The sequence below is a fragment of the Hyaena hyaena genome, unplaced genomic scaffold (genome assembly GCF_003009895.1).
Source record: "Hyaena hyaena isolate Hyena2069 unplaced genomic scaffold, ASM300989v1 scaffold_176, whole genome shotgun sequence".
NCBI classification, from domain to species: Eukaryota; Metazoa; Chordata; class Mammalia; order Carnivora; family Hyaenidae; genus Hyaena; species Hyaena hyaena.
In genome coordinates this window covers 1,975,919-2,118,093 of record NW_024080809.1, presented here as the reverse complement: position 1 = coordinate 2,118,093, position 142,175 = coordinate 1,975,919, and the positions used below count along the sequence as shown (strand labels likewise).

General features: G+C 47.8%; 3 protein-coding genes and 1 long non-coding RNA gene across 10 annotated transcripts in view; 2 read left to right on the top strand and 2 right to left on the bottom strand.

Annotated features, from left to right (window-relative positions):
* Positions 1-19,426, bottom strand: part of DLG5 (discs large MAGUK scaffold protein 5) — a 125,159-nt gene extending 105,733 nt beyond the window's left edge. For both annotated transcript variants that reach the window (XM_039240520.1, XM_039240521.1), the window contains exon 1: positions 19,059-19,426. In XM_039240520.1, the coding sequence (XP_039096451.1) occupies positions 19,059-19,362 (304 nt within the window). In that variant the 5' untranslated portion in view covers positions 19,363-19,426. The remainder of the gene's footprint in view (positions 1-19,058) is intronic.
* A 29,605-nt stretch (positions 19,427-49,031) lies between these two features.
* LOC120237304 lies at positions 49,032-59,960 on the top strand. The gene is made up of 3 exons (XR_005529914.1): positions 49,032-49,241; positions 49,503-49,623; positions 59,832-59,960. It is a non-coding gene; the product is annotated as an uncharacterized LOC120237304 (long non-coding RNA).
* On the bottom strand, positions 52,842-101,049 carry POLR3A (RNA polymerase III subunit A). Of its 2 annotated transcripts, XM_039240522.1 has the most exons (31): positions 100,891-101,049; positions 98,204-98,339; positions 97,833-97,970; positions 96,813-96,984; positions 96,190-96,344; positions 89,584-89,823; positions 89,313-89,475; positions 89,038-89,174; positions 87,576-87,679; positions 86,799-86,940; positions 83,976-84,116; positions 80,093-80,162; positions 79,319-79,446; positions 78,853-78,991; positions 77,434-77,598; positions 75,134-75,306; positions 71,269-71,380; positions 70,124-70,242; positions 68,643-68,780; positions 66,678-66,848; positions 65,638-65,751; positions 60,842-60,928; positions 60,670-60,752; positions 59,969-60,139; positions 58,871-58,964; positions 58,597-58,689; positions 57,195-57,359; positions 56,556-56,720; positions 56,252-56,383; positions 55,085-55,217; positions 52,842-53,462 (listed from the first exon to the last, which is right to left on the bottom strand). In XM_039240522.1, exons 1-31 carry the CDS (start codon positions 100,932-100,934, stop codon positions 53,314-53,316), a joined length of 4,173 nt encoding a protein of 1,390 aa, XP_039096453.1. In that variant the 5' UTR covers positions 100,935-101,049; the 3' UTR covers positions 52,842-53,313. The 2 variants fall into 2 exon arrangements, with proteins under 2 accessions (XP_039096453.1, XP_039096454.1); XM_039240523.1 differs by lacking the exon at positions 60,842-60,928.
* A 1,806-nt stretch (positions 101,050-102,855) lies between these two features.
* Positions 102,856-109,022, top strand: RPS24 (ribosomal protein S24). 5 transcript variants are annotated; one of them, XM_039240537.1, is made up of 8 exons: positions 102,856-102,960; positions 104,417-104,482; positions 104,568-104,777; positions 105,703-105,813; positions 105,939-105,941; positions 106,453-106,470; positions 108,540-108,561; positions 108,942-109,022. In XM_039240537.1, exons 1-6 carry the CDS (start codon positions 102,958-102,960, stop codon positions 106,456-106,458), a joined length of 399 nt encoding a protein of 132 aa, XP_039096468.1. In that variant the 5' UTR covers positions 102,856-102,957; the 3' UTR covers positions 106,459-106,470; positions 108,540-108,561; positions 108,942-109,022. The 5 variants fall into 5 exon arrangements, with proteins under 5 accessions (XP_039096468.1, XP_039096471.1, XP_039096469.1 ...); XM_039240540.1 differs by lacking the exon at positions 105,939-105,941; XM_039240539.1 differs by lacking the exon at positions 106,453-106,470 and having other exon boundaries at positions 102,857-102,960.
* Positions 109,023-142,175: the final 33,153 nt, after the last annotated feature.

The window sequence follows — 142,175 nt, the reverse complement described above, 5'->3', positions numbered from 1 at the left end:
TTCCCAGATCTGGCCTGGCCCATGAGATCCTTCTCACTTGTGACATCAGTAAGAGAAACACTCACATACGTGTTCCTATAGACAGCATTTCAGCCCATCAAAACCACTCTGAGCCTCCACATTTACAGATCAGGAAAAGGGTGCCTGGAGGTAGGTCCTCGAACTGTGCTCTTCTGGCTCTGAGGCCTGGCCGTGCGCTGAGTGGAAGGGTCGCCTGTATGCTAAAATACACACATGTGGAGACCAGCCCACTCCCAGGTTCTGTTTCAAGAGGCCTGGGATGGGGCGCCTGGGTGGCTCAGTCGGTTAAACGTCCGACTTCGGCTCAGGTCATGATCTCGCAGTTTCTAGGTTCAAGCCCCGCGTTGGGCTCTGTGCTGACAGCTAGCTCAGAGCCTGGAGCCTGCTTCAAATTCTGTATCTCCCTCACTCTGGCCCTCCCCTGTTCACGCTCTCTCTCTCTCTCTCTCAGAAATAAATAAAACATTAAAAACTAAAAAAAAAAAAAAAAAAAAAAAAAAGGAGGCCTAGGGTAGGGCCCAGGAGTCTCATTTTTCAGGAGCTTCCCAGGTGATTCTAAATTTTTTTTTAATGTTTTTATTTATTTCCGAGAGAGAGAGACACACACACACAGCGTGAGCAGGGAAGGGTCAGAGAGAGAGGGAGACACAGAATCTGAAACAGGCTCTAGGCTCTGAGCTAGCTGTCAGCACAGAGCCTGATGCGGGGCTCGAACCCACGAACTGTGAGATCATGACCTGAGCCGAAGTCGGACACTTAACCAACTGAGCAACGCGGGTGCCCTTTCCCAGGTGATTCTAAAGAAGACAGCCAAAACCACACCCAGAGAACTTAGAAGTGACTCAGTCAATGCCATCAGCCTGCCAATGTGTATCAACAGCCCCCCAAAACACCCACACCCTTTGATCTAAAAGCACCACTTCCAGGAACTTATCCTGAAGAAATAAAATAAATAAATAAATAAAAATTTAAAAAAAAAGGCACAAATACCTATGCATAGGGATATTCACGAAAGCATGATTTATACCGAAAAATGGGAAATCTCTGAATCTCCAACAATACTGTGTACCCATTAAAGATGATTCCCTTCTCACTCCTAAAAACAAAACAAAACAAAAAAAACAATGTATAGAGGTTAATTCCAGCTAGTAAGATGACCTGCAAACTTATTTTCCTTTTGATTACCTACCTTTTCTAAATTCTTGACCATAAACAGAGCTAATTATATTTTTAACCTTACAAGTAACTTTTCTGTTTTAATTACCAGCATGAGACCTAAAATTTGAAGCCTCGCTCAGTCCGAACAAGAAGGACTGCAGGAAGCATCTATTCCAACCATGAACATGATAGAACTCTTTCTCTGCCATGCCTGAAGTTCTAGTTGAATACTTCCAGCAGCCAGGAGCTCATTCCCTTCCCTAAAGCAACACCTTCTGGCAATTAAAAAGTTATTCCTAAACAGGATTTTACCTTCCTGAAGCTAAAATCCCCAGTCTCTCTATACAGTGTGTAGTACCCAGCACTATACCATCGAAATATACATGGAACAGAGCTGTTTTTTAATGAACTGACTTACAGGATAACTGCCCATACTTTCCCACTATGACCAAGACGAGAGTGTGGGATTTTACGAGCACGGTTCACAATGCCAAGTTTAAAGCAAGCACTGTTCACCTCTTACTCCCCACAACTACCTAGGTGATTATTAAAACACCTGCATCCCTACTGAGTCCACTGTTCCATAAGCAGCCGCCCTGCCCGGTGGCCCAGTACTGGGATGGGTGACTCCTCACTGAGGCCAGCTTTGGGTGAACAATCTGCTGGAAGTTGCCAGCTGGGCCAAGACACACAGCCACTGCACCACCAGAAGCTGAGCGCTAGAGCGCAGCCGAGAGAGAGCAGGCAACAGGCCCTTCCCTCAAAGACAGCAGCCTACAGGAACAGCGATGTTCTTTCCTCCCTGCCTTGTTCCAGTTCCTCTTATTGCCATCTCCCTGCCCATTCTCCTCCTCCACATCCACAAGCAACTGTCTATTTGTGTTTATCTTGTGTTCTTGCAAAATGGGTATCATCCATATGATTAATGTATATAATAGCACGGCGTCATCCACCACTCTACTTCCTACTTTTTCACTGAGCGCTGTGCTCTAAGACCTATTCCGTTGCCACAAGTGTCTCATCAGTCATCTGCAACTACTGCGGACCCACCACTGCCCCCACCAACTCCCCCAAGGACGGACGCCACCCCACAGGGCACTGCAGTGAACCTAAGCCTGTCCCCTCGTGGAGCCGTGTGAGAAGCTGGGCCATCCCCACCCAGGAGGGGCACTGCAGGATCAGGGCTATGTGGGAGCCCTGCCGGAGGCTTCAGGATGGCCACATCAACAGGGGCAAGCCCCTGCACCCCCAACACTCTGCTGGGCATGGACAGTATCCAGCTTTCTAGTGGCTGCCAGCCTACGAGGTGGAAAGGGCCAGAGTTCACAGTGGATTCTTAAAAAACCTGCCAGAACCACATTGGCCAAGAGAATAGCAAGAAAGGCATTAGCTGCTACCATGAGCGTCAGCGGCACTGAATGGAAACAAATGCTCATTAATAAAAATCTCCACAGGGAGACCTCGCTGCCTTGAGCTGTCACAGACTGCTGGAGCACAAACGTCACGCACTGGCTTGCAAGATGCTGTGGATTCGCCCGCTCTGCTCGGCTGGCAGAGGCTCCGCCCAAGGAAGCCAGCTGTTCAGGGCTGGGCAGCAACACAGCCAGCTCTCAAGACACTCCGCTCTTTTATCTGGGGTCACACGGTCCTACTGCTGACATGATTACGCATGGCCCCTCCCACATGGGGCTCTCCATGTGATCTGACAGCACCTGAAGCAGTCTATACCTGTTCACTGAATCCTGGCAAGGTCAAATTGCTCTAAAGGTTGCCAAACACTTATGCTGATCTCTGTGCTAACTTCATCACAGATCAGGAACCAAGAGTTTACAGACCAGCCCTGATCTGTAGACCACACCCTAAGTGTGGGACAGTGCGGGGAAACAAACCAAACCAACCTGCCCTGGAAGTCAGTTTAAGGTGGCGCTTAAACCGCCACAGGACAGGGTCACTAATAACAACGTAAAGAACAACAGTCTATGCTTACATAGGGCTGTGTGCCAGGCACACCTCTAAACAATTTACAAACAGTAACTCCTTTACTCTTTACTGTACAAGGTACAATTACTATCCTCAGTTCACAGGTGAGAAAACTGAGGCACAGAGAGGGAAAGTGACTTGCCCAGGGTATGAGCCCAGTACTTGGCTCAGATACAGGCTCTTAACCATTCTTCTGAACTAACTCCCAAGGGGACATGGCCTCCCCAACCTGTTCCCTCCTTTGTCAGGTGGAATAAGCACCCCCCCCAACGGTTGCTAATGAGATGAGATGAGACAATAAATACTAAAATAATAGACAAAGTGTCCTGTGCAATAGGAACGTGGACCATCTGCACACACACAACCACCTATGTGCACACGTTCACACCAGCTCTGGGAAGGAGGCAGTGTCGCGGACCCCATCAGACAGACAAGGATAAGGCCTGGAGAGGCTATGTGAATGCGCCCGGGGGCACAGCTAGAGACCAGTGGTCACTCACTCCCCTCAACCACCTCATTCCTTAACCCTCCCTTTCTCCTCCCCAAAGAGCAGGCCAGCAGACGAGATGGCGATCCCCAGAGGGCTCACAGGCTGACTTCTAAACATCCTAGCCGTTAACTCTCAGACTTGGGACCTTAGGAAAAATCTGACTTTTCAATCCCTCTAACAAATCACAGAAAGCCAAACACATGTCTCTGGGGATTCTGCAAAGGCTGCTCGGCCTAGTCCCCCTCCCCCCCATCCTCCTCTGGCAGAACCCCCTCCCACCCCTGGCCATAGCTGCCCATCCTCTCTCTCCCGCCCCATGCTCACTGCCGTCTCGTAGAGAGGAGAGAACGACTGGAAGCAGCCTCCCGGGGCCCGGTTAGCCCGGCCTCATCTCCCCAGTGCCTGCCGAGTGCACACTCCAGGCAGAAGCCTGGGATTCCCGTCGAGACCCACCATTCACAGAACGGCTTCTCCTCCGGGTCTCTGGCCCTTGCCCTGCATCCCACCTTCGCCGGGCCCGCGTGCCTCCTTGCACACCCTCCCCAGCAGCCGTCCAGCCTGTTGGCCGTCTGCCTGCACCCAACTCATGGTACACCCCCCGTCCCTGAGGCAGCCTCACCTGCTCTGGGGGACGTGCACTGCTCCATGGCTGCCCCTTCCTTCATGCTGGCGCTTTCCAATGAGACAATAAACTCCTGGTGGGCAGGAAGCATCTTCTTCGTCCTTCTGAGGATCTTAGAGCTTTTTACAAACAAAAACCCATGCCATTTGCTTTAAACCACCAAAAGGAAGGCAGTAAGCCGGGCTTATTACTTTCTAGCATTGCTAAAAGCTCCATGACAGAGCAACTGAGAGGAAAAACCTTTGATGAACAACAGGATACATATTCCAGCTAAAGGGAGTGTTTGGTACGCGTCTATGGGGCCATTCGTGGGTGGTGCTATGGGTTTTCTCACCTCTTCACGCTCAGCACTTAGCAAAGCACTGACCAGGGACTTGTTGCCCGGATGATGGGAGGTGGGCAGATGGATGGACGGACCGACAGGTGAAATCTGGGTCTGAAGCTGGGCTCCACCCTAAAGCCAGGTAACCTCACACACAAAGACACTGTGGCCGCCTCCAGTGAGTTTTCACGAGAAGCCTTGAAATGAAGGGGGCTGACAGAAGAACGAGCTTATGTGAAATTCCACAACCCGCACAGAAAGTAAGGACACGTGCTCACTGCTTTGCTCCCTCCCGCTGGGCTCGTAAAATGGGAGAGAAAATAGGACAGGATTTGGTTTATATAGGTAGTCTGCCATTTTCTGTCAGAAATGAGTTGGGCGAATAGATGGGCATATATACATACATACTCGCACACACAGAGCCCCTAAATTCTAAGCTGCTTCAGGTTTTGCTGTGCTTTTTTTTTTTTTTCATAGAAAGACCCAGAACCAGTACATTTTAGTTTTTATCTACTTTCTTGCTTGTTCCTAGATCCAGCTCCCACCAAGGTTAGGCGTGGAGGTGGATCCCAACTCAGCATCCATGGGCCTATACCCTCTTATCTCTGTTCAAAACTTTCTCCTCTGGGGCAAGAGGTTCGATGGCATCATTCTCCTGCTTGAACTCTGTCCTGTGACGAAGCAATAAGAAGGTATGGCACTAGAGGGTTTTGCTGTGTCACAAAAAGAACAAGGCAAGGAGGTACCTCCTGCCAATACCAAACCCATTCTCTGACTCAGCACTAAATTTAGATGTCATGTCCTCTGTCTACATCCAGACAGTCCCCTCCCGTGTGACAGGTGCTGAATGAATGAGTGCTGTGACAAGAAGCGTCCAAGGCTCGGGACACAGACATCTCAGTGGGGACCTGCACCGGATGGGCCGGAGCACAGAACAGATGCAGTCTTTATAAAGAAGCTGACAAGGACTCCAAAGCCGGGCCAGCCTCCCAGCAGCTGGTGGCCTTGAGCAAATCCAGCGAGCCTCTCATGGCCCAGTCTGCCCATCTGTAGAACGTAAATACCAGACGCACAGACGCATAAAGGTTGTTCTGTATGGTCAGGAATGAGAGCTACAGCACAGCTCCATGAACTGAGGCGCCTGCTTCTTGCTCACCCTCACTGGAAAGGCTGGTGCCTTCAAAGCCAGCCCCAGATGAGGAAAAACCAGCTAAGGTTCCATGACTCCCCACCCAGCCTACGGCTGGCAGAGACGCCTGGAAGGAGCCCCCTCCCGCCCCCAGGAGGGCATCTGGGTCCTGTGTCTAGCTCTGCCAGTAGTGTTGATAAGATCCTGATGGAGCTCCTCATGTCTAAGGACTGCTGTTGCTCATTTACAAAACACGCTGTTTGGGCAAAGTGGTCTCTAAGACCCCTTCCAACTGTGACATTCAACAACCTTAAGCTGCTTAAGAAACACAAACAGGAAATGAAAGTTCTGGTCAGATAAAAAGAGGCTATCCTGAGTAAGAAAAGAGATTATCGGGAATATGGAAAAGGTCATTAAGGGGCTCCTGGGTGGCTCAGTCGGTTAAGCGTCCAACTCTTGATTTTGGCTCAGGTCATGATCTCACAGTTTGTGACATCGAGCTTGCATTGGGCTCTGTGCTGACAGTGAGGATTCTGCTTGGGCTTCTCTCTCTCTCTCCCCGTCTCTCTCTCTTTCTCTCTCCCCCTCTCTCTCTCTTTCTCTCTCCCCCTCTCTCTCTTCCCCTCTCTAGCTGGTGCTCGCTCTCGTGCTCTCCCTCTCTCAAAATAGATAAGCATTTAAAAAAGAAAGAAAGAAAAGGTCATTATAATTGTTTAAAGCCTGACTTCTTACATCACAATATAAAAATAAAGTTTCCTTCCATTTGTTCTCACATCACTCCCTATTAGCTGCACAGCTTTTCACATGTGGACAGCAGCCTCACCGTGGTCACAGTGATGTCTCAGAAGATTCACCTGGGGATCCCAGGCCATCGTAGGGAGTCAGACAGGTACCACCCAGACAGGCGACCTGAGAGTGACTCAGAAAGAGGCCTGAGAGACACGTCACACCTAGGAAAACACTGCGGGCAGAGAGAACACACACTGGCTGGGGATGGCCACCGAGGCAGCAGCCCGGCGCCATGGGTGATTACCTGATGCTGCTTCCCACACAGCAGCCGCAGGGACTGCACCTGCAGGCTGTGCATCAGCAGGGCTCATTTACGCAGGCAGCGATGCCTCATGGTCCCCTTGTGCAACGTAGGGGATGCCAGCTAGTGACAATATAAACAAAAAATATATAAAATATATTAAAAATATATAAAATATTTAAAAAAAGAATTTTTCAAAAAAGGCAATCACTTCCCACTATGAGGGACCCCAAAAGATGGGGTTTCGCTGTGCTCCTAACCACAGTACTGTCTTGGAGAGCAGAGAGCATTTGTTTGTTTCTTTGTATCAGCCACATTGTGGTCATTTGCCATTTTTGAGAGCCCGGTTCACCCCAAAAGGAAACCTACAAAGGTAAACAGATGCAGCAGGCAAAGACAAGAGTATCTCGTGGAAACACAGATATCACTGAAGGCAACTTCTGGGTCCAGCTGTGACTCGCCAGCCCAGCTCTGCTCAAGCAAAGGAAGGTGAGGCCTGAGCATGGCTCTTCTCTGCACGGGGAGCATCTTGAAACTAAAGCATCCAAACAAATGGTTTTCTTTCTTTTTTTTTTTTTTTAATGTTTATTTAATTTTGAGATAGAGAGACAGAGCAGGAGTGGGAGAGGAGCAGAGAGAGAGGGAGACACAGAATCCGAAGCAGGCTCCAGGCTCTGAGCTGTCAGCACAGAGCCCGACGCGGGGCTCGAACCCACAAACCGTGAAATCATGGCCTGAACTGAAGTCTCCCACTTAACCAACTGAGCCACCCAGGTGCCCCCAAACAAGTGGTTTTCAAGCTCCGTGAACCCCGCAGAACGCCATGGACCTCTGCAGAGGGACCTCAGGGAGGCCACAAGGAAAACAGGCAGGCTCTAGGCCTCCACATCCACTCACCACAGCACCTTTTTGCCAGCTTTACACACCTGGCTTTCACGTCCAAGTCCACTCAACGAAAAGAACCCTACAGCTTAAAAACAAAATTTAAGGGGCGCCTGGGTGGCTCCATCCGTCAAGCAACCGATTCTTGGTTTGGGCTCAGGTCATGATCTCACAGTTCCTGAGGTCGAGCCCTACATTGGGTTCTGTGCTGATGGTGTGGAGCCTGCTTCATATTCTCTATTTCCCTCTCTCTGCCCCTCCCCTGCCCGTTCTCGCACTCTCTCTCAAAATAAATAAATAAAATTTTTTAAAAAATTTCAGTCATAACATTTACACTTCGTATGTTTTCACCTAATTGTGTGTAACAGCCCCATGAGGAAACTGAGGCTAAGGAGCTGTATGGTTGGACTCCACAGCCCATTCTTTAGTAATCACCCTGTGCTTGGCCATCATCTATGTGGACTCTCCGGGAAGAGACCCAGAACAGTCCACACCATGGCTGGATGGCACTGACAAGCTCTTCCCTAAGCAAGAGACCAGAGTAAGGGGAGCTGCCAGGGATTACAGAAGAGACTCAGACTAAATGCAACGTGTGAACCTTATTAAAATCCTGATTTGAACAAGCCATCCGTAAAAGCCATGTCTCCTTTCTTTTAATGTTTGTTTATTTGAGAGAGAGTGAGAGCGAAAGAGCATGAGTGGGGGAGGGGTAGAGAGAGAGAGGGAGAGAGAGAATCCCAAGCAGGCTCTGCACTGTCAGAGCAGAGCCCAACCCGGGGCTCAATCCCACGAACCGTGAGATTATGACCTCAGCCAAAACCAAGGATGGGATGCTCAATTAACTAAGCCACCCAGGCGCCCCAAAAAAAGACATTTCTGAGACCAGGAAAACAGAGTAAGTGAGTAGGAGATGACACTAAATTATCATGAATATTGTTGGTTGTAAAAATGGTCTTCTGGTTATGTTTCTTTAAAAGGCCTTATTATCTCTTAGAGCATTTATGGGGAAGTGGTACAGTCTGGGGCTTGTTTTACATTACTGCAGAAAAGCAAAAGTTGTTGGGAGAGTGCAGTGTTCATTATATTAAATGTTCGGACCTGTGTGTGTTTGAAAGATGTGTAATACAGGGGCGCCTGGGTGGTTCAGTCAGTTAAGCGTCCGACTTAAGCTCAGGTCATGATCTCATGGTCAATGAGTTCAAGCCCTGCATCAGGCTCTGTGCTAACAGCTCAGAACCTGGAGCCTGCTTTGGATTCTGTGTCTCCTTCTCTCTGTGTCCCTCCCTGCTCACACTCTGTTTGTCTGTCTCTCTCTCCCACTCTCTCTCTTTCTCGCTCTTAAAAATAAACATTAAAATTTTTTTAATTAAAAAAAAGAAAGATAAAAAAAAAGAAAGATGTGTAACATAAAGTTTAAGAGGAAAGGAGGGAGGGGGGCAGTTCCCTCCTTAAGTCAAACTCAGTTCTACTTCCCAGTATCTTTAACCTGTCAGACCGTGTTGAGCTCTCTGGGGTCCAGAAGAATCAAGTCTCATCACTGCCCTGTGTCCATGTGAAAACAGGCATCCTGGGGTGCCTGGGTGGCTCAGTCGGTTGAGTGTCCGGCTTTGGCTCAGGTCATGGTTTCATGGTTGGTGAGTTTGAGCCCTGCGTCGGGCTCTGTGCTGACAGCTCAGAGCCTGGAGCCTGCTTCAGATTCTGTGTCTGCCCCTCCCTTGCTCACGCTCTGTCTCTCTCTGTCTCAAAAATAAATAAACTATAAAAAATTTAAAAATTTAAATTAAAAAAAAAAAAAGCAGGCATCCAACCCCCTGTAAGTCTCCTTTCCTCCAAAATAAGTTACCTCACCAAAACCCTGGGAGAATACTATTAGCCTTTTTACAGGTAAGGAGAAAGAAGACCCAGAGAGGGTAAGCAATTTGCTCAGGTCCCACAGCCTTAAGATGGAAGAGCCAGGATTTAAATCCCAGTCTGTGGGGGGCCCCAAGACTGGTTCCTGATACCCAGCAGTCTCTAGTCTTATGGCCTCCCTCCCTGGCTTCAAACCTACCACTGATGCCTTAGCCACCTGGTTCATTCCTCTGTGTCAACAGTCTTCCCAGAAATGACGAAGCACTCTCAGGGCGGAGACTACCTTCCTGTTTCCCAGGAAGCACCAACAGTTAGCCAGTCCCAGACGTGCAGGTGTCACACCACCAGGACAGATCACACATCTTCCCAAGGCGCCCCCGGAAACCTTGACTAGGTAGACCAAAGCCCAGACCTACTCACTCAGACCCAAAGAAGACCACAAGACAGGCTCCTGGCCAGCCCAGTCAGTGGGATGTGTGACTCTTGATCTTGGGGTCGTGAATTCAAGCCCCATGTTGTGTGTGGAGCCTACTTAAAAAAATAAAATAAAATAAAAATATTTAAAGTAAAACAGACCTAAAGAAGACCACGAGACGGGGTGCCCGGCTGGCTCAGTTGATGGAGCATGCAACTCTTGATCTCAAGGTTGTGAGTTCAAGCCCCATATTGGGCAAAGAACTTACTTTAAAAAAAAAAAAAGAGGAGGAGGAAGATGACAATGACCACAAGAGGTTTAACCATCTAAAACAACAGCCATCGTGAAATCAGACTTTGTTCTTATCGAGCCGCACTGGGGAAATGGAGGCCCAGAGAGGTCAGGGTTCACACAACTTCAACATCTTCTGGTCCCAGAAGCTACGGCCTATCTAAGTTATCCACACATCCAAGACATCTGGCCCCAGAACTCCCTGTGCCTATGTCAGCTGGTGCTGGAGTTTAGAAGGTGGGGAAGTTCAAGGTCTGGCACTCCAAGAGAGAGAGAACGGGGAGAAAGTTTGTAAAAAAGATGGCGTACACTGATGTTTCGGCTCCATGCGCTAATGCTAAATTTTCCGGTAAGTACGCTTCTCAGAATCTGATGTCGCAAGATGCTCAATGAAAAAAGATGTTGTGGTCAAATCCGTTTGGGAAACACTGCATGGTGAACCCACTCCAGTGAAATCTCAAAGCATACTGGCCTGTTAGGGCTCTCAAGAGGCTCCCAGTAAAGGAGCCCCGATGACCTGCTCAAACCAGCACTGCTCAAAGGCTTTGACCACAGAACCCTCTCGTCAAGTAACACGACTCACATCCCACCAGGCCAGCGCTAAGAAGACGCTTCCTTGGGAAATGCTGACCTAGGCCTTTTGAAAGAAAATCTTGCTAGCCATTACCCTGGATCTGAGACTGAGAAACCAAACCAACCCCGAACGGGGTAAGGAGAAAGTGTGCACAAAGCAGAAATAACAAACATACTTCAAGGCCTTTGGGGATGGAGATATTAGTACTGGAAACGAGATGGAGACGTGTGAACAACCCTCAGCTGCCAGATGTGAATGTTGCTGGGACTGTAGTTAACTTCTGGCCGCAAAAGTCAGACAGAACTACTGAAACTGAAGTCTTTCTTTAAAGTCCAAAGAAACTGTCCTGAACTTTCCAAAATAGTCTGCAGGCAAAAACCCACAAGTTTTAAAAGAAAAAAGGAAAGAAAATGTTGGAACTTGGACTCTTGAGTCAAGATGCTTGGACCGTATGGATTTCGTAACTAAAATTCAAAGCAAACAGGATGGTTCCTCAAAAAAAAAAAATCAAACGTAGAATTACCAGGATATCCCAAAAGAACTGAAAGCAGGGCCCCGAAGATGTGTTTGTACACCAACTTTGGTGGCAGCTTTATTCACAAAAGCCAAAGGATGAAAGCAACTCAAGTGTCCACTGACAGATGCATGGATAATAAAACGTGGTCTATCCATGCAATGGAATATTATTCAGTCACACAAAGGAAGGAAATTGTGACATCTGCTACAACATGGATGAATCTTGAAAATGGTATGCTCGGTGAAATAAGCCAATGGCAAAGGGATAACTATTATATGGTTCCACTTATATGATGTACTAGAACAATCAAGTTCATAGAGACAGAAAGTAGCATGAAGGTTACCACAGGTGGGGAGAGGAGAAAACGGAGTTGTTTAATGAGTACAGAGTTTCAGTTTTGCTAGATGGAAAAGTTCTGGAGCTCTCTTAAGCAACTATGTGAGTATTTCTTTTTTAAGTTTTTATTTATTTTAAGAGAGAGGGAGAGATACAGGAGGAGCAGAGAGAAAAGGAGAGAAAGAATCCCAAGTGCAGAGCCTAATGCAGGGCTTGAACTCACAAACCATGAGATCATTACCTGAGCTGAAATCAAGAGTCAAGAGACTTAACCGACTGAGCTACCCAGGCATCCCCAACTATGTGAATATACTTAACACTACTGAACCACACACTTCAAAGTGGTTAAGATGAGGGGTGCCTGGGTGGCTCAATAGGTTGAGCGTCTGGCTTTGGCTCAGGTCATGGTTTCATGGTTGGTGAGTCTGAGACCTGCGTCTGGCTCTGTGCTGACAGCTCAGAGCCTGGAGCCTGCTTTGGATTCTGTGTCTCCCTCTCTCTCTGCCCCTCCCCTACTCATGCTCTGTCTCCCTCTGTCTCAAAAATAAATAAACATTAAAAAAAAAAAAAAAAACACCACAACCATTTAAAAAAAAAAAAAAAGAAAAAAAGTTCAGGAGATAGTAGTAAAAGCTATCTATTCACAACAATTTGAATGTACTTAATACCACCTAGCTGTACACTTAAATTGATTAAAATAGAGGCACGTGGGTGGCTCAGTCAGTTAAGCATCTAACCCTTGGTTTCAGCTCGGGTCATGATCTCAGGGTTAGCGAGTTTGACCCCATATCGGGCTCTGTGCTGACAGTGCAGAACCTGTTTGGGATTCTCACTCTCTCCCTTGCTCTCTCCGCCTCTTCCATTCTCTCTTTCTCTCAAAATAATAAACTTTAAAAAAATTAATGGTTAAAATAATAAATTTCATGTTATATATTTTGCCACAATAAAAACACAGAAAATGGTTCAAATGGTAAATTTTATTTATCAAAATAAAAAAAAAACCAAAGCAAATGGGTTATGTGTGAAATGAACATCAAGGTCAACAGTCACCTCTCAATTATCCACCGAGGGTTTAGAGTTGGACGGCCAACATGGGATACTCCAAACACCTGCTTAGTTTATTTAATTTTAGTTTTTATTGTATTATATTAGATCCTACAATCTTGGGATCATGACCTGAGCCAAAATCAAGAGTCCGAAGCTTAACTGACTGAGCCACCCAGGTGTCCCTCTCTGTTTAGTTTAAATGTTTCTATAGCACTTTCATGGAACTCTATCTCAAAAATTTCCAGAGAGACACACAATATGGATACACAACCTGGTCCAGGTAAAAGGTGAAAAGATGCAATACCCATCATCCTCCCCACCCGCCACCCAATCCTTTTTGAAATTCTCTGCTAAACACGCCCTACATCCCTCTGCACAGACTGATAAGCAGCTCAGCCCTCTTGCTCTAGGCCCAATATTTCTGTGGCTCACACCTTCCCAAGGTTACAGAAATTACTGAAGAGCCCCCTTGTACCGGTCTGCAGAATATATAAGTGGCTGGAACAAGGTAGGGGGTGAAAAAATAAAGAAACCTAGGACAAAATACTTGCCCTACTCTGCTTACCTTTTCAGGAAATAGCCAGATTATCAAAAAATCACTCAACCATAACACGAAATCAGAAAAGAGTACCCATGGTACAGACCTAAAAGAAGCCTCAGAATCTAGTCCAACCTCAAGCTTCCTTAGACCTAATGCCACCTTGGCAGGGCTGAGAATCCCACTGGACTAGTTTGACTGTTGTACTGAAAAAACCCCAAGCACCAGGTGGCTAAGAAGCTCATCCAAGGTCAAGATATGCACAGTTAGAAGCAGATCCCTGTCCAGATCTCTTTCGAGGACACTAAGCTGATATTCAAATTCTGAGTGTGAAGAGGAAAGGTCTTTCCAATCCCCCACAGCCAATGTGGGCACTCCACATGGCTCCTGGCAGCCAGCCCCGCCGTGCTGCTACCTGATGGGTAACCTTGGGAACTTCAGACATCAATGTCACACCACCTGCTTCCATCACAGACATACCGTGGGTGGTGACATCCGTGTGTGCATCTGGGACTCACTCTAGTCTTCCTACACTCCCACAACCTTCTGTCACTGTGAAGTCACCACCTAGGAACGTATTTCTGGAGAGGATCTGGATTTACACAAGACACACCACTCTTTCTACACACAGCAGACTACTCATCCATTCAACAGAAATTTACTGAACACCTATCCTGGGCGAGGCTCTATTCCAGGCATCAGGAATACAACAGTGAATTCAGAGAGATTACATTCTACTCCTGACGACCCACAGCCACAGTAAAAGCAGCTGTACCATCTGTCTAGCAGAGTTTACAGGAGCTCTCACATAACCCTCAGAAAACTCAGGAGAATGCCAGGTTTCTGGTTCAAGGGCTGGTTCCAGGCTATATTGCTCACCACAGTAACAAAATGACTTCTTACCACTGATTGTCAAATGGCATAGTGAATTAGTTATTGTTTTAACTATTCTGTAGAGTAGGAGATAAGCTTAAGTGCTTCGCTCAGAGTCTAAAACTTAGTAAAAGATGACCACCTTGCCCCACCACCCCACTCTGGTGATGACCTCATCTGTAAGTTGTATTGTCACGCAGAGATGGCACCACCTACAGTGGATGTTCATCGGCTGGTTTAGCTACACCAACACCCTCTCTTTGGAGAACCACTGCCCCCAGTCTGAAGAACCATGATACTGTATAGGCTGCCAGTCACAGCATCCCATCATCTTACTCTATTCATCGGGCCAACTGCCGAGCCAATCTTAGTCCTCTAGGCCTGGCCACAGTGGGTGGGCCTGACATAGACAGAGACCCTGGTCATGCCAAGCAGACCCCTTCCATGAGATTTTCTGCCAGGGCTGATAGGACTGAGCTCCCTTTGGTCTCTGGCCAGGGGCCATGCAGATGAAACCCCTGGGGTCCTGAGACCAGGCTCCAGGCCCATAGGAAAAGCCCACAGCATTCAGGGATCAGTCACCCCAAGGCTGGCTTCTCCCATCTATCCCAAGCTTCTGAAATATTATATAGTAAATTCCTCTTTTCTGCTTACTATGCTTTGAGCTAAGTTTCCATCACTTGCAATAAAGGTACCCTGAACTAATACACACAGAGGGATAATTAAAATCTGCCCTTCTCTTAGACACCTCTTCACAACCACTGCCTTCAATTTCCTCCACGACTTCCTCTGAAATAACACAGTTAAAAGAACTGAAAGAAAACCTACAATGGTTGGAACTTTTACTTATGTCCCTGTCCCTGCTGACCCTCCAAGCTGGAGGAGAGGAAGATGATGTAGCTGGGACCTGAAGAGAGTAGAGTCAGAACAAAAGGCCAAGGCAATCTCTAATGAATAATAAATAATCCACACCTGACAACTGGCAGCCAACTGCTCTTGTCCTGCTGGAAAAACCTCGCAGGTTAGTCCTTTAAAAAAATAAAAAAAATCCTCCAGCTTCAACTTCTAACAAGTGCTCAGTGTCTAAATTCCTCGTGCCATCCAAACTCACTCAGCCCGGCCATCACGGTCCCCTTTCCACCCAGAGCCTATGCTCACCTCTGCTCAGGCCAGTCTCATTTCCACAACCTAAACCAGAACGTCCTCCCCATTTGCCTCTGCACATTCACATGGCCTCTCTGGTACCCAGCTCGAGCCCCAGTCCCTCTTCGAAGCCCTTCCTCCAGCAGCCACTGCTGTCTCCAGTCTCTTGCCTCTGGTGAAGCCAAGCTGGCAGCTCGCTAGGATGCTGAAGAGGAGGCACACAGAGGGGACGAGAATGAAACTTCCATCTCTGAGCACACAGGAGCAGCCACCAAGTTCTGCCACTTCTGTCTCCTAAGAGAGGCCCGGGGTGACATGGTTTGAGGAGATCGTCACGCTTAGGTGGTAATTAGAGCCACCAGACGTGGATGAGAGTATTTGGGGAGAGTGTGCGCTATACAGTGTTTCAGAAGGAGGAAAAAGCCTGCATGTTTCTGTATCACTCAATTGATCTATCTCATAATGTCACTCTCCTGAGTGACCCATTCCCCCAACTAGGTGGCAAGCTGTGGGCTGGAATTACATCCTACCCGTCCCTGTCTCCATCTGCAGTGTAGCCCCACCTGGGCCAAGGACAGGACCAGGCACTCCAGTCCTCCCCAGTTACATTCCGCCCTCCCAGTGGCTGAGGCAGGCAGTCTAGACCCTTAGCCCCATCTCACAGCCCTTATCTGTACACACTGAGGCTCGCAGCCAGGAAAGGACCCTCACTCCAGGGACAGGCAGTCAAGGATCTTCAAATGAAAAAACCCAGATGTCAGTAACTGAATCAAAGAGAAACAAATGACAAAGAGCCGAGCAGGTTCTGAACGACCAAACAACATCCTGGTACACCTGCAGAAAAAAAATTATACACCTGAGCCACTCAAAGCAGAACAAGAGTCCTCCCCTCTGACTACCGCCACCAGCAGGGGCAAAGGTGAGCACTTCCTCCTCGCGGATGCAGGGACAAGGAAAGGCTTCCTAACTCCAGAGATTCTGAATGCAGGAACTGGCCTGAAATTGTAGGGAGGGGGCCCAATCACGTGACAGGAGAAACACCCCAACACGGAATCAGGAGCACCAGGCTTAGTCTCGACTCGGGCTTCTTTCTGTCCTGCAATTTCGGGCCTGTCCTCACACCAGACAGACGTGAGTGCGGAACCCAGTGCAATGCAAACAAGGCACCCCCTCCCCCCCCCATCTCGTGGGGTTGCTACAGAATTAAGTGAGACATGAAAGTATGTGGTAAGAGTCAAAATGCTGGGAGCAATGTATCAGCAGTCACGGAATAGGAATGCCCCTGCCCCCGAAATGAAACGACACGGTATGTTTGTTAGTCATCTTCACACCCCAGGCCTGAGCAAGGTGGGTTATAAATGTCTGGGGCTCTGAGCACGAGCTCATCGTTTGCTCACCTACCTGCCCAGTACCTCCAGTCCCATGGGGGGGGCTGCTGGCCATCAGTTTGCCTGCGGCAGAGCAGAATCCCAGTGCACGGGCGTCAGCCAGGGGATGGGCATTCTGGACCAGGGGCCCGTGAAGGGTGTGGAAACCTCCAAGAAAGGCCCTGACTGGGTGATGGCAGCACCTGCAGCGTGGACATGACAAACTGGCTGCCCCTCGATGCTGTGGGTCCCGGGAAGGTAGCTGGTTTGTTGCTCAGGCCTCCACAAGGGCCTTGCACAGAGGCCAACTACAGACGGAGCCACAGCCCCGCGTGCCTATAGAAAGGTGCCCCCAGCCCTGTACCGAGCTTTGCCCCATCAGAAAAGCTCATTGGCTAAAAGACCAAAAAAGTTGGGAAACCAGTGCACAATAACTCATCCTTTACACAGGTCCCAACGCCACTGTTTCTTTGCACACCACTTCAACCCTCCCCAGAAGCTCTCTTGCCTTACCAGATGCCGCCCTAATTTCTCCCTAAAGCGTTAACTCAAATGAACATAACTTCCCCCTGACAACTGTTTTTCTGAGGCCGGCATGACCCTCTGCAAAGCCACGGAATTCTGCTTTGCGCTAAGACTAGGGTCTTAAATCACTGCGCTCAGGAGGAAAATCCAAACCATATTCTATCCCTTCCTCAGAGGTCAGGACCAGCTCCTACAACCTCGGGCCAAGGGAGGCCCCCACCTTCTCCGCCAGGCACGGAGAAGGGGGGAACTAATTAATGGCAATCCGTCCAACTATTCCAGAGATTAAAGCTAGCGCCGATTCAAACACATCCCTGGGGGGACGTGGGTCTGCACTCCCACTTCTGCACTTCCTTGACAAACTTTCTCCTTCACAAATAGAAAGATAAAAGCAATTAAGACGGAAAACAATTACCCCAGTGAGAGTTCCCTGTCTCTTTATCCTCATGGGCACATCTGATAGCCCTCCTTAGCATCCTCCGAAGCACCATCCCAGGAGAAGACTGGGTTTGCCCAGTGACTCAAATATGACCATAACGGGGGACAGAACGCAGGTCTGAGGGACGTGAATGCTAGAGTCAGAAATCCCAAAGTGTAGACAGAAGACCACCAATGAAATGATGTACTGTGTGACCAGAAGTTTATTCGCTGTATATCAGTTCCCTCCACTAGAAGATGTGAGGTTGAGACGGTCAATATACACTGCAGCTCTTCCCAGGAACAGCTTATAAAATCACCCCCTTAATAAGGGAGGCTTTTAACAGCCAAATAAATGGGTCTCATCAGCCTCTAGCCTACAGTTACTCAGAGCTGTGTGTCAGCCCTCTCCATTCATTCCTAAAACAAGGACAAGATATAGAAAGAGTGGCATTTGCCACTTCCAGACTCTAAACGTGTTAAACAAAACAACAGGTCATAATTGAAAACTCCTGGTGCCCGATACTATGAGCATTTTAACCACTCCAAGCCAGAGTTTTCTCTCCAGTGAATAATAGCTCACAGAATGGGAACGATAAATGTAATAAGGCAGAGTGCCTGCCACAACAGTAGGTGCCTAATAAATGCAGGTTCCCTTCCTTCCTCAGTGCTGTGCCTTCTTCCTTGAGCTTCCGTTTAAAAGGCTGGCTTTCCACATTCCCCAACCAGGCCAGGCCTACCACTAATCACAAACACCCAGTAGTACTCCCGCACCCGCACACGCACACGCACGCACAGGAATACTCACAAATTCATCACACAAGGGCACCAGCCGCCAGCCTTCCCTCCTCAGGCAGCTCAGCACCGCCAGGGAGGGATCTGAGCCCCAGCAGCCACTACTAGGATTTTCCCATGGTGCAATGCAACTTCCCCAACTTTTCCAGGCCCACAGTTTCCAAAGAAACCTAGCAGGCATTGTGCATAATCAAGCACAAGTCTGGACGAGCAAACAGACTGAGCTCTGGGCAAAGGGAGCGGAGAGAGCCAGAAAGTGAAAAGGCACCAATGATCATCAAACGGGGTGGCAGGGACCGAAATTCAGGAGGACCAGTCCTGGCCCAGGTTCCATTCTTCTGGCCCAGGTGCCACTGATTAAAGGCTAGCAGAGACCCCACAATGACTGGTGGATGATGAAGAGCCTTAGAAGGGGGACTGCCAGACATCCCTCCGAGGTCGCCCCGCGGCTGGACCTGCTGATCCCAGGGGCACCCCGATGCCGTGGTACTCGGAGGAGAGTCAAGGCCCGCAGTACCGGGCATTGTTCACAGCGACAGGCAGGACTGAGGGAGGTGGTGCGAAGTAGGGGACCACGCAGGGTCCCCTCCCCAGACCCGCCAAGCGAGGGAAGGCTCCACCCGCGGCCGGCGCCAGGTGGATGAGTGGCCCTCGCGAGTTCCCCTGACTCAGAGCTGCAAAGAGAGATGGTGGGAAGGGGTCCGAGAGGCCGGGCCGGGGGTGTCTGCCACTCACCGGCGCCCTCGGAGGGCTGGGGCGGCCCGACGACGCCGTTCAGGTAGAGAATGGGCAGCAGGTGAGGCTGCGTCTTCTCCAGCGCCGCCCGCAGGTCCTGGAAGTGGTCCCGCTCCTTGGCCAGCAGCAGCTTGAGCAGCAGCTCCGCCTTGGCGCCTCCCGCCTCCTCGTCCAGCTGCCGCCGCTCGCCGGGGCTCAGCGCTCCCGCGGCCTCGAGCAGCCCGAGCACGGCCTCCACCTCGGTCATGGCCTGGGCCAGGCTCTGCTGACACTGGGCGAGCAGCTCCCGGCGCTGGGGCTCCATGGTGGCTGGCCGCCCCGCCCCGCCCCGCGGACGGCTCCGGCTCCCCGAGGCCGGCGGGCCGGCAGGCGGGCGGCGGCGGCGGCGAGTGGCCTCGGGCGGCGGGCGCTCGGCTGCAGCCCTAGCGCGCCCGGGGCCGCGGGGGCGCGGGGGCCATGGGCCGGGGCCCGGGGGGGTGGGGGGGCGGCTGGGGGCCCGGGCGGCGAGCGGCGCTCAGCAGCGGCCGCCTCCCGGGCTCAGGAGCGCAGCCATGTTGGCTGCGGCGGCGGCAGGACTGGAAGAGGAGGAGGAGGAGGAGACGGAGGAGGAGAAGGAGGAGGCGGAGGAGGGGACGGCGGCCGGGGCGCGCCCCGAGGCCGGGCTCCAGCCGGGCATGCTCCCCCGCCCCCTCCGCGCGCGCCGCCCGCCGCTCCCTCCCCGGCCCCGCGAGAGATCGCGCCCCGGCTCCCGGGGCCCCGCGCCGCCCCCCAAACTAGACCACAACTCCGCGGGCAAAGTCGCTGGCGCCGCGCTCGCCGGGCCCCCGACGGCTCGGGCCCGGCTCGGCGGCCGCCCCGGCCCGGCTCACCGGGGCCCCGCAGCCGCCGCCCGCTCCGCCAAGGCCCCAGCCCCGCCGCCGCCGCCGCCGCCGCCGCCGCCCGTCCCTCCGCCCTCTCCCCTCCCCCGCGGTCCCTCCGAGCGCCCGGGCGGCCGGCCCCGAGGGGATGGCGAAGGGGAGGGGTCCCCGCCTCCCCGCCCCTGGCCCGCCCGGGAGGCGGGGACGCCGCGCTCGCCCGCTTGCTCTCCGCGGCCCCGAGGCCCGGACGCAGCCGGGGTTGGGGACTCCGAGTTAGAGAACCCTCGAGAAGCAGCAAGCTACCCCCAGCCCCCTCGGCCGGGCACACGGCCAGCCCCCAGGCTATTGGAGCCGGCCTCAAACAAAACCCTGCCCCCAATCCAGGGTCTCCAACCTGAGAACTCCAAAATAAAGTCTGGAGACAAATGGGTGGAGGTGGGGGGGGGTCCCCTGAACTTGGACATCTCCAAATTAAGACCTCTTCTGAATATGTGAGATTTCCCGCACTCCAAAGAGCCCCTAGAAAATTTCCCAATAGATTCTCCTGAGTCTCGGTTCATCTTTCCCCTAACCCCTATTCGAGACGGGTTGGCGGTCCCTAGAGTCTTAGAGGGATTTGGATTTTGGGAGGAGGGGATGTGTTGCTAGATGAAGAAGCGGGGGTTCTGTGGTGGAGCCCTTGGTGATTTTCAGAAGAGAGGTGCACCCCCAGATGTTACCCCGAGATTCTAGAGAGGCAAATCACCGGATATAGAAACCTTGTAGCCCGACACAACTCCATGAGGATCTATAGCCCCACTCTGAGTCCAAGAACTTTTCTGCCTTCCTTTATAGGCTTTTACAGACACATACCAGGTACCTCCCAAATGCAGGAGGAAGTCCTTAAAGCTGGAATCCCAACTGTTTGCTCAGTAACCCCACAGCACTAGTGTGAACTGGGATCCCGGGGACCATCGCAAATGTCTGTGTCAGAGCCGATGAATCTCAGTCACCAACGCCAGGGGCCAAGGGTGCATCTCCTACTGACACTCACTCCCACCCCAACCACTTCTTTCCTCCCACCCAAAGGAGAGTTTTCTTCAAATTCTGCCTCTTTAAGGGGAGGAGTCACTTTTACTTAATAGAAACAAACTATATATACATAGTGGTTAGAATGAGCAGACCAGAATTTGCACTGCACTTTTGGATTTCCCTTTAAATAACTGTGCAACATGGGAGCAAATCAGTTACTCTGGATGATATTACTTTTCTCCTCGGGACAACAGGGTGGGAAGGGTGTTTTTAATCAGGGCTTACTGGCCTTGGGTTCATTAATATGCTAGAGGTGTCCGTGAAGCTTTTGAAATTATCTGAACATTTTTGTGCACGTGTGTGTATCCCTGGGGTGGGGGTCCATAGCTTTGATTAAATTCTTCAAGACCTCCATGACCAAAAATGGCAGAACTAAACTCTTTTAAGAAGTCTTCCTGCTCGGATAGTCTGGGATTCTATAGCTGAGCAAGGTTCTAGGGGAGGGGAAGGCTGGTTTTTGCACAGTGCCAGGGTCTAAACAGGCTCCTTTCACCCCTGCTGCTGAGAGAAGGTTCCCTCTTCTGGCTGCCATCACAGCAAGTGCAGAAACTAAATCATCCACAAAGGCATCCATCCTTCAGGACCCACCTGAAGGACGGCACCTCTGTTCTTAGCTGATTAACTAGAGATCTAGGGGCTGGAGGGGTAGAAGAAGGGGAGAGAAGAAGCTGGAGACTAGTTTGGCTTATGGTTAGAACCATCTAGGAGTAAGTCCTGATCCAAAGGGTGCCTGAGACAGCAGGGAGGCCCAATCTCCCAGCGCCCCCTAAAAGGATAAAGGGCAACGTGTATGTTTTCTCCCTGGAAGCCTTCAGGGATGCACCGAGGACGCTCATTTGCTAAGAGCATTTTCTCCCCATGATGGACACTACTTTCAGCAAAGCCTTTATTGGAAACTACAGCATTGTTTGCACTACCTAAATCCTGGAGGAAACAGTTTACTTTACAAACATATTTAACTTTAGCATTTCTTTAACACTCGCCTTTGTATTTCTGTAGCATACAGAAATACAGATGCCTTCAGGGCACCTTCTCACGCACTACTTCCTTTGTGCCCTGTTTTGGGTTGAATTGTAACCCCTGAAAGATATGTTCACAACCTAACTCTCAGTACCTGTGAATGTGACCTTGCTTGAAAGTAAGGTCTTTGCAGAGATAATCAAGTTAAAATAAGGTCACATAAGATTAGGGTGGGCCTTAATCCAATGGCTGGTGTTCTTAGAAGAGGGAAATTTGGACACAGAAACACACACACACACATACACACACACACACAGGAGAATGCTATGTATTGTGTGTCCAACAAGGAGGAAACAGAGGTTCCAGCCAAGGAACACCAAGGATTGCCAGAAGCTAGGAAGGAAGCCTGGGACGGATTCTGCCTCAGAGCCCTCAGGAGACACCAGCCCTTTGAAGCTTGATTTCGGACTTCTGGACTCCAGAACTGTGCATTACTAAATTTCTGTCGTTTTAAGCCCCACGGTTTATGGTAACTTGTTGCGGCAACTAACACCATCCCCTCATGATGGGGGAGGTTGGAAGGACAAAGCCTGGCATCCTCATTTTACAAGCCACCCTGTCACCTGACTACTACTGCCTAAGAATTTCTCTATAGGGGCACCTGGGTGGCTTAGTCGGTTAAGCGTCTGACTTTTGCTTAGGTCATGATCTCGCGGTTCGTGGGTTCAGGCCCCGCGTCGGGCTCTGTGCTGACTGCCAGCTCAGAGCCTGGAGCCTATTTCAGAGTCTGTATCTCCCTCTCTCTCTGACCCTCCCCTGCTCACACTGTCTCTCTCTCCTAGAAATAAATTTAAAAAAACAAAAAAGAAAAAGAATTTCTCTATAGAGAAATGTTTTCTTCTTTCTTCAGATCTTAGAAACAGAGGGCCCCTCCTCCTTGAAAACAGCCGTTTCATTCATGCTCTGGGTGCATACAATCCCTGCACCCTCAACACACACGCGTGTGCACGGCCTCCCTCTGCTTGGAGCCAGGTCCCCGTTCTCAGAGGCCCCCTTGCCTCTCTACTGTTCTCGGGAGACACAGAGACTGTGTCCACTGCCTGACACAGAGACCTCTGCAAGCTCACAGACCACTCACTCCTTAGTTGTTGCTTTGCAGGCCGCCTTCTGAGCACAGCTCCCCACAGAAAACTGCTCTCTCCCTGCCAGCAGAGCTCCTGGTGTGACCCCAGGCCCTTCCTTCACACCCCCACAGCGTTCACTCTGCTCTGCTTCACCCCACTCTGAGAACCTGTTGTCCCCCCGACCCCCCCACCCGCATTGGCTCTTTTCTCCCCACGCAGACCCCCTTTTTTCCCCTGTCTCCCCAAGCTCCCTCCCTCCTAAAGGAAAATCACTCAGAAACAGGCGCTCCGATCCCACTGCGGATGCTCCCTGGCTACGTATCCCAGGGCCAGCTACTTAACTTTCCTGAGCCCCAATTTCTGCATTTCTAAATTGTGAATAAGCCTCACCCTTTGGCAGGGTTAGGAGGATTAGGAGACGGGGCGTCTGATACGAAGCCCTAGCACACTGCCTGATGTCTGGAGGACATAGAGCCTCCTTGGCATAGCACTTGAACCGGCAACTCTGCAATCAGAAGGCCTGATTTAAATACTAGCCTTGCAACTTACTAGCGGGGTGCCGTTGGAGAAACTTCTGTGTGCACGCTCAGTTTCCTCATCTCTAATATAGGGATATCGATAATAGTGTTAGTGAGTGCTCATTCAATAGTAGATGTCACTGTGCTTTTGGCTTCCACTCTCTCTTAGGTCTGAAAGACTCTGCAAGGCACGTAGAGACAGGTTTTCAGCAGATGTTTCCAGATTCCTGAAGGAAAGGTTGTGGCCTCCGGCTTAAAGACTTCCATTTGAGTTGCATTCAGCTGGAAAGGGCAGGGGCCCCTTCTACCTTGTTCTCTGCTGTATCCTCCAAGCACGGCGCCTGGCATGTGTTCGGTGCTCAATAGATCTTTTTAAATTAATCGGTGAACGTATTAATGAATAAACTAAAGAATTTTGCATTGAGGCCCCATTTCAAAAATAATTTCTGCTGAAAACGCAAAAATGGGAAGGAGGGTACCTTAACGTGGGAGCAGCCACGGAAGCAAAGTGAGATACCCCCGGAAGCTGGCGGCTGGTTGGTGGGAGCACAGTATAGGTGCCTAAACTCCGCCCACTTCGGAGCCCTCCCACCCCCTGGGTGCTAAGCACCTCCTACCCTCTCTTGCCTCGCCTGGCTTCCAGCTCCACCCACCAGACCCTACTGATGATGCCCAAAGTAATGTAGTCTTTTTTTTATATATATTTTTATTTATTTCTAGGAGAGAGAGAGAGAGACAGCGTGAGCAGAGGAGGGTCAGAGAGAGAGGGAGACACATACTTTGAAATAGGCTCCAGGCTCTGAGCTGGCAGTCAGCACAGAGCCTGACGCGGGGCTCGAACCCAGGAACCGTGAGATCATGACCTAAAAGAAAGTCGGACGCTTAACCGACTAAGCCACCCAGGCGCCCCCAAAGTAATGTAGTCTTGAAGGCAAGGACCCCTTCAGGACTGCAAACACAGTCCTGAGCCCGAGGGTGTTAACCCTTCGATTCGGAGCCAGTTCTTCACATTTCAACTCAGATGTTATTTGCTTTAAGAAGCCAGACATGCCTCACCAGCCTCCTCTCAAAAGGTGTCTCTGATCTGTGCTCTCTTTTGCTACTTTTTACCTCCCCTTATTAACATTTATCGGTGTTAGGAGCGCCTGGGTGGCTTAGTCGGTTAAGCGTCCGACTTTCGCTTAGGTCATGATCTCACGGTTCGTGGGTTCGAGCCCCGCGTCGGGCTCTGTGCTGACTGCCAGCTCAGAGCGTGGGGCCTGTTTCAGTCTGTGACTCCCTCTCTCTCTGACCCTCCCCTGCTCACGCTGTCTCTATTTCTCTCTCCTAGAAATAAATAAAGCATTTAAAAAAAAACATTTATCGGTGTTAAATTATCTGCTTATTATTATTAAACTGTCAGTTAACTTATCAGTAAATTATTAAATTATCAGTTTACTTATCCAGATATCTGCAGTAAGGCAGAATGGCCCCCCTAACGTGTCCACGTCTAGTCCCCAGGGTCTGTGAACATGAAGTATGTTATGTTACGAGGCTAAGGGGTCTGTGCAGATGTGATTGAAGTCACAGACTTTAAGATGAGGAGAGCTGCCTGGATTATTCAGGCGAGGCCAGTCTCATCACATGAGCCCTTAAAAGCAAAGAATTTTCTCGGGCCGGAGGCAGTAGAAGGGGAAGTCTGAGAGATTCCAGCACAAGAAGGACTTGACTTGCCGCTGCTGGCCCTGAGATGTGAGGTCCCAGTGCAAAGACCAGAATGGGCTCTTAGAAGCACAGGATGGTCCCCAGCTGACGGCCAGCAAGCACTCAGGCTCCCTCTTAGAGCCCAGCTGACTGGTGCCCTGATGTTTAGGCTTGTGAGACCCTGGGAGTAGAAACCAGTTGAGCCAACTTAGACCTCTGACCTTCAGAGCTAGGAGATTGTAAATATAGGTTGTTTTAAAGCCCTACATTGGAGGAAAGTTTGTTATGGCAGCAACAGAGAACCGACAATCCCCAAAGACTCTGAGCTCTGCAGACCCAGGAACAATATCTTTTTGTTCACTGCTGACCCCCCAGGACTTACCATGGTGCCTGCTGTCTGGTACGCACTCAAAATAAACCCTCTTGTATGTACGAGTGAGGGGAACCTACTCTTCCAGCAGGACTTGGTTTGGGGGTGATTATTTATGGCATCTTTTTAAGATTTTTCCCCCCAATGTTCATTTGTTTTTGAGAGAGCAACAGAGCGCAAGTGGGGGAGGGGCAGAGAGAGAGGGAGACACAGAATCCCAAGAAGGCTCCAAGGTCCCAGCTGTCGGTGCAGAGCCCCACACGGGGCTCAAACCCACCAACCGTGAGATCATGACCCGAGCCAAAGTCAGATGCTTAACTGACTGAGCCACTCAGGTGCCCCTATTTATGGCATCTTTTATTTCTTTTAATTTAAAAATATATATATACTTTATTGTCAAGTTGGTTTCCATGTAACACCCATGCCCATCACCCCTTTTCCCCTCTCCCCCAGCCCCCATCAACCCTCAGTTTGTTCTCAGTATTTAAGAGTCTCTTGTGGCTTGTTTTCCTCCCTCTACTTAACTATTTTTCCCCTTCCCTTCCCTTATGGTCCTCTGTTAAGTTTCTCCTGTTCCACATGAGTGAAAACATATGGCATCTTTCTCTGCCTGACTTAATTCACTTGGCATAATAATACCCTCCAGTTCCATCCATGTTGCTACACATGGCCAGATTTCATCCTTTCTCATTGCCATGTAGTATTCCATTGTGTATATAAACCACATCTTCTTATCCATTTGTCAGTTAATGGACACTTGGGCTCTTTCCGTGATTTGGCTATTGTTGAGAGTGCTGCTATGAACATTGGGGTACATGTGCTCCTATGCATCAGCACTCCCATATCCCTTGGGTAAATTCCCATCAGTGCTTTTGCTGGGTCATAAGGGAGTTCTACAGTTAATTTTTTGAGGAACCTCCAAACTGTTTTCCAGAGTAGCTGCACCAGCTTCCATTCCCACCAACAGTGTAGGAGGATGATATGGTGTCCTTTAAAAACAAAATCCAGGAAAGCCTGGGTGGCTTAGTCGGTTGAGCATCCCACTCTTGATTTTGGCTCAGGTCATAATCTCATGGTTCATGGTTTCAAGTCCCACATCAGGCTCCGTACTGACAGGGAGTACTCCCAGGGGAGCCTGCCTGGGATTCTTTCTCTCTCTCTTCCTTTTTTTAATGTTTATTTTTGAGAGAGACAGAATGTGAGTGGGGGAGGTGCACAGAGAAAGAGGGAGACAGACTCTGAAGCAGGCTCCTGGCTCTGAGCTGTCAGCACAGAGCCTGATGTTGGCCTGGAACTCATGAACTGTGAGATCATGACCTGAGCCGAAGTCGGACGTTTAACCAACTGAGCCACCCAGGCTCCCCACCCCTGCCCTCTTTCTCTCTCCCTCGCTCTCTGCCCCTCCCCTGCTCTCTCTCTCTCTCTTTCTGAAAATAAATACATTAAAAAAATTTTTTAACAAAATTCAGTTCTCCAGGAACAATTGGAGAGGAGGCTTTCAAATGAAGAAACTTAGAAACTTAGAAGCTTTCTCTGCAGACTGAGTGAGCTGGGGCCCCACAGGCTTCTGACCCTGAATTTTATGTTCTAATAGATAAGTAACAGCTGTTCCCTGGAGAAACAGATCCTGGTGCTTTGCTCCGCGCGCGCAGCGCCTTTGGCAGGAAACAAGGCTGCACGCAAGAAAGTGTGTGCGCATGTATGCACAGCAAGAGTGTGAGGGCAGTGTGGGACTGTTGCGGTGTGAGTGTGGCTGTCTGTGAGTACAACCCGCACCGGCATGAACACTGGGATGTGCATGCCCAGAGAAGGAATCCTTTCTAGGCTACTTTCTGTGCCCCACTCTGGAACTTGCAGGTGGCCCTATGCCCCAAGGTGTGACATTTAGATTTCCTTGAAGAGTTCTTGAAGAGCATGACCTTCCCCAGGATGCTGCAATGGAATTCTGTTTATGAGGATGCTATGTTTCACACAACTTCTTAAGAATACTATGGCAATGAAATGAACTATATACCTGGTAAGAAAAAAAAAATTAGCTTTAGCTAGATGCTTGGTAGCTTCTCATATCATGAAGACTTTTTTCTTCTAGATGGCTTTTGTTCTTAGTTCAGGAATAGCCCAGAGGCAAATTTCCCACGATGTTAAAACAGGAAATCTGGGAGAGTCTCATTTAATAATGAGTCTTGTCCAGGGTACCTGAGACCAGGCAAAATTCTGAGATCAGAGATTCCAAGCATGTGAGAACCTTAGAAAGTATTAATTAATGATTAACAATTAAATAAAGAATCAACAGCTATTTACTGAGTGCTCGCTGTGTGCCAGGTCCCAGGCTAGGCCCTAAGGCTACCCGCCTCATCTCGCAAATAAAGAGCCAAGAAGTTGCTTGCCCAAAACTCACTGTCTGAGCTGGGGCAAAGATTCAAGTTCATCACTGAAATTCATCACTCTTTCTGCACTAGCTCATGCCCTCCTTGGAGGCTTAGTCCTTCTGCGCACCCACGCAAATCATGTGCAGCAACCCTGTAAGGCTTGTGCCCAAGCTCCTGACCCTTTATCCCTCCTCTGCATTAAAACACTTCCTGGGTGTGTCCCTTCTACAGAAACCAGTGTAGAGCCACATCTGGGAAGGTTCTGATATCATGTGCGAACATCTTCCTTTGGTTACTTCTCCCAAAGGACTATCAGTTTACGATGCTGCTGAAGCTCAAGGACGAAGAGTCATACTGTCATGAACCTTAGTTCAGTGGGTGGGGACTGGCCGGCCTGGTCTCCCATCCAGGCTTCAAGAACTGCAGGATTCCCCTCTTCAGAACACTGCTACCTCTACACTTCCTCAAGAGTCTTCACTAGCTCCCCATGGCCTACAGGACCAAATGTTCCTCCTTAGCTGGACGTCCAAGGCTTGCTTGTTCCTAATTTCATCTATTATCCTTGCCGCACCCCTGCCCCCAATGTTCCAGTGACCGACCCTCTCTGCCCTCACCTTGGAGCCCACTCCTGCCTCCTCTTTACCTGTCCAAACCCCTCCCATGCCTTAGGACCAGGAAAGCCTCCTGCTGACCCCCACTTCCCCTCCCCAGAACTCCAGAGGTGCTTATGCCTCGAACCACTTCTCCCCCAGTGGCCATTATCCACTGTCTTGCATTGTTTATGTTTTCCTAGGGTAGGTCCACCACCTGAATACACTGGGGCAGGGACCTCGCACTGTTACTCTTTTCAGAGCCCTTCACAGTACGGCCTCTGAAGGCAGAGGCCTGCAGCAGACACTTCAGAAAAACCTGAGGATTGGGGCACCTGGGCACCTCAGTTGGTTAAGCGTCGACATCAGCTCAGGTCATGATCTCACAGTTCATGAGCTCAAGCCCTGCATCAGCTGTGCTGACAGCTCAGAGCCTGGATCCTGCTTCGGATTCTGTGTCTCCCTCTCTCTATCCCTCCCCTCTTGTGCTCTGTCTCTCAAAACTAAATAAACGTTAAAAAAAAAAAATAAACCACCTTTCCCAAAAAGACCTGAGGATTGAAACAACCAAGACAAGGGAAAGCGGGGCAGAGCAGAACAAGCACATTTTCATCTTTTAGATCTGTTTATTTTTTTTAAGTTTATTTATTTTTGAGAGAGAGAGAGAGAGAGAGCAGGGGAAGGGCGGGAGATGGGGACACAGAGGATTCAAACAGGACTCCGCACTGACAGCAGAGAGCCCAACATGAGGCTCGAACCCACGACCAGTGAGATCATGACATGAGAGCCAAAGTCAGATGCTCAACCAACGAAGGCACCCAGGTGCCCCTTAGATCACATTTTAAAGGTCACTTCTGCAGAAACCCACCTAGTCCCAGTATCTCCCCAAGTTATCAAAATGGGGCTCTGTTCCCTTTGAGCACTAATTTCCCTTCCTGGCACTCTTCACAATTGACATCATTTCTTATGTGACTCCGTGTTTAGCGACTGCCTCCCACTGGACTATACGCTCCACCGAACACCTGTGAATCTGCGTCCAGTCTGCTGCGTGATAGAGGCTCAGAGCTGTGTGTAGGAAGAACAAATTAGGGAAGGTGAGGCTACTACCTGCTTCCAGTGCCCGGAATTGCACTCAGGAACTCCCCGGGGGACACTTCTGTCTCTCAGGTCTAGACCAGAGATTCTAGTCTGAGAGGACCAGGGTCTCCGGGGTTACTACAGCCCCAGCCACAGAGGACATTACGAAGTTTCCCTTTCCTGAGTACCGAGTACATGCCCCGCAGTGTGCTGTCTCCCCGCCAGCCCCCAGGCACTGACCCACCTCAGCCGCCTGGGTGATTGTCCCACGATCAGCTCCATTCTACAGATGTGGTACGTGAGCCTCATTTCCTACCCTTCCCAGCCCAACTAGCTGCATGTGCGTATGCGTGTGTGTGTGTGTCTCATCTTGTAGGGAAAAGAATCTCTAGCACCAGGGAACAGCTGAGCAGTCTCAGAGGAGCTTTTGAAAATGCATCGGAAACTACCCCTGCCTTCAAAGGAATGAACTCCACTGCCAGAGAACAGTCTAGAAGGCCACAGCTGCCCTGCTGTGCAGACATATGTACATCAAATGCAAATGGACCTGGGAGCCTGGGGACCTCTTAGAGGTGGTGCGAATGAGCCAAAGCCAGAAATGGCATGCTAGAAGGGCCGGCGCAGCTTGGGAACTCTGGTTTGTGTAAATCAGAAACCCACCTGGGTGCCAGTCTTTCTAGGGTATTCGAAATCCCTTCACACATTCTCACCATTGTCTCTCCCTCCGGCACATGCCTCCACTCCACACGGAGGCTCCGAGAAGCAAGTCAACCTGCTCAGGATCACGATGGTGGGAAGCGATGGACTCGGGGTTAGCACTGATGGCGTTAGGAACAGCTCCCCGTGGGTGTCCCCAAGGCTGCCATCAGAGCAAACCTCGCCGGTGCAGAAGCAGCAGCTAAAGAAGCAGCTGCCAGACAGAACAGTGGCCTCCAGTTTCTGGCCAGGAAGCACCTAGCTCTGTGCAGCCTTACTGGGGTCGTTCCCTGGGGTGAAAGCCCCTCCATGGGCGGCCTCATTAGATGCACACACTCGGGCGTTTCTGCGTCGGCAGCAGCAGGGCCAGAGGAGAGGGGCCACTGGAGTGCAGAGTCATGAAGACCTCTAAGAGACGGGACACGCAGATGGACAATGGCCAGACCGTACATAAAAATAGAACTCTGTCCCACGAGCTGAAGCAACCAGTTCAGACAGCCAACCCACTGCCTGCAGCAACCGGTCCGGGAAGCCAAACAGCCGTTCCCGTAGCCATCAGCCCCACACAGCCCGAGCTTCATTACTGACAGATTCCCTCATTTCTGCCTCCGCTTCAGCTTAGGACTAACTGGAGAAAGCCAAATATCCTCCCCTGGCCAGGCCCACAGGGTGCTCCCCTTCTAGGTAATCTGCCTCTGTCTTTCCCTTGCCAAGCCTCCAATCTGGTAGTACCTAAGTCCTCCGCCTTTGCCACTCTAGAACTTGACCACTTCTCTGCACACCAAAAAGTAGGTGATGGCAGCTGACTCCCTTGCTATAGCAAACTCCGAGCAGACGGGCTTTGCTTGTCCTCGTTTGGGTAGCCTTCTTTTATGTCCGCATGTCTTAATTGCCTAATTGCTTTATGACTCTGTTTTCATACCTGCGAAATGGGATAATAATTCTGGGTGTAAGTCTTTGGGGAAGAAACTGCCTTGGATTACGGGAGAGCCTCCTGCCACTCCACCACTCCCTGAGTCACCTCTGATCTCAATTCAGCAGCCATATAACCCATTACCCTCTTGTTCTGAGCATGTCTGGGTACATCCGCATGTCCACGGCCCCACGGCCCTCATTTTTCTTCCTCAGGGAAGAATATTGAAACATACACGGGGAAAGTACCTACTTTCCCCAGGTCCTCCCAGAGGCTTCAGAAAGCAAACATGTGAGTCTTTTCAGGAACTCCACAAGTGTCACCTTTATCTACGGGTGGAAGTGAAGCAGGCGAAAGAGAGCAACCGTGCACTTGAGGGTGGGTTACCAGGAGCCTTAGTGGAAGCTTCCCAACCAGGGAAGCCTAGTCGGGGCCTGTACATGAAGGGAATATTTCTCCTAGGTTTTGCTGCACCGCACCCAGCCTCTCAAAGCCTCTTTATTCAGGTAACTCACTCCCTAGTCCCTTCTCCTGGCTCCACCCACGGCTAGCCCCAGCCTCTCATCACAAGACAAAAGCAACAGAGCACAATGTTAATAGTCACCATTCTTTAAAGTTTATGTATTCCTTGGGGCGCCTGGGTGGCTCAGTCGGTTAAGCGGTTAGGTTAAGCGTCAGACTTGGGCTCAGGTCATGCATGATCTCACGGTTTGTTTGTTTGAGCCCCGTGTCGGGCTCTGTGCTGACAGCCAGCTCAGAGCCTGGAGCCTGTTTCACATTCTGTGTCTCCCTCTCTCTCTGACCCTCCCCTGTTCATGCTGTCTCTTTCTCTCTCTCAGAAATAAACAAAACATTAAAGAAAACAAGCTTATTTATTCCTTTTGAGGAAGGGGAGGGGCAGAGAGAGAGGGGGAGAGAGAGAACCCCAAGCAGGCTCCTCGCAGCAGGTCAGCACCAAGCCCGATGCGGGGCTCAAACTCATAAACCGTGATTTCATGACCTGAGCCAAAATCAAGAGTCGGACGCTTAATGGACTGAGCCCCCCAGGCACCCCAGTAGACACCATTCTTTTTAGCCCGACACAGGTTCCCGTGTATCAGCTCTCTTCATCCTCAGAACGACACTCTGAAGTGTGTACCATCGTTAGGATGCCCACTTCACAAATGGGGCACTGAATCCCAAGGAGGTCAGGCGAGGTGCCCAAGGTCCCATGACTAGCAAGCAGAAGAGCCACAGAAACCAAGTCCGGAGAGGTGAGCTCCTTCACCACCTCACCGCACCACCACCATGTGTTTCCACGTGAACACAAGTACTAACAGAAGCGCCTCTGAGGGCTTCCCAGGTTGGGAGCACAGTTTTCCTTCACAGATATGCTCTTCACAGATATCTCTCTTCACAGATACGATGGCTTCGTCTCATTCGTTCTTCCATCATTTTGATTCCACAAACCCTCTCTTTTTTTAAAATTTTTAATTCTTTTTTTTTTAATGTTTTTTATTTATTTCTGAGAGAGAGAGAGAGGCAGCGTGAGCAGGGGAGGGTCAGAGAGAGAGGGAGACACAGAATCTGAAACAGGCTCCAGGCTCTGAGCTAGCTGTCAGTGCAGAGCCCGACGCGGGGCCTGAACCCACGAACCATGAGATCATGACCTGAGCCGAAGCGGGATGCTTAACTGACTGAGCCACCCAGGCGCCCCTCCACAAACGTTCTTTAACCCCAAAGAGAAGTACCAAGTGGACAGATGTAAATGAGGACTTCTCCAGCTGAGATCTAGCACCTTCCTGGGAAGGAAGAGACCCCATTGCTAATTCCCCCACCCCAGTCACTTCAGGGCCTCCCAGGCAGTGAAATGCAGCTTACGCTCAGAAGGGCGCAGAATGCACGTCTCCTTGGACAACACAGAAGGAGAGGATTTGACATCCAGATTCGGGAGCCCCAGCCTCGACCTGCAAGGCCAGGCCCTCCAGGGCAGCGACCTGACAACCTGAGGTTTTAACCAGCGCCCCAGGCTACTCTTACCGCAGCCCGGCAAACAGCGAACCCAAGACCAGGACTCTCTGAATGCAGCGTGCATGCTGAGCTCACAGAGCCTCACGCTGCCTTGCACACCCGCCCTGACCAACACTCCAAGTGCCCCTGCAGCTTTGCTGGGAGGCGGGGGCCACAGAGCTGCAGGAGGGCCCGTCCAGCCTCTCAGGTAGATTCCTCCCTTGCGCTCAGACACTGCCGCCTGCCTCTATGGGAGCCCAGCCCTGAAGGCACAGGGCCAAATGCGGCCACATTGCCAGAGGCTCGTGTGCATCCCCGACCAGACTCCAGATGCCAGGTTTGTTCATCTTTATTGGCTAACTCCCTCCTGTCGCCCCCTCCCTCCTGCTGACACTTTGGGGACTTTCAGTAATTGTCAGCTGAACGAATAAATTAATGACAGAGGGAGACAGACGTGTTAACAGCTCAGAGTAATTCAAGCAGAATGGAGTAAGTGCTAAATGGTAGTGGAATGAGTCATTATTGCTAACGGGGAAGGAAGAGGGGAAAGGCATTCACCCCCTCGCCCCTGCACTGTCAAAATAGAGCCTTAATTCTTCCTCCCTCCCTGTCTCACTCACATTCAGAGGAGAGCAGCAAATGCACACGTAGAGTTGACAGCGTGATGCCAGAGCGAACACCCATACAGTCAGCCCCTTTCCTGCCCCTCCAGGGGAAGAAAGAGCATGTCACCAGACATCAAAGTCCTCCTGTGCTCCCTCCATGACAGCCCATCGCCCCCTCTGCCCTTCCAACCTCCATCCCGAATCTGGTGCGAACCTTTTTTGGCTTTTCTCTAAAGTTTGACCATATATATATATGTGTGTGTGATATATATATATATACACCACTAAACAACACTGTCTAGATTGGCCTGGTTTGGGATTTTCTAGGACTGCGTACTTTCTTCTGTGCCTCACTGCTTTTCTGCAACATGATTTTTTTTTTTTTTGGAGTTTTGCCCACATCAATGCTTGCGGTGGTTCATTCTTTCTCCCTGCAGCATGGTCAATTCTATTGTGTAAACACACCCCGATTTACGTAGCCATTCTCCTGTTGATGGTCATCTGGACTGCATCCAGTCTTCGGCGATTGCTAACAGGGCTGCTGGATGTGACTCCTGACTGATGCATGTGTGCACAAATCTCTTTCCCATATTTAAGGGGAATTGCTGGGTCACGGGTATGCGGTTTTTAGCTTCACCAGGTAATGCCTAACTGGTTTCTCAAGTGGTTCACCTGCTTCTAGGCATTCTCATCTGGAATTCATCTCACACAGTGGCACCAGGGTGGTCTCTCTCGCACAGGCCTGTAACACCAATTGAATTTCCTTTCATCAGGCTGAGAGTTAGAGGGAAGCTCAAAGCAAAAGTTGTTCAGAAAGGCTACCAAAGGGAATAAGGCCAGAGTTTATTGGCTATGACAGTTAAATTTGTTTTGCTGTGTTTTCCCGAGTGGCTCAGTCGGTTGAGCGTCCGACTCTTAATTTCCGCTCAGGTCATGATTCCAGGATTGTGGGATTGAGCCTTACATTGGGCTCTGAACTGACAGCATAGACCCTGCTGAAGACTCTTTGTTTCTCTCTCTCTGCCCTTCTCGCCCTGGAGTGCCTGAGTGGCTCGGTCATTTAAGTGTCTGACTCTTGATTTCGGCTCAGGACATTATCTCACCGTTCAAGAGTTTGAGTCCTGTGTGGGGCTCTGCGCTGACTGCATGGAGGCTAGTTGGGATTCTCTCCCTCCCTATCACTGTGCCTCTCCCCTCACTGTGCTCACTCTCTTCCTTCCTCTAAACAGACAAACAAAAAAGATTGTTTTGCTGTAAATGACAAAACCCCACAAATAATAGCAGATTAAACTACAAGTATATTCCTTTCCCACGTAAGTGAAGACCACAGATCAGCTATCTAGGTTGGTATAATGCTCCCTGGTTTCTTCTATCTTGTTCCACTCTTCTCTGCACATGCATTGAGCTGCTTAAACTCCAATGAGGCTGTGTGAGTTCCAGCCATCAGATCTATATTCCAGCCAACAAGGATGAAAGGAAAATAAGGTTTCACCCCTTTTTCTTTGAATACACTTTCTGAAAGGTACACAAGATACTTTCTCTTCTGTCCCAGTGGCTAACTACAAGTAATATTAGGAAATGTAGTCTTTATTCTTGTGCCCATATGCCCAACTATAAGAAAAGAGAGAGAATGGATTTGTAGGACAATGAACAATCTCTTCCAAAGATGTATTTGCTCAAAAGAGTGCTTCTAAACAGGTCTGCCTAATGCCCTCACCATACAAACATACACACTCATATTTCACAACACGAAATGTTGGAAAGAAAAATACATATTTAACAAAGCCACGTTCTTAAATGTTGCAAGATATACTATCTGCTCACTTAGGAAACTGGAGCCCACATAGCCAGGTTTAAAGTAAGTTTTCTTTTCTCTCTTTTTAAAAAATTTTAAATGTTTTTATTTATTTTTGAGAGCGAGCGAGCAAGGGATTGGCAGGGAGAGAGGTAGACACAGAATCTGAATTAGGCTCCAGTCTCTGAGCTGTCAGCACAGAGCCTGATGTGGGGCTCAAATCCATGAACCACAAGATCATGACTTGAGCTGAAGTCAGATGCTTAACCGACTGAGCTACCCGGGCGCCCTGTAAAGTAAGTTTTCTTATCGAGTAAAAGCTGTGCTATCTAGTTAACAGTAGGTTAACAACCTATTGGAAATATACGTGAATCCCCCCCTTCCCCCCCCCACATAATAGAGTCCCAAGCACTTAGACAATTCACTTCGTGGTCCTTCCCCTCTCCATTTCGAGGGCTTATTTTTGTGGGTGGTGAAATAAGCAAGCACGTGCCAATGCACAGAGGGACTGAAAGTCTTCGCATCATCTCAGAAAACGTGCATTTGTCTCAGTCACACCACTTTTTGCCTTATGTGGCATAGGTGACATCCAGGTAAGCCTGTAACCTCTGCAGTACTCAGCCAATGAGGAGCCAGGGGAGGGACTTGCATGTTAGGAGATAAATTGTCTGCTGTGACGGCCTGTCCATCAGACACCTGCTCTTGCAAGAATGTTGATTAAAGTCTCGCATCACTGTGAAAACAAAGTAAGCAAGTAAGTTTTCTTCCCCAATTACAGTTGTGCCATCCTCCTCTCTGGGTCCTCTACCTCTGTTTTTTGAAGTCTAGGGCTTGTTTCCTGGGCCCCTCCTGGAACTGGTACTTAAAGGCCCTCTTATCCATAAACATGTCACTGAAACCCAGATGGGATGGCCTAGAAGCCCACATATCCAGCCCGGGTAAATATATAAACTTGACTGCAAGCAAATTCAGTTCTAACATCTCACATAGTCTCTTCCTCAAAACCTCCCAAGGCTCCTAACTGCTGGAAAAATATGACTAAACTCTAGGCTGTTCGAGACCTAATCTGACCCTGGCCTACCATTTTAGCTTTATCATCAACCATTCCCAACATAGATCAAAATACAATGACAATAGTAGTGATGATAATAGTAATAATACCGGAAGTTATCATTAAACGACTGTGTATTTTATGCCAATTCCTGTGTGAGACTAATGATGTACATTCTCTCATTTAATCCTCATGGTACCCTTACAATGGTGGTATTTTCCCATTTTTATGGGCAAGGAAACTGAGGCTCAAAGGAGTCATGGAATTTTCCCAGAGTCCTAAAAACTAGTGTGATAGATAAGCAGAATTTCGGTTCTGGTCAAACCCTACTCACCGTCAAGGGTGCCGCTCAAATGTCCTTTCCTCCCAGAACCCACTCCCATCTCCACCCCGAAGCAAAATGAAATGCTTCCTCGTCTGTGCTTTCCTGTACTGTGTGCATTCTTATTTACAGCGCTTTCCAACAAATATTCAACAAGCTGTCCCTGGTCCCTTTGTGTAGCTATGTTCCCCTCTCTCTGCCCAGCTGTCTCTGGGTATGTTGGTGGAAGAAATTGTGTCTTTTTGAAGGACAGCTCCCCATTCCTCATCCCCTCAACCCCTGGCAATCACCATTCTTTCTGTTACTATGAATTCTACTACTCTGAGTACTTCATGTAATTGGAATCATACAATATTTGTCTCTTTATAATTTGCTTCTTTTACTTAGCATATTGTCCCTAAGGTTCATCTATGTTGTATCATGTGTCTGAATTTCTGTTCTTGTTCAGGCTGAATATCCCAGTATATGTGTCTGTCACATTTTGTTTATCAGTTCACCCATCAATAGACACGGGTTGTTTCCACCTTTTGGCCAGTCTGAGTAATGCTCCTATGAAAAAGGGTGTACAAATATCTCTTCAAGACACTTCTTTTTTTTTTTTTTAAAGTTTACTTACCTTGAGATAGCGAGAGAGAGAGAGAGAACATGAGTGGAGAAGGGACAGAGAGAGAGAGGGAGAGAGAGAATCCCAAGCAGGCTCCATGCTGTCAGAGCATAGCCCATGAATCACGAGATCATGACGTAAGCCAAAACCAAGAGTCAGACACTTAACTGAGCCACGCAGGTGCCGCACAGACCCTGCTTTTAATTCTTTTGGGTATGTACTCAGAAAATGCTGGATCACAGCCTTGCCAGCATTTGTTATTTTCTGTTGTATTTTTAATAGTAGTCATCCTAATGAGTGTGAGGTGGTTTACTTTATAGAGTTCTTGCTAAACGAACCCAGACCCTGGCATAGCAAAATGTTTATGGAATGAATGGATGAATGGATTTGACCAGAAATGGATGAGTGGTTTTGTTTCCCAGGGTTTGTTTGATGAAGAAGTAGTATCCAATTGGCTAGTATCTTTTCTAAGCTCGAGAGCTTGAATTTGGATTGTTTGACTGTAAGACTGCGCATTGTCTATACAACAGTGACTCTCCCTGAGCCCCAAGAGGCTGGTTTCGGCCAGCCAGGCCCAAAGGCCCACCCTATGTCTTCGCCGTCTCTCCTTAGGGTCACCTCCCCAACCTGGCTCCACTCTGCACCAGGCAAACAGATCCAGGAGACAGAAACCAGCGGGCTTGCGGGGCGCCTGGGTGGCTTAGTCGGTTAAGCGTCCCACTTTCGCTTGGGTCATGATCTCGCGGTTCGTGGGTTCGAGCCCCGCGTCGGGCTCTGTGCTGACTGCCAGCTCAGAGCCTGGAGCCTGTTTCAGAGTCTGTGACTCCCTCTCTCTCTGACCCTCCCCTGCTCGCGCTGTCTCTCTCTCTCTCTCTCCTAGATATAGCATTAAAAAAATTAAAAAAAAAAAAAAGAAGAAACCAGCGGGCTTGCCAAACCCAAGACTCCCCTAGCCCACCAGGGATGCTCTGGAGGCCAGGGGAGGGCAAGGGCAAGAGCCCCCCACTCTCCCCTCCCACCCCAGGGCTCAATGGGGCCGAGCAGAGTGACATTTCAGGGACACTCCCAAGCTGGCTCGAAAGCCCAAACAAGCAGCCACCCCTGCTCCGGAGAACTCCTCTGGGTGCCTGCAGGCTTTTGCTGGGCTGAGTCACTTCCTCACCTTAATTCTCCCTAATACCTTCCCTTTCTCTGCAGCTTTACTCCTGGCACCACTGTCTGAGTGTGGAATGTCTGGTGAAGCTGTGCAGGTGGGTCGGCTGAGCCGTGTGCCCAGATGTCGTAGACGTGACCATGACGGGAGTTAGAGCATGTGGGGGTTGGGGGTGGCGCGTAAGTAAAGCCGGGTTTGTCTGCTGGCTCTGAAGCACACCCTCGGCCCCTCAGCTGGTCTGATGTCTGCAAGCCCTCCAGGCAGGGAGTCTTGAGGGGCAGGAGCAGGGCTGGAGGGTGGGGCAAAGGGTGGGGAGCCACGGCTGCTTCGCCTTCCATTCCGTGCCACATTCTCTAGAGAACAGGGCTGCATCCTGAAGGTCAAGTTCAAAGATTATGTTCTGTGTACCAGTTTCCTGGATGAGTCTAAGGAAGTCTCACTTTTGTCCTGAGCCCATTTCTGGAAGCACCACTGTTCCTTCTACCTGCCTGTACTCTTTCCTTCCCTGTCTACAACTAAAGTTTTCTTTAGGATCTTGGATTCTTCATTTATATCTTAGCTTTGCTTCCTGTGCCTGCCTGCCTGAGCTTGTACATTGTAAGATAGAAATCAGGGCAGTTTTAATTTCTAGTAACATTCATTCACATAGCTCCAAGAGTCAAATGGCGCAAGACAGGAAAAGGAGTCTTCTCCCTCGTCAGAACGATCCACCTTCAATTTTTATGGCTCCTTCTTGTTCCCAACAACCCACTCACTCGTTTGGCCCCCATCCTTCCAGTGTAGCCACGTGATAAGCTGGTTAGAGCAGCAGTAGGTGTTGACAGTATTGCCGCTAGATAAACATTATTCCCATGTGTTTATACCATGAGCTATGGATAGACTGTGATTATTTCCCATTTCATGCACAAGCTTTTTTATTTTCTCCTAGAGCGAATAATTATCTACCCCCCGCTTCATTCGCTTCATTTTCTTTGTACTCAATGCCAAACTCTATCAGTTGTTGAAATCTCCCCTCGCTAAATTCAGATGATATTCTACCAGTTTAATTTCCTTTTTTTTTTTGTTTTTTAAAAGTTTGCCTTTGGGGCGCCTGGGTGGCTTAGTCGGTTGAGCATCCGACTTTCGCTTAGGTCATGATCTCGCGGTTCGTGGGTTCGAGCCCCGCATCGGGCTCTGTGCTGGTTGCCAGCTCAGAGCCTGGAGCCTGTTTCAGTCTGTGACTCCCTCTCTCTCTGACCCTCCCCTGCTCACGCTGTCTCTCTCTCCTAGAAATAAATAAAACATTAAAATAAAATAAAATAAAATAAAATAAAGTTTGCTTTTATTTTGAGAAAGGTACAGAGAGCAATCAGGGGAGGGGCAGAGAGAGCGGGAGACAGAGGACCTAAAGCAGACTCTGTGCTGGTAGCATTGAGCCCCACGTGGGCCTTGAACTCACAAATCATGACCCAAGCCGAAGTCAGACGCTCAACCGATTGAGCCACCCAGGTGCCTCCAAAATATCTTCTTTTTTTTTTTTTTTTAAACATTTTTACTTATTTCTAGGAGAGAGACGGAGAGAGACAGAGAGAGACAGTGTGAGCAGGGGAGGGTCAGAGAGAGAGGGAGTCACAGACTCTGAAACAGGCTCCAGGCTCTGAGCTGGCGGTCAGCACAGAGCCCGACGCGGGGCTCGAACCCACGAACTGCGAGATCATGACCTAAGCGAAAGTCGGATGCTTAACCAACTAAGCCACCCAGGCTCCCCTAAAATATCTTCTTAAATACATATTTTATACATTTTTTCCTGGCTAAATAAGAGACCATGAAGAAAATACCCCAGCAAAGTCTTCCTTACGTCACTCAGGCAGGGAGTGTTTGTGTTTGGGGCCTTCCCGGACCTTGAAGGGCATCAGAGATCCTGAGAGAGTGGATCTAGTCAGAGGCTCCGGAGCTGCACTCTGCTATGTGCTCTCTGGGTGGGGAGGCAGGTGCTGTGATTGTTCCATCACCACCTAGAAAGCCTGATGACTTTAGAGTCAGATGGAGCTGGGGGTGCTCTCCGGTTCCAACTTTTACGTCTGCCCCAGAAAAGTGAAAGAAAGAGCCTCTCTGGGCCTCAATTTTCTTTCACTTACAAAACAGGGAAAGTGTACCAATCTTAGAGGACCATTTTAAGAGTTAATGACAGCATTTGGGGCACGTGGGTGGCTCAATCAGTTAAGTGTCCGACTTTGGTTCAGGTCATGATCTCGAGGTTCGTGAGTTTGAGCCCCACCTCGGGCTCTGTGCTGACAGCTCAGAGCCTGGAGCCTGCTTTGGATTCTGTGTCTCCCTCTATCTCTGCCCCTCCCCTGTTCATGCTCTGTCTCTCAAAAATAAACACTTAAAAAAAAGAAGAAGAAGAAGAAGAAAAGTGACATACTTGCTCAGGCCTGGAGCCTGCTTCAGATTCTGTGTCTCCCTCTCTCTCTGCCCCGCTCATGCTCTGTCTCAATCTCTTTCTCTCTCTCTCAAAAAAACCAAACATTTAAAAAAATTAAAGAAAAAGAGTTAATAATAGCATGTGATATGTTCACCAGGGTTCTTGCCGCTATATAACCTCATCAGCAACACCCGATAAACAGGGGCTGTTGATTGTTACTCTTACGGACACAAAGATGCTTTATACTCTCGTAAGTCCTTGGTGTTTCTCAACTTTTGGACAGCCCAGCATCTCAGTCTCTCCTCGCTCCATCCAGTGAAGGCATTTCCCTGCCTCCCGTTCCCCAGGACAGGAGTGACAGACCCGCACAATCCCTGCCCTTGCCACCTGGCTGCCCCGCGAAGGGAGAACAGAGAGTCTTAGCAGCAGGACCAGGCGGCAGCAAGCCCCCCAGCAGGGCGTCCCAGGCCCTCGCCAGGCCGCGCAGGGGTGTGGCCCTGCTGCTTCCCTGCCGCTGGGTGCCCTTGGGTTGCGCCTAGCTGCCTAGCTCATCGTGAAGCCCTGCACTGCCTTCCCAGCCTTTGTGATGGACTCTGTGAGCTGCCTGATATGTTTCCAAAACCGAACAGAACGGAACAAAACTTTTCCACATCATTAGCTGCATTTGGTTTCTACTTCTTGTCACTAGGAATTCTGACTGAGCACCTGACGGCCAAGACCAGAGACTTCTCAAAAACAGGGCGATGGCGTTTGAGGTGCCGGGGGGGGGGGTAGAGGGGGGAGGGGAGGCAGGAAGCACTTGTGTTTCTGGTTGTTCTGGGAGCAGTGAGAGTAGGCCACTCGTGAAAGGTGAAAGCCACTAGTCAACAACAGGTTGAAACTTGGGAGAACACAAACAAGTGCAAATGAAAGAGAGGGCATTTTCTCCTATCACATTGGCAGGAATGTATGTGCGTGAAATTAACTTAAAATAGCTCGTCTTGATACGACAGTGTATGTTAACTATACTGGAATGCAAATAAAAAGGAAAGAAAAAAGAAAATAGCTGGTGTGAGCAGGAAACGTCAAGATCCAGGCACCTCACAGACAGAGAGCTCAGCCTCCGTGGGGCCTGAGGGGTCCAAACAAATGTCACCACCTCCCCAGTGGAGAAGCACTTTATTTATTTATTTATTATTTATTTCCCCCTTCTTCTTTGGTTTAAATTATTATTATTTTAATCATTTATTGTCACATTAGCTAACATACAGTGTATACAGTGCGCCCTTGGCTCCGGGAGTAGATTCCTGTGATTCCATGGCTCACATACAACGTTCAGTGCCCATTCCAACAAGTGCCCGCCCCTCAATGCCCCCATCACCCCCAACCCCCCATCCCCATCAACCCTCAGTTTGTTCTCTGTGTTTAAGAGTTTTTTATGGTTTGCCTCCCTCTCTGTTGGTAAACCTATTTTTCCTTCCCTACCCCTATGGTTGAGAAGCAGTTTAAAGATCGCTTCCCACTGCCCTGAGTGGTTTTCCTAAAGGATCAGAGTAATTACTCCCGTGTGTATGGATTTGTTAGCAAATGACTTGGCTGTGCCTTTAAAAAGAAATTGTGGTAAAATATACATAAACTCTACCATCTTAAACTATCTTTAAGTGTACAGTTCAGTGGCATTCAGTACATCCACATTGTTGTGTGGCCATCAACACCACCCATCTCCAGAACTTTTTCAACCTATAAGAACTGAAGCGCTGTGTCCATTAAGCAACAATTCCACATCCCCCCTTCCGTTCAGCCTGTGGCAACCACCATTTCTACTTTCTGTGTCTGTGGATTTGACTCTTCTAGGCACCTCATGTAAGTGGAATTATACAGGATCTTTCTGTGACGGACTTATTTCACTTGGCATAATGTCCTCAAGGCTCATCTGTAGTGTAGCATGCGTCAGAATTTCCTTCCTTTTTAAGGCTGAATAATATTCCTTTGTGTGCATAGAGCACATTTTGTTTATCTATTCATCCGTCAACAGGCACTTGGGTTGTTTCCATATTTTGGCTCTTGTGAATAACACTGCTATGAACGTGGGTGTGCAAATATGTGTTCATTTGTAGTCTGGGTGTCGGCTCAGTTCATTTTCCTTTGAGATTTAAATGACATCAGCTAGGGGCGCCTGGGTGGCTCAGTCGGTGAAGCGGCCGACTTCAGCTCAGGTCATGAACTCGCGGCTTGGGACCTTGAGCCCCGCATGGGGCTCTGTGCTGACAGCTCAGAGCCTGGAGCCTGTTTCAGATTCTGTGTCTCCCTCTCTCTCTGACCCTCCCCTGCTCACACTCTGTCTCTCTCTCAAAAATAAATAAACATGAAAAGTTTTTAAAAAATGAAATGACATCGGGTTCAGTATACCCACAGCCCCTTTATCTCCCAAGAAGCAAAAAAGAATGGAAGCCTTCTTGTCACAGTACCTAGGAACCCTGCCCTGCCTTCTGGGACCATGGTGACACTATTTCTGGCATTCTAGGTGCTGTTCTAGGTACTCTACAACTCTTAACCTTTTTGGTCCTGGTAGTAGCACCATACGGTGGCTGAGGGCCACTGCTGACCCACTGGGGCCTTTTTATGTATCAGGAATGGATGCCCCTTTTGCCCTGTCACATCCACAGCTTGAAAAGCAGAGCAGGGGCCAGACTGGGGCCCACTTGGACCCTTGGCACAGCCTTCTTTTGTAAGTCACAATGGATTGTAAACACAACACCTGTGTATGAGGTGCCTGAGCCCAGCCCGGCTGGGGACCTGGGTTTCTGGAAGAGGACATTATCTGCGGTCACAGGTGCCATGGCAAACATAGAGCAGATGAGGCCTGCTTTAGAATGTAGACCATGGGGGGCCTGGGGGGCTCAGTCGGTTGGGCGGCCGACTTCGGCTCAGGTCATGATCTCATACCTCGTGGGTTCGAGCCCCGTGTCAGGCTCTGTGCTGACAGCTCAGAGTGTGGCGCCTGCTTCAGATTCTGTATCTCCCTCTCTCTCTGCCCCTCCCCTGCTCACGCCCTATCTCTCTCAAAAATAAATAAACATAAAAAAAATTTAGAATGTAGACTTTATTTGTACGGCGAGGCCACCAGATCGGGAGATAACTGTCCTTGGAAAGATAGTATGTGTACAACATGGTGACTGCAGTTAACAGTATGGTTCTGGATGTCTGAAAATTGCTGAGAGTAGATCTCAAAAGTCTTTAACACAAGTAAAAAAACTTTTTTTTGTAATAATGCATGGTGACAGATGTTAGCTAGACTTACTGTGGTGATCGTTTTACATATACACAAATATTGAATCATTGTGTTGTGCCCCTGAAACTAATATAATGGCACATGTCAGTTATGCCTCGATAAAAAGGGGGCACGCCTGGGTGGCTCAGTCGGTTAAGTGTCCGACTTTAGCTCAGGTTATGATCTCACGGTCTGTGGGTTCAAGCCCCGCATTGGGTTCTGTGCTGACAGCTTGGAGCCTGGAGCCTGTTTCGGATTCTGTGTCTCCCTCTCTCTCTGCCCCTCCCCCACTCATGTTCTGTCTGTCTCTGTCTTAAAAATGAATAAACTATTAAAAATTTTTAAAAAAGAAAGAAAAGAGAGTTTCCCAAGAGGACGGGACGTGCCATGCAGGGGGCACACTGGGCACACCTATATCCAGAAGGTGGATATAGGAGGGGAAACATGGCCAGGACCCTTTTATGTGGTTTCTGCAGGAAGCATGGCTGAGGTGGGGTAAGCAGGTTCAAGACTGTCTCGTTTCAATAATGTCAGTGGGCTCTGGGGCAGAGGGCTGTCCCCCGTTGTCTGGTACCTGGCCCTGGGGTGATCAGGGCAGGGGAATAGTGGCTGAGGATAACAAGAAGGCAATCAGGGTGCCTGGCTGGCTCAGCTGGTGAAGATCTCAGGGTTGCAAGTTCAAGCCCCACGTTGGGTATAGAGATTATTATTATTACTTTTTTTAAAAAGGTGATATGATGTGGGTTCTAAATTAGTTGGTTTGTATATGAAAAGGGCACTCACAGGACAGTCCTTTACCTCCAGGAATTGGCTAGTCCCTGGGAGGGGTACTTTCTCCAGGGTCAGCAAGGCCCCAGAATATCAGAGCATCTGAATAAAAACACATGCTTCCTACAAGGCCAGTGGCTAGGTTCTTAATCACTTTTCCATCCCTCCTTGATACTTTCTCTGGTCAGTGGCTTTCAAACTTTTACTTTTCTTTCCTTTTGACAGCGGACCCGTTTCTCCAAATGAAATCTTGAGGTTGCCTGTTTGTTAAAGAATGATGGTCTGGCTGAGGGCCATGGGGAGGAGGGCACGATCTGAAGCCCCCAGCACTCAGCACCCACTCATTTCAGAAGCAGCCTGAGAGGCCCTACTGGCCCCCTTAAAGACAGCAGGAGTGCGAGGAGGCTGGCTGGGAGCCGGGACCCCAAGGTGGCCACTGGTGGTTGTGTGGCCTCGGGTTAGTACTTTCCCTCTCACTCTCTTGTTTATTTTTATTAAAAAAAAAAACAAAACTTTTTTAAATGTTTTATTTATTTCTGAGAGAGAGAGAGAGAGTGTGTGTGAGCAGGGGAGGGTCAGAGAGAGAGGGAGACACAGAATCTGAAACAGGCTCAAGGCTCTGAGCTAACTGTCAGCACAGAGCCCGACCCGGGGCTTGAACCCACGAACTGTGAGAACAGCTTTATTGAGATACTATCCACCTAGCATACAATGTACCCACTTAGCTTACGCAATTTAGTGACTTTTAGAATATTCAGTCATGTACCTGACACCACAATCAATTTGCGAACACTTTCTTCACCCCAGAAGAAACCCAGCATCCATTAGCAATCACCAGCCAACCTTCCCCACCCCAGCCCCAGGCAGGCACTAACTTACTTTCTGTCTTTACAGATCCCCTTGTTCTGGACATTTCATATAAGTGCTGTACGGTTCTTTGTGAGTGGCTTCTTTCCCTTAGCATGACATTCTCAAGGATCATCCACAGCGTATGTCAATACTTTGTTCACCTTTATGGCCAAACAATATTCCATCGTGTGGACGTGCTACCACATTTTGCTTATCCATTCCTCCACTGACGGACGTGTGGGTCCTTTCCACTTTTTGGCTGTTTTGTAGAATGGTACTGTTAACACTTGTGTCCCTGTTTTACCGGTAACCCATGTTTTGAACCTTCTTGGGGGTATACCTAGGTGTGGAATTGCTGAGCCATGTGGTACCTATGTTTAACCCATTGAGCAACTGCGAGACTGTTTTCTAGACTTCTTTTTTTTTTTTTATGGACTGAATGTTTGCATCCTTCACCCCACTAAATTCGTATGTTGAAACCATCAACCCCCAATGTGATGCTATTAAGAGGTGAGGCTTTGGGGAGGAAATCAGATTTAGATGAGGTCATGAGGGTAGAGCCCCATGATGGAATTCACACCCTTAGAAGAGAAGAGACACCTGAGCTTCATCCCTCCACGTGTGAGGACACCTCAAGGAGGTGGCTGTCTGGACATGGGCCCTCATGAAGAACTGAATACACTGGCACTTTGATCTTGGACTTCTCAGTGTTCAGAACTGTGAGAAAGAAGTGTCTGTTGTCGGGGCATCTGGGTGGCTTAGTCGGTTAAGCGTCCGACTTCAGTTCAGGTCACGATCTCACGGCTCGTGGGTTCGAGCCCCGTGTCACGCTCTGTGCTGACAGCTAGCTCAGAGCCTGGAGCCTGCTTCAGATTCTGTGTCTCCCTCTATCTTTGACCCTCCCCTGCTGTCTCTATCTCTCTCTCAAAAATAAATAAAGCATTAAAAAAAGTGTTGTTTATTTTTTTAACTATTATTTTTTAATGTTTATTTATTTTTGAGAAAGAAAGAGAGAGAGAATGTGAGTGGGGGAGGTGAGGGAGACAGAATCTGAAGCAGGCTCCAGGCTCTGAGCTGTCAGCACAGAGCCTGATGCGGGACTCAAACTCAGAAGCCATGAGATCATGACCTGAGCCGAAGTCAAATGCTTAACTGACTGAGCCACCCAGGTGCCCCATAAGTATCTGTTGTATAAACTACCTAGTCAATGGGATTTTGTTGTAGCAGCCTGAGCGGAGGCAGAGCTGAACCATTTGATAGCTGTATATACAGGTTCCAATCTCTCCATGGGTGGTGTATGAAGGTTTTAATTTCTCAACATCTTTCCAAATACTTGTCCCGGTTCGTCTTTTTTGTTTGTTTGTTTTTCCATGATAGCCACCGGAATGGGTGTGTGGAGCTATGTCATGGTTTTGTATTTTCCTGGTGGCTCACCTTCCCTCTCTTGGGCCACACACCCTCCTCCTCTGCTAAGAGGGAATCTAGAGCTTCTTTGAAGGTCCCTCTGGCTTGGCACTCTGAGTGAAGTGTTTCCTTTAGAACCCTGAAGGCGCACGGCTGTGGATGGGGACTGGAGAGCGGATGAGGGAAAGGGAGAGGAAGAGAAAGGGGGTGATGACCATTCTCAGAAACCCTTCCAAAGAGCGCCCAGTCACAGGATGTCAGAGCTATAGTGGTACTTTTGCTTTCATCCAGTCCACACTGCCCAACTATTGCAGGGGAAGACACCGAGGTCCAGGGGCCAGACAGTCACTTAACGGTGCTCAGCGACCCAGTGGCAGATCAGAGAACTCAGACGCGCTCGGGGGTGCTGGAGAGCCCTGGGTTGGATTCCCAATGATCTGTGTGACAGTGAGCCACTTTCTGAACCCTAGTTCCCCATCTGTGCAGTGGGGGTGATACCTAACCATATGGAGATGTTTTGAGGGTATATTTAATGTAATAAATGCTCTGTAAATAACTAATTTTAATTTTGGAATGCTTAGTATTTACATACCTATGACAAAAGAAAGTCCAACAGTACACAAAGGAGCACACATGTCTCTCTCCTATACCCCCTTCTTCGGGGCCACCGCTGTTACTAGTTTCCTGACTTTCCCATCAGATGTATTCGGCGCATACGGTAGAAGTTCTTTATCACACGGGCCCCTAGACTTGGTGGAGATCATTAACTTGCCTGCCTTCCCAGGCTGGTCTTTCCCACCCTGCCCTTTCGCCCCCTCCTCCTGCCAGTACACAGAACCGTGGGGCTCCCTCATTTGCCCAGCTCCCCCTTCTCAAGCCCCATCCACCTGGTAATGATTTCCTAGAGAGTCTCCCAGGGGTCTCCATGGGGACGTTTCCTGCTCCAATCTCCATGGCAACTCTTCAGGTTGCCATGGTGACACTTAAGTGATTATTTGGAGACCCTTAAATAAATCACCCATGGTGGTATATGCTGGAAGTGCTTGGCTCCGACTCTTCTGTTTGGGGCCAGGGTTGGGGCCCAGGCCTGCAGCGAGGAGTGGGAGGCGGGGAGGCGCTCACCAGCCACTTCTAGCAGTTCCAGCGCTGCGAGGGCCCCTCTCTGGGCAAAGGTGGAATTGAGCCTTTGGGGAAAAGTGGTAGAGGACAGTCCTTGAATGGCGACCCTGAGGCAAGGACACCCTTACATGGGCCTGTGGGCTTGGAGCTCCAGGCAGCTTCGAGGAAGCTGGAAAGTGAGCAGGGATATAAATCCAGGCTGCTGGGCTCCAAGGGCCTCACTCCTTGACGCTGAACACTAAAGGGGGAATTCAAGGCTGAATCCGCTGCATTTATTCCACCCACGATGTGGCAGGCACGGTGCTAAGTTATTAAAACAAAAGGAACAACCCATGCTCTTGGAGCCTACGTTCTACTGGGGGAGACCCAATTAGCACAATTTATAAAATATATAGGCCAGACGGTGGTTTACGGACTGGGAAACTGAGAAGGGGAGAAAGCAGGTAGCGCTGCTAACCCGAGTCGTGGCTCGCTCAGACCAGGGACCATTTCGGCTGGACCAGTGGATCTTTCGGGGACTCTTGAATTCACACGGGGCCTGAGCGCTGTCTTACCGAAGGCTGACTACACCGCTTGCCCTGAGCACCTGGGAGGCCGGTATAGTCCAGCTGGGAGTCTGGATTATTTTATTCCTCATGCCAGGTTGGTTATGATGTGCTCCCCGACGTGTATGTGGTGGATTGGTCAGGCCTGTTGTTTGGTGGTGGAGTGACTGCAGGGGACAGGGGCAGGATTCTTCTCACCCCTGAACCCCCCCCGGAGGCAATCCCTCCTCCAGGAAAGGAGTATGGAAGGACAGGCCCCAGGCACAGTGTGAACACAGCGTGAACTCGGTGCCAAAAAGCTTCTGAAGGAGGCCGTGAGGCCCGGTCTTTCTACACTAGGCTCCCTCTGCCTTTTCAGAACGTGGATCATCCACCTTCTAATGGGACTTGGGTTTGCGGCCGGGTGAGGAGGCCACAGAAAACGAGTACTGGACAGTTCAAGCCCCAAGAGAGATGTTCACCAAAAAGTTCCTTGAACAGTAAGTGGGGGAGCCGAGTGGCCAGCCTCAGAAGGTACAGAAGGTGGTGGAAACTCCCTGGGCCTGGGTTCAGCCCAGATACCACTTTCTAGAGAAGATGCCAGTGGTCTCTCGCTGGTGGCCCTTGGCCCTTGCTCCCCTTCCACAGGGCCTCCCTGTGTACCAGTACCTCTTCCTGGAGCCCATACCCTTGCTCTTCTCATCCCATCTTGTCACAGCACCAGCCAGGGCAGGGCTCAGCATTCTTCTCCATCCCTGTAGCCCTTCCCTGGCTGAGCACAGCATGTGATTGCATGGTTTATGGTCTCCTCCACTAACCCATGCTTTCCAGTCTTAATACGATAGCCACCAGCCACCTGTGGCTATTGCACACGTGGAACTTGAAATGTGTTGTCAAGTATAAAACATACCGTAGATTGTGGGGTGTCCGGGTGGCTCAGTTAAGTGTCCAACTTCAGCTCAAGTCATGATCTAGCAGTTTGGTGAGTTCGAGCCCTGCGTTGGGCTCCGTGCCGACACCTTGGGGCCTGCTCCGGATCCTCTGTCTCCCTCTTTCTCTTCCTCTCCCCTGCTCTCTCTCTCAAAAATAAGTAAACATTAAAACAACAACAACAAAAAACCATACACTGGATTTTGAAAACTCAGTATGAAGAGTGTAAAATATCTCATAATTTGTATATTGACTACATAAAGAAGAATATTTATTTTGGATGTGTTGAGTTAAATATAATTAAGCTTACCATTTAAAAAAACATGTAAGGACACTAGAAAATTTAAAGTCACACACATTTCTCCTGGAGAGTGCTGTCCTTAAATTAAGTCGACAAGGTAAGGGGCCACGGGAGTTTTGCCCACTCTCCACCCAGCCCTGGTAGCAGGCGAGCAATCGTCAGGGTTATTGAATGAATGTTCGAGTTACGTTCTCCACGAGCCCAGAAGGTTTGAATAGCCTGCTAAGGGAATGTGGTCTATTTTCAATGCCAGTTTATTAAAAAACAAAACAAAAAAAGCAAGCCCAAAACCCAAAAAACTGCCAGGTGTAAAATTTGCCAGAAGGGGAAAAAAATAGAGGTAGTGGAGGGGTCAGGGTCTCGGTCTGTTTCTTCTGAAGAGGAAGAGGTTCCTTGGCCCCACCTGCCCCAGCAACATTCCGTTCTGAGGGGTTCAGGGGGCCTTGCGGGCCTTGGTCAATCAAAACAACAAGTTAACAACATCAGCCCCACCCCCTTAAGGTCCCGATACACCTGAGGCAGAGACACAACTGCTTCCTGCTTCCTGTTCCTCCCGTTATCTTCACTAGGCACATGGCTACCCAGAACCCAGGAGGCACTTGCCAGCTTCCCTTGGAGCTGGGTTTGGTTAGTTCTGGCGGAAGGGATGGAAACAGAAACGTCATGCACCTTTTCGGAACTTTCCTTAAAGGAAGTGCTATGCCTCTCTTTCCCCTCGTCTTCTGGCTAGAATGCCAGGAAATGGAGGGGCCGCCGTGGACCATAAACCAGAGCTGGTGCAAGGGAGGCCAGCAGGGCCGGGGCCTGACAGCTTCACGGAAGTGCCGTTTCAGCCCTGCGATGCCCACTGTGGTCGTCTTATGGCAGAAGAGAAAATCCTGGAGGTTTTCTTTTCTAAAGGTTCGTTTTGTAGAGAGTGAGCATAAGCAGGGCAGGGGCAGAGAGAGGGGGCGAAAGAGGATCCAAAGAAGGCTCCTTGCTGACGGTGCAGAGCCCAATGTGGGGCCTGAACTCACGAACCGTGAGACCAAGACCTGAGTCAGAGCTGGATGCTCAACTGAGCCAGCCAGACGCCCTGAAAATCTTGGGAGATTTAAGGCTGTGTCAACTGAAGACCTCTTTGTCACTCTTCCCCAGTAACTGTGTCCTGCTTGCATATCGGGCATGTACTTGCTGTCTGTATAACCGGAAGTGACTGCTCCACTACTTTCGAAACACGGGAGCACTTTCAAAAAAAGTCTGCTTCAACATGACTTCTTCACCCCCAAATACTGATTTAAATAAAATGGCACTATCTTCAGAAGGTAGGAAATTAGAAAAGCTCAACAGAAAAGAGTGTGAAAAACACAGTTTGGGCTGCTGATTCTTCCAGGGGATGAACACAATGAGAGAAATTGGCTACTTCACTTCACAAGTAGCCCTTCTCATATCCATGGAGCCAGAAAGCAGGGTCAAAGCCCCACGTTTCACTGTCATCTCACTCCCAGCTAAGCAGCCTTGGTTTCCCAAGCCCCTGGTGAGGAGGGAAGAGCCAGGTCCGTGGGACTCGGCTCTGGACAGTGCGGGGAGGGAGGGCAGGCTTCATGGAAGGCTCTGCAGAGGGAGTAGAGAGCTGCGGCCATCATCATTTCTCTTCCGTGACTCTGGCCCAATCCTGAGGGGCTAATTCAATGCAAAGCACCACGGTCTGCTGCAGTAAAACCATCTGCTCTCTGAGACATGCTGTGTACATTTCTTTCCTCTCTCGCTCAAAACCCCATCTCAAGCCTGGGAAAACCCACCAGTGCTGATGAAGTCACCAGCGACACACCGAGAGGGCAGTCAAACGTGGGTTTTCCTGAGACACCCTGCTGGCTCTCCTCCCAGCCTGACAGGTGCTTTCGACTGTTACCATTTCCCCTTTGAGCAGCCTGCTAGCTCCAAACGGGGCACCCGCTAGCTCGGACACCCCACCCCCACCCCAGGTCTTCCTCCCTTCCCACTGGGGTGGCCCTTTCACCCCTTACCTGGATGTGAGGAGGATGCCTGCCTCTACCCAGGGGGGCCCTATCCCACTGCTGCCCCCGGGGCACTTTTTAGGCCCTAGCTCTGCGCCTGCGCCGCTTGCACTTAGGAAGTGGCAGGCAGGGCACATGCGAACACCCCTCAGGGGGTGTGGTCACCACCCAGGCAGTGCAGGGGCCCGGAGCAGCCTCACGCATCACCTCCATGTACACTGACGGTCCCCAAGTGGGCTCCAAACTCTGGCAAGGCTTCTATGGACCACGAAGGAGGGTCTGACGCCTGTCACAAGTCAGAGGTAGACACAAATAAGGAGTGGCCAGGGGTGTCTGTAAAAGATGTTTCAGAGTAGCCTGGGCCTCCTAACAGTTTCAACTTGGTTACAAATCCTAGTCAGTCCCATTTGCTTGACCAGTTTTTCCGTGATACTTTAACGCTGGCTTCTTGGTTTTGAAAGTAAAGCCAAAATAACAACAAATAACAAGAGTCCGTGAACTGAACAAATAAATAATAGTGATAACATTTACACGAGGCCACGCTGAGAGAATCTAGCATGGCTGAGGAACAGAAAGACCAGGAACCTTGGCCGTGAGGAACAGGAATGACAGCGGCCCGTGGCCACGAGGCTTACAGCTGGCGCTGGGTCATGACATGAAACTCCCGAGGGCCAGTGGTTGGATGGGTGAGGTGAGAGGGACAGCGATGCCTGGCCGGGGCCTCCTCGCCAGTCCCGGGTTTCAAACAGATTAAGCTTCAGTTCTCCCAACCGGGCACTGTGGTGTGATCAGGGCCACGGGGGAGCCGCTCCTGGGGACCAGGGGCCTTCTCTGACTACCAGCACGGCCGGGATGTCGGGGTCTGTCCCAGGAAGCCCAAGCTCTCCAGAGCAGCCGCCAGTCTCGACCCTTTCCAGATGGGACAAGGAGCCGAGGTCACGAATGGTCCCTTCTTCCCTGGACTATGTGACAAGGGGGATATGGAATTCGTTCGTGTCGAAGATCAGGGGCCTCCTGGGAGGGCTTGGGTCCCTGTCAGCTTTGTGCAGCAGCTTGAAGAGCCCAGTTCCAATGTTCATGGGGATCCCCATGATGATGCATTCAGACACTCCTGAAACCAACCAGAAAGGGAGATTAGAGGGCTTTTCAGCACAGGGTGGGCTACCAGCCGAGCAGGTCCCCGGTGCCTGTAGGTGCGCCTTTGAGAACACCTGACACAGAAGCAGGGATACTGAATGATGCTCAGGAAACACTGAGACCCCCAGTGTTTCCTTAGCTGAGGGCCTAGGAAAAAAGCAACCAGGCTGACAGCAGATGCCAATCCCCTTGGAAACAGCAGCAGAAACTTGGTGCCTATGCTACATGGTCAGGGTAGGGCCAGGCCCAGCAGCACACCCGTGTCCTAGAAACCCACGGCCCTAACCGGACACACTAGGAAGACAAGGTCCCTGCACGGACACAGGGGTGAGGCAATGCAGCAGATTCTTTGAACTCCACTCTAACTCTGGCTCAGGCTTCTGGCTCCATAACCAGTGCCTGCCCACTGTGTTCTGGGCTTTGTGCTACCAGGAGACCAGAGACCACCACCAAGTTAAAGACCAACACGTAGTGAGGGTTGACAGAGTTAATAACCTGTAAAGGACGAGGAGGGGGGAGATTTCAGAGTGGGGGCAGCGTGACCACGCCAGGCCCCAGAGGTGGTCGGCAGGGGAGAGGGGGGAGCGTGTGGGGCTCCAGTGCTGGCTGCCAGTCCCACTGTTAATCATGCTCGCTCCTGGTTTTGCCTTGGCCTTGTCCTGTTCTCCCACCCCAATCTCGGCTCCGTTTCTTTCCTCTGACCATTCGCTATCTTAAAAATGACGCAGTAATATCTCCGTCCCTCCATCTGCAACCTGCGTCCCTTCTGAAAGGAGAAAGAATTAGCCTTGGGAACAAAGAAAGCAGAGGTATATACCCTGATGGGCCCCCACCTGACCACCCCGTTTCGCAAATCCACCTAAGACTGGGAGAGGAGATGGGTGGGAAACAGCTGCCAGGAAGCAGAGCTCTGGTGGAGGGGATGGCGGCCAAGCTGGGCATCCCTGCTTGGGCTGGATGAGAACGTGACCTTGGGGAGGCTACTGAGCCCCCCAGGGACTCCCACGTCGGGCCTGCAGGGTCTTGCATGAGACAGGACAGAGGACAGCGGGCACTAGTGCGGGACTCAGGGAAGAATGAGCTGGGCAGCGGGCACTGTCGTGATGGTCCCCCCCATAGCTCTCTTCTCCCAGGACGTCGTCAGAGATGTGCCGAGTAGCAGGGGGAGGAGGCCGGTGCAGGGTGAGACCTGTCAGCAAGCAAGTTACTTCTCACTGTGCCAGGTTTAATACCTGCAGCTCAGTGTGCTGAAGGAAGCGCAGGCACGGTGCTGGGCCCGGCGGCTCTTTCCCAGGGGTCACAGCAGCAGGGGCGCTGGACGCTGCCCCTCTCCTGTTAGCCTGGGCACCACGCAGAGGGTGTAGGATCATAGAACAAGGTCGAGAACAATTCCTTGGTGCCCAGGGTTCATCTTTCCTTCTTGGCCCCAAAGCCAAGCCACAGCCAGGCTTTGGTGATAAAAGACCATCTGTGATTTTATTCTCAAAAAATAAAAGCTCTGCCTACTCACTTCCCTCACCTCCTGGGAAGCCCCAGCCCATGGGATAAGCTGTAAACAACGGCCTCTGGTGAAGCTTCTAGAAACACCAAACCTACCACACACGGAGTCCTTCTGCCCGAAGTAGGCAGCATCGAAGAGATGGTCGGCTGTCTTCTCAAAGGAGGCCAGCATCAGCACACTCTCCTTCATCTTGGCCAGGCCAAACCTCGTAATGCCCAAGACTTCACCCTGCACCAGCGGAGGAGGAGACCGGGTGGTACTCACGCCACTTACAAAGGCCCGGTGCAAACCACACCCCCTGCATCCCATCAACAGAACAAGCAGAAATCAGCAAGGTTCAGGTCAGTCTCAGGTGTGAACAGGACCCTAGAGGCCATCTGTCCCACCCCTATCCCATGGGGACGCAGACCCCTGCACTCGTGACCATGTGCCATTGGAAGAATGAACTAGCAACTGAGAGCTAGAATTAAAGACCTAACTTTTAAACAAGAGAGTACTTCCGAAGTTGTTTACTGTGGCTCAAAGAACTTCAATGTCAAATAATTTACGAGTTTCAAAGCAGGGAAAGAGATACGTAAATTTAGGTGCTTTCATTCAAGTGAATACTGCGTCATCATTAAAAAAGCATACTCATAAAAGCTGCATTAACAATGTGGAAGATACTTATAACAAATAAAACAGGATAAAAACGGTATGTCCACTACTCTCTGCAACTACATAACACATTACATGCCTAGAGACTAGCACAGGAAGGGAAGACTTAAAAACGAGAGCCTTTACCACAGGGCGGAAGAAATGGGTCATTTCCCCACCTAGTTCTATGGTGAGGCATCCTGAAAACCTCACGGCACTACTACAGGGAACATGTTTTGTGGGAAAAGAGAAAAACAAAAACAAAAACAAAAACAACAACCTCTTTCACAGCTAGCCTCCCCTTCGATGACGTTGACTTATCGTTTACCCAGAAATGGCTACAGAAGTCTGATGAATGGGTTTGCTGGGAAAGAAACTCCTCAGTTTGCCAAGGAAATGCCTAGGCTTTTGGCAAGGGGCAGTTTTGTCTTAGGAAGACTTTCTAAGAAGGACAGAAATCACGCCCCACCTCATTCCACGAGGTGACAGGTTTCATCCTGGAAGTTCACCAGAACACCTAGCCTGACCGCGCTTTGGCTCTTGGGTGATGGTGACATCTTATTTTTGTTTAGCGGTGTCATCACAGCCGGTCGTGAGCCGGCTCGGCGCACCTCACCCCTCCCACGAACCTTGTAGGTCATCAGGTCGGACAGCAGCATCACGTGCCTCCTGTCGATGCTCATTCCGTGGTTGACCATCGTGTACTGGATTTCGTTGATGATAGTTGTCCGGGCAGCTTCGATGCCCAGAGTCTTCTCCACCTACAAAGAGCCCGGATGAGGGGAAGCAAGTCTCCCTCCGTTCTCCTCTGCCCGGCAGCCTCATGGCAAGCTCCGGGCCCTTGGCCAGAAACAGACTGCGGAGCACCCTTTAGTGGTAGGTCAGGGAGGGGTGCCGGGACAACTGGGGGGTGGCCCCGGGCATGAGCTGTACCTCATAGGTGTTGTTGGAGGTAGTGCGGGTGCCCTTCACACCGTGGGTGGCCATGACTGCCCGCAGGTTGTCACCCTCCACCAGGAGTTTATACTTCTCCTTTCCGCTCTGCTCGTCGATGTGGATGACAGCTCTGGAAACCTCGGGGATGCCCTGCACCACCACCTGCACTTGGAGACACAGAAGGCTCGAGGCCCTGCAGTGCCCACGGCCCCCGGGGCCTGGAACCCTTAGAAAGCACCAGGCTGTGAGAACTGGGAACTGGGTCGTCACGTCGACCACCCGTGTGTCTCAGCGGAGTTTGTCAGGACACACCAAACTGAAAAGTGCCTGTGTGCTGCTAGGGGTTAGGCAGAAAACGGAAGGTCAGGGGACCGTGCCACATGCCCCACCAGTTTCACGAGGGACGAGACTCCAGCAGGCAGTGTCAGTGTGGCAGTGCTAAGGAGGGAAAAACCCGATCCCAGAGGGAAGTGGCAGACAAGACGAAACCAGTACCACCTCCAGTCTGTGCAGTGACACGGTCCAGAGGCAGCCCGACAGCTGGTTGTTCAGGCTACAGGGAGGCGCCGTACCTCCCTTCACAAATCTCTGGCCACTAGGCGGGGTGGGGCCCCCAAGAGGGGACTTGGGCCTCACCTTGGGGAGATCCTCTTTCAGGAACTGCAGCACATAGTACATGGAGCTCTTGCTGTTCTCTCTGGGGGTGACGCACACCACAGCCTCGCCGTGGACGGCCACGTCGCCGGGCTTCACACGGAGCTTGGACATGCAGATGGAATACCGCACCGTCTCCGCGTTCACCTGCAAGGAGGCCGGGCACGGGCCACAACTCCGGGACGTCACTGATGTGTGTGGAGGCTTCGAGGCCAGCGCCTTCTAGCCTTTTCCCATCGCTGCCCCCCAACAAGCCAGCTCATTTGTCCCCCTAATCTTCTTCCTCACCAGGAAACTTTAGAATGAGATGTACTATGTATTTGCTTATGTGCCATATATTTGTAAGTAGAAATTTTTTTTCCACAACCTCCCCTCGGCCCCAAACCAACTTTTAGCCCTCCCGAAAATGGATGCTCAATTCACAGCGATACACACAGGCTCTGAGGTGGTTCTGGGAGTGGAGACTGGAGAGCAGGACCATTTAAAATCGTCAGCAAAGCCTCCGCCTCACCTGACCTCACCACAACGGCTCTGTGCCACATTCGAGGTGGGTGGCCAGAGCGAGGCTACAGAAGCCCCCAGACTGGGGAACTAGCCACTTGATTCTGGAATCACAGTCTACGGGCAACACAAACTTGGTACTTGAACGAATGAGTTGAAACACAATGTACTAAGGCCAGGGTGGATGGTAACTACTTGGGAGGAAGAGGAAGGTGCCAGGAAGCTACTCAGTCTGCAACCTTGCCTCAGCTGGTCTGTGAGAAACACTGATGATCTTTCAACTTTTATGTATTCAGGAACACCAGTAATAGTAAGTTGGAGGAAGCCACCCAGCCAGAATGACTTGCTGCGCCGGCCAGGCGCCCTGCTGAGGGTCCACAGATGGGGGAGACATGGGCAGCTCTACGCTCCCACCAGAGCCTTGTAGACTGTGCTCCAGTGAAAAAGTATCATGGCCTCAAATGTCAACTTACTTCTTGTGTGTCTTTAGATGGGAGTGTGTGTGTCAGGGTTGGATTTAGAAAAGGACAATGAGGGGACCGTCTGGGCGGCTCAGTCGGTGGCGTGTCCGACTCCGGACTTCAGCTCAAGTCATGATCTCACGGTTGTGTGAGATCTAACTCCGAGATGGGAGCCTGCTTGGGATTCTCTCTCACTCTCTCTCGGCTCCTGCCCTGCTCGTGCTCTCTCTCTCAAAATAATAAATTTTAAAAAAAAAGAGAGAGAGAATGGAAAGCTACAATAGACTCTTACAGAGCAGACGCCAAAATGAAGCCTCTGCAATGCTTCTCGTGCCTCACTTAGCTCCTGCCCCAGTTTATAAGCGCCCGTTTTGGGACTAACAGAGGATGACTTCCTGCCCACATTTAATTATGTGACTCACTTCCAGTCTCAGAAGTCTGATCCGTTCCAGGGAGAGCTTGACGAGGATAAAGCAATCGTCCGGAAGAAACACTTCTTCAATATACTCTGAAATCTGTCATGTAAAAGCTCAGAACGTTAGAGGGTCACTTCTCCCTTTCCAAAGAGCACATGCTGCTCGTTGTTGGTGACACAGGCCAGCGTGGCCACACTGACCGGTAAACCCACAACACGTGTTGATGCCTGCTCGCAGCTTTGCTGAACTAGTGCTCTCGTTGCCAAGGAGGACTTCTTACCTCTCCCAGGAGGGTTTTCTCAATTCTGCCTTTCACGAGGCGAGCGTAGTCTGCGTCGTCGTCCTTGTCCAGCTGGGCGGTAATGATGGGAGTGCTGAGAAGGCAGGCGGACAGTTACAGCAGGAGACGGCCCGCTGGGAGACCGCTGCCTTGTGAGACCTAGGCACTACCGCATCCTAACGCTCGACACAACTGCAAATTCCTGGGCATTTCCTGGGAGCCTCACAGACATTCTTAGCCAGACTTACTATTCTGAGACCTCATGATGCGACCCACTCCCTCAGTGGATGGGACGGTTTTCAGGACACTCTTCCTGACCAAGTGAACCGACCTCGTCCTCTCTGGTCCTAGCAGGGTCATTTCGGTTCTGCTCCCGGAGTAAACCGACCCTCTGTGTTCGTGTGTGGCGGCTTCCCATGGCTGTGCCCCACCTGCACCACCGCTGCTCCAGGACACCTCCGACTCTTCCGTCACTTGCTACCAGCTTATGCGCTAAACATGCTGGCTGTGTCCCCTGCACACGCACCCGGGAGAGACCGGAGCAGCCCATGCAGGCTGCAGAGCCCCCTGCCATCCTGCACGCCTCCACTGCCGCTCTGGAACCAAGCGTGGCACTCCTTCGCTGAATGCTCCCTGTCATCGCTTTGTTGGATTCGGGATTCTGTCACAGAATGCACTGTAATATATTTGTTATCTTTTCTAGTCTCAGATGACCTACAAACACTGCCGCGAACTCACTTGGGAGTCACAGAATATGGCCACAGCTCAGGTGACACACTCACTGTCAGGTGTGATCAGGCTGTGAATACTAAGATCTCAAGTTGAAATCTACAGGGACATATTAATAGCTTTTCCAGTCTTTTTTTGTTTGTTTGTTTCTCTTTTTCATGTGACTTGTGTCTTTAAGCAACCACTGCCTCAGTTTTGACTGTATCTAATTTCGACTTACTTTTTTTTCAAGTGGGTCTCTGAAAAACCCAGATCTGATGAACACCAGCCTATCAGCAGAGTTCACTACACTGCCCATCAGAGTACCACATGTGGTAAGAGAGCATGTGACAGGCAGCAGGAGAACAAAGGGACATGGAGGGCGGGTACCTGATAGCCTTGGAAGCGTTGATGATCTCTTTGATCCGGGGCACACCCAGGGTGATGTTCATGGAGGCCACGCCTGCAAAGTGGAAGGTCTTCAGGGTCATCTGGGTGCCTGGCTCACCAATGCTCTGGGCGCAGAGTGCACCCACCGCAGAACCCGGCTCCATCTGTGCCCTGGAAGGGAAGGGTATGGAAGGAAAGTCTGGCAAAACTGCTGGGAGGCGGTTCTGGTTCTCTCCTCCTTCAACAGACAGGAACGCAGGGGTCATCGGGTCAGGAGGGAAAAATCTCCGAGCTAGGCTGTGGTTGCAACGGGTCAGCCGGGGGTGCAGACGGGGGTGAGGAGGGGGTGTGAGTCAGAGGGCTCCTTGTGGTCAGCCTGTGGTGACTGGGCCCAAATGTCGACTGCCCGCAGACGATCCAAGAGCCCGGCTGACAAATGGTGCCGACGGTGGACAGAGAGGCTGGCACCGTGCAAACACGTGGTAGGGGAGGCCACTTGGAAACATCTTTGCGATTATATCCACAGCTCGCAGCATCCGGACTACCTCCCCACTGGAGCCCCTAAGAGACGAGGGGACAGGACCCGCTCAGACGCTGGAACTCAGGAAGTGGTGCTGACGCAAGAGGTCACCCCGGTGGGAGACAGGAAGGACAGGAGGCCCATGCAACTGCCCGGCAGCAAAGAAAACCAGCATGTGTACCTCATGTACTTGTCCCTACAGGTCTCCAGGAACTTTTCGATCTGGGTGGGGGTGATCCGGTCCAACTGGTACAACACCCGGGGCTGGAAGGACAGAAGCCAAGTGCGGGTCAGGCTGGCAGCACACGAGCCCACCAGGGCGCCCGAGCCGGTAGGGGAAGGCTGCTCGTTACCTCTGTTGTGCCATTATCATTGATGCCGTATTTGTCTCTGGTTTTCTTGATCTTCTCAGAAACACCCTTAATGAATTTTTTTATTTCCTGAAAGATTACACAGCAAACATGAGCTGCGTATTTCTCGGGAATCTGGGTGGCAGTTTGTTTTACAAACGTCAGTGACGTGAGGTGCCCACTGGTTTCGTGATGGCTTGTTCCGCCCCCTGCGCTGGCTCCACGAGGCCCTGGGGCAGCAAGTGCGTCCCACGCTGCCGCCTTCCCTTCTCTCCCGTCACCTGCATCCACGCAGCTCAGGATGGCTACAATGGTGCCATACATAAACCTGTAGTCTCTAAACAGACTTATTTTTGAGGCTTTCTGCTAAACTTATGATCAATTTAAGAAATAGCTAACTCTGCTTTGTAGACACTATGTGCATCACAAATACGCAGTTGCAGCTTGCCTCCATTTCAGAGAAAACACGCCCAAATCCCTGCTTCTCTTCCTCTCTCCGACCCTCACCTCTGCATCTCCCCCATGCGGTCTCACTTTCCCTTCCCAACAATTAGGACTCTGTAAGGATTCCTGGAAAGCAAAGCTGGAAACGAAACATCTGTGTATCTGCTGTCCCCTCTGCATTTCAGAATAGCACTCAAGGCCCCGGATGAGGTCTACAAGGAGGAGGGAAGAAGGTGACAAGGACATCATGTGGTGGAGGCACAGGGCAGGGCGACCGGCCACAGGCCTAAGTTTTCTGGCCACCGCTCAAAGGGGAAAACCCATCTGTTCTACGATTTGTGGTGGATCTCTAAAATAAATTCACCCCGCGGTCACTCCTAGAAGCAGGACTGTCCGGCACTCAAGGAGGATGTACAGAGGAGTAATGAGCTTTCAAGAGCTACACCCATCAAAGTCTGGCTCCCAGGCGCTCACATGTCAAGTGTGGACTCTTAGGGCACTTCCCAGGTGAGCCGATGGCCCACGCCAGGCGGTAACAGCCATGCTTCAGAGGCTGCTGTGATACAGGCCGGGGGGCTGCTGATTAGCTACTCTAGTTTGATCCAGGCGCATTTTTGAGAATATGGGAAAGAGTGGATAGATCACACTTCCCTCAGCAGCCCTCTTAGAAATGTGATTTCCCTCACTGACTGTGGACAAATAAAAGTGGCAGTGAGCTTAAATGTCACTCTTGAATGTCAGTGTAGGCACCCAGCTGCTCTGGGTGGCTGGCTGAGGACAGACCCACGCACATGGACAGGCCGAGGGGGCACTGCATATTGAGGTGGGTGCGAGGCTTCAAGAAGTCTTGTTTCTTGATTTTGAGGCAGGCTGAGGGACCCCAAGGACATAACAGTCTGCCTGCCCCAAAATCTACTCCGTCTGTATCACATAGCTGAAAACGTCTAATGTCCCGTCTGAAACAACTATTTTAAAGCAGATATAACCAGAACTCACTTTTGCAAAGACAAAATCCTATGGGCACCCACAGAGAGCGGACACTTACTAGAGCCCAATTCTATCCTAACCTTGCAAAAATTAATCTCTAGCTTCCCACCTATCATTAGACCACCTATCATTTCTGAAAGCAAAAAACCCCTAATACTTAATGTTCTGATGTTCAAATAGCCTTAGCTTCTATCCACACAATCCACGGCCCATGGGCCCTTCTCAGGCAGTAGCTGCCCAGGGATTGAGGCCTCCCTGTGAGGTGGCATGGCATTAACACGAAGAGCCTAGAGTGAAGGGCACTGAGGGGCTCCATGAGGTCATGGGCTTGGCCAAGGCAACAGGCCTGTCCACGAAGTCAGATGCTTTCTCTGAAGACTGCTTTTGGGGCAGCAGTTTCTGCAATGTTGTTTTTGCCCACTGGGGTCTCTGTCTCCTAGGAGCCCAGCTAACCAAGGGGCTACTTGAGATCATCCTCCTCTGGCCACCCCTTTTTCACGAAAGCAGCTTTCTCACGATGGCTGCTCCTGTGCGCCAACCCTCCTCCTCCTCCTCCTCGACCAAGTGTGGAATACAGGAAGGGTACTGTGCCCTTCAACCGTCATTCTACACAGAAAGGACTTTTGCTAATTTGCAAGAACTTAAAAATTTTTAAGAAACTCTTTTTAAAAAGCTCTCCAGGTTTACTTACTAATTGGGAGTCTGGGACCACACTTTTAGATAGTCAGTTCTGCAAACCAGAGCAGGGAACTAGACTGGAGGGCAAGGAGCCACCGCTCCTGGCGTGGCTCTGCTGAATGGCAGGAGTGTGCAAATGCATGAATACGTGCTGTTGCCTCATCTTCCTGCTACATCGCTCAGCGTGAAGCGCCTCTCTCACGCTGGTGATTCCCTCCGTGGCCTACATGTCTAGCTGTGCTTGTGTCCTTCAGGAAGAGCTCTTGAAAGCCTTCTTGGCCCAGATGTTGTCATTCGCTTGCCGGCTGTTAAAGGCTGCCCCACCTGCCGGCACAGCGAAACCGGAGGGAGGGCCAAGGCTGAGCAGACCCAGGGATTTTCACCCGCAAGGAACTGTGCGCGCAGGAGAAAAGGGACACACACCTAAAGCCATCCCTCAGCTGAGGCATCGCAAATGAGGTCTTTCAGCTACCACCTAAATGGACACACTTCTGGTGATTTTGCCGAAAGGAACGACTTTCCTTACACGGAAGTTAGGGCAGATATTCTCAAAGTTAGATTAAAAAAAAAAAAGCTCATTTTGTAGAAATGAAAACTGAAATAAGCTACTAAGAATTCAACTGAACGACCCCATGCATCCTAAAAGAGAACTCACACCATGGCAACTGGCAGGCAATTAATCACACGGTTAAGCGGCAGTTAGGTCTTCACACCGTCCACAGCACAACCGTGGGCACGGGCAGTGGCCTCTAGTGCGGCCAGGGCTCTGTGTCACTCAGCAGCTGCCTTGTGGCCTCAGCTCCGGCACAGGCTGGGGCTGGAGGACATATCAGGGGCTCAGACAAATCGATTCCGGCCAGTCGATTTTGGACCTGAGCTCATTAGACTGAGCCCGCAGAGGGCAGGACATAGTCATCTCTGTGTCCCCGGGATCTGCAGGGCGTGTGACACTTACTGAAGGCTAGGAGTGCTCACTGAATAAGCACATGCTGCTGGGCAAGCCGGCACCCGTTAAACCCTGTCAAAGTCAAGAAAGGAGCCCGAGTGATGAGCAGGGAACCCAACTGTGCCGGAAGTGAGGCAGAAGCTTATCGCCTCTGGGGCTGGCAAACAGCTGCACTGCTGCCAGGTTCACCCCTTATGCTTAGCACTCCCAGCATGCTCGGTGCGTTACCTTGTTGTACTTCTCATAGCCTGTCTCAGTTAAGGTCTTTGAGGATAAACAGAATAGTAAATAAGTGTATATGATATATCATACATAAAAACCAAACCACAATTCTAATTTGTTAAAAAAAAAAAAAAGAGGGGCACCAGGGTGGCTCAGTTGGTTAAGTGCCTGACTTCAGCTCAGGTCATGATCTCACGGTTTGTTTGTTTGAGCCCCGTGTCGGGCTCTGTGCTGACAGCCAGCTCAGAGCCTGGAGCCTGTTTCAGATTCTGTGTCTCCCTCTCTCCCTGACCCTCCCCTGTTCACACTGTCTCGCTCTCTCAGGGGGGAAAAAAATTAAAAAGTAAAAAAAAGAGAAGAACATTTGGGAAAAATGCCAAACAAAGGTACCCAGTTCAACCTTATTCTGGATTTTAACCTTATTAAAATCTGGACGAGCCTCTTTTCTGCAAATCACACCTCAACACATGAAAGAATCAAGAGCTTCCTTAACTAGAACATTCTTTAAGTTTCATGTCACTGTTGTCATTTTTGATATACTGAAAGGGATTCCTGCCAATTTTGTGCTACATTTGAATCACCCATTGGCACACAAAGGCAACCATTTACTGGTTTCTGTATCCCTCTGCTTTTGATCATAACCATGATAATAAACAGGAAGGAGCTGCTTGAGCAGGTCAGTGAAATTCAAAGAACAAAAAACCCATAAACTCAAAAACCCTTAAGAGGTTATCACGGTAACAGCTCCCTGGAAAAAGGAGGCTGTAGGAACTACTGATCCATGCTATGGTAACAGGAAGAGCAATTTAAAACACCACCACAAGGGGCGCCTGGCTGGTTCAGGCAGTAGAGCATCAGACTTGATATCCAGGGTGTGGGTTTCAGCCTTGAGCTGGGTGTAGAGATTACTTAAAAATGAAGTCTTGGGGCACCTGAGTGGCTCAGATGGTTAAGTTTTCGACTTCAGCCCAGATCACGATCTCACAGCTCGTGAATGTGAGCCCCACGTGGAGCTGTGTGCTGACAGCTCAGAGCCTGGAGTTCTATTCGGATTCTATGTCTCCTCTCTCTTTGTGCCCCTCCCCTGCTCTTGCTCTATCTCTCAAAAATAAACATAAAAATTGAAAAGCAAACGAAGTCTTAAGTCACCAGGATTCACAATGACTGTGGGAAGAGCTGGTCTACAATATGAGAAAGTAGGTAAAGAGGCTGATAGGAGGACAAGATTAAAAACCAAAACAAAACAAAGCAAAAACAACAGTTCTCTGAAGGAAGTATTTTTCTTCTAGCAGGTGACACCTGCGTGAGAAACCTACACTAAGAAGGACATGGCACAAATTCTTCATGTTGGCTGGGGAGATTTTGCCTGGGCCAGTCCTAAATTTTTAACAAAGAAACACTTTAAACACTCAGCCCATGCCCCCGCAGCCCATGCCCCGTGCTTCTAACTCCACCTGCTGGCACGTGGCCTCCATCTCCTGCCGATGGCCACACTGGGCGTCCCCACCCGCACAGAGCTCACCTGCAGGAAGCTGTCCTGACAGCAGACAAACTCGGTCTTCTGCATGATGGACTCTGTGGTCAGGATCAGCTCGTTTTTACTCAGCGCAGGCTCGCTCTGACACGGGAAGACTGCCTCAAGTATCAAAAGGAAAATAGCGTGATGTGTATGGGGCTGACTGAGGGTGGGGACAGGATTAAATGAAAGAATTACAAGAGACAAAACAACTTTTCTAAGAGTGAATGTGATTTTTTTCCTTTCAAAGCATATTCTACATTCTACTTTTAGTATGAAGATGAAGACAGGATAAACCCACTCCATCTCATACAAAGACTTATGGGCGATTCAGTTGGTCTCATTCCATTACTTCTCAACCTTCACCCTATCCTAGATTTGCACTGAAATTATATATCATTGTTTTAAAAAACCCCAAACAATTCAGGAGGGAAACTACTCCCCTACCCCAAAGCTCATGGGATTTCCCCAAAGTTTTAATGGCTGCATATTACCCTAATATATGGGAATTCGTTATATGCTTGACCTATACTCTACTGAAGGTTTGCCTTTACTATAAACGATGGTAGAAAAACATTCTTGGTACATTTAGATCATTTCTGTTGGACAAATTCCTGTAGGTGGAATTGCTGGGTCAAAAGACACCCATATTTAAATTCAGATCAGAATTATCAAACTACCTTTCAAAAAGGTTTTTCTAAAATATACCCCTAGTTAAAGCATGTGCTTTAGTAAAAGCTTAAAGTTTGCTTCTAAACAGCCATGACTTTTAACACTGGCCTGTAACACACTTCACTAGACAGAAACCAAAGCCCTCTTCTGTCAGGATTCGATTACTACCAATTCTAGACTTTGAAATTGAAAAAAATATTTTTCCTTCAAATGTGGGAAAATTATGCAGAATAACACAAGAAGAAAAATACTAACCCAGTGGCTGGACAGATATAACTAAAGCATTAACTGTGTGTGATACTCCAAAGGACACCTCCATTGTAAACACATGTCCTCAGAAATGCACCAACCCCAGATATAATACTAAATCTTACTTTGATGTTGTCCAGGACCCTTTTGAACTCTAAAGGTTCATCCTTTCCTTCCATAGCTGCAGGATCCAAGCCATCTCCCCCGTAAATGAACTGTATAATATCACCCGTAGAGCTTCGGACTGTCAGATCGTACTGTGAGCAAAGATCTTCAAGGGACTTGACAAGCCTTCTCTGGAGGAAAAGGAGGAGAGGAAACAAACGCTCTGCTACTTTCAGAAGACCAGTCTCATGTACAGCGGGTGAGATTTGCAATGCTAACTTTCAAGGTTACCAGCAATCTCATCATTCGAGATATTTTATTAGAAGTCCCTTAAAAAAGAATACCCCCGGCTCTCAGAACAGCAAGCCCAAAAGTGAGCTGTAAGCCCGTGCAGTGGGATTCAGAATACGCCCAACTTTGAGTGGTTTAGTGTGTTTTAGAATATATGCAATTTAAGGCCCATCACCCTCAAAGGACTCTGTAAACACTAACTGTTTTCCTAGGCTGTTTTGCCTTCCCTCTCTTTCTCCCTAAGGTATAAATTAATGCAACAGCTTTACATTTCTAAACACACCTGAATCCAAGACCCCTGTTGAGGGACTTCAATATGAATTACAGAGGATCTCAGGTGCATACCCCCTTCTGGGGCCGAGGGGGAAGAAGAGAGAACAGGGACAGCGTTGTGCCTGAACCAGCAGGCAGCAGCCATTTCTCACATCTGCTTAGGGAGCACTTTCCACAGCAGAGCACTCCGGCCAGCAATGTGATGGTGGCGCAGTGAATTAAAGAGAACGAAATCTTCCTCCAGGCAACTTCAAAACAAAAATCCCTCGTGCCAGAACTAATTTGTTCTAAGTTAACACACTGCTCTGGGAAAGTCATACTCTCGACTTCAAAAAGGTAAAGTCAAAAAATAAAGTCAAAAGAGATTCCGGCAAGAGTGGTAAAAGCATTTCACAGTCTGTTGGGTGTCTGACTAAAGCAGCACGCTCCAAAACTGAAGGGCAATTTCCCATCAAAAGATGATGAAAAGGGAAGTATCGATGAGGACACACACGTATTTATGGAAAAAGCTGTTTCTACGGACTCCAGTCTGCTCTCCCCCTCGTCAACCAGATTTGCTCTGGCTGTCTCATTCACACCCCTGGTTTATCAGTTCTGCTCTCCCAGCCTGCAAAGGGCTGTGCTTCTTAAATTGGGATCCACAGTGGGGACAAAGGATTCTCGAAGCCACAGCAGGTTCACAGCCCAACAACTGGGAGATTTAACTTTATCTGATGCTGTAAGGAGATGAGAATACTGACAAAATGCAAAAGCAAACAAAGGTCATGGAAGGCAGAGTAGAAAACGATAATCAGGGAATGAAAGGAAATCCTCTGCTTGTGGTCTTACAGAAGAATGAAGTCGGGATGTTCTTACTTCTCTGCCATTACGGTCTGAGAAGCATGGGCACAGGAAGCCCTCTAGTTTCATCCTGTCGCCCGGAGCCTACTGTCCTGGAGCTGCACATATGATGGAGAAAGAGCCGTCCCTCCAAGTGCCCAGGCCGTCCTGCAGGCACTGGAGTAAGGTCTTAGAGTCGGTTAAAATCAAACAAGTTACAGTAATAGTTGCCAAGTGAGAAGCAGAGTCCTCTCAATCACTGGGACACAGGTACTGTCAGCCACATCTTCATGATTAGTAAACAGAGGCCCCGTGAGGCTCAAGGATGCACCCCGGATACACTTCCAGTCCGTGTTCTCAGTACAGCTTTGGTGAGTGTGGCCCTGGCCTGGTCTGAATCACTCAAGGCGCACGGGATGAAGTGAACATATTACTTTTTATGCTGTTTATTTCCAGGGCTTCCGCGTTTCCCAATTATTCCTTTTAAATACTAAGATGAGACACATTACAGCTCATGTACAAAACACATAAACACTCAGCAGTCAAAAGCCTCAGAACCCTCTCCTGCCCTGCCGCTAATGGCCTACATTTCTTCAAATTACCTGCATGTATCCCGTTTCAGCTGTCTTTACGGCTGTGTCGACTAGACCTTCCCGGCCAGCCATTGTGTGGAAGAAAAACTCGGTCGGTGTCAAACCGGAATAAAAGCTATTAGCCACAAAGCCTTTGGCAGCTGGGAGCTAAGGAGAGGTGGAGAAAAAAGAAAAACCAGACAAAAAAATCTTCAAGGTCCACAACTTCAAACCCCATTCATATCACAAAATGCCCCACCTTTAGACTATAAATATCTGGTCAACGTACTCTCATGAAGGGGCAGGCTTTACACGCCCTTTCCTAAAGGAGAAACAAGCTGGCACAAACCATCCTTCCCAGAGACAAGGAGGGTGAGTCCCGGGCAGGGCTGGTGCTGAGGCCAGTGGCAGGAAAGTGGGCCAAGCAGTGTGAATGCCCCCAGCCTCACCTCTCAATCTGTCAGGCTCCCTTAGAACTCTGAGCCTGACATGCACAGACAGGCACCATTCCAGTGACCACTTGGCTCTCTGACTTCTGGTGAATTCTAATCTTGGGCATAGTCCCTAAAATGTTCCTGGGACTGTATGATACAGAGAATACCCATATATTCCCAGCAGAGCAGTCCTGGCTCTCCGGCAGGGGGCTGGACAGAAAGCCCGCAGTCCTGTGGGACAGGAGCAGGTGGGGTGCCTGTGCTTTAACGGGAATTAAGAGCTGACTCCAAATCCAGAATCTGAGTGACCAAACCAACTCCAAGTGCCCTGACTACATTTAGAAGTTGTCTGCCCCTGAGTCCCAGAAAAAGCCTAGCACACGTTTGCCTATTTCTGCTTACCCCAGTGCCCAAACCACCAGGGCCATTGCAACCCGGAGGGCATTTAAAAGCTGAGTACGAGAAGTCAAGAGGAGAATCTACTTCCCTGTTGTTTTAGCGTGGTTCATATTATTACTGTTGTAAAACCCCCATACTTTGATGTCAGTGCTCCCATAAAAAGCACACACTGATCAGACATGAGGTCTCTATACATTTTCGTTGTTGGAAGGGACCTTGAAATCCTCCCTCTTGGAGAGAAAACAAGAGGGCACTGATCTTTGTAGCAGCAATCTAACAAGGATCCCACATGACCTGCGGGGGCCTGTAGGGTCGGGGGACGAAGGCCCGGAGCAGCCCCGCCCGCACACGCCCCCTCTGGGAGCGCCCCGTTGGCAGCACAGGGCTCCTGTTCCCCTTTTTTTTTTTTTTTATTTATTTCTAGGAGAGAGAGAGAAATAGCGTGAGTAGGGGAGGGTCAGAGAGAGAGGGAGTCACAGACTGAAACAGGCTCCAGGCTCTGAGCTGGCAGTCAGCACAGAGCCCAACGTGGGGCTCGAACCCATGAACTGCGAGATCATGACCTAAGCGAAAGTCGGACGCTCAACCGACTAAGCCACCCAGGCGCCCCTCTCCTGTTCCCCTTCTGCGCTGCCCACGGTCGCCCTCCAAAGTTCTGTCTGAAGCGCTACCACTTACCTTTGAGTGCTTTTCAAAGTGAGGCAAGGACCTGTTTTCAAAGCCGTCTGGCACTCGAGAGCCACTGATGGCTTGCTGTCCCACACAGGCAATCATCTGTGATATGTTAATGAAAGAACCTGGGGAAACAGGTCAGGAATGTCACATTCGTTTACCGAACTAACATTAATTGAAGTACAAGCAGATCCGCGGGATAAAACAGGAATACAATAGCGCAGGCTCACGGTCTAGGGACAGTAAAGAGCCAGAACAGGAATAATACAGGGTGGAGCCCTCAGTAACAGAACAAAAGCTGCAGGGCTCAGCAGGGAGTGTGAGCACTTTGGGGCTGGAGGAAAGGCGTGCAGGGGAGAGTGTGCAACCAGGATGAACTTTTGGAGGACATTACGATGTGATACCAAACTGGATGAGCAGAGGAATTCCAAAGAGAGTGGAAGAGTGGGAAACAAAGACACAGGAATGGGAAAGTGGTGGCGGGAGAGGCAGCAAAGTTGGACTTTAGTCTGTTAAACAAGTTTACAGAAATAGAGGCATGGAGGCATGGAGGCTTTGAATCTGAGTGCAGTGCCATGAGATCTAACGCTTTAGGTCTTGGGCAACTGTGAAATTAAAGTGTTTGCCACATCACTAAATATATTAATTTAGAAAGTCCTTTTTTAAATTGTATCTTAAAATAGGATCACATTTGCTTAAAGCATCCTTGAGCTCAGAAATCTACACATTATTACTCCAATTTCTCCAAAAGAGTTAAATTTCTAAAATGTAAATAATTGTTTCCTTCTATACATATAATTTAAAAACATATACCCTTACATATATGTATCTTATGGCTTATTTATTGTTTGAGATAAAGAGAGACAGAGGACACGAGCAGGGTAGGGGTAGAGAGACAGGAAAGAGAGAGAATCCCACGCAGGCTCTGCACTGTCAGTGCGGAGCCTGACACAGGGCTCTAACTTATAAACCTCGAGACCTTGACCTGAGCTGAAACCAAGAGTTAGATGTTTAACCAACAGAGCCACCCAGGTCCTCCAAGATATGCGCTTATAAATGAAAGGTCTGAAATTATTCCTGCATTTTCTGGGTAAGGCCCTTACAGCCCATACAGAGAGTACAGTGCGAGCAGTGGGTGGAGGAGCACACACCTTTGGAGCCGCACAGAGCCATTGTGAGCGGGCTGTTGCTCTTATCCAGCTCCCGGAGGCAGGCACTGCCCGCGTGGTCACGGATCACAGACAGCTCCTTCAGGATCAGAGCCTGGTGGGAGAAAGCGAGGTGCGTGAGGGCTCTGCCGGTTACCAGAGTTCAACCTGACATTTAATGAAATCTGAAAAAATTTAAGCCGGGTGTCAGATTTCCAATACATAAAAGGTTTTTGAGCCTTTGAAGATCAATATGCCTTATCTATAAAGACCCTAATCTTTGAGGAAGGAAAGGTTACAATCAGTGTTTAAGGTAAAAATGATGAGTAACAAAAACTTGAAAACTCTTTTAAACGGCCCATAAGGTAGACAGTAAATGGCTTTGTGTATAGCACCCTCTACAATAATATGTCTGTATACACATTGCTATATATGCACACATAAGCCTAAATACGCTTAAGAAGTAGAAGGTACGGTAGATTATGTAGTAAAAAAATTGTTTATGTCAGTTCTAAAATTTACCCCTTATTTTTATTTTCTAAGCACACATGTGAATTCCCAGAAGTGTGATGAGGTGACTCTACAAGAATATTCTAGTCCATGAGCTCATCCACAAGGTGTCCTTTCTCAGCTCACAGAGAGGGTGCTGAATCAGTTACGAGTCATGGTTCCACTAAAAACAAGTGCTGCTACAGCCTCAAGTAAATTTCTAGATAAGTGCCAGTAAGACACACCCATTTCTCTCTCTCTGAAGACTCAGTGAGATTAATAAAAAAAACTGCTATTCAGTTCATGAATTCATGAATTCAGCAAAGTCACAGGACATACAATCAATGTACAGAAACTGGTTGCATTTCTATACACCAATAATGAAGCAGCAGAAAGAGAAATCAGGGACTTGGTCGCATTACAATTGCACCAAGACTCATAAAATACCTAGGGAGAAACCTAACCAAGTAAGTGAAAAATCTATACACTGAAAACTGTTAGAAACTGATGAAAGAAACTGAAGACACACAAAAAATGGAAAAACATTCTATGCTCATGGATCAGAAAAGCAAATATTGTTAAAATGTCAATACTACCCAAAGCAATCCATACGTTCAATGAAATCTCTATCAAAATAACACCAGCATTCTTCACAGAGCTACAACAAACAATTCTAAATTTGTGTGGAACCAGAAAGACCCCAAAATAGTCAAAGTAATGTTGAAAAAGAAAACCAAAGCTGGAGGCATCACAATTCCGGACTTCAGGCTATATTACGAAGCTGTAATCATCCAGACAATATGGTACTGGAACAAAAACAGACACTCACTTCAATGGAACAGAACAGAGAACCCAGAAATGGACCCACAAACATATGGGCAACTAATCTTAGACAAAGCAGGAAAGAATATCCAATGGAATAAAGACAGTCTCTTCAGCAAATGGTGTTGGAAAAACTGGGCAGCAACATGCAGAAGAATGAACCCAGCCCACTTTCTTACCATACACAAAAATAGACTCGAAGTGGATGAAAGACCTAAATGTAAGACAAGAAAACCATCAAAATCCTAGAGGAGAAAACAGGAAAAAGACCTTGGCCACAGCAACTTTTTACTTGACATTTCTCCACAGGCAAGGTAAACAAAAGCAAAAATGAATTACCAAGACCTCTTCAAGATAAAAAGCTTCTGCATGGTGAAGGAAACAATTAAAAAAACTAAAAGGCAACCGACGGAATGTGAGAAGGTATTTCCAAATGGCATACCACATAAAGGGTTAGTATCCAAAATCTAATTCAATATGAAATCAAATTCAATACCAAAACCCAAATAATCCAGTGAAGAAATGGGCAAAAGACATGAATAGACACTTTTCCAAAGGAGACATCCAGATGGCTAACAGACATGAAAAGAAGCTCAATGTCAATCATGAGGGAAATACAAATCAAAACCATAGTGAGCTATCACCTCACACCTGTCAGAATGGCTAAAATTAACAACTCAGGAAACAAAATGTTAGTGAGGATGAGGAGAAAGGGGAACCCTTTTGCACTACTGGTAGGAATGCAAACTGGTGCAGCCATTCTGGAAAACAGTATGGAGGTTCCTCAAAAAATTAAAAATAGAACTACCCTATGACCCAGTAATTGCACTACTGGGTATTTTATCTAAAGGATATGAAAATGCTGATTTGAAGGGGCACATGCACCCCAATGTTTATTGCAGCACTACAGACAATAGTCAAAGTATAGAAAGCCCAAATGTCCGTCAACTAATGAATAGATAAAGAAGATGTAGTATATATATATATATATACACACATACACACAATGGAATATTACTTGGCAATCAAAAAGAATGAAATTTTTGCCATTTGCAACAACGTGGATGGAACTTGAGTGTATTATGCTAACTGAAATAGGTCAGAGAAAGACAGGGGCGCCTGGGTGGCTCAGTTGGTTAAGCGTCCAACTTCGGCTCAGGTCATGATCTTGCAGTTCATGGGTTCGAGCCCTACGTTGGGCTCTGTGCTGACAGTTAGCTCAGAGCCTGGAGCCTGTTTCAGATTCTGTGTCTTCCTTTCTCTCTGACCCTCCCCTGCTTGCGCTGTCTCTCTCTCCCTCAGAAATAAATAGAAACATTAAAAAAATTTTTTTAAAAAGTTAGAGAAAGACAAAAATCATGATTTCGCTCATATGCGGAATTTAAGAAATAAAATGATAAACACAGGTGAAGGGAAGCAAAAATAAAATATAGTAAGGGAGATAAACCATAAGAAACTTAAATACAGAGAACAAACATGGTTGCTGGCGGGGTGTTGGGTAGGGGGATGTGCTAAATGGGCAACGGGCATCAAGGAGGGGATCCTTGTTGGGATGAGCACTGGGTGTTGTATGCAAGTGATGAATGATGAAATTCTATTACTGAAATCATTATTATACTATATGCTAACTAGCTTGGATTTAAGTAAAAAAAATAAATTATAAAAAAAAAGACTGTGAGATTAAGAATGAACTAATGGTGAATAGTGCCTACAACTCTGCTTTCTTCCTATTTCACAAAAAACGCATGTCATCAGAAAATTTCTTATGGCTTATCCATTCTTCCACACTTAGGGGAGTTAAAGCTCTGAGCCCTGGGCTGCAGGGGAGACAGAAGAGAGCCAGGCAAAATCCTAGTGCAGTCAGACTGCCGACCCAGGCTGCCTGAGAGAATGCAGAGCTCCCAGAGGCTGGTCATCATTTTGATTTTGACCCTTGCTGGGCAAGTTCTCAGCTAACCTAGTTTCAAATGTGACAGGGGAAGCAGATAGGCATGTGATATGAATTTTCCCTCTTCGGTGCCCAAGTCTCTTTGGAAGACCATCCACTGATTTTTATTTTTTTAAAGATTTTATTTTTAAATAATCTCTGTGCGGATGACATCTAATGTGGGGCTCAAACCTACAGCCCCAAGATCAAGAGCTGCACGTTCTACCGACTGAACCAGCCAGGTGCCCCATCAAAGACCATCCATTTAAAGAGCTATGGTTGCCAGTCTCTACTCGAAAGATGCTAGAAATAGAAAGCACACAAGCATGTGAGTACCAGTTACAGAAGGGGCCCAAGCATGACTCTGGAACAAGAGCAGCCCCATGTGGTTGAGTGAACAGATGGCCCTGTTTTCACCACCTAGAATGTGAAAGCTGCTAGGGACGCAAAGGACCTGATCGAAGGCCCCTCCCCTTGTTAAACACACGAGAACACACACAGGCAGCACAGGGCTGACCTGGGCTAAGGCCACTGCTTTTATGTCCCCCTGCCTTCCGCTACCTTCTCTTCAGGCTTGCGGCACAGCCCCATGCGCATGAAGTGGCTAACCCACCTGAAGAGCAGACTCACCTCCAGAGTTTCCTCAGCTGTGCAACCGGGCTGCTGTTGGAGCTTTCCTGTGTTCAGGGCTTCAATGTATTCATCACATTTCTTATAGCCAGCATTCAGCAACTCATACTTGGCCTTTAGCAATCCTTGACCAGGTGTGACATCGCCAATCCCAATGGAGAATCCACGGTTTGCTGTAGGATAGTTGGCAAGTAGAGCAGAAAGAGAGCGTCATGAATGTTAGTCGACCCACTATATAGAAACCATTTATACTTTCAGAGAATTTATCATGACCCAATTAAATAAAAATGTGTATCAGTCTGTAGAGAGTTAGATAAAAATGACCAAGACTCACTGAAACCTGTCAGAGACATTACAACCCCATGGGGAGCAAGGACTGTCCCCAACTACAATATAAAGCTCACCAATATCAAATACCAAAGAGCAGCTGGACAAAGTCAGCAATGGAAAGTGAGCCATCTGACTTCTTGTTCTAAGATATCATCTCAGGTATCTTTCTGCCCACACCCCCTTCCTTCTTCAGAAATCATCCCTAAACACAGGAAAACCCCACCTTTGAGGGAACTACACACGGTCAATAATCCTAACCCTAACATATGTAGAAAACGGGTAGATGAGAGGCACCTGGCTTAGCAGGGTGGGGAAGGGATACCTAAGAGTGGCTGTGGAAATGAGGACGCCGTGAGTCTGGAAACGCTCAGAAACTATACTGCCAGCTTCTGCAGATGCTGGAGATAATGTATGTGTTGGTGATAAGGAAACCTGGTGGAAAATCAGTATTTTCCTGTGTAAGACGGGAGTTTCCGTCCCAGGAAATGGAACTAGAGAGCTCTGGCCTGAGGGATCCTAAGTGCAGGCAGATGGGGAGGACTGTAAAGCAGGACATGAGGTCTGTGTAACCATGATTATGATTCCTTAGTCCCTTTCCCTGGCCAAATCCCAGAATTCTGACAAGCAGGTTGCAACTGCTGGGTGGGAAACTGAGATCGGAAATAGATATGTCCCTGGAGAAACCAAGCTTCCCCAGAGAAAAGTATTACTGATAGGGCTATTTGGTACTTCCTCAATAAAAATGTTGGCTTGCAGCTCAATCAAGAACTAAGAAGTCCATCAACCAATAGGCTCCATTTCCAATCAATGTTTGGTGTCTCACTCCCAAAAATATGAATGGATAGCCAGAGACCACCAGATTAAAAAAAAAAAAAAAAAAATTCAGCTCAGATCATGATCTCACGGTTTGTGGGATTGAGGGATTGAATCTCTCTATTGGGCTCTCTGCTGACAGTGTCAGAGCCTGCTTAGGATTCTCTTTCTCTCTCTGCCTCTTCCCCCAGCCAAATAAACAGACATTAAAAAAAAAAAAAAGATAAAGTGAATCCAGAAACAAAGAAATGGACAATAGGGAAAAGAAGGTAAGAAAAATCAGAGAGTCAATCTAGAAGCTCTACTTACGTAATGAACAGAAATTCCAAAAAGAACAGAGAAAGTTAAGGTGAGAAAATTATCAAACAAAACAAAAACAAGAAAATCTGCACACCAGAAGGACACACAGTGGCAGATTAAGAGAGCTTACAGAGTGCCCAACACAATGAATGAAAAAAGACTCATACCAAGGGTCTACCAGAGTGAACTTCCAGAACAACAAAGATTGAGGATTCGCAAAGCTTCCAGAACGGAAAGACAAATACAAAAGCTTGAAAATAAGATTAGAAATACACTCTCACGGCAACTCTCTAGAGTAGAGCAATACCTTCAAAATTCTGAGGAAAAATAAAATTCAATCCAGGGTTCTAAACCCAGCCAAAGAATCCATCAAATGTAAGAGTGGAAACCAAACGTTTCTGGGCACGTAAAAACTGCACGTAAGGCACGCTCAGAGCATGGGCCAGCAGAGGAAGCACAACAGTGCAAGGAGAGAAGGGAAATACCAAGCAACCTGGCAAAGCTGAGCTGCGAGGGCCCAGAGGGCCACCGTCGGAGCGCAAGTACCTTGGAAGCAGCCTGCGGAGGGCCTTTGTCTAACAACCCCGTCAGACTGGCATCGCGGAGCTATTGGGCATTTTGAGACAAGAATTCAAGAGCAAATTCAAATCTGAAAGGAGGCTAGTCAGTACTGGGCTCATCTCATTCCGAAAGTCACAGACGACTCAGCCTGGAGTAAGCCTCCTCTCCCGTGCTCGGTATGTGTGTGGTGTGGGGGGGGGGCTGGGGGAGGAAACAAAGGTAAAAGAACAAACTAACGCACAGCCCTGAAAGCTGAGCCACCACTGCCGTGCACCGAGGCGGCTGGAGGTACTCACAGAGGTAGACGGGAGCCAGCCTGGCAAGCCGTGACATCGCGTCGGCAGCTTCGTTCTGCCCCCAGTCCCGCAGCAAGATGTAAAAAATATTGTTCTTCGATCCCGATCCCAACGTGCCCTTGTCCATGCTGCCGCTCATCAGCTCACTGTTCTGGATGGTGACGTCTGCAAGGGCGGCAAGGACGGGACTTAACCACAAGATTACTTACTCCTCAGCCTCGTTCCAACGTGGGGCAGTGGGGAAAGCACGCTCCCTCTATGAAAATTAAAGCAAAGAACAATGCTCTCCAAATTTTTTGAGGGGAACAAAAGAGGAATCTAGAGAGTTTTAAAAAGCACGAAAAGCCCAGTTGGTAACCTTACAGTGTCCTAACTCTGAAATGTACTAGAGGACCCTCATTTTCAACTGTGAACCATAAACGGCAGCACCGAGCACCTGTCCTCTCTGTGAGGACCTGATGAAATCACATGCCACAAAGTACTCTGTAAACTGCAAAGCACTTTGTCATTCTTTCCACATGAGGAAGTGACGACACCACCATGAAGAGCCTATCCAACAAAATGGAATTCCCTCTAGGAAGAAACAAAATACAACCTAAAACAAGTAAGCCAAAACACCTAGAAGACCAGAGAGTATATTTTCAGAGCAACGGCTCTAAACCTGAGAAAAAAATCGGTGCCCTTCAAAACATTTACTCTTCATTCCAAAACAGGAATCTTGGCCTTCAGAACCTCTGTGGGTTCAGTTCTTCGGTGCAGAGTCCTGGAGATGCATTTCTTGTCACAAGGCCCTGATAGCAAAGCCCATTCCAAGCCAGTGGCACCCAGAGGAGCCTGCCGGCGAGCTGCTGGTCAGCAGTCTGGGGTGAGCAAAGGAGCCCACACCAGAAAGCAGCCGCGGGCCAAATGGCGTTGGTCTGTGGACCGTACTTTGGGTGGAATGAGTCTGGATGACTCCGAGGGTTTAACATTGAAATCCTCTCACGGTCATACCTGATCTTCATGTTATAAGAAACCAGCTGACCAAGAGGCAATAGAAAAACAGTCTTGTTACACTTTTAGACAATGAACACATTTTTGGACATAAAATAATTATATGCCTTATGTGATGAAACACTTGCTTATGGCAAAAAAAAAGGGGGGGGGGAGGGTGGCAGAATAAAACAAATCACATTAATTCGCAAAAACTAGTCATTTAAAACACATCCGGAGAAGAACATTCTAATCACTGGATCATGTATCTACACGGTCTCTACTTTTTAGAGAAATGGGGAGCCACAGCTGAGAGGAGACACACCAACTACACTTCCCTGAAGAACAGACGTCCTGCCTAAGAGAAACATGGCATTTGCTTGAGAAGTGAAGGCAGTCACTGGCCACCTGCTTTCTGCCTGCTCCCATCCCGTGGCTTTGACTCACAGGAATCATTGACACAGAGATCTTCTCCTTTGCCACAATATTGCTTGCCCTTGGTCCGGAGGTTGGCCCTTACTGGATTGTCGTCACTGGGTCTGAGGATGACGCTGAAGATCTGCTTTCCCGTCCACAGGGTGACAGGCTGATGGAAGAAGCAAGTCACAGCATCAGCTGGCTGAGGCTGGTGTGCAGAGGACTCACGTGCAAACCTGTCTCCAGCACGCCCGGCTCCCGCACAAACCTTTATTTTGTTAACTGTTTACTTATTTTCAGAGAAAGAGAGAAAGTGTACATGCACACGTGGAGGAAGGACAGAGAGAAGGGAGAGAGAATCCCAAGCAGGCTTTGCACTGTCCGTGCAGAGGCCGAGGCGGGGCTTGATCTTACTACCTGTGGGATTGTGACCTGGTCAGAAACCAAGAGTCAGATGCCTAACTGATTGAGCCACCCAGGTGCTCCAAGCACAAACCTTTAATATCGTAGGTGGTGGCAGGCGAACTTTAATTTTCTCATCCTTGCCAACCAATATTGAAGCAATGATCTGGCAGGCCTTGGCTCGGTCAAAGAAAGTGTCCTTAAGAGTGAGGAGATAAGCACCTACAAATGTTGGAAACAACACAAAAAAGGAGTGAACTTGCAAAACCACCACAAGGTTTCAATTTTGTTATTTTTTTAAGCCTTTTAAAGCAAACGTTTATTTATTTTTGAGAGAGAGATCACAAATGAGGCAGGGGAGTCGGGGGGGGGGGAGGAATGGACACAGAATTAGAAGCTGGCTCAAGGCTCCGAGCTGTCAGCTCAGAGCCTGATGCATGGCTCGAACTAACAAAATGCAAGATCATGACTTGACCAAAGTCAGACGTCTAACCAAATGAGCCATCCAGGCACCCCAAAAGATTTCAATTTTAAAATGAATCTGGACTATTGTTAAAGAGATAGTTAAAACATACAGCTGCATGCTGGCCCCTCTTCTCACTAGAATCTAAGCTTCACAAGGGACTCTGACTCTTTATCGTATCTCCAGTGCTTAGAAAAATGTCTAGTGCACATCAGGAGCTGAACAAATGCTTACTGATTCAACGAATAACCAGTGAATCCCAAATATCTCGAGCAGGTTCGCAATCAAAACGTAGCAAACAACAGAATTAAACACACGAAATTAAATTGCCTTTTAAGTTGTTACATAAATCGCTGTGAATCCTAATGCTTCATAGTCTCTTTTCAAGTGAACTCATAAACACACCTGTTAGAAAGTCCTGAATAGCAGCAATCAGTGGTTCTCCATTCCTTGGTGTTACAAGATTTGCTTTCGTCTAAAGGAAAAATAAACACAACGCGTTAGCCATTCTGTGACACTCTTTGGACTGTGTGATGCATTCCAAAAGAACTGTACCACAAAGGCTGGGAATTGCCACACGTAAGTAAAGAAGAACAGGTGAGCTGAAATGTGGGGCCGAGAAATGGCAGCCAGGGCTCCCCATCACAGCTCTTGTCACCAGCTGTCGCTTCTTCATCTGGTAAGGGGAGACCAAACACACCAGCTAAACTGACACCAAACGTTCCTACCAACACTAAATACCGAGTGAAGTTTCAGATCCCTGGAAGAACTCCGTATGTGTAAGACTTCTTAGTTATTAATAAATTCCCTTCCCCCCCAAAAATCCACTTCTATCAATGATGAGGAGCACTGTTCTCTTTGAGGTCCATCAGTTTCATGCCTCTTCACAATGATGGCAGAACTGCTGAACTCTTGGTGAAGACAGAGTCCTACCAATAATTAACAACAGGATTTAATGAAAAGTTAATGAGTGCCTATAGTGAGCAAAAAGTGGTGCTAGTGTCCAATGCATAACGGACAAATTTAAAGAAGATTCTGTACATCAGGGTGCCATTTGTTTGAATTCTGTTGTTGTTGGGAGATAACGGACATATAAATTTGTTCAAGTTGTGACGTGGCGATGCTCATGTTATTTGTGGGTTGTCTAGGCAACCTTACCTGGGGTAAAAGGCCCTCAAAGGCAGAGACCTGTTCCTGCCTTCTTGTGAACATGCACAGAACACTGATCCTCCAATCAGGGCTGGAAGATAACTAACTGTTCATGCTTGTTTTCAAGAATCTCTCTGGGATGGGACGGGGAGTGGTCTGGGCGCTGGGCGTGTGAAGCTGGGATTTGTATATTTTGTGAGTCTCCCCAGTAATTTGGGACTACACTCAGGCTAGAGCCCTACCCATTGAGACAGAACTGCTGAGTTGATACAGTTAGATGATAATTTTCTTACATGTAATTGAGGGGATTTGTCCTGATGGTAACAAAGATCTTCCATCCTAGCCTCGGAGCCTGTGTTTTATTGCTGTCATTTTAACCAATGATCTATGCTATTATAACAAAATGTATCCTGAGTACCGAACTCAAGGCTGAAGTCCAAGGGGTTGGCTACAGGCCATTATCTCTAGCAACTAGCTGTATCGCTGATACCACTAGCAACATTCTAATCATTACTTTTTGTTGCAAAAATAGTATGTTCTTTACAGAAAGTCTAAAAATATAGATAAGTAAAAAAAGTAAAAACAAAACAGAAAACAAAAAAACACCCAGAATCCAAAAAACATCTCTACATGGAATCACCAAACCAAAAGAGCTGTGGTTATAAGATTTTGGTATACGTCTCCCCAACTTCTGGCTGTAAGCGTTTTTACAATCACGGAAACATCTATTTACCAAACGAAGTAAGATCATGTCTTACACAGAGCCTGCTTTTGAAATTAAAAAATAAATCATAAGTAGCTTTTATACTAACAATGCTACATCATCATTTTTAAGAGCACGCAGGATTTTGTGGTACGAATGTGATGTAATTTAATCCAATTTTTTTTTTTTTTTTGGTTGACACTGCCCGTTTCTAATGTTTTATCATTACAAGTGATTTTGCAACTCTAGTTATTTCTCTGGAGAGTTTACTAGAATAAGAGTACAAGGTCAGAAAGAATGAGTGCACTGGTCAGTGCACCATCTGATGTGTGTGCGAGTGTGGAGCTCGTTCACGGCCACCTGCCCTCCATTGTCTTCTCTCTTGCTACCTCCCAGTACAGAACAGAGCACCCATCACAGCTGCTACTGAGGCTCAGGAGGAAAGAGACTAGCCTCTTGTTCTCCCTTGTATGATCACACCACAGGGTCTTTGCACCTGCTGGTCCTCTGCATGATCTTCTGCTGACAGTCACGCTGCTCATCATATTCTTTCAGAACTTGCCTCAAGTGGTGTCATTCTAGTGGCCCTCCCAGACCATCCTCTATGAAACAGGACCCCTCTCAGTTTCTTTCCTCCTTGTTGTGATTGATTCTTTTCTTCTCAGCACTTGCCACCATGTGACCTATTTTATATTGGTTTATTCTCCACCTCTCCCCATTTGAATAAGGATAAAAGCAAGAAGTTTGACTTTTTCTTCTGTGTTGTGCTCCTAGGAGAGTACTTGGCGGCATACAGTAGGTGCTCATTAAGCATCAACCAAATCATTTTAAAAGGCTGAGGAGTCTGAAGAAATAACTTGAAAGACTCCAAATGCACAAAGATGGTCCTTAAGGGATTTGTCCTCACAAACCCTAAAGTTTCAGCAGAAGTAGGTGAATCACGGTGTGCTAAGCTAGTGAAATACTGTGAAGCTATTATAATCACTAATTAGGAAGACTTTACAACAAAGGAGGGCATTTATAATATGTTAAGTAGAAAAAAGGAAAACCGAGGCTACTATAAACTGTGAATATGACCATCTAAATTCATGGATAAGGAACAAACAGATAAAAAGAGATGGAGATAGGGGTGCCGAGGTGGCTCGGTTGAGATTTTGGCTCAGGTCATGATCTCATGGTTGTGAAATCGAGCCCTATGTTGAGCTCCATGCTGAGGGTGGAGCCTGCTTGGGATTCTCTCTCTTCCCTCTCTCAATGCCCCCCCTCCCACCCCACCTCCGCTCTTTCTCAAAATAAACAAAGAACAACAAAAGAGGTGGAAATAAAGAAAAAAGAGAAGTTGTGATGTGTAAAAACCTCATCTTATTTAAATAACTCCATTATGCTAAAATGTTTGAGTAAGAAATCAATGTCCTAAAAAACCTGAAATTACCTACACGAAACTCTTAGCATTAAGTGTGTGTACAAAATATGTAATATGTCAAATACTTTCGTTGACCAGAAAATACATGTCGGCTTTAGGCATGAAAAACCGAGGCAAGGGCCATGAATGTGGGCCCTCCTTCCTGCCCCCACCAAATCCTCATGTACTTTAATAGATCTCACAGAACTTAATAGCCTTCGCTTTAGAATCGATGCTAACATCCTACGTCAAGACAGATGAAAAGCACCGTATCAGAAACGGTGAGAAGCGTTTTGGAGGTAGGAACACTAACAACCACAGATACACTCGTTCATAACACAGAAAACCAGAACACTGGGGAAAAGGAAACCTTCGGACTCTGTGTCTCCCTCTCTCTCTGCCCCGATCCCACTCGTGCTCTGTCTCCCTCTCAAAAATAAAGAAACATTAAAAACAAAACAAAAAAAACACCTAGCCTCTAAACACTCCACAGTCTGGGGCCTGGTAAGTGCAGGAGGGCCGAGCCCCGTGCAGCACTGTGCTACGGCTGGGTTCGTGGGCGGGCGATCCACGCAGCACAACAAGGAGAGCCCGCCCTACGCTCCTGGAGAGCAGGCATCTGTGGGACTCTTCACTGGACTTTCCTGCCACCTACGGGGCTCCCCTTTACTGCATGGTAAGGGTCATTATATAATGATTTGGCTTATTGTGACCTTTAGACGGCAAAGAAGTATGTAATATACTGCAGGCAAGTTTTCAATAAAATGTATTGGTACTTAAAGATTTTTCAGCTACCAAAAAATCTACTTCTGCAGAACCTCTGCTTTGCCCGTGACACCCAGCAGTCATGCTACTGCTAGACCCCCGTATTATCTTTTCCTGGCTGTTTCTCACGTATGTCCTTTACCTTAGAAATGTGTATTACAGGCCCGAAGACACTTACTCCTCTCAGCTCCTCACCTATCACGGACACCCCCTCCCCTTCCCCTCCGTCAAGCTGTTATACAGAAGTGGGGCTACGCCACCCTACATACCCCCATGAGAACAAGGGCCTCTGCTTTAGCCTCTTCTGTTTGAGGAAGGTGAAGGTTCATCTCATCACCATCGAAATCTGCATTGTAGGGTGTACAGACACACTCGTTAAATCTGAAGGTCCGGTGGGGCTTGACCTTGGCCTGTGGAATACAAAAAACAGAATAGGAGAGGGGCTTAGCCATTTATCCAAAATCTTCATGGTTTCAAAACATTAATAAATGGCTTCCTTGAAAACTTAGATTAAGAAAGTAAAATCCTAGTATGTTTTGTCAAGAGATACACGTCACTTGTGGAGTTATTCTTTATGAGATCAAAACACTGCAATGAGTTTGTTTTAACAGGAGGCAAGCACCAATGTTAAGAGCCACGTGAAGGGCCTCCCACTGGCCAATGATGTCAAAGCTGGAGATGAAAAAGGTTTATGGCAGAAGTTGATTAACACACAAGGACTAAATAAAAACCCATGGTTTTTAAATTATTTTTTTAAATTTAAATTCAAATTAGTTAATGTATAGTGTAATAATGATTTCAGGAATAGAATTTAGTGATTCATCACTTACATAAAACACCCAGTGTTCATTCCATCAAGTGCCCTCCTTAATGCCCATCTCCCATTTAGCCCATCCCCCCACCCAACACCCCACCAGCAACCCTCAGTTTGTTCTCTATATTTAAGAGTCTCTTGCATTTAAAAACCCATGGGTTTTTAAGGACACTGAAAAAAGAGAAAGCAAAAACAGACAAAAAAATAAAAAACACCCAAGCTGACCTTGAAGGAAACTGAGCACCAACTTTTTCCTTAAAACTGACAATAAAGAACACGAATCAGGCATTTATGCTGTCTTTCCTTCAGGCACTATATTTTTGGATAAACAAATAACTGTAGTTAAAAAGAACAGACTCTTCGTTATAAAAATGATAGGTATGGAGGGGTGCCCAGGTGGCTCAGTTGGTTAAGTGTCTGACTTTGGTTCAGGTCATGACCTCATGGTTGGTGAGTTCGAGCTGCATGTCTGGCTGTGTGCTGACAGCTGAAAGGCTGGAGCCTGCTTTGGATTCTGTCTCCTTCTCTTTAGGCCCCTCTGCTGTTCACTTTCTCTCTCAAAAATAAATAAAACATTAAAAAAATTTTTTTTAAATGATAGGTATAGAATGTGAAAGGCATGATAAATGAGAAATTCTTCATTTTGCAGCCCCAATGAAATAACACTGGCAATAATCGGACATGGATGAAGCCTTTAGATAAAAGGTTGGTAAGGAAACTTTCAAGGGAGGCACCAGGCTGAAGTATCTGCCAGCCTAACCTTCTCAGCAGAACAAAGAGTGGGGCAGACAGATAATCTACGCCTCCTGAAATAAGGTAAGTAGCAGCCAGGGCCACTGAGGAGTCATTCTTGCCAGAAGCGGAGCCTGAATCTGATCCCGCCTCCAGTACTATCCAGTTTAGACGGATACAAGAATAAAGACACTCTTAGCACGGTCCACTTAGACACAAACGCATGCGTGCGCGCACACACACACACAAATCACACAACATGGGACATTCTTTAGGACAAATGACCTGTTCTTTTCAACAATGACACTGAAATTACAAGAATGGGGATTGTGGGGATACTGTTCTAGATCAAGAGAGACTGAACGCCTGCATCAACCAAATGTAACCTGCAGACTTTACACCCTGATTTGGACAAACTAGCTGCAAAAAGAGAGTTGAGAGAGACACTTAGGGAAACGTGCCCATGGGCTGGGTGCTAGACAACAGCAGGGAGTGAGTGTTCATTCTGTGTGGCATGACAACGGCACTGTGGTTGTGTGTGTCTCCCACAAGACAGTTTATCTGACTGAGTCACCCAGGCGTCCTCCTCACACAAGTGAACTGATGACACAGGGAGAAAAGACCTGGCATCTGGGGTCATCAAAGAGAGAAGGGAAAGAGAAAACAGGTGTGGCAAAACCTTGGAAAATTATTCAATACAGAGAACGGGGATACATGAGTTCATCACAGTATTCTTGCTACTTCTGCATATATTTGAAATTATTCAAGCAATAAAAATTTTACTTTGAAAATGCCCCAAAGCCAAGCAAAAGTTTCTGGACAGGGACGGATTTTGATCACTCCCCAGATCCCCATGATCGTAATCCCAGTCATAAACTGCTTCTTTGGTATTTTCACACTTAAGTAAAAAGACTGATGTAGCATGTTCGTAAACTGAAGAAGTGAATCTAGAAACACTAACTGAAGAGCCTGTTTAAATGCTGTTGCAAATGCTCGTGGGTTTGGAAATAGGAGAATTTATGAATATTTAACGAATTAAAGTTGCACCTCATTTCCATTTTAAATCTTCAGAAAAAGCAACTGCTATTGTTGCAAAACTAAATCACTGAAAAAAATACACTCCAAGGTCTTCGTTGGAGTGCGGCTGTGAACAAAAATCTCCTAAGCATTTCAGTCGCATACTTAATAAGCCATGTTAGCCCCCAAATCAACTTTCTGCCATATCTGTTTTACAGAAGTCTGTGCGCACATATATATGTCTATATTTTCGTTTGCAAGTGAAATCATGCCAGTCACTTGCATGCGATTTTCAATTGGTTCCTTTCTGTTTTACTGTTGAGTGTGGATTTTATAAACATTTGAAACATTGAAGGGAAGCTTAAAACGTAAAAAGTTTCACTCAAACTACAAAGCGAAGGAAGAGAAAAATCAAAAGTGACGAACATTTCAGATTACTGGCAACCTTAACTTTAGGAGTCTGGAAGTTCGCATGCACACATGGCAGGCTCCCACCCAGCAGGAAGTAAACGTAGACTCTCCCGCTCACCAGATGCGCCATGATGCTCAGTTTGTGCAGTGAGGGCTGCCGATTGAACAGCACCACGTCTCCATCGATGAGGTGTCTCTCCACGATGTCCCCATACTTAAGCTCCTGAGCCATCTTTTCCCTATTCCCGTACTTCAAAAACCTACATGTGTGATAAGAAACGTGATCTGTGAGAACAAAGCTCCCTCACCACAATGCTCCCTCCTCACGTCAGGATTCAGTCTCTAAAATGATGGATCACACGTCATTGAATCGAAGCTGTCTCCGCAGGCCATTGGTTAAACTATGACACAGTTAAGAGAAGTCTTCATTTTATAAATGTTAAAGTATGAAAAAAATTATGTCTCAGAATCACAGAAATGCAGTAATAAGTTAGCTTCTCCCATACGCCCTGCTGATATGTTTTATCTCAGGAGATCAAAAGGCACCAGGGATCAGTGAGGAGTCGGAGCTGGCCAAACAAGCACCCCCTGGGTTGTGAGTACAGCCGAGTAACCCAGAGACCCCACGTGATGCAGAAAATGACCGGCTTGCCTAACCCCATGCGTTCCATCTTCCTCGGTACAACATTAAACGCGAGGGAACAAACGGACATTTTGTGTATATGCAACGAGCAAGCACAGCAAATGACATATCTAGACTCACTGCAACTTAAATAGTATTTTCCACAGGCTAAAATGTCACAAATGCTGGATACTGGACTACATTCTGTGGCTGAATATGGTGACCTCTGTCATCAGAAGGTCGTTATGTACAGCTAGATTGAGGCAGCATTACCTTTTCATCTGCGTGTGTCTCTGCTGAATGAAATTGGCTCCTGGGTGAACCTCAGGGCCATTTCGAACCAGTTTCCTCAAAAAGTTGATGTTTGCTTTGTTCACCTGCGCAACCGTGAGAAGACACAAGGACAGATTGTTAGCTAGCATGCTATACCGAATGGTGTCTCAATCTTTACCTTCCTTAGGTGACTCCAGGAGAAAGAGAGGCGACTTGTTTACCACCTGGTGTCTAGGGTTTTGGGTTTAAAGACCACAGCAGATTGGCACACAGGACCCCGGTTCCAGTCTGAACTTACCACTGGCAGGGTGAAATGGCCAAGTCCTTTCTGGCCTTTGGTTTCCCCATTAGTAAAATGAGTGGGTTGGACTCAGCTGTAGAGACCTTCCAGCACATTCTATGAACAGCTGGCAACTTCACTAGCAATGATTTACTGTGGGCTCCCAAGGTTTAAAAGTTGTGGCACTAGCACTGTTAAGACTGGTCTGCAGCATCGTGTCCCACAACCTCTTGGACAATAGTCTAGTGGAACACCATCTCAGAGAAGGAAGCTCTGGATCATCAGTAAATCAACTGAGGACACTTTACACAAGCTTTACCAGAAGCTTCCATGATCTGGGCTGATTATGAATCTCAAAAGAAAACCCGAAGTCAATACGTTCCTCTTATCAGGACTTGCATTTTCTATACCTCAATTACTGTAAAGAGCATTTTATGTTTACAGTAAGTGTGATTTAAGTGTAAAGTGGGGCAGCCTTTCTGGCTATGCCTCAATAGCCTTAAAACACCCCAGATATTTGACTCAATGGTTGTTAAGCCTTTAAAATTAATAATCTATCCTAAGGAAATTAACTGGGCATGGTGTTTATCATTTAGTTACTTTATTATTTTTTAAAATTTTCATTAATTTTGGAGAGAGAGCGAGCAAGAGACAATGCAAGCAGGGGAGGGGCACAGAGAGTGGGAGACACAGAATCCAAAGCAGGCTCCATGCTCTGAGCTGTCAGCACAGAGCCTGACACAGGGCTCGAACCCATGAACCACAAGATCATGACCTGAGCCAAAGTTGGTTGCTTAACCGACTGAGCCACCCAGGCGCCCCTATCATTTAGTTACTTTAAAACAAGACGTAAGAATCAACACAGGAAGAGGTCAAATACCATACTACTTGGAAAAATAAGTTGTGGAACAGATGTCTAATGTAAACATGAATATATACGCACAAAGGCAGACACATCTGTGTTTGTGTGGGTTGCAGATGCTACGTGTGGTGGTATATGCATCAAACTGGAAGATAACACATACTCACACACACCTGGGGATTTTGCAACTATCTACCTTTTTTTTTTTTTTTTTTTTTTACAAATAGTTTATTGTCAAACTATCTACCTTTTTGAATCTCAAAACATAATGTAAAAGACTGGAGTCAAAATATAGAATCAAGCGGCTGAATGGTACTTACCTTCTCAGGAAAAGTAAGAATTTTGGCCACATGAACTGGCACGGCTACTTCATCAATCCTGAGGTTGGGGTCAGGTGAGATGACTGTTCTGCCAGAAAAATCCACTCTCTTTCCTGAAAGGTTGCCTCTAAATCGACCTAAATCAATAAAAATAGGTTATAGGTCTCTGCGGCACAAATGTGTGCTGTTTGGGGATAGAGTGTGACCACAAACAAGAAAATTCCAACTAGATAAACTGGAAACAATCCAACCTACATGTCTTGTCGGAAACATACCCTGTTTTCCCTTTAGGCGCTGGACAAAACCTCTGGTCCATTTCTTGGGCGCCATGTTGAGGGGGATGCCTGAGAGCTCACTGTTAATGTAGAGGGCACACTGCAGCTGCAGGAAGTCCCAGTCTTCCATGATCATCTGGGTCTTAGCTCCTGATATGCGATGCTAAAAGTGAGCAGAAAAAAGAAGAAATGATCCCAGGTCAATTTGACTCTCTTGATGAAAAGGGTTTACATAGATACACCCCTAAACCTAGGGCTTGGAAATACTGACCTTTTTAATGACATCATTTAGGAAAATGATTTCTGTCAATTTCATTGTCAGATCATCTTCATTGGTGCCAGACTTCAAATCACTCACGACGGAGGGTCTGATGCACAAAGGGGGTACTAAAAGTCGTGTGAGGATCAAATCAGAGGGCTTCCCAGCTTCTGGGTTCATCAGAAGTAGAGGGACATCTTCAGCCGGGATCCGTTTAAATAGGTTCAGAACTACTAAGGGATTCAAGTTTTCCTATGGAGAGCAGGAAAGGAAGAATGGAGATACATGTTAACTTCCCACGGCTGGGGCAAGGGTTTCCTTCTCCGAGTGCTCTACCCAACCCACCAAACTCAGAGTAAGTACAAACATGGGCAGAGATTTCTGTTGGTAACAAGCTACGCTGGCAGAGCCCTAAACATGTGTACGCCTTTTATTCCAATTATTTAAAGCCAGTAATTCCACTTCTCATAATTATTCCAAAGGGTGTGACTTTAGAAATCGACACAAAGATTTGGCTATAGGGATGTTGAGTACAGCTGTTAATGGTGAAGAGTTTGCGACTCCCTGATAGGCTGCTGGCTAGACAGAATCAAGGTATATCCATCTGTAAGCAACCATGAAGCCATTAAAAATCCCCGACATTACAGAAATGTAGCTACTGTCATGGAAGGTGTTCATGAAACGTCGGTAGATGAAGAAAAGTGAGTGTATAATATGATCTCATTTTGTGGGGAAGTGTACATCTGCACAGGAAAGAGGAAATGTACATTTAGCAAGGTGTTAAGAGTACTGTCTGCAAGTGAACTGAATTATAATCAATCTTCGTTTACAATTGAATTTTCTGCAGTGAACTTATATTGCCTTTGTACTAACTTCATTTAATAGAGGTGCTATGCTACAACAATTTACTCATAACAGAAGAACTATACAAATGATCAGAGATACCCAACTGCTGAAGTTAAGAATGGTCAGCTTGTGTCTTGTTGCCGCTTATTACGTTTTCTTGGGATAAGAGACTGTGTGACCAAGAACACACGTTACAACCAGAACTTGCTAGGCTTAACTTAATGAAATAGGGAGCAGAGTTAAGAAGAAGTGTTTGAACAGCCACTGCCCTTAAAACAGTGTCACAAGAGGGAGTTTGCGTAGTCCTGCCCTGGAGATGGCAGTGGAGCTGGGGGGAAGGAGTCCTGCCTGAAGTTTTGTAGTCTGGTACCTGCCACAGACTTCCCTGTCTTCCAGCAACGAGCACCTCACGGCCACCTGAAGTAGTCAGAGGAAATCCAACACTAAGAGTTCTAGGAACAGGATGAAGGCCGGACGTCACCTTAAGTGCCAGAGTCACGCTAGACAAGGGCATCACGGACATCCACAATGCAGGAAGACTGGCAAGAGTCACATAACAACGTCTCCCAAGGGACACACGGAAGTGGGCCTGACTTATCGTAATGCGCCAGCAAACAGAAGCTGGGGACCGCTTGAGAGACAGTTTGATCCGAAGCAGAATATCCCAACAGCTAGGGCTCCCCGGTGGAGTGTGGGCTGCCTGGGGTGGTGGTGAAGAGAGCACCGCATGTTGCTCAGTCTGCCGGAGACATTGGGGAAAGCACTTCTACCTGGTGCGGAGGCAAGACTGATGTCATCTATGGACAAACTCTTACCTGCAGGTCCACCAACCCCTGGATTTACATGAAAACTGGGACTGGACGGATGAGGCACCTGGGGTGCCTCAGTTGGTTGAGCGTCCGACTTGACTCATGATTTCAGCTCAGGTCATGATCCCAGACTCGTGGGAGCGATTCCCATGTCAGGCTCCATGCCGAGTATAGAGCCTACTTAAGATCCTCTCTCCCTCTCCCTCTCCCTCTCTCTCCTTCTGCCCCTCTCTCCTGCTTGAGGGTACTCTCTCCCTCCAACACAAAAAAAGATTTTCTTTCCCCCTCTGCCCCTGCTCCCGGCTTGCATACTCTAAAAAATGAAAACAAATTCAAAACAAAAAATGGGTAGTAGATATACACTAATCTTCTGGAGATAGAGTCCAGAGTTTTTGTTCAATTCCTAAAGAGGTCTTTGACCCAGGAAAGGTCAAGAACCACTGCTGTATGGTCTCCATCAACTCAAGGATGCTATGCTACCCAAAAAACACATACGGGGTTCCATGTTTCTGGAGATTAAACGTATAGGTAAACATGTCAGGACGCCGACCATCTTGAGTTTAATGAACTTCAGGGCAATACCTTCACCTGGCTGAGCAAGGCCCTTCTCCACAAAAAGTAAAAGTAACTCACTGATGCTTTGTTCACTTAGGTGACTGAGGGGTCCATTCTGAGGAAGGGCCATTCAGAATCAGGCAAATGATGAATTTCTGTTTCGCCCCCTTCTTCCTTCCACAGCTGGTGTTAAGAACCAGGATGACGGGCGCCTGTGTGGCTCAGTCCGTTAAGTGTCTGGCTCTTGATTTCAGCTCAGGGCATGACCTCATGGTTTGGTTTGTAAGATTGAGCCCCACATTGGTCTCTGCACTGATAGCATGGAGCCTGTGTGGGATTCTCTCTCCCCTTCTCTCGGTGTTCCTCCCCCAGTGCACATACATTCTTTCAAGATAAATAAACTTAAAAAAAAAAAACAAAAAAAGGCAGGAGGAGCTAATGGTGTCTGGAGACCCCACCACTGTCCAAGCACTGTGAATGGCATCAAACAGGGCCTCAGAAAAAATAGACCTCGTTACAGACCACACTTAAGGAAAAGCCAACGGAAATGGAAGATGGAACACAGGTGTTATAGGAAACACAGACAATGGGTGTGTGGTTGAGGAAAGGGTGAGGTCAAAGGGTCCGGAGAGCAGAGATGTGCCAGGCTGCAGGGAAGAAATAAGGGAAGGGAGACTCTGGTGAAGAGGGGGAGAGAACAGGCTGAGTAAAGCTGAAAGGACAGAGTCTGAGCCTACACATGGAGGGAAGGAAACCTCATCAATCTTCACCACGTCTGTCTTTTTTTAAAATAACTTTATCATCATAAATTGAATCACACAGATGCACTAGAGAAGATTGCTTTTATTTATTTATTTTTAAAGTTTATTTGTAGTAATTTCTACATTCGATGTGGGGCTCAAACTCATGACCCTGAGATCAAGAGTCACATGTTCTGGCTGAGCCAGCTGGGCACCCCTGTCATTATTACCATGATACTGTTGGCAGCAGTGCTAACTACGGCAACTGGGTAACACAGTCTAAGCACCTGCTATGCATTAGGCACTCTGCTAAGCACCTGATCTGGAATTCCTCTCTTGATCCTCACAATAGCCTTAAAGCAGATACTGTTGTAATCCCTGCTTAGAGTTGAGAAAACTCAAGTCCAGGTTGGGTCACGTGTCTGAAGTCACAGAAAAACAAGCAGCAGGGCTGGGCTCTGACCTTGGGTCTGGCCCCAAAGCCAAAGCTCTTCACCACTGTCCTAAACCACCTCTAGGACATCATCTGAGTAGAGTGGGGCAGAGAGAGATACTCAGGGAGGTGGCAGCAGTGGGGGAATACCCAGAAGAGCCAAGCTTGATTCTCTAGATCCTTAAACAGGAGGGCTTCTCTCCAGGGCGGAGTCATTTAGAAGCCTTTCCCAAACAGGATGCCTCACAGACCGTACAGGAGAATCGGGCTACTCCCTTCTACCATTGAGTGTGTGGAGCTGGGCCCGGTCACCAATCCCAGGCAGAAAGCCGGCAGCGTGCAGTGGTGGAGCGTCCAGGATGCCAATTCAGTAGCAGCAGAGTGAGTGCACAGGTACCCTGGAAGTCAGGAGCCTCCAGGAAAGCCCGGGCACCCCCTGTGCTCACGAGCAAGGCTGCTTGCCAGGCTTCTGAAAGCCTTCTGCCCAGCCACCGGGCTGTACGAAGGAGGGCAAGGTCATCCCCCTCAGCTTGCCTGCACTTCCTCTGCACCAGCTTCACTTACTGCCTTTGAAGACATTTCTGCCTGGATCAACTTCCCATCCACTCTCTCCATGTTTCCAGGAACACTCCCATTTCCCAGATATCTGCGCACACACTCACTCCCCTCTGGCGGCTCCCTCGCCCACCCATCTCCTCAGTGGCTGATCTGTCAACCGGTTTGTTCCCTATCTGTTCTTACTGTGTGCAGGGACTCTGGCCTCTGGCTCCTGTATCACCACCAAGCTCAGGGTCTGCTTTCTTTGTATCCACTCTGTTCCCCCAATAATTCACATATACTAAACTCCACAAATTCTAAAGAGGTCGACACATTTTTACATGTATATACCAGACACACACAAGCCTTCAGATCAAGATACAGAATATTTTTCTCTCTCCATAAAAGGACCTTGATACTTTTCAAAAAAATTTTTACTTTTGAGAGTGTGAGTGAGCACATGAGATCCAGAGAGGGGTACGGGGGACAGATGATCTGAAGCAGGCTCTGCACTGACAGCAGAGAGCCCCATGTGGGGCTCAAATTCATGAACCATGACCTAAGCCGAAGCTGGACGCTTAACCAACTGAACCACCTAAGCACCCCAGGATTCTGTTACCTCTTTTTCGTCAGTACCAAGCTCTCACCCCAGGGGTAACTGCTCTCCTGATGTCAATCCCCACAGATCAGTCTGGTCTATTGTTGACTTGATCTATGCGGAATCATGCACTGTGTACTCTCTGGTATACAGTTTCTCGTTCTCTGCACATTCTGACCTTTGGCCAGGTTGTGTGTCTTGAGTTCACTTCTTTCATTACAGCACAGTATTCCATCATGTGGATGGATGACAATTAGCCATGCTCCCGCTGACAGGTGGGCTGTTTCCAATTTTGGCTTTTATTAAATAAAGCTGCAATGAACATTCTTGTACAAATATTTCTGCAGACATACTGAGATAGATACTGAAGATTAAAACTCCTGAATTGTATGGAAAATGTAGGCTTAACTTCGTAAGACATTGTCAAACTGCTGTTCAGAGTGGTGGTAACCTTTTACACCATCAATATGAGTGCCAGTCACTTAACATCCTTGCAAGCACGCAGTTTTCAGTTTTTGTACATTTTCACTTTTCTGTGTGTGTATAGTTATAATTAGCGATTCCCTGATGACTAACAACATTGAGCAATCATTTGTTTACTAGCAATGGAATGTATCCTTTTGTGAAGAGGCTAATACAAGTTTTGCTCCCACTGCTTAAAATCAGATTGTATTTTGGGGCACTCGGGTGGCTCATCAGTTAGGCGTCTGACTCTTGATTTCAGCTCAGGTCATGATCTCACTGTTGTGAGTTCAAGCCCCACGTTGGGTTCTGCATTGAAGTCTGGAGCGTGCTTGGGATTCTCTCTTCCTCTCTCTCTGCCTTTTACCTTCTCTCTCTCTCTCAAAATAAATATGAATAAAAACCAGGTTTTTTTCTCGTACTGACTTTTAAGGACTATTTCCTATCTCGTGGATACCAGAGTCCTTTGTCAGATACATGATCGTGACTGCTTTCTCCTAACCTGTGACCTGCCCCTTCTCTCTGGTAATTGGGTCTTGTGAGGAGCACCAGGCTCTCCTACAACTCTGTCACTTTTTCACCATGAACCCTTCACCACCTCAAAGCCTTTGATAGCACCATGCCCCTGCAGCAGGACACACTCCACACCAAGCTCTTGTGTCTTTTCTCCAGCACCCCAGCTGCTGCGGCTAGAGTCCCCTTTATCACCTCGGGCAGGGCTGTCTCAAGCGCTGCTGAGGATTAAATAGGAGGCAGTCCATGTGAAGAGCACGGAACAGGGCCTGTCCCTAACGGCAGTCCCCGAAGGCAAGGTGCTTTCATTAGCACTCTCCAGTCTTTCAGAGCCTCAGCCTCAGAATCAGCTGAGACATGGCCGCCTGGACGTGCTGGGCTCACTACCCTTGACTCTAAACCCTACTCACATTTAAAGACCAGAATAAACCACACCTTTCCTTAGCCTTTCCCAACCAAGTCCAAAGTAACATGTTCCTCCTCCTTCCCCACTGCCTTTCTGGTCTCTGTCACTCAGGTGATGGTCAGCACCCTTGCCCAGGATGTCAGGTATCTTTTCAAACTACCTGCTTGTGACACATCTAAATGGTGGGGTCAGCGACAGCAACCCACTGTCTTGCTGTTCCTGACACTCCCCATATGATGGACAGAATTGGGGACTCATTAGCCACTCAACTAATTTGTTAGTTTTGTATACTACCAATTCTAGATGGTACTGTGTGGATTCAGTACTAATCGAAATCAAAGGGAGCCAGAACAGGATCCTTCATAAAGTTCTACTAGTTAAGCCTGCACCAAGGAAAGAAAGAGGAGTTACCTTCAATTTCTTAGACCTCAGTACCCATGTGAGACACAGACTCTCTCAGGGTATCCTCTATACAGCTGTAATTCAACAATCTCCTACGATCAAACTGTGCTATGTTGCCTGCACAATTAAAAGTGCTTTAGTTACACGATCAGTCTATGTCAAACATACTGTAGAATAAACACTTTTCATGCAGTAGTCCTAGAGATCTAACTTAATAGGACTTCTCATTTCGGAAGACGGGTCTATCAAAGACAGGGAGGGGGTGGGAATGGGTGCATGTGATGCAGGGGGAGGCAGACATGTGATTTCAGGCTCACCTGTGCCCTTCCAAGCAGCGGTTCTACTTCTTTGTTATGCTCGATGGCTGTTTCAAAAGACTGAAGGAAATTTGATACGATGGGATCCACCACTTTTTTGTTTGTCTTGTATTTCTCATGAATTATCTTTAGCAATCCACATTTCTTTACAGTACCTGTAAGAGAAAATTTATTTACCAAGGTTGGGAAAATGACATACGTGGGGCGCCTAGGTGGCTCAGTCGGTTAAGCGTCTGACTTCAGCTTAGGTCACGGTCTCACAGTTAGTGGGTTCGAGCCCTGCATCGGGCTCTGTGCTGACAGCTCAGAGCCTAGAACATGCTTTGGATTCTGTGTCTCCTACTCTCGCCCCTCCCCTGCTCAGGCTCAGTCTCTCAAAAATAAACATTAAAAAAAAAAAAAGAAAGAAAGATGACATACTTGCGTAGGCCTGGCCTGAGGCTGCAGTCTGGTGAACAAAATCACTGAAAATGCATTTGCTCACAGGGCGTCTATTGCTAGGTGCTAACGTCTAGTGTACAAGAAAAAAACCTGACTTCCCAACATTCCATGAAACTAATAAGTTAAATGGACCAGAGAGAATGGAAAGGATTGTCACTAAGGCTTTTCTATGCTCCCCTCACCATTAAAAGCACCACAGTAATGGCAGATGTTTTTCTTCCGGCACTTATCAGAGATTTTCTTCTTCAGTCCACGTTTCTGGAGGTAGGTCAGGCCGGGTCTCTTCAGATAATCCAGAAACTGCTTCTTCTCCTCCTGGGACAGCATGATGTGGCAGCAGGTTTTACAGATCATCTTTTAAAAATTAAAACAGAGGAAAGGATGAGAGATGAGAAAGTCTTTTATTGGGGAAAAAAAAGGTATCCTGACCTCTCACCCAGGACACTTGAACTAAGCGACACGCCCAGAGATATGTACAGAGAGGTGGCCCGTGTTCACCAGAATGCTAACTATAGTCCGAGCTGGCTGGCAGGATTTTTGCTGATTTTTAAATTTTATGCTGTTCTATACTGCTTAATTTATGTTTTTTTCTTTTTCTTTTTCTTTTTAAGTTTACTTATGGGGTGCCCTGGGTGGCTTAGTCAGTTAAGTGTCTGACTTCGGCTCAGGTCATGGTCTTATGGTTCGTGGGTTCAAGCCTGCATTGGGCTCTGTGCTGAGAGCTCAGAGCCTGGAGCCTGCTTCAGATTCTGGGTCTCTCTCTCTCTCAGCCTCTCCCCCACTCATACTGTGTCTCTCTCTCTCTCAAAAATAAATAAAATGTTAAAGAAAATTGTGTTTTACAAGTTTATTTTGAGAGAGAGACAGAGAGAGGAAGCAGTGGAGGGGCAGAGAGAAAATTCCAAGCAGACTCTGTGTCATTAGCATGAAGCTCGATGTGGGGTTTGAACCCATGAACCGTGAGAACATGACTTGAGTGGAGATCAAGAGTCGGACCCTTAACTGACTGAGCCAGCCAGGTGCCCAAGCTTATTTTTTACGTGTATCTACTACCCACTCAAGGGAAAGCAAGAATAAAGAATCCTATGCAACTTCATGCAAGATGCAATATTGCATTATGATATAAAAATTCTCCCCACATGTATCCCTGACCTGAGCAGTAGTTAAGTTTACACCCTGAAAACGACCACCTCTGCGCCTACCTGTAAGATGCCGATAACCGCTCTGAAGTAGCCTACATGGAAGCATGGCAACTCCAAGTCAATGTAGCCGTAGTGCCCCAGACAGTCGGCCAAGTTCTTCCCGCAGGTCTCGCAAGGACGGTCCTTCTCACTGGTACCCTTTGGATAAAAGCACATGCAATCATTAACGGAGATCAGCGCACAGGAAGCGGGGACCAGGTGCCTCCAAGTCAGAATCACTTGGGAAGGTGACTGACCGAGGGCTGGAGACCCCGAGATGTGCAGGGAACAAGGGAGATGGAGAGAAGCTCTTGCTTCTTCCAGTCTGGCAAGTCATCAGTTTCAGGGGCACATGCCACCGCACACAGAGGCGGGAAGGGGCGGGGCCTTACCATCCTGTGGTCCAGCACACCGTACAGCAAGGGGGCGTGGTTGTTGTCCTGGCTGTACAGGTTCTTGCTCACAACCTGGATGTGCGCCTGCTGGCGCATCTCCTCGGGTGACTTCATTCCAAAACAGATGTGGCTTCTGGAATAAAAAGAAAGGGTAGTTGGGGCGCCTGCCTGTCTTGGTCGGCAGAGCACTGAGACTCTTGATCTTGGGATCGTGAGTAGCGCATGGAGCTTACTTAATTAAAAACAACAACAACGAGAGAGAGGAACAATTACATTAAAACACTTACCCAAAACGGCTATTACAGAGTGACCCGCCACGATAAACCTTACCCTTCCAACTGTCTACAGGCTCACTACTCTGTTATGAAATACATTCAGTCTCTTCCATTTTCCCTTGGTAAGCATCCCTTCGTCCTACTGAAATAATTTCCCTTCTTACTATCAAATGAATGATGCTTCCTGCTGAATCCCATGAGAATATTCTCATTTGACTGCTCTGCAGTGCTGGACGTTAACTCCGTCTTCCCTTCATCTTGAAATATTTTCCTCTCTTGGCCTTGGTGACACCACATACTCTTTGAGTGCCTCGGCCTCATTCATGCCACCTGTTTCTTCTTATGTCTTTTTTGTGGTTGCTTTTTCTACTGCCATCCCTTAAATATTATCTCTCCTCATGTAGCAATGCAAGTCTCCTTTTTATTCTACACATTCCTCTTGCATGACTGTCACTGGCATACATGTTAATGTCTGTCTAACGTCCACCTCTAGGCCAGCTGCCATTACTCAGCTGGAGACGGTATAGACGCCTCTTCTGCACACCTGTACAGGCACCTCAAACTCGACACACCCAAAAGAGAACCCAACACTTTCTTTCCCAAATCTCTTCCTTCAATTATCTGACCAACAAACTGGGGATTTAACTCTGTGCCAGGCTGAGGATACAGATTAGATGAGACAGACAAGGTCTCTGCCAACAGGGAGCTCGCAGTTCAGGGTGGGCAAGACAGACAACCTAATACAGACACAAAAGTGAATTGACGCGGAGACTGAAAATGATGTGAAGCGGTAGACAGAGTCTGAGAAAACTGTGTTGTGGGGTCAGGAAGCCTCTGTAAAGTTGACATTTAAGCTGAATTCTGAGCAAGAGGTAGCCAGATGTAAGACAGAGATCCAGTATTTTTAGTAGAGAATAACTAGGGCAAGGGCCTCAGAGCCAGCACAAACTTGGCATTCAAGAACCAAATGAACCAAGCCAGTATGATGGAGCACAGAAAACTGATGGTACGGGGCGAAATCAGTGAGGTGTACAGGAGTCAGGTCACGTTGGGCTTGGGAACCCTGGTAGAGAATTTAAATGCTGGTGCAGAAGAAAGCTGCTAGGTTTTAAACTGAAGTCTCAGACACCCAACTTGCATCTTAACAGAGCCTAGCAGCCTGCTTTGTGAGAACAGATTACATCTGAAATCAGGTGTGTTTTTGGGGTGGGTATGAGGGGCCAGGGTGAATATGGTAAGACCACTTTCTCTAGGATTCCTTCAAGTCAGATACTTGTTCCCCATCAATGGCAACCATCTACCAGCTGCCCAGGCAAGACATTGTCTCCATCTCACTTCTCCCTTCCTTCATCCCTAACAATCCTGTCACTTTTACATCCTAAACCCCTCTGAAATCCACATCTCTCCAAGGACTCTACCACCCTCATGCAGGTCATCATGATCCCCTGCCTGGACCCCTGCAGTGGTCTTCAAGATCTTCCTCTGTGCCTCCCCCCAACGTCCCCCCAAGAATCAAAGAGATCTTCCAGAAGAAGAACTCTTATCAAGACACTCTCCTGCTTAAAACGCTTCGAAGGTTTTACTGCCTGGTGATTCTGGAACACAGCTTCAGATCTCCTGCTTCCTTCTCATCACCGCTTTCTCCCTCTAGTGTGTTCCTTATCTGGTTGGCATTCCAATGCTTTCTCACTAGGTACTCTCAGAACCCCTATCCCTACACTTGTACTTGCCAAGGTTCACTTGTCTACCCTTTTCAACTACACTAGGTAGTAAGGTCTGACTCAGGCCCTATCCCTAATGCCTATCGCTGGGTCTAGCACCGGATACCCTCCTCAGTAAGCATCTGCTGCAAAAACAACCGGTTCATTTTCCCACTGGAAGCTGTAAGGAGAGGCTATGGCCTGATAAATAAGTTCTGAAGGAGAAGGCGCAGAAGACAGCCTCATTTCTGGAACTGCCACCCCTCACCCATACAGCTTTCTAGCTGGCATTGCCTCGTGTGAGATGCTTTGCAGTAAATCCAAAATTAGACACTCTCCCCGCCCAAGATTGCTCCCCACGCTGCGGTGGCAAAAGATTCGCCGAAACAAAGGGGTCATCGTTTGACCTCGAGAGGACTCGTGCTTAGGCCCAAGGCTCACGTCCCATCCCCACCTTCTCTGCTCAAAGCCCAGGGGCCACCCCTGGCCTGCAGTCCCCCCTCCCCCCAGGTGCTTGAATGCCCTCTGCCTGACCAATTTCTTGGACCTACCTTGATACTTCTGAGCTTTGCCCACTCATCCCGCTGACGCCTGGCCCTCCCCTCCCAAAGGACCCTCATCTCCGACTCTTCAGAAACCCAGGACCCCTGACCTCGCACCCCTCTGCCCCGCATTTCTCCGTCCTTTGGCCCTTCTTGCCCATCCTTACATTTTCTTGGCCACATCCGTCTCTCGGAACTGTTCCTTCACCATGGTGACGGCTGCCGGGGCACCTTCCCCGAGACTCGGAGACCTAGACTAGAGACACGTAGCTCCCTCCACCTCCCGGCCGTGCTTCTTGCCTCCCGGCCTCCTTCTTAGTAACACATCCGCGGCATCCTCTCGGCCACCGTAGAGCGCCCCACGTGGTCGCTTCCTCTTCCGCTACTCGCCGGCGTGTCTGTCAGTCAAGAGTGGCTTAGGACACGCCGCTTTTCCCCTACACTGCCATCTTGCGGCACCTCTTTGAAACTGCAGCAGGGCCTATGCTGTTTTTTCCAAAAGACCATTTCCGGCCCATTTCTCCAAGTCTTCGGACACCTGCAGAGAAATTGCAATGCTTTGCCACAGGACTTTTAGGCAGTCAGAGAGACAAAAACAGCATAAAAAGGAAAGTCGTCGTCATCATCATCATCAACAACATCTTACTTAAGATCCTCTAATTTTTAAAGTGAAGGTGGAAGCTAGAATTAACTTGCCCAGGGAATAGAGGTACCAACTGGACAGCCACCAAAAGAAATAAAGAGGCCAGACAACAAATAAAGAGGCCATGCATGCACCTCCAGTTTACAAAGTTACTTTGGAAAGGAAATGAATTAAACTTAGAGTATTGATTACAAAAACAGAAGCTGTAAATCTAAGAAGAGGTAGTCATGGTAAGCTAGGGATATAAGATGCGGGGACACTACGAAGTGAAGATTAATATATAGAGGAAATAAATTGCTTACCCACAGTCTATGACAACCTGTGGGAGGTGATCCCAGTGTGACACCTAAGCACATGAGACTACCAAGGAAACCATACCACCATAGGATTCAGTGCTACAGAGCCAAAAATGTCTTTACTATTTGTGAGAAGCTCTAAACAAAACCCAATGAAGTAGTTCAACGTCTTCGAATTTTAAGAAGGGATGCTCTTCAGACTCCATGGATTCTTACTAGCAAAACACCAATGCAACAGATGAAAAGCAAAGCAAATCAGATTTTACCTTACTCATTGTAGACAATACTATACTAACAAGATTTGATGAGTGATTTTTGTCATATACAGGTTAAGAACAAACGTTCTGGAACCATAGTACCTCCATCTAAAAGTTGTGTGACCTTGGGACAGTTATTTAGCCTCATTGTGTCTTAGTGTCTCCATCTTATAATAGGGGTCAGCAATAGGTACCCTACTTCTTATTTGGTCATATGGCAAAATGAATGTGAAAGTAATTAGAATATAACAGGCACGTAACAATCACTCAATATTAACTATTATTATTCTGAAAAATATAGGCAAGTTGTCCTCCAAAGCCTGCACCTTGGTTTCCTCGTTCATTCTAACCTTTGGAAAGTTCTTTCCTAATGTCTCTTTGAACATGTACATATATTCTTTATTTTTACTTTAAACAACTAAACAAATTTATAGATCAAACAGCTCCCTCTCTCTTTTTGGTAAGGACTAAGATTTTTGGAAAAAGATAAATTAATGAGTTTTTTGTTTTTAATGTAGAGAATCACCAGAAAATCTCAGAAAAACAATATTTAGCAATAAACGGAAAGAGTTTTGTGTATTTGAAATAACAAAGGTTTTGAGTCAGGGTTTCTGCAGTTTCCCTCGCTATCAAATGAGGAGGCTGGTTGACAGCTCTCTCCTATGATGTCTTTCAGCTTTACTAACCTCTAACTCGCACTGAGGTAATTTAAACTATAGTTTGGTTTACAGGAACTTTAAGGAAGCTCAATTCGAGACAATGAATTGAACTGAAAGGAAATCCATGCTTGCGTAAATCTAGGCGGCTCAGGGTGTTCTGCCTCTGGATTGGCCAGTCCAAAATCTCGGGAGTGTGGCCGAAGATCCTTGCGAGCGCGCCTTAGGCACTTTCAATCCGGCATTGGCGCGGCCGCCCTCGCGGTCCAGGCCACGCCCACACGCCGGCGCCTCCTGGGGTCCTTCCGAGCGCATTGATATGATTGGCCGGCGGATAGTGGTTCTCTTTTCCTCCCTGGCTGCTTGAGGCTCTGCCGCCATCATGGTGAGTTTCTCTAGACCCGTGCAGTCATCCGTCGCGTATCTGAGACATCCTTCGTCCCTGGGTCCTGCCGTTTGTCCTATGGCCACTTGAAGTTCCGTCGCTCTTCCTTGGCTGTGTCTGACGGCGGCCGGTTGTCTAGAGTCTTGGAGTCATCGGCGGGCAGCCTGGGCTGCGCCACCCGGGTTTCGGAGTCCAGGGCCTGGGGACTGCGCGAGCGCCTGTTGCGTTTGTCGGCTTCGTGGAGCCTAGTGGATTGGGCAGGGTGGGGTGAGACCCATCTGGACGGTCTCAGTTTGGAATAGGCGGTTTGCAAAACTGATGGCAGCCCAAGAGGTGAAGCCGGTGCCGGCGGTCCCGCTGCGAGTCGTAGCGAGTGAAGCTGATCCCACGTGTAAGCTAAAATAGCGCCAGCCAGGTGGAACTTCTTGCACATTGGGGAAACCGAGGCCCTGGAAGTGGAAGCCTGCAAAAAGCCTGGCTTAAATCATGATTAGTGGCTCTGTCATTAAAGGTTAAGCACCCATTACTAAGTCGATTCCTTTCCACCTCTCTCCTGCGTTCAAGCCTCCTTCCTCCCCCCCCCCCCCGCCCTGATCTTTCAAGCTGAAATTGAACTGTAACAACCAATGTAGCCTCTCTCCTCCTTTCTTGGTAAAAATTTTTTTAGATCGTGAAAGCATGCCGAATGCCTACATGCCTACATCCTTTGGTGGTCAGTTGTGCAGAGGCTGTTGGGTCATTAAAAGGGAGTAGGTTTTCTTGTGGGGTGTAAAGCTAGCCATTCAAGGTGGGTAGTTTATATTTACATGCAGAGAGTGCGGTGTTTTTGTCAGATTTGTGCAGGATGTTAGGAACGTAGTTGAGGCTATAACATGTGTTCAAGTTGAAGAGAATGAGTTCTTGGGTGAAGGTGATTTTTTTCTTTTTTTGGCTTATGAGGGTATAGTCTGCAAAATCTGGAGACGTTTTTAATCACAACTGTGGAGTTGGAGGTGCTACTGGCATCTAGTGGTTAGAGATCTCAGGTGCTCCTAAACCTCTTAAAATGCACAGGACCAACTTCATAGAGTTAGTGGGACCAAAATGAGGTGTTGATATAGAGAAACCCTGCTCCAGGGCAACTCCCATAGCAAAGAGAATAAGATTCCAGAAAGCTGTTGAGTGGGTTTTCTTGGTGTACTGAGTTTGCGTGTGTTACTTGTGTCCTAGGAGTTGGGCACTGGGGACTCCTGTTTTCCTTTTCATTGAAGCATTCCCACCATTAGCTCATACGGTTCTTGAACATTTGAAATGTGGCTTCTGTAGCTGTGGCATTGCATCTTAAATGACATTTAGTATTTAGAAAGTATTCATATGTGTCTAGTGGCTACTCATTGGCAGTTCCAGAGCTTGGAAGATCACAGCAGGGTCAAGTAAAGGTTGAGTGGTATCATTAACTAGTGTGTAATGTTTTCAGAACGACACAGTAACTATCCGGACCAGGAAGTTCATGACCAACCGACTACTTCAGCGGAAACAGATGGTAAGGAAGGACACATCAAAATTGGGTTGTTTTGCTTAAAAAGATGCATTTCATGATAATGATAAAATTTTTTACTTTGTTTAAGGTCATTGATGTTCTTCACCCCGGAAAGGCAACAGTACCTAAGACAGAGATTCGGGAAAAACTAGCCAAAATGTACAAGACCACACCAGATGTCATCTTTGTGTTTGGATTCAGAACCCATTTTGGAGGTGGCAAGACAACTGGCTTTGGCATGATTTATGATTCCTTGGATTATGCAAAGAAAAATGAACCCAAACATAGACTTGCAAGAGTAGGTGTTCTCATTTGTTCAACAGCTACTGAAGACTGAGTTTCAACAAGCATTGTGCAGTGGGTGCACTGGAATGAGCAAGAGCAAGCGGTCTGGGGAACGACAACCTACAGATCTAAAGAACTACCGGCCGGGGTTAAGAGAGAAGGTTCTTTGCCAGATGGACAGATAGAGTACAGGGTTTCAGTGATGGAGTCTGGAGTCTGCAGCTTTTGAAGAGGTGGCATTTGAGCTGGGTTTGGAAGGGCAAGTAGTAGTTATGGAGATAGCTGAAATAGGGGGATGAATTTTAAAGGTTGGCACCAAATTGAGATCCTTAATATTAGTGTCTGAGTTTGGACTTTGTTCTCATAGGTAGTCAGGAAGCATGAAAGGCTTTTGATCATTTTGTGGGTGCCAAGCACTACAGTGAACTACACAGTGAGCTGGACAAACTCCCTTAGATTCTAGATCATAAATTAGTATGCGGACGGTTACCTTAAAGAAGTACTTGTGTTTCACTCCCCTGCCATCAGATAAGTCTTCTCGGTAGAACATGAATAAAAGAAGTCTTGATGATGTGGTAGATGGATGCTGCGCTCTTGAGTCGGGTGGTTTGGGAGGCCTTGCTAAGCGGGTGATGTTGAAGCTGAGATCATATGCAGATTGATCCGAAGCAGTCTTTAGGCAGCAGGAATGGCAGAGTGAAGATGAGCAGATTGTAGCTTTTAGAGCACATCTGATTCCTGTGCCACTGATTTGTAAATGTCCCTTAATTTGATTACCAGTTACTAGCACAAATGCGTTTTGTTAAATGTACTTGAGAAAGTATTGATTTGGGAAGCTACGTTTTTTGAGCTGTCTGGCTTGGTGACGCTCCCTGTCAGATTAGTTAATGCTGAATTGATGTTGCAAGTCACTTACAAGGTACTCCTTTCTTCCTCAGCATGGCCTGTATGAGAAGAAAAAGACATCCAGAAAACAGCGAAAGGAACGCAAGAACAGAATGAAGAAAGTCAGGGGAACTGCAAAAGCCAATGTTGGTGCTGGCAAAAAGGTATTGTTCATCAAGGAGAATACAGAAAAGTCAGTTGCAGGTCTTTAGTTTCTAGAAAAGAAGGATTTGTTTCCTTAATAACCTTTTTTAATGTTTTTTCTTTTCCCACTTCTTCTGGATTACAGAAGGTAACGTGTTTTGAGACGCTACACGATGTAGTATCTTAACACCTCACTAGAGTAGCTTTGCCCACCCTTTGTCAGCTCACGGATTAGCACCACACAGGGGCCACATCGGTTCAGTGATCTTGGTGGGCATCTTGCAAGCCCTATCAGGAAGTTTCCCATTTCACTGCTAATTGGTTTAGACTGCTAATGGAGAAGTATGTCTAGTTCCTGGAGATTAAATTTATTTGTTTAAAATGAATAACTGGTTTAAGAAGCTATTGAATCAATGTGGCCCATGTTCTCCTGGCATGCTGGAGAGGCAGCTGAGATCTCAATTGCTTTCCTCTCCAGTTAGCCAAGACTTCAGTGATTTTAAAAGCAGCTTTTTACCAGCTTTGCTAGCTAACTGTAAATAATAGTTGAATGGAGTTAAGGTGCTGGGTTGTTAAATTAACAAATAATCAAGTGTTCTGTGAACTTTTTTTTTTTTTTTGCCTTTTCCCTCTACTTTCTTGGATTTCTTGTTCATCAGAAATGAAGTGTCTAGCAGGTACTGAGATTATGAGCACGGTGTGGGGATGCATCACCTTCACGGAGTTTGCTTTGATGCTTTGCATGTTGGCTTTTAGACAAGAGTTTTCTGTAGTATGGTCTCAAATTGAAATGCTATGTTTTAAAATGGTAGATAATGAGCAAAGGAAAAAAACTTTTAATCTTGTTTATTTTGGAAACTCAAAAATGCATGTTATGTTGCGAAGTGACCTGGTGGAGGAAGGTGGGTACTCTACTAAGTAGATACCTTTTAACTTGCACTATGAAATGCTGTGCCCCTTGAGACAAATTTCGGTTGTCACAGGGCTTGGGAAGGGTTCTCTCATTTTTGGTCAGTAGTCTTTCCTTTAGGGACCCGGGGACTGGTTGATTTCATTGGCAGCTCTGGTAGTAAACTGGTCTAGAAAATCTGGCAAAGCATCTGTCCAGGAAGCATTCAGTCAGAGCTGCCTTTTACCACTCATTCCATTGCCCACCCCCCCTTTTTTTTTTTAATTTTTAAAGTTTATTTATTTTGAGAGTGCAATCAGAGGGAAGGGTGGAGAGCTAGAGAGGAGGAGAATCCTAGGCAGGCTCCATGCTGTCTGTGCGGAGCTCCATCTCATGATGGTGGGAACATGACCTAAGCCAAAATCAAGAGTTGGAGGCTCAACTGAGTGAGCTACCCAGGCACCCTTACGTTGCTTTTTATTGACCTCTGATTTTCCATATGCTGTCCGTTTTTCTTTTAATTGAAACAGTTCCGAGGTAGTTGTATATTCACACCAAAGTTTTTGACAAATATGCTTTTCCATAACTTTCTGGTCAGAATGGTTCACTGCTCCCTCCCTGTTAAACACGTTTCTATACATTTGAGCAGCCCCAATCAGCAGCATGTGAAGTGGGCTAAGAGTGGGTTGGGGGGTGGTAGTAGGGTTTTGAAGAACACTGGTGGTCACTGTCCCTTTGTGCTTCCTCTAGTGATGACCCCCTCCCAGGCAGTAAATGTGTTGTGCCTGCCCACCTAACTCGTTGTCTTCCCAGCCGAGGAGTTCTAGTAACGGATGAACTGCCAGAGGAACTACTTGCTGCTTAGAACTGCTTCCTGTTTGTGAGGCTTATACCTGTCAACAGAAGTTCCAGTTGCAGAAAGATCCAGTCAGTGGACTGACTGATCTAGACCAAAGGATGTTTAACCCGTTCTTGTCTTCATTCACTCTTTGAGACCTGTGTGTTAGTGCTTGGCGGTGACGTGGGTGGAGGGGCTACCTGTGTGGACCTGAGCCATCACCATTCCTGCTTCAGGTTGCACTGACTGGTGCCTTTCACAAGCAGAGCTCTGAAAAAACTGGCTGGGAGATGAACGCGTAAACACGCATGTGTATCTGGCTCAAAATAGCCAGGCGTACTAATGCTACTTTTAATTGTTTTTGTTTGGATGTTGAAATTGGTATTTGTTCTTAACCTTTTGGGTATGACAGAGATGTTTTAAATGAATGGTCTCACTTTTGAAGAGCATTTGAAGCATTTTCATCAACTGAGTTTTGCCTATTTAAAAACTAATTTGCACTGCTTTTGGTGGTTGTGAACATTGGCTTTTAAAGTACTGAACTGAGACAGATTTTAAGATTTGCTTGATTATTTAGAGTTCTCTCTTTGAGGCTAAATTAGACTCTAGTGTGGGATGATTCCCAGGTCGGTTGATGGGGGCTTGTGTGGTCAGCATGATGTTGCTGAGCAGAGCAGGAAGGCTAAGGGTCAGGTGTGTGTACCTCATGTATAATTAGGCAGTGGCAGTCTGGATTGGCACTGCCGTTGGCATGATCTCTTCATTGTGAAGTCATCGTGCTGCTTTGTTTACATAAGAGCTGTAGTAATCATGCGAGGTAGTCTCAAAATTGGGAGGAATAAAATCAGTGAGTGTGTCTGACGAGTGTTCTGTATACAGTTATAAAGAAAACAGTCATATTTGAGGTATCTGATTGCATGCATGTCAATGCAGATTATTTTGGAGTTTGAAAAGGGACTATTAATGAAATGTTTCTTTTCCTTCTTCCCTCCTTTCTCCCTTCCCTGCCACTGATTCAGTGAGCTGGAGATTGGACAACAGGTATAATTTAAGCTTTTCATGTAGATCATTAGAGTATACCAATAATGGTAATTTAAAAGTATAGAGCATGTGAAATGATTTTAAAAGTCCATTTACATATTCTCTCAAGAATTATAGCCTTTTAAATACTGGTAATGATGTGGTTTTGTTTTTAAAACCTAGTAATATTTAACTTCTTTTTTATTTCATTTCTAATTTGAATGCTTGCAAGTTTTCTTGGTGTTTCTCTTGTGTTATCACAAACTTAATATTGTAGGTTACTAATATTTTTTCTGCATGAGCATCATTAAGTTTGGAGTTTGTTGAAGATCTTGAACTTTAATTTTCAGGTTTTTAAAGGCAGTTAACTAATTAAATTTTTCTTTTTCTTTGTTTCACAGAAGGAGTAAAGATTCTGCAGTGACTATCTGGTGCTTTTGCAGATTTTCCATGAGAGGATTAATAAACTAACTGAGAACTTTTATGTGTCTGGTTGTTTGAAACATTTGATATTTACTGGGAGTGCTGTGATAATTTGCTCTTAGAGGAAGTTGAGGTTGCTGCCCAGAGTCACATGTTCCCATAAGCCTTCAGTGAAAACTTGGCATGACTCTCGTTCCTTTCAGTGGCACAAAGATGGTAGGTGTACATTCTTAGCAAAGTGGGAGCATAGAGGTAGGGCCAGTCTGCGTTATGTGAATACTTAATGTCAGTCTTGTTGGTCACTCTCTGTAAAAGACTCCATCTGAATTCCTCTTTGGTCTTCCTAGAGTCTCACTTCATTCTTATAGGAAAATTATTTGCTGGCCTCAACAGAAATTACTAGGTCACGTTTTCATCATTTATCATGAAGTCAGTAGGATCTGCCAAAATCATTTGTTAGTGCACTGTGTGCTTTTTGGATGTGTGAGTGGTGTATTATGAGTGGGGACTCTGAGAGGAGCTCTAATGTAATGAATATTTGGATGCAGTGTGTAATTGCTTGCTAAATCAGATAGTGTGTGCTTTTGGTGAAATGAAGGGTTATGTGGGGTTACTTTTCTGGATGCTGATTCTGAGTTTGGCTTTTTCAGGCATCAGGGTTGAGGACTTGAGCTACGGGTATTGGTCAGTTGTGGGGATTTTAGAAGTGGTTGTTTTAAGGTTACTGTGGTTGTTGGAGTACCTTTTTTTTGAGAATAATTTTGAAGTTTATTTACTTAGCTCAAGAGCATAAGTGAGGGAGGAGCAGAGAGGGAGAGAGAGAATCCCAAGCAAGCTCTGTATTGTCAGTATAAGCCCAATGTAGGGCTCGAACCCACAAATGTTGAGATCATGACCTGAGCTGAAATCAAGAGTTGGATGCTTAACTGATTGAGCCACCCAGGTGCCCTAAGTTGGTGGGTGCCTTTTGATGAGAGGGTAGGAGGTGTAGGAGTTGGGTATTTGGGGAGAGGGTGAAGAGGCGTTAATGGCTTAAGGGTTTTGGATGCCATTTTCCCCTGAAGTTGGTGTAGGGTTAGTTTGCATCTTACATGGGTCCCTCTTGGAGTCAGGCTTATAAATACTATAGGAATCGCTCTGTGGATGAAAAAGCACCAGAGAAACCTCAGGAAGTGGTAGTGGAGTGAAGGACCTAGTTGGTTGGGTAGACGGGGATTCAGGAAAAGGCAGGAGTCGTGGTCGAGAAGGCATAAGATGGTTGCGGGAAGGAGTGGTTACATGTTTTAGAGAGCATGGGGAGAGACCTTCGCTGAAGAAGTTGGAGACCTGAGGACAGGGATGTGCGGACTGGACCAGCGGCCAAGGCCTGCTGCTGGTGGGCTGGGTGTAGTTGCTCCACCTGGAGCTATGCTCAGGCTGCACTCTTGGGCTTGTGGAGCCCGTGGCCCTGTGGGTTACCTTGCTAGGGCCAGGATGCAGTAGGGGTGTGGGGGGGTCAGGCCTGCAAGTCCCTTTTTACCAAAATGGCTGACATGATTAGGGGTGGGGGGGACGTGTTTAATTTTTACTTTTTTCGGAGAGTGTGAGCAGGGGAGCGGGGCAGAGAGAGAGGATCTTAAGCAGGCAACATGCCCAGCATGGAGCCCAAGGTGGGGCTTGGTCCCACAGCCCTGGGATCATGATCTGGGCCAAAATTGAGAGTTAGGTGCTTAGCCAACAGAGGCACCCAGGCACCTTGAGTGGGGGATTTTTAAATTAGTGCAGAAGTCACTGGTACCTGGTGGCCAGCCTTGCAGAAGGAGATGGGGTAGGCTTCCTGTGGCAGGCTGAGGAAGCAGAGGACTGGGGAGAAGCGCGCAGGAGTGAGGTGCTGAAGGGAAGGGAGAGCTGGAGGAGGGGATTGTGTGAACCAGCTGTTAGTGGATGGGAGGTTGAGGAGCAGGACTGGTGGAAGCAACCTGAATGGTTGGCAGTGGCTTTCAGAGCAGAGGCCCAGGGACTGATGTGAGCTAGCAGGTGCAGCTGCAGGGAGCCTGAGTGGAGGTAAAGGTTGGTAGCAGTCACGAGGTGTGGAAGCTTCTGTTGGGGTGTGCTCAGGGCGGGCGGAGTTCACAGTCATTCAGCCGGCAATATTGCGGGAGTTGTGATGACTTCAGGCTGAGCTCGCTGTTTTGGGACCTGCTGGCCAGGGCTACTGCAGAGTCCCCAGCTGGTGGTCTCGTCTGTGAGCTTTATTGCACAGGTGCATTTTGAAACTGAACAAATGATATATTAATGATCTAGATTTCCAGCCTCTTGAAATCCCAGGACCCAAGAGCAGGCTCCCCTTCCTCCATGGTGACAGTTGGCAAGGCTAGATGCCTGGCCGCCTGCCCCAGGATAGGTGTTGTCCGGTCCTCCATGGCCTCCACAGCCACCTCTGCTCCCGCATCTAGCTTGCACCCTCTTCCTACCTGTGCTCTGATCATGTGTCCTTTTGTGTTTTTTTTCCGTGTAGTCCAACTGGATGTCTGGGCAAGTCACTTGATCAAAAGATAGGGTTAACTTCTTTCTAAATTGCGGTACCTTGTACCTGGTTTGCTGGCCAGACTTACAAGGCTGTTTGAGGCTCAAACGGTGTAGCATCTGTAAGAAGAGTTTGGGAACTGCATTGCTGAGCAGTGTGTGTTTAGGAAGGACTTAGAGGAACTCAGTTTAAATTGTGGACAGTCTGTGCTGTTGAACTTCAGGATTCTCAGAGATCCAGCCTTGTCCGGCCTGACAGTAACCAGAACATGCTGTGCTGTCAACAGGCTTTGAAGGAGCCCTTGTAAAAAGCAAAGTCGACTTTACGAAGGGGAGTCCAAAGTGAGGGAGAGCACCTCCCTTTCCTCAGTTCAGCCTAGTGGGAGCCTTTGGCTTGGTGAGATGTAGCAGGGATCTTTGAAGAAGCTAGACGTGATTCTGAAAGGGGTGGTTTTCCAGTCTTCAGTGAATACTGGGGTGCTTCTTGACAGCTTGCCTCCTTTGTAGTTGTATGTACCCAGGGAATCAAGAAGCTCTTAACAGTGCTTAGCCCTTCCTTCGTTCCCTGGCAGGTTATTTTGGGTTCTCCTTAAGGAAGTGCATCTTAATAGGTCATACTCTTGGAGCCAAGGCAAGTGCTGTTCTAGATTCCATAGAAGCACTTAACCTCCTTTAATCCGCATGGTAATCATAGGCAGGTGTCATTGGACCCATGTTGGAGAGTTGAGAGCAGTTAAGCAACTTGTGCAAGTAGTGGGGCTTGGAGTAGAACACAGCTGTCTGACTCGAGTCTTCATCGTTTGTGCCTTTGGTCACATGTTAGTTGAGCAGCTGTTTGCAGGGCATGTAAAGGTGAACAAGACTCATGATGTATTTTTTTTTTAATGTTTTTATTTATTTCTAGGAGAGAGAGACAGCGTGAGCAGGGGAGGGTCAGAGAGACGGAGTCACAGACTCTGAAACAGGCTCCAGGCTCTGAGCTGGCAGTCGGCACAGAGCCCGACGCGGGGCTCGAACCCACGAACCGCGAGATCATGACCTAAGCAGAAGTCGGATGCTTAACCGACTAAGCCACCCAGGCGCCCCTCATGATGTATTTTTTTAAGGTTTATTTTGAGAGGGAGACTGAGGGAGGGGCAGAGGAGAGAGAATCCCAAGCAGGCCCCAATGTCTGCAGAGCCTGATGTGGGGTTCGAACTCCGAAACTGAGTTCATGACCTGGGCCGGTATCAAGGGTCAGATGGCTCAACCAACTGACGCACCCTGGTGTCCCAAGATTACTGATTTGTTTGCCCACTGTGCTCAACAGGATGCCATTGCCGTGGGATTATTGAGGTAGTAGGTGGCCGTCTGACTTCCGTGTTTACTGAGCTGCTGTGTGCACTCGTCTCTGCTGGGAACCTGGGGAAGTGAGTGGAGAAACTGCTTTCCCTCAAGGCTCAGGGGGTTGAGCAACTCTCCATAGTCTCCTGCCTGGTTTCTCACCGCGAAGCAGCAGACGGTGCTTAATTGTGTCAAATTACATGATAGGTATCCAGAGGTGAGAGAATCCGTGCAAGGTGACTGGGTCCTGGAAGGCTTCTGAGGGAAATCCACCAACTGGGACAATCTGATCTGGATGTACAGGAGTAGGGTTTTCTGATCTAAGGCCATGAAAGCTCAAAGAACTTTTTGCAGGGTGGGAACAAGCAGCAGCTGTGGGGTGAAGTGGGCCCACTCACTCCGTTGCGGTATCGGTGGGGAGGGTGGGGCGGAGTGCTTGTAGGGGAGATGGAAGACCCTGTGGTGACTGGTGGCTTGAATGGTTTTGCACAATGTGTTTCTGATACTAGAAACTCCCATTCCAAGACTTCAGGTTGGCTCTAAGGGCGCCAGAGGTATGATGCTTAATTCGCTTGTGCTGGTGAAGTAGAGGCTCTCCTGAGTTCTAGAACTCTGCAGTGTGGGTCCAGGGGTTGAACACACCTCCATGCTTTCATTTGTCCTTCCCCATCTACATGTTGGACTTCTGTAGGCCATATGTGGAGGGAAGACACCCTCCCCCCCCCCCCCCCCCCCCCCCCCCCCCCCCCCGGCAAGTGTCCACACTGATTGGAAGTTAGGGTATAAGTGAAGTTCTGGAGGGAAATGAGACTAGAGAGGTCAGCAGGGAGTAGGTTACTGAGGACCTCATATGCCAGGCTAAGGGTTTCTCTTGTTCAATATTTTGGTTGAATTAAAATGCTGGAGAATGAGATGAGCTGTGGATTGAGTGTCCTTGTCACACGCTGAATTTCTCTGCATGGGGGATGCTTAAAGCTGTTGGACTGTTCACCATGCTTGCTGGCAAGGGGGTTTGTGCAGGAGGCTAGGGATTGAAGAGCTGGCAGTCACACGGTCTGGTTTGGAAAAGGACTAGACCAGAATCCGGAGACCTAGTTTCTGATCCTTGCTCTGCCTCTAGACACCTGGGACTATGGATGGTAAGACTTCTGAGCCTCCATTTTCCTGTATCTGGATGAGGTACCGGGCTAGATGCGCAGTTCCCAAATTTGGCACCTGGGGGCTTGTTAATACAAATGTCCAGGTCTCCTTAGTTAGCTGTGGCACCCAAGCATCTGAAGTTGTGACAGCTTCCCAGGGGTTACTTGTGGGCTGAGTTAGGGGAGCTTTGGACTAATAGTTCTGTGAGGTCCCTTCTGCCTCAGAATTGTTGAGTAGGAGAAATGATCCCTGTCCTCGAGAAGCTGGCACATGAACAGTAATATTGCTACCGCTAACAAAATAATGGCAGAATAGCTAACTTTTATTTCTTATGTGCCTGTAAACCTGTTGCAGGAATTACAGTTTTCCCCAGCTATCTGGAAGTAGAGTGATCCTGGGAAACCTTTCAGAAGGCATAAAAGGAAGAACTAAATTATTAATTTATATGAAACAATTTTGGAGTATTCTCAGACCCAGAAAGTAACCTCTCAGGCTTTCCTAAATCTTAGGATACATCCTGCTAATGGATGCACAAAATACATCGAAGTTAAAGCACAGGTGCTCACGGCACAGTTTAAAGCTACGGTACCTTTAAACCGTAAAGATGCTGAGATGCCGAGTGTATGGGGCAAGGGGCTTGCCTGTGCCTCTCTTGCCACTCGGAATGCTGCAAAACAAACTAAATTCTGTTTTGCTTTTGTCCCCTGCAAAAATGAAAATGCTCTTTGGATTCCTTTGAGTTAGCAAAAATAAGTGCTAATGTAGGTTTTTTTGAGGGGGATACCTGTATCATTTGCCTTGTAGAAGTACTCAGGGTGCTCCTAATACCCACATTTTACAGACAAAACTGGGCCTCAAAGAGTAAGGAACTTGATCAAAGTTACATAGCTTTGACATTGTATAAGCCTGGGGATATTTGGAACATCTCATAAAGGGCTAGAATTTGTGCTGAGTGTTGATGGGTGCAGAGAGATTAGCAAAGGCAATGGTTCTCCCAAAGTCCCAAACCGGCTGTATCAGCGTCACCTGAGAACTTGTTGGAAATGTAAACTCTTGGGCCCCACCCCAGAACTACTGAATCAAAAACTGGGTAGGTTCCAACAACCTGGTACAGGCTGAAGTTTGAAAACCACTGAGGGGCAGGGGCGGGCATTCCAGTGGGACAGTTGTGGGGACGAGGAGGGCAGTGGTGAGGACTGCTCCAATTACTGGCCTTTCCTTTGGTGGAATAAAGAGATCTGTTGATCCACACAGACCCCCACGAGGTGGCACTGTGGGCACAGGCTCGGATGCAGCCTGCTTTGTTGTCCTGGCCGCTATCCTTGCGGAAGCGTGAAAAAAGCCTAATGCCACATCAACTGGAGAGGTCACTCTTTCTTCTCAGAGAAGGTCTAATGGGGGTGGTAATCTTGTTTATAGGATTCGGCCCTTGTAGGGAAGCTGAACCTGCTGGGCTTTCTGCTGTTCACACGCGCATGGCGATGTCTACCCATCCGTGCCGCAGTGTGTCTGCAGATCCCGGGTAAATAGCATTCCTCCTTTGTAAGCTGCCCCAGCTAAGGGGCTGCAGTTTATTTGGGCGAGAGAACACTTGAACTCTAGTGGCCTGATTCTGGTTCAGTGTTCTCCCTGTGGTGCAGTGCTTCCATCCAGTTCTTGGATGGTTTGGGGGGTGGGGGTGGGGGCAGAGGGCTGGGTCATGAGACTCATCTTAACGCCTTACTTATTAGCTCCGTCCCAACCATATTTCCTGATCTCAGGCAAATCCCTTTTCTTCTCTGGGCCTCCATTCCCTACTTTGCAAGATGAGGGAGCGATGCTGAGAGTGGTGGCTTTCAGAAGCTTTCATAAAATTCTGCCCTGGGGAGTTGAGGAGACAGACTTGTCCTACTCAGGGAACGTGGATTGCAGGGCAGTTATAAACCCTGCTGTAAGACATCCATCTCCTGTATCCACTTAAGTAAGCCTTGCCAGGGACTTGGTGCAAGGCAGTAAGGTGGAACCTATCAAATTGGATTTTTAAAAAAGTATGGACCTCTAGACATTAAGGATTTGCTATAGACTTCTATTCTGCATTTCTTGGAAGAAGGAAAGATTTACACCCTGTCCTCAGCTACTGAGTGTATTCCACATGCACATTGCGCTCAGGGAGGGGCTGTGGCAGTGTGCAGGGCTTCATTCAGCATTCACCTCGTTAATCGAGGGATTGACGTACCACATACAGCTCGCTGTGACTGCTCACCCAGCTGAGCTGCTCTGGAATTGTGTTTTCAGAGAGCTGTAGAGGTGCACATCACAGAGCCATGAGGGAGTTAAGGGAGGGTCTGGGTCCAGCCTTCTGCTGGCTCCCATCCTCTGCAATGATACCTGGAGAGTTTGTGTAGAAATTGTCCAACCCATAGGCCAAACACCATTGAACTGCAGCCCTTGTTGGTGGAGGAAACATTAAACAAGATGTATCTTTCCAACCAGCCTCCTTGGAGAAGGAAAGTTCTTTAGTTGATCTGGCATCTCCATTTTGTAGGCAGGTAGTGCTGCATTTTCTTCTGGGTACGGATGAGGCCACTGGTTACGGATGAGGCCACAGAGGCACAGGGTTGACTTTCTCCAAGTCCCACTGTTCATCAGGGGTGGGGAGGAGACTAAGTTTCATTCCTCTTCACCTTCAAATAACTCCCCTCTTGACTCCAGACTGAGCTGTGTGCTACTCAGGAGGCATTTCTTCCTCTTTTAAATTTTTAAGAAAAAATTTTAATGTTTATTTTTTATTTTTGAAAGAGAGAGCATGCAAGCATGCACAAGTAGGGGAGGAGCAGACACAGGGAGACACAGAATCAGAAGCAGGCTTCTTGAGCTACCCAGGCACCCCTTCCTCTGCCTTTTTTTTTTTTTAAATACTCCACCCTTAGGTGTTCCTCCTTCCCCATTTTATTGAGATAATATTGACATATAATAGTATTAGTTTAAGGTATACAGCATGATGATTTGATAAATTGTGCATATTTTGAAATCATTGCTACAGTAAGTTTAGCTAAAATCCTTCATGTCACAGTTACAAGTTTTCGTGTGATGATATATATATATTTTTGAGAGCGTGAGCAGGGGAGGGGCGTGGGGGGGGAGGCAAGTGTGGGGAGAGAGAGAGAGAGAGAGGGAGACAGAATCTTAAGCAGACTCCATGGTCAGTGTGGAGCCTGATGCAGGGCTCAATCTCACAATCCTGAGATCATGACTTGAGCCAAAATAAAGAGTTGGATGCTCAAATGACTGAACCACTCCAGCGCCCTTTGTGATGAGAACCTTTAAGACCTTTCTTAGCAACTTTCAAATTTACAATATGGTATTGTTAACTATAGTCACCATGCTGTGCATGACATCCCCAGGACATATTTATCTTATAACTGGAATTTTGTACCTTTTGACTACCTTCCTCTACTTCCTACCCCCTGCCTTTGGCAACCACCAATCTTCTGTTTCTATGAGTTTGGGACTTTTTTGGATTCCATATATAAGGAGATCATACACTATTTTCTTGCTCGAATATCACTTAGTATAGTGCCTGCCCTCAGGCTCCATCCATGTTCATGTTGTCACACATGGCAAGATTTCCTTCTCTGTTTTTAATGGCTGAATAATATTCCACTGTGTGTGTGTATTGTGTCTTTCACATTTTTCTTTTCTTTCCTTTTTTTTTTTTTTTTTTTTTTTTTGAGTTTATTTATTTTGAGATAAGCACAGAGCCCGATGCAGGGCTTGATCTCATGAACCATGAGATCGTGATCTGAGCCAAGATCAAAAGTTGGACACTTAACTCACTGAGCCACCCAGGCCGCCCCAATCTTTAATTCATTTTCCGTTGATTTTTGTATAAGTGCATGTAAGTACATACTGTAAGATAGAGGCCCTGTTTAATTTTCTTTGCCTATGGCTGTTCAGATTTTCCAACATCATTTTCCTTTTTTTGAGGTTATGAAGTCTGCAGTTGTTGTCTGGGGCACTTTTCCATGTTGTTCAGCTCATCGACCTATGCTGTCTTGCCGAGTATCTCTGGTACAGAAGTCTTATCTCTGAGAAGCTTGGAGCTGAAAGGTCTACTGCTGGTGCTCCCTGAGCTGGTTTGTCTTTGGTTTAGATGGTGTTTTAGGTAGGAAGCCTTCAGCTGCAGAACACTGAGAACTCCATTTAAACTACCTCGAACAATGAGGACGTTTATTTGCTTACATAAGAAGCCATCTAGATGCAGAGGAGTCTTCAGGGTTGATAGATGCAGCAGATCAGGAGTGTCATGAAGACCTAGATGCTTCCTCTGCTTTGCTACTCACAGTATTGGCTCCATTCTGCAAATGGTGGCCAGACATGGGGGTGGGGGGTGGTATTCCTGGTTAACAGGAGGCTCTCCTCTGCACGTGGTGAGTCAGGAACCCGGGCTCCTCCTACTCTGTGCCTTTTGCCATCGTTAGGAACTCCTGGTCACCTGCGTCTACCTGGCAGAATGGGGAAAAGCTGGAGGAGAGACACCCATTCTCCACAAAGTCCTGACCAGAAGTCACCCACATCATTTCTGTTCCTGTCGCATTGGCTGAGACTCCGTCTCCTGGTACACCTAATTGTAAGAGGGCTGGGAAATGAAGGCTGGCTCTAGCCCAGGCAAAGGTGGGGAAAATGCTTCTGGGGGGCAACTACCAGTCTCTGCCATGTCCGGATGAAGAAAATGGATGCTTCATGGAGACTCTGAGCAGAAGCCTCTCAAGCGAAAGGGATTTACTGGAAAGCTAAGAGGTGTTTAACAACCAAGGTGTAGGCCGTGCTGGCAGCCTCCCTGGGATTGGGACAGGGAAAGCATTCCAATACAAAGCAGCCCTCCCCTCTCCTTCTTCCCTTCTTTGAGTCCACTCCCGCTCCCTCTCTGCAGGCAGCTTTCTGTGCTCTCCTTTCTCACAGCCAGCACGCCGACCTTCCCCTTGCTTCCCATTCCACGTGTCCAGTTCCATTAATCACACCTGGCATCCAACTTGTCTCCAGGAGTGTGACGCTGACTGGCGCAGCCCTGGACAGAGGTCCCTTCCTCGTCTTGTCAGCTCATGCAGCCCAGGCTCCGTCTAACTGGGGAGAGGGAGCACTTCCCGAGGGGTGAACAGAGAGCACTGCTGATGTGTCCACAGCAGCCACCCCTCGTGTTGCGAAGACTTCTGCCTTCCCTCCTCCTCACTCCCAGACCACCCCATGTCGCCACTGAAAAAAACCTACAAAACCTTTTTAAAAACTGCTTTATTCATAATTCAGATACTACAATATTCATCCTTTGAAAGTGTATAATTCAGTGGGCTTCGGAATTGTGCACCTAATCACCTCCACCTAGTTTCTGAGCATTCTCATCATGCCGAAAAGGAACCTTGTTCCTCTTAGCAGTCACTCGCTATTCCCTCCAGCCTCCGTTCCCTACCCTGGGCAACCACTCGTCTACCTTCTCTCTTTACAGTAATTTGCCTGTTCTGGACATTTTCATTTCTCTAATTGGAATTCTACAAAATGGGGTCTTTTATGACTGGTTCTTTCACTTAGCATGTTTTTAAGCTTCATACTGTAGCATGTATCAGAACTTCATTCCTTTTTAAAATACGGCTTTGTTGAGATAATTTATGTGCCATAAAATTCACCTTATAAAGTGTACAACTAAGATATTTTTAGTATATTTACAAGAGAATGTTTTCATCACTCCAAAAAACAAACCTCTTCTCCATTGGCAATCTCTCTGCATTCTCCCTCTCTCGGCCTCTGACCACCACTGGTCTGCTTTCTAGTCTCTGTGGATTAGCCTGTGCTGGACATTTCATGTAAATGTGGTCATCTCATATGTATCATTTTGTGACTGGCTTCTTTCACTAAGCATGATGTTCTCAAGGTTCATGCATGTTGTAGCATGTAGAGGTACTTTATTTGTTTTAATTGTCAAATGATATTCCATTGTATGCCTATGCTCTATTTTGTGTATTCAATTGAAGGGCATTTGAATTGTTTCTGCTTTTTGGCTATGGTGAATAATTCTGGTACTGTGAACAGTCATATGCAAGTTTTTGTGTGGACATACATTTTCACTTCTCTTGATATATACCTAGGAGCAGAATTGCTGGGTCATATGGTAACTCTGTGTTTCACATTTTGAGATACTCCCAAACTGTTTTCCAGAGAGGCAGCACCATTTTGTATTCCTGCCAGCAGTTCTAATTTGTCTGCATCCTCATCACCACTTATTATTATCTGTACTTCTGATTTTAGCCATCTAAGTAGATACGAAGTGATATCTTATTGTTCTGATTTGCATTTCCTAGTAACTAGTGGTGTTGAGCATCTTTACGTGTGCTTATTGGCTGTTCCTGTCTTTAGAAAGTCTTTAGCTCATTTTCAAAATGGATTGTCTTTTTATTGCTGTAAGTGTTCTTCATATATTCTAGATATAAGTCTTATCCGATATTTGGTTTGCAAATATTTTTTCCCATTTTGTGGGTTGTCTTTTCACTTTCTTGATGGTGTTCTTTATTATTATTTTCCTAAAAAACACTTGAGTTTTTGGGGTGCCTGGGTGGCTCAGTCGGTTAAGCATCCAACTTCAACTCAGGCCGTGATCTCACGGTTTGTGGGTTTGAGCCCCACATCTATGCTGAAGCACAGAGCCTGGAGCCTTCTTTGGATTCTATGTCTACCTCTCTCTCTTTCCTTCCCCTGCTTGTGCTCTCTCTCTGTCTCTCAAAAAATGAATGAATGTTAAAAGAGTTTTTTTAAACATTTGATTTTTTTCATTAAAAATTGTTTTAATGTTTAAATATTTTTGAGAGACAGAGAGTGACCAGGGGAGGCACAGAGAAAGAGAGAGCAAGACACAGAATCTGAAGCAGGCTCTGGGCTCTGAGCTGTCAGCGCAGAACCCTACATGGGGCTCAAACACACCAGCTGTGAGATCATGACCTGAGCCGAAGTTGGACGCCCAACTGAGTGAGCCATCTAGGTGCCCCTAAAACATTTGCTTTTTAAGTAATTTCAATATACCCTGTGTGGGGCTTGAATTCTCGACCTTTAAGATCAAGAGTTGCATGCTCTACTGACTGAGCCAGCCAGGCGCCCCTTGATGGTGCTCTTTATTTTATTTTATTTTTTAAATATTTTTATTTATTTCTAGGATAGAGAGAGACAGCGTGAACAGGGGAGGGTCAGAGAGAGGGAGATACAGACTCTGAAACAGGCTCCAGGCTCTGAGCTGGCAGTCAGCACAGAGCCCGATGCGGGGCTTGAACCCACAAACCGCGAGATCATGACCTAAGCGAAAGTCGGACGCTTAACCGACTAAGCCACCCAGGCGCCCCGATGGTGCTCTTTAAAAGGCAAATGTTTTGGGGTCCCTGGGTGGCTCAGTTGATTGAGCATCAGATTTCAGGTCAGGTGATGATTTCACGGTTCGTGGGTTTGAGCCCCACGTTGGGCTCTGTGCTAACAGCTCAGAACCTGGAGCCTGCGTTGAATTCTGTGTCTTCCTGTCTCTCTGCCTCTCCCCTACTCACACTCTGTCTCTCTAAAATAAATAAATTTTAAGAAAATTTTAAAGGTAAATGTTTTACATTTTGATGAATATCTGTTTTCTCTTCTGTCACTTGTGATTTTGATGTTAAATCTAAGAAGCCATTGCCTAACTTAAAGTTCATGAAGATTTGCTCCAATGGCTCCTTCTAAGAAGTTATTTAGCTTTTACATTTATGTCTATGATCTATTTGGAGTTGATTTTTATAGACACTGTGGGGAAGGGGTTTGACTTCATTTCTTTTCATGTGACTACTCATTTTGTCCTAGCACCACTTGTTGAAAAGACTGTTCTTTCTTCATTGAATTGTATTGGCATCCTTGTGGAAAATCAGTGGACTCTGTTGTCACTTCCTGGGTTTTCTGTCCTTAGAAACTTCTGTCAGGGCTCCCATGAGACTTTGAATAGAACAATAGTGCCACCTTTTATTGAGTACCCAGTATTCACTGTGCTAGGCACATTGTGTATGTACTCTGTGTCCTCACAACACTCTGCAAGGTAAGCGTTATTGTCCTCATCCCAGAGATAAACCTGTTGAAACTCAGGATTTTAGTCATTTTCCAAAGGTTGTTCAGTAAGTGGCAGGGTCGGGCCTTGACTTTAGGTCAGTGTTGGCTCCAAGGGCTGCATCATGTGCTATGGTTCTCTGCTCCCAGGAGGCCACCCATCCACCTTGGGTGTCATTTCTGGGGTTCTTCGGGGCCATAACTAGACAGATACATGTGTGGCAGGGATTATGGCCTAAAACCTAAATGGAGATTATATGATTTCATGGTGTGATTTGGATGCTAAAAAAAAGCACACATTGTTGCTTCCAGATGCCACCCTAGGAAGTGGGCCCCTAGAGTGAAGGAACAGCAAGTCCTCTCTTACCCTGTCCGTTGGGACCACTCCTTGGGGTTATTTTCTTTTTGGAAACTGTGAAGTAGAGCTTGTTCAGAAAGGAGTATCAGGATGGTAGCCTGCCTTCAGATGATGGCTTACGAGACCTGTTTGCAAGGTCTGGAGGTATTTGTGATTTTATTTCATTTTATTTTTAAGTAACCTCTACACCTGCCATGAGGCTCGCACCCACAACTCTGAGGTCAAGAGTTGCATGCTTCACTGACTGAGCCAGCCAGGCGCCCCTGAAAGGTCTGGAGGTATTTAGCTGGAAACAAGCAGAGATAGGTATTATTGGTCAAAGGCTATCATGTGGGACAAGGGTGAGATTTGTCCCAGTGTGTGGGAAATAAGGCAAATGATTTGTCTGGATACGAGGAAGTTTAAAACTTTTAAAACTTTTAAAACTTAGAGCTAATGGAAGAGGGCAGGGGCTGACGTGGAGAGTAGTGAGCTTTCTGTCACTGGTCATGTACAGGCAGAGTCTAGCTGCTTACTTTGTGGGATTGCTATAGAGGCCCTTTGGGCCTTCTGCAAGGTGTAGGCCTAGGGGATGTTTTAGGGTTTCCTTTGACCCCCAAAGCCCAAACGTTGTGGCTTCTGATTTTATGGGGACTTCCTGTGCACACAGCTGGGATTGCTCCCAGCCCAGATCTGTCATGTCTCACTGATCCCGAGGGCTAAATTTGGAATTTAATAACAACACTTTGGATTTATGTAGCCCGTTTCCTTGGAGGCACTTCATCTGTTATCCCATTAATTCTCATAACATCCCTGGGCGGAAGGTGAGGGAGGGCAAGAGAGGAGAAGGAGTCTCTGGCTTCTTAACATCCTGAAGGTGAGAGGAGGTGGCTGGATTAGGCACAGGCCAGGGGCTGGGGACCTGGCCTGGCTCACAGCCCCTCTGGCTTGTTTTCCGTACAAAGACCAGGTTGCCCACTGGATAAGGGCACGTTGCCCCAGCAGGAAGCTCACGTCTTGTGCAGAGTATATTGGTGATCTGATTCCATGAACGGCTTAAGATGTGTCTGTAGTGCATGAGGCTCCAAGTCGGCTCTGTCAGTAATGGAGTGGGTGGGTGTGGACATCAGAGGGAAGACCAGTGTGTTCAACACTAACTGGCTTGCAGGGGAGGGTCCAGAGGCATCAGGAAGGTTTCCTTGGGGAGAGGGGATTTGAGCCGAGTTATAGCAGTGCCTGCGAAGGATAAGCAGGGATGGAAGGGAAGGGTTCCCCAGGTGGAGTGCACTGTTTTGGCAAAAAGTAGGTGGGCTTTGGGGTCTTGTCTACTCCAGACCGTGCTGTTTGTCACTCCTACTTCCACTCAGGCTCCTCTACATCCTTTCCATGCTTTTTCCCTTCAAGCCTTAGGGTTTCTACTTAAGGCTGGCCCTTTGGGAATGCCGCAGCCTGCACTGGGCCACTCTCGGCTGGACTCTGACTGGTGCTGATCTTGCCCTCCGCAGGCAAGGGAGGGTCAGGACACCCAGGGCCACAGACTTGCAGATTGGTACAGCTGGAAGGTCCCTTGCAAGTCATCAGGTACTGCTCTCTGCATCTTCATTTTGCAGATGAGGCAGTTGGGGCTGGAGTTGCAAGCAGGTGAGGAATCTTTCAGGAAGAGAGAAAAGCAGATGTCAAGACTTGGAGGCAATATAAGGTGGGTGGGTTTATGGAAGCTGGAAGAGGCAGGACTGAGAACATATAGAAATGTGGTGGGAGGAGAGGAGGGGTTAGACTATGCGGGTGTTTACAGGTTGGACTTAGAGAGCAGGGAGAAGCCACTGGAAGATTTTAAGCAGAGGAATGGTGTGTCTTGTGCCTTTTTACAAAAGGCCACTGCCTGGAAATTGAGCCGCCGGTATTCCCTGCTTTTCCTGCTTCCTGCTGGCCATCCGGTCCCATGGATGGCAGATGGTTTCCACTTTCACTCCCATGGCCAGTTCATCTACACATTTTCTGGCTCTTCCTTCAAAAGTAATCTAGAATGTGATTGTTTCTTACCACTTTTGTGGTTCCTCTGGCCCGAGCCTGTACATTTCTCACCTTGTTACTGCTGCGGCCCTTCCCTGTACTCCTGATTACACCTTCACCCCTTAGAGATATTCTCCATGCAGCAACCAGAGTGCTCTGTGAAAATGACAGTCACATGAAGTCATTCTTCTGTTCAGAACCTTCTAGCGGCTGCATAGACTTAATGAGATGCCAAAAGGCTCTTTATGATCCACATGGCCTGCGACCACTTGTTTTCTGGGGAGGTGGGTCTTGACTGGCCTAAATAATAAAAGTGTGGCATTGGCTCCTGGCATAGTAATAGCTTGGTGGTAGGCAGTGACCCAGACCTAAACTGATCAGTGCATGGAATGCCCCTGGCCAGAGCAACTGATTGAGGTTAGGCTAATCACAGTTGGAGGGAAGGCCTCCGCTTCATGGCTGGAAAGAGATCTCCCTGCTTCAGGCCGTATGATGTGCAGATAGAAGGTGTGGAACCACTGTACTCATTTTGTTACCATGAGGAAAGCCAGCCTGAGGACAGAGTTGAGACTTGGAGCAGGGCAGTAGGGAAGGAATAGCAGAGAGACATCCAGAGTCCTGAAGTACCTCTTAACCTGGACTCTAGTTATGGAGGCTACTGAATGCTGTCTGTTTAGGATAGTTTGAAGTGGCCGTTGAAGAAAGCCTAACTGGTACTTGGTTGGATGGGCAGTGATGAGGACTCATAAGCGGGGGAGGTGAGCCTGGTGCGGCCTTTACTGGGAGCATGTTCCACGGCCCTGTCTGAGTCCCTGCTCCTCTGAGAAGCCTGTCCCACTAGGCCTGGAGGCTAAGTGCCAAGGAGATGCCAGCATGGACTGTCTGCATAGTGTCTGGCACGATTGGGCCCATGGAGAGATAGCTATCTTTTTATAGCTGTATAGTTACTGGCTCTCAGCCACTCGTGCCCTGTGGATACCTGCCTTCTTAGGAGGGTCTCCCTTAGAGGGAAGGTACTGGCTCCACCTCTGCCGAGGTCCTGCACACCTGTCCACGTGGCTTCCTGTGAGTGCTTGCTGGACCACAGCTGGCTCCTTCCACCCCCACACATGGGGTCCTTTACCTTTTCTTTCCCCTGGGTGGGCTGGTGACCAATGGGCTCCACTGCCATTATTTCTAAATGCATTAAAAACATGAACTTACAAAGAAAACCAATTCTATTCAGGTACACTTAGCAAAATATTAGGTAATTTGTGAAGTATCATATGCTACTTTATTAATGCGATAATAGTGTCTCACGGCAGGTCTAATAACTTACAATTCAAAGTAGTGACTGAGAGCGTAAAGGACATCTTGAGGTCTATAATGTCCATGGTGTTATAAGAAGAGATTTCTGATTTCTGTTGGTAACATAGTCATTGGAACTGGTCAGACTACTGGGCTTTGTTGTCTCCATTTATAATGGAAAAAAAATAGAAGATAGTGAAATAAAGATGTCATTTTTTTTCCCCATCCAAATTCATGTCCCTCTTGCACTCCACCCATGGATGCCATGGCAGATGTCTGTGGGCCCCAGGTTAAGAACTGAGTGACAGTTAAAAAAAAAGGCAGAACCCTCTACACACACACATACACTCTCTCTCACACACATACATTGTGTGAGTGCATGTACCTACATACCTACTGGGATTTTCATACCTACATAGAAAGTTAGAGAAGACCTCACACCTCTCCAGATGAACATGTACACATACACACACACACACACACACACACACACAGAACTAGAGGCACACCCAGAGAGACACTGCATATATGTGCACACACATGTCCAGCACACAGGGCATCCCCCAAAAGTGTACACACAGGCTCACAGGTATGCTTACACACATCTCATTGTATCCAGAGCCTCCTGTATAAATGCGCACAATCCTATGTTCCAGGCTGGGGGCGGGGGAGGGGGCAGGGCCCTGGGGCCTATGTGTGAGCATTACACAGCAGCCATGCACAGGCGGAGGAGGTCAGGCACATGCCATCTGGATGCCGCCACCTAGCCCCCAGGCGCCGAGGAGGCCTGGTCTAGGATGAGAATTCTGCCAGTCACCTTTCCCAGGGTACAGACCAAGGATCCAGGAGAATGGCTCTTCAGAATCTTCTCTCTTTCTTTAATGAAATCCACATCTGCCCCCAAAGGGTGATGGGGGTTTGGTTGATGTCGCTGTACCACCATGAGTGGGCTGGTCTGAGCACGTGGGGGCAGCGGGCCAGTGGGCCCAGTATAGTGCAGGGGCGTCCTCAAAGGGAAGCATTCTTCATTGGTATTGAACATTATGTCTGCAGAAACGAATGGCCCAACCCCCTATTCAGTTTATGTAAAATAAAACAGGCCATATGCTGCTGCTTTCAGAGTTTGGGTGTTTAAATTAAATGTTGTTTAATGAATATTCAAACCCATTTGCTCCAAAGTTGTGCTCAATGTGGCGGCGGCTTTCATCCCCCTCCTTCCTTGCGGCCCCCTCCCTGCTCCAGTACCCAGGGTATTAAGCCATTAGAACGGGGTGTGAACATCCAGGCATCTGTCTTCCAACGGAAAGTTGGATATTAAAATGCCGGAGCAGATGACAGTATAAATAAAGACATACAGTGAGAAGCTCGTCTGGTTATTTTTTTGTTTGGTAATTAAGACTGAGGAGGTTTTGACTTAAGTTCTATCTTTCTGAGAAGCAGAGGTGGGGTGCTGAGAGCTCTCCCCTCTTCCCCTTTTCCTTCACTTGTCAGTTTATAGAGGGGCTTCCATATCGGCCCCCATTTAACTGGTTAATTGATGAGTGTCAACTTTGTGGCATAGAGATGTGAAAATGGTTTTCCTTTTCTCTAGTCACTGTTTTCTGCTAAACTCTGCCAAATTACCCTTAACATTAGCTGGAGTAGAGTCTATAGCTTTATGGTCAAATCTACTGGTGTATCTCTGGACTGAAACACTCCACTTGGCCCATTGTAGGCCAGGCCTGTACTCAGATGATGGAAGTGGGGGGTGGGGGGAAGCAGTGTTTGCCCTCCTTCCCCCTGCTCCAGAGCTTTGGGGCTCACCCCTGGGGTCAGCTGCAAGGACAGTGGGCTGTGGAGGCAGGCTTCCTAGAGAAGTGGTCCCCGTGGGTGGTGGGAGGCACCTCTACATTGGCTTACTGCCATGGGTGACCTGTGTAGATGGCAGGCCGATGTCCTTGGGGCAGAGTACAGCTCCTGCCAGCACCATCCATCCCTGACAATGCGTTCAGCAGCAGTGGATCACTGCAGCCCATGAATGGTGCACACTCTGCCTTCTTTCTGTGGAGTATCAAGGGACACTGCTTCTTGGGCTGTCCTGTGGCTCTGGCCCACCCTTTCTTCTCTACACCCCTGTATAGGAGCAGCTGTACCCTGCTGTACCCTACCGTGCCTTCAGGGGCCCGTGGGATCAGGGGTGTGGGTACCCCCTTTCTTCCTAAGCATTCTGCCCCCCCTGCTTCTCTTATGTTGCTGCTGCTCCAGGCTCTTTCTGCCTTGAGAGATCCCCAGGGGAAAGTGGGTGCCATGTCTCCCAGGGGACCCACTTCAGCTTCTGCTGGCACCACTGCCTCTCTCTTGGCAGTCCAGGGTGGGGCTGCAGACAGTGCAGCTCAGCAAGCCCCTGGCTGGGGAGAGAAATGCCAGCCTCCCCTCTTGGGCACTCCCCGCATTTCCATGAGTGATTCTCTTGAGCGGCTCTCATTGAAACAGTATGTTCACTAGGAGACCAGTTTCCCCAACTCTTTTCTCCTTTCCCTGTGTGTGTGTGTGTGTGTGTGTGTGTGTGTCTGTGTGTGTGTGTGTCTGTGTGTGTGTGTGATGGTTTGCCATGGGGGCTGGTGTTAGAGGGGCTGGTGCAGTTTCTTGGTGAAACCTTTGGGGAGGTGTCAGCTACTCGTGCGTTTCTAGATGTGTGGTAGTGATACTCCTCTGCCTTTAACTCTGTGCCCGTGACCAATCTGGGGGCAACAGTAAAAATTCCAGCTGACATCCCTTGCACACACTGAGAGAGGGTCTGTGTATGAGTGGAACAGTTTTAGGAGAATCATGAGGGTTCCTGTTCTCCCCTCCTATCTTCCAAAGTATCCCCTTGTACCAGAGAGCCCAGATTGCTCCCATGCCTTTCGTTATTAGCTCCATGTGGGAGACCCCCAAACCTGTCACCAGTCCTGAGCTCTCTCTGTGGCTCTGCCTCTACCTGGACATTCCACCAAATTTCAATATGCTCATATCCAGCCTCTTCAGCCCTCATTCCCATCTCTTCTCCACAATTCAAACCACTGTTTTCTGTGTATCAAGAATTTGCTCAGCGAGCACTAATGAAGCCCTCACTGTAACACCAAGCCCTGTGATAGATGCTGGGGTGGTGACCAAGAACAGTGCCTGCCCACAAGGAGGTCTTGGTGCACTGGGGGCCACACACCGAAGAGACACTCTTGGTATGAAATGGAAAGAGCTGTGCAAGCATAGGGATGGAGAGCTCTCAAAGGCTAGCTCACTGAGCACCTGGGCACTGAGGAAGAGCTTCAGGAGGGCATGACCTTTGAGCTCAGTCCTGAACTATGGTAACTGGCAGGGTAAGAAATAGTTGAAGGGCATCCTGAGGAAAGAGAAGAGCGAGAACAAAGGCATGGAGGCATATGGAATAGCATGAACGTGCTGAGAATTTGCAGAGCTTCCGTGTTCCCGGAGTCTGTTTTGCATGGGAGGAAGTGATAAGAGATGGGCTGGCTTCCTGTCTCCATTCCTGGGCCTCTGTCCCCAAGTGTCCCATGGGTAAGGAGTTATGGCTGACTCCTCTTAAGCAGGATGTTGCCCTGTCATGCATCCCACCATAGGATGAGTGACAAGTCGAGGTGGCTGATCACTTGGTTTCTTCCCACTTCTCATTTTCCCATCATGTTGTCAGCAGGTAAGTGTGACGATGTCTCTCTTAGGGGAGGTGGGCTTGGGGAACCACTTGAAAATTGGGAGGTTATTTGGAGAAAAGCTGCTACCCCATCGCCAGCCCCTGTGCTCTGACCCTGACCTTCCTTTGAGCTTAGTTCTTGGTCTGAATTCTGAATCTCCTTGATCTTTGACTTCCCTTTGCTTTCTTGGTCCCTGAATTTGTTCTAGAATCTGGCTCTCTGATTCCATCTGACCCCTTGACTAGGCAGCCTAGTTGGATCCGTCTTTTTTGGTGTTGGCATTTTGCACATGACAGGATATACCCTCAGGAGAAAGGACACACCTGTGGACCCCAAAATATCCCTACAGGACTTGGCCCACGTTCTCTAGCTTCTGGCCTCTTCCCAACTGTCTAGGAAGATTGAGACCTTCTAGGTGAGGCCAGCTTGGATATGTTCTTCCCTGTCCTGGTTGTGTGTGTGTGTGTGTGTGTGCATGTGCACGCACACACACACACATTTGTATGTAGATTGGTAGGGAGTCAGTGTCCAAGATGAGAATCTGTTCCTGGGGTGCACAGGAAGCTGGGCATCCTTGCCCACTGACCCTGGTTCTCAGTCACACATATGTGCATTAAAAACAGTGGGAGTGTTCCATCTCACATGGGTAGAAGGCCTGGTCCAAGTCCATGCCTGGGCATGACTCTCCCAGGTGATAGGTACAGACTCACAGAATGCATTTTAATCATAACCAGAGCCAAACCATTCCAGGGCTGGATGTGCCATAAGGAACCCACTCGTTTGTTCCTTCATTCTTTTAAGCTGTACTAGAGCTGGTGCTGGGAATTGGAGGATGGCAGGATGAATAAGATAAAGCTCCTGTTCTCCAGGGGTTCATGGTTTAGTGCAGCTGGGAGTGGATTCTATGGCATATGTGCTTGATGGCACTGGACATGACAGCCAGCCACAGCTGAGGAGGGCTTGGTCATCACAATACACTTAATTAGTACCTACTTGTGAGGGAAAGGCAGGCAGATGGATAGACAACCTCTTCCAAAATTTAAAATTAGATGTATTATCTTGCTGAGTCCTTTCCAAACCATACCAGTCAGATACTATTTCCACAGGAGATGAGAAATTTGAACAACAGAGAGGTTATGTTACTGCCCTTGGTCACAAAGTTAGTAAGTAGTGGACCCAGAATTTGAACCCAAGCTTTTCCACTCTTATTGCTTGGCTAGTGATACAGTACCTGGAGTTATGTTTTTATTTCAGTTGATGGAGGAGATTGTTTCAGTTCTAGGGGACTGAAACAATCTATCATGTCATGGCTGCACTGAAGCTTCCTCACTGAAGGAATATTTTACAGATGCTCCCTCTTACCTCTAGACAGCTGAGCCGTGATGTTCTGAATTCTCCGGCAGTGAACTCTGTATCCTGCCCAGGAACTCAGGGAAGATCTTGCAAGATGTGGGGCTTGGGCCCCTGGGAAGGATGGAGAGAAGGACGTTAGGACAGCAGGAATCACCCCAGGGCCATGAAGCACCCCTGCCCCTTGAGAAGCACATGCCCATTGTTGTAGGTCACTGGGTTGCATGGCTGCCATCCACGTGAGCCAGCTCATGCACTGGGCAGGGCATGGGGGCTGCAGGTGGAGACTGAGGCCAGCTGGGCTCATGCAGCCGGATCAGGGAGGCCACTGGAGTGTGAGGCAGCTTCCCTCCATCTCTAGTTTCCCGTCTCTTTTGGGCTGTGTGGCCTTTCTTCTTTGCTCCTCTCTGAGCAGCCTCTTTGCTCTTTTCTTCTCTGTAAGCAGTACTCCTTTGCCTACTCACGGCTTCTCTGCTCTGTACATTCCCTTCCTCTAGCTTGTTTGCAGATGGCTTGGTTTGCTTCAGGGCCAACCGTGGCCATGTCTCTACACAGCCCACAATGCCTATCCCATGGTCCAAATTCTTAAGAGGAAATCTGACCGATCACTGGTTAGCCACCAGATGTCCTAAGGACCTAGATGTTTTTAGGTCAGGTATCCATCTCTGCTTGAGTCCGAGGAAAACATATGTACTTAGGGCGGCCCTTTCAGCTGGGGCTGTGGGCTGGGCAAATACACCGAATGCATCTGCCTCAGACAAAGGGTAAGTTGAAGCTGTTTGTCTCACTCCAGATCATGGGCAGAATTGAACCAGGCACAGTTTCTGGAGGGTGGAGATGGGATCTGATTTTCTCCTACTGGGCAGCTACCTCCTCAGGGCTCTGAGCTGGGAGGTTGTGCCCTTGATGAGGCCTTAAAGACCATAGTTCACTGGTGCGTTCTTCCAGAATTCAAATCACTTTGAGCCCATGAGGGAGGGAAGGCATTGTGAGAGACACATATCTACATGGAATCCCGTTTAATTTTCATAACTCTGCCAAGAAAAATGGGCCTGATTACTACACACAAATGATGGAACACTCATTCATTCATTAGGTATTTCTCGAGTGCTTTCTGGGTGCCAAGGCTGTCCTGGCTATTGAAGACACAGTGGTGCATGGAGGCTAACATTACTGCAAGCTAACTGTAGAGGAGAGAACATGGGAAGGAAGGGAGTGATAGATATTTATGTCTTTCAAGCCTCAGATCAACACTATGAGAGAATTTCTGTTTTTGACCCATTGTGCAGACTAGGAAACTGAAGTCCAGAGAGGTTAACTTTCTATAGAAGGTCACACAGCTAGTAAGTGGCACAGTCTGAATATATACCCAGGCCCATGAACTCTTATCATTTAATCCAGGAGTTCTGGGAAGAGAGATTTCGCTGGCCAGGGGGTGCTTGGGAAGTAGTGTTCTCCTGGCCTTTGTGTCAGCTGGCTCCTTTGGTTCCTGAAGGAGTGTGGTGAGTGGGGTTCCTGGCTGTGCCCCTCCCACCTTCCTCGTTCATTTTCAGAGCTTTGTTTCTGCTTCCTCACCTTATTTCTGCTCCTCCTTGTATGGTTTCCCCCATGCCAACCTCATAAATACCCTTGGCCTTATTGTAAGCCATGTGCTGTGGTCTGAACGTTTGTGTCACCCCACAATGCATGTATTGAAATCTCAGTCTCCCAGGTGCTGGTGTTAGGAGGCGGGGCTTTTGGGAGATGTTTAGGTCATGAGAGTGGAGACCTCATGATTGAGAATAGTGTCCTCATAAAAGAAGCCTGAGAGAGAGCGCTGGCCCCTTCTACCATGTGAGGACCCAGTGAGAAGTCTGTGACCCAGAAGTGGGGCTTCACCCAACATGCTGCCACCATGGTCTTAGATTGCCAGCCTCCAGAAAGGTGAGAAGTAAGTTTCTGTTGTTTATACACCACCCAGTCTGTGGTGTTCTGTTGTAGTAGCTCCACTGGACCAAGATGCCGTGTGTGTGTCTGAGTCCTGCTGGCCCAGCTGGCTGAGCGGGGCCATGTTTGTGGCTGCGCCTGCCAGCCACTTCCTCTGTGCTCCTGTGGACTTTCTCTCTGTCGGGGGCATGTCTTCACTGAAGGAACAAGCTGTGTGTGTGAGGCAGAGAGGGTTAGACATCAAGGCAGGCGTTGGCATTGGGGCTTTTAATGGGCAAAGTGACAAGGTGACTGTCCTTAATTGGCTAGTACTACAGCCAACTGGGCCCTGCTACATCCATACAGACCTCCTGCTTCCTTGAAGGGCAGCTGTGTTGGGGGCCATATGGCAGCCAGTTCCTAGAGCTCAGCCGGAGTCAGTCAGGGCCAGAGAACAAGGGACAGCCTTCCCTCCGGCTCTCAGCACCTGGCTTTCTGGAACCGGGGTGAGGGCCTTCTCCCTTGTGCCCGGTTGCCTTCATCACTACTTACAGAAGGAAATTCTGGCTGAGAGTGCTTAACTCCTATGCTGTTGCAACTCTTATGTTATAACAGTCCCAGAAACCGCCAGTGAGAGTGTTGGGGAAGGAACAGTCCTTTGTGGATGATTTTAGAGAATGGGACACCTGGAGGTCCCTATTGGCCCAGGACTTCATGTTAGCTGAGGAGAGAACACATGACCATGTCAGAGCACTGACCTGGCAGAAAGATGTGCTTTGATGTCATAGAAAGAGCCTGAACATAGGATCCAGGAAGCTTGGAGCTAAGCTGTAAGAAGGTAGTAGTTAATAACACAGCACTCATTATGGGCTGGGTACTCTTCTAAGCACTTTGCATATTTTAATTCAGTTGGTGTTCACAGCAACCTTATGAAATAGGTTCAGTAGTGCCTCTCTATTTCATAGTTGATAAAAATGAGGCACAGAGAGGGTAAGTGACTTGCCCAAGATCACAATAGCCGATTAGTGGCTGTGCAGACAGTCATGAGCTGTGCTAGCCAGCTGTGTGACCTGGGGCAGGCCCCTGGGCCTCCTTCCATGGGGTCTTATAGCACCCTGCCCTGTTGTTGTCTACTGCATTTTGACACTGCTGTCTGGCCGTGGACTCTCCCAAAGGTGTGAGATGCAGAGGGGTGGAGCTCTCTTCCCAGGGACAAAGGAGCTGCCCAGATGATGTCATCATGAAGCCGCCAGAGCCAGCCTTTCTGGATTGATCACACTCGTCATTAATCCCCATGTAAAACACAGTTTGGGACCAGGCTCCAGACCCTGTGGTTGCTTTCCTATTTTCATGTGCCTGATAAATGATTCTGCTGGAAGAGGTGTGAAGTGCATCTGTGCAAAGTGGTTCTGAGCAAGATTCTTTAAGACCTTTTTACACATTTCTATCCATTGTGAGGCTACCCTGTGACTGAGAAATTGGAATGCTCACAGTACCAGCACACTGTGCTCTGAAGGCCTTTGAACTTGAGATAGGAAGCCTGTATAGTCTTCTTGCTGGAAACTGGAGAGGGAGCGCTTGCTTGCAGAGCTGCTGAGCCCATCTTTTCCACTGCATATAGGGTGCTTGGGTCCAGACAACAGCAGGAATGGCTTGAGGTTGACCAGCATTAATCCCAACATTGGGACCCTTAGGACCACACCTGGCCACGCCTAGCCTTCCTTCCTGCCCAGATGGAACACTGTTACCACACTTTACCTGCATTGTCTCCACTTAATGTCCACACCAACCCAAGGAGTTGGGTTTACAGATATCTACAGATAAGGAAACTATTCACAGATAAGGAAACTGAGTCCCGAGTGGCATATTCCTTGTTTCTTTTTAAATTAAAAACATTTTTTTAATGTTTATTTTTGAGAGAGAGAGAAAGAGCGAGCACAATTGGGGGAGGAGCAGAGAGAGAGAGGGAGACACAGAATCCAAAGCAGACTCCAGGCTCCCAGCTGTCAGCACAGAGCCCAATGCAAGTCTCGAACTCATGAACTGTGAGATCATGGCCTGAGCCGAAGTCAGATGTTTAACCGACTGAGCCATCCAGCTGCCCTTCCTTGTTTCTTCTTAATGTTAAGACCTCTATATTTTCCAGAGCACTTTTTCTGCCATGCACAGGCTGTCTGGTAGAAATAATTGCTGAACCAGTGATCAGGATGGCCTAGTCCTCCTCTACTGGCCCAAGTTCAAATTCCATCTCCACTATGTACTGTGACCTTGAGCAGGCTGTGTAATTGTTGAAGCCTCAGTTCCTACTTTGTAAATTGGAGATGATAATGTCTAAATTACAGAGAATTTTTAAGGATGAAATGAAATCCTTGAAAGGCATTTATTATGACAACAAGTGTGCAGGTGAAAGCCACTAAATTATTATTATTGGTAAGGAGTGCCAATATTTGATATTGAGTCTTATCCTGAAAATCTGGAATTAAACTTGTTGTAATGATATGCTAAAGCTTTTTCTAAAGCTAATTTCTAAAAAGGGAATGGCTGTTAATGATTTCATTTATTAAGGTCAATGGTAGGCTGAATAATGGGCCTCCAAAATGTCCATGTCCTGATTCGGGACCATGTGAATGTTACCTTACATGGCAAACGGGACGTTGCAGATGTGGTTAAATGAAGGATCTAGAGATGGGCATATTATCCTAGATTGCCAGGGTGGGTCCATTGGGTCCTGATAAGAAGGCAATGGAAAGGTCAGAGTTAGAGAAGCAGATATAATGATGGAAGCAACAAAGTTCATAGAGAAAGATTTAAAGAGGGGGTGCTGCTAGCTCTGAAGTTGGAAGAAAAGGCCACAAACTAGGAAGTGTGGGTGGCCTCTAGAAGATGGAGAAGGCCAGGAAGCAGATTCTCTCCTAGGGCTTCCGTAAAGAATTCAGCCCTGTCAACCCATTGTGGACTTCGGACCTGTAAAACTGTAAGGGTAGAAATTTGTGTTGTTTTAAGCCACCAAGTTTGTATTAATTTGTTTACAGGAGCAGTAAGAAATCAATACAACATCCATATTTAGTATTTTCTATTCAAATTCCACAGGGTTTATAAGCACCTCCTCCAGGCCAGGCACTGTGCTTGGTAACCGACCTAAATGTGTCCTTGTAAACAGCATAAGTGGGTGCAGAGAGCATGGGCTTCAATGTGGACTCGGCAATCAGGAATCCCAGTTTTATTGCTCATTAGTGGTGTGATCGTGGGCCAGTCACCTGACCCCTCTGAGCCTCTGTTTTCATACCTGTGAAGGAAAGAGTTTAACACACGAAAAATACCTGACATGGCCAGGTCCTCAGTAGCTTCTGTTGCTGCCTACTTCCCCCAGACTCAGACACACCGTACCTCGCTTCCCCAGGAGAGCCCTTGTCAGGATTTGTGTTCAGTGCCTCCTGTGTCTGAGGCTCTTCTAGGGGATGGGCAGCCAGTCTGCCCAGCAGCACCTAGGACAGAGTTAGGGCTAGGTATTGGGAAGAGCTCACGTTCAGCCGGGGCTTTCTAGAGGTGGAATGAGCAGCTGGCCACCTTCCTTGTTTTCAGGTGTTACAGCTGCCCTCCCCTTGGATTTCAGACATGGACTTTTGATTTTGTCACCCTGTGTGATCACATGTAGTCCAGAGCTCACTGGTGCGACTGAAAGATGTGCATCTTGCATTCTGGAACTTGTGTGTCCATCCTGGTCTTCCTTCCCTGCCTACAGGGCTCCACACTCTTCAGGAATACAGGCTTTGTTCTGTGACTGGCAAAGTCACATTGATGGCACTTTGTTTCAGGTTGGTGAGTTAAAATAGTATTTTGGTAAATGTACACACAGAAAATTGTACTTTTTTTTCATTCTGGCTTTGGCAGTTCTTCATTTTTCACTCCACTCAGAGCTGAGTCAATGTTAACCTCATGAAGGCTTTGCCTCCACAGCCAATATCTATCTAGAAAAAAGGGGAAAAATATAAAAATATCCAAACCTCTTGTATTGGAATAGAGGCTTTCCCCTTTGAAGGCTTGTTCCATTCATGGGGCGCCTGCATGGCTCAGTCGGTTAAGCGTATGACTTCAGCTCAGGTCGTGATTTCACGGTTCGTGGGTTCGAGCCCTGCGTTGAGCTCTGTGCTGACAACTCAGAGCCTGGAGCCTGTTTCGGATTCTGTGTCTCCCTCTCTCTCTGACCCTACCCTGCTCATGCTCTGTCTCTCTCTCTAAAAAATAAATTAAAAAAACGTTGAAGGCTTGTCTCATTCAGTATGTCCTGTAATGCTCTCAATAGCTCTCTGAGGGTGATATTCTCATTCTGCTGCTCTGATGTTCGGGCAGGATGAATAGGCAAGGGTACTGGGTGTGCAGACTGTACCACCATGCCCATGGTTCTGGTTGTTTCCTGCCAGCATTCATTCCAATTGCTCAGGGCTTGTGCAGCACAGATAGTTACTTATTTTAATAGTATCCCTGGCTATCCCCATTTTACAGATGAGAAAACATAGGTAGGTGAAGGACGTGTGCCAGACCATGCAGCTGAACCCAGGGCCCTTGACTATGAGAAACCGTAAGCTTTTCCCGCCCCAGCTGCCCCTCTTTATGGGAGGTTAAATCACGCTGGCTTTAAAGACCCCATTACAATACCTTGGTTTCTTTTCTTTTTACCACCTCGAAGCGGCTGTAAAAATATTAAAACCAATTGCCGTCATCTTTCAGACCGCTGCGTTTATGAGATGTAGCTTTCAAATGAATGGAAATAATCGGAAACTCCCTCCCCGTTCCATTCTATGGGGGCATTTCAGATTTATACAATATTTCTGAAAGCTCTTATAATAGGGCATATGCACTTAGGGCATTAATGAAGTCGGCTCAGTGCTGGCTGGTCTCATTTCATGGAGCTAATTGTTAAGTGTTTTGCATACTTACAATTGAACTAAATTATTCCAAGCTAGCTGGTTTCAGGAAGTGTTAATTATATTTCAGTAAAGGAAAATCAAGGCTAAAAAATCATCCACTTAGAGCTTATCTATTTATGAACATCTCATTCTGGAGATCTCAAACATATATTTTAACGCCATGTGAATATTGAGATTAATATTTCTTCACCAAAGAAACCTTTCTTCCTTCTTTGAATAGTCCCCCTCCCCCCATCCCATCCTTCCAGCTTTATTCAGCAGCCTAGTCTGGAAGTTGAAAGAAGCTTTCCTTTGTATTTCTGGCGCCTTGAATCTTTAAGTTGGATGCCAAGAACAGCATTAACTCCATTCATCTTGAGACCAACTGGCCTTCTGTAAATGATATTAAGCAATTAATTTATGGGTCCTGCATAGGCCATTTAGGACCCAGTGCTCCCTTGCTCCTGAGTTCTTCTTTGAGGAAGTTAGGAGTTTTCACCTGGGCCATGGATTGGAGAGGGTGAGGGGCCAAGTTGTGCTACTCAGGTCTTAGTACAGGGTGGGAATGGGGGGATGGGAGAGGAGCAGGTCCGGGGGCGTCTACAATGCCTGGGTCGTCTATTCACACTTCCCTTCCTACTCATTGGACCAGAAGATCAGAATGAATGCCTAACAAGAAGTTATTCTAGTTTCTTTTGCATCTGTTGCTCAATTTCTTTCCTATTTGTTTTTAATTTTCTGTTCATCCGCTCACACATGCATTTAATCTCTCATTCAGTATGCACATATCGGGCTATGGAAGGCCATCACACCAGAATGCCAAACTGGGGACTGGGCATGGAGAAGTGAGAGTGGCAGAGCACCCCACTCAGGAACAGAAACAGACCAGGGCATCAGAGCCACCTGGGGGGTGGGGGGAGCTTGTTACAGCACAGGATGCTGGGCCCCACCCCAGAGTTTCTGGTTCTGCCAGACTAGGGAGGGCTCATGATTTGCATATTGACAGGCTCCCAGGTGACACTGATGCTCTGGTCCAGGGATCACCCTCTGAAAAATACTGGGAGACTCTTGGGATTTAAAAGTCCTATCCCAAGACCATCTTGATTTTTCCAATAGGACATATTGATGGCCTACAGACATCATTAGGGAAATGCAAATTCAAACTACAATGAGATATCACTTTACACATGTCAGAATGGCCAAAAATCAAAGACACGAGAAACAAGTTTTGGGGCGAGGATGTGGAGAAAAAGGAACCCTCGTGCACTGTTGCTGGGAATGCAGATTGGTGCAGCCACTGTGGAAAATAGTATGGAGGTTCCTCCAAAAACTAAAAATAGAATTGCCATTTGATTCAGTAATTCCACTACTGGTTATTTACCCAAAGAAAACGGAAACACTAATCTGAAAAGATACATGCTCTCCTATGTCTACTGCAGCATTATCTACATGGCCAAGGTATGGAAGCAACCCAAGTGTCCATCGACTGATGAATGGATAAAGAAGATGTGGTATATATACACAGTGGAATATTACTCAGCCATAAGAAAGAATGAAAGCTTGCCATTTGCAAACATGGATGACCTAGAGACTATTATGCTAAGTGAAATAAGTCAGGGAAAGACAGATACCACATGATTTCACTTATGTGTGGATTCTAAGAAACAAAACAAAGACAAAAGACTCTTAAATACAGAGAAAACTGATGGTTACCAAAGGGGGAGGGGGAGGGAAATCAGTGAAATAGATAAAGGAGATTACTTATCTTGATGAGCACTGAGAAATGTATGGAATTGTTGAATCATATTGTACACCTGAAACTAACACTGTAGGCTAATTATATCTCAATAAAAAAATAAAGCAGAAGGTTTTTTCTATATATCTATATAGATATCTATATATCTATATATACCACCATCACAGAGCTTTTTTTGGCTAGCAGATGAGAGTGGCATTTTTTACACAAAGTTTTTCCATTAAAAAAATCACTTTTATCTCATAAATAATGAACAGAAAATAACCAATATGTGTTGAGAAATGGATGTTGAATGTCGAGTCAGGCTCATGAAACAGCTGTATAATTCCCCCTTCACACTAGCCTTTCAGAATGAGATTCAAATCCACACTTGTACAAAATGACAAATTACGGCTTTGTAGAGGTCTTTGCAGAGGGATGTCCACATGTATAGGGGACCCTGGGTAGAATTAATATTTAAGTAGCCTTGGTAACTGAGCACTGAAAAAGGCATGTTAACTTGGAGAGAGGAGAACGGGAATAGGAAAGGTGATAAGATGACTGTTAACCTGGGGCTTGAAGGGTAAATCGGAGTTTACTAGCACTGGAGTGAAGGCGGGGTGGAGAACACTTTGGGCAGAAAGAACAGTCTCTGCAAAGGCACAGAGGAGAGAAAAGGCAAGCCTTGTTCAAAGAGAATAGAGAGGGGTGCAGACATTGCTGTACGACTGTGTAGGGGCGAGGAGGGAGGAAAGGTGGGAGATGAAGCAGGATTACAAAAGCCTTAACTATTAGGCTGAAGAGCCAGACTTCATTATGAAATAAAGATGATAGAGGATCACTTAATATTTTACAGTTAGGGAGAGTGACTCAAGGCTCCCGTTAGGCAGGGATGGGATTGGAAAAGAAGTCTGGCGGGGCTAGGAGACTTGTGGAAGGTAAAATGAATGAAAATAAGGTAAAAATAATAAGTAAAAGGATGAAACCTTAGTTCCTCAGCAGAAGTAGCCATGTTTCCAGGATTCCTTTGCCACTTGTAGCTAGTGGCTACCATTGGACTGTGCAGCTAGAACCTTATCATTGCAGAATATACCTATTGGACAATGCCAGTCTAGAACGGAACCGTGGTGGCTGGGTGGGCATACCCCCTTGGATCCATGGACTTCTCCCTGTAGGGAGAGATGGATGTGGAGGTGGGAGGACCAGGGTAGAGCCAAGTTCAAGGATAGCAAGTGCACAGAGTCGAAGCAGTGCTCAGAGGCCCTTAATGTGTCAAAACCATGGGAGTGTCCGGAGAAGGCCAAGTCAGAGGTTGGAGGAAAGATGGTGCCAGCTGAATCCTAGAAGCCAAGAAAGAAGTTTCAACAAGTGGAAGCCATTGGTGAGCTGAGCAAAGGGCAGGAATGGTTAAGAGAGACAGTCCAGGCCCGCCTGCTCCTTTCTCCTGGAAATCTGAATTGGGACACAGTGACTGAGGCCATTAACCGTGCCAGCTGAGGCTCCCATGTTTGGGAGGCTGTGGAGGCTTTTTGCAGGAAGATGAGCAGCCTGCCTGTGGGGAGAGTAGAGCACAGCAGATGTGTAGAAAGAAAAGGAAGAGGCCAACGCCTGTGAAAATGACAGAGGCAAAGTATGGCTCTGATCACCTTCCAGTTCCCATGTGGCTCTCTCCTCTCCCTGTGACACCTGGGCATCTTCACAGTGGTGCTGTCTCTACTTCTAACCCAGGGGTTTTCAGTGAATTTCCATTTCTTAGAAGCCAACACGTTGACTCTTCACTGCCCAGCCCAGGACGTGGCACGTACCAAGTGCTCAACCAAAGCCTGTGGAGTGTTCAAATTCATGTGAGATTTGAATAATGGACAAAACTGAGACAAGCAGAGAGAAGGAGGAGGCCAAGGGCTCCTTCTGCATCTTTCCACCCACTCCACTGAAAGCACAAGGAAATACTGCTGACGAGCTTCTGAAAGATTTCCTTCTTCCCTCACCCCTTTGGCACCTGGAATATGGCGTCCCCCTCCTTCCTCCTTGAAGCTACACGTGTGGCTGGCACTGCTTCTGATGTCTTGCCTTGCATCACCACACTCCCACATCAATTCAGGTGGTGGTTTAGAGCCAATTAAAATTTATAAGCCACAGGTAGTGAGTGAAATCCCAAGGATTAATTTGCTCAGTGGAGTATTAATCTGTGTAATGTCATAGGCGCTCCTTTAGCAAACGTGGCAATATGGAGACCAGGAGGTACATCCCCTCCTGTGTTTTACTGTAAATGCTTTAATTGGTCCCACTGGGCTGAAGGTGGGATGTGGCTCCGCCTCCTCTGAGCATGGTGAAAGGGCAGAGTCAGCTACTTGGGTCCCCAACAGAGCTGCGCAGAACCTGGCCTCGCCCCCCCCCCCCCCCCCCCCCCCCCCCCCCCCCCCCCCCCCCACCTCTGCTGCCAGGCAGGGCCCACAGCCCCTCCTGTAACTGGCAACAGGCGCTCTCTGGCCCGCACTCCCTCCGCTCTGTGCTCCCTTTCCATACTGCCCCAGGGGCAAGGCCAGGGAAAGAACAGTAATGGGCTGATCCCATCATCTCCCAGGACTTGCCACTTCCCAGGGTTTTGTAATCAGAATCCTTCTCAATTAAGAGGTGGAGTTAATCAGCATCCAAATTAATAATGTGGCCATGCCCACCTGTCCAGCCCACCACCCTGCGTCCAAGACCGCCAAAGAGCAGAAGAGAGGATTTACTAATGCTGAGGCTGCAAAATTAGGGCTCTATGGTTGGCTGGATGTGAGCCTGTCTAGTAGGCTTCAGTGCTGGGGTTTGGGACACCTTCCGAGCTTGGCTCAAGAGAATCTTGTCTCAAGGGCACTCTGTTGCTTCCTGGAAAATCTAAACTTTGGTGTTGCAAGTCAGAGCAGTTACTGTAGATCCTGGAGTTTAGAGGGGCTTAAGTGGCTTGTCCAGAAAGGTAG

What these genes read in the sequence shown, in the direction of transcription:
- POLR3A (XM_039240522.1), bottom strand. Translation starts at nt 100,934, where the DNA reads ATGGTGAAGGAACAGTTCCGAGAGACGGATGTGGCCAAGAAAAT. An exon ending in TGAGCATCATGGCGCATCTG is followed by an intron (nt 84,117 to 86,798) that starts GTGAGCGGGAGA and finishes TGTATTCCACAG; the next exon opens with GCCAAGGTCAAGCCCCACCG. An exon ending in TCAGACTTCTGAGACTGGAA is followed by an intron (nt 57,360 to 58,596) that starts GTGAGTCACATA and finishes GCCTCCTTGCAG; the next exon opens with GTGAACGCGGAGACGGTGCG.
- RPS24 (XM_039240538.1), top strand. An exon ending in TACTTCAGCGGAAACAGATG is followed by an intron (nt 104,483 to 104,567) that starts GTAAGGAAGGAC and finishes ACTTTGTTTAAG; the next exon opens with GTCATTGATGTTCTTCACCC. An exon ending in CCAAACATAGACTTGCAAGA is followed by an intron (nt 104,778 to 105,702) that starts GTAGGTGTTCTC and finishes TTTCTTCCTCAG; the next exon opens with CATGGCCTGTATGAGAAGAA.